Raw genomic sequence first — 126973 nt, forward strand, 5'->3', positions numbered from 1 at the left:
AGAGTATCCCTACCTTCCTGCCAGTAAGATAAGCAGGAGAGGCGGCCCGTGAGCGATAATCAATCGAAGGAGATTACTGCCACACGGGGGAAGAAGAGCACTTATGCCATGGCAAAGCGCTTTCCTGGGAAGAGCAAAAAGTTCACTTGAACATAGCCGAGAACCTGAATCGGAAAAAGCCGAGTAGGGCCAAGCCAAGCCGCACCGAACCTGAGCCGATTACGCAAAAGCGATCCAGCTGGTTGGTATGCGGTGGACTGGGAGGAAGGCGGGCCGCGGGGCGAGCCAAGCCAGCCTGGCAAGCTGAGTCGAGCCGAGCCAGTCTCGTAAGCGCGACCAGGGGCCGAGCCAAGCCAAGACGATCTCGCGAACACAATAGGAACTGGGCAGGCTGGAACTCGTCTGCCGTGAACAATTGCTAGTTTCCCAAACTCTAAACTCCTTCGAGGCTGAGGCCCCTTGAGAAGAAGGTTCAATGGGGGATTCTGTGTCTGCTATCTTGCATGCTCAAACCCTAAAGTTCAAGACACAAGAATGAAGCCCAGCCGAGCAACAGAAGCAGCTGGCGGGCAGTATGGAGACACCTGGCATCTCGGCACCCAGACACCCAGGCGTCTCGGCACCCAGACACCTGGGTGTCTCGGCCCCCAGACACCCGGGTGCCCCGGCAACCAGACACCTGGGTATCTCGGCACTTTCTCGTCCTGTGCCTCTTGTCAGGAGAGCGCTCGTGATTCATAGAATTCGAGCTACTCACGAGACTCCCAAAAATCTGGGCGCTGCTTTCAGTTTCCTAAGAGATCGAAAGAGCCAAGCACAGAACCAGTCTTAGACGCAGATTTCCAAGATTGGCAACGAGGGCGTGGCCTCCAGGGGCCGCACTTGCGGCCCCCGAAACGCAAGACCCCACAGGAGAATGTGAATTGGTTCCCGCCCCAGGGCGGGAAAAGCCAACGAGAGAAACTTGTCTCCCGGAAAAGAGGCAGTCCCTTAGAAGTCCCACAGGACTCCCAAAAGGAATCTCTTCCCTGCTTCTTCTGACGTTCAAACCGACAGGATCGAGACACCAGGCTGGGAACCCGACCGAGCACTGGCAAGCACTCGTGGAGCACTTGTGGTGCTGGCAGGAAGAGCCGGGACACCTGGGTGCCTCAACCCTTTCTCTCGCACTGCTCCCAAACTGGGCTGAGGAAAAGTCTCTCCAGACCAGATCAGGATACTCGATATTCCATAGAATCTGGAGCACTCGGAGCCGCCCCCAACTTAGAGGCGGAACCTCTAGGGCTGGGAACAGGATCGCAAACCGAGGTCTGCGCGCCCGTGGCTTCCGAAACACAAAACCCAGGGCTATGCGAATCGGTTTCCTAACCCAAAGGTCAGGAAGAGCCAACGAGAGACCCACTGCCTCCTCGAAAGGAGGCAGTCCCTAGACATCCAAGGGCATCAAGGGGAAGAAGCAGCCTTCCTCTCCTTAGGCCGACGGAGGTCTGCCGATTCTCGGGACCCCCTTGGACCTTGGGAGAGGAAGGGAAGACGCAGCAGAAGATGAAATCAAAGATAAGACGAAGAAGACGGCGGCTACTTCCACAGGGCGGCTTCCTTCACCTCCACTCCGACATCTACAGGGTGGTGGACATGAAACATCGTAACCTTCAGGGCAGTCAGGCAGGAACACAATGGACGGCCCAGGACACCACCACCAGAAGAAGCTGCAGGCATGATTAGGACAACTGATGCAGGAGCTATGGCAGTGGTTCGGAAGGCAGGAGCTACTGCAACGGCCAGGAATATCACTTCAACAGGGTGACTTCCTTCATCTTCACGCCGACATCTTCTACAGGATGGCAGACATCGTAACCTCTGGGGCAGCTGGCAAGAACATAACGGAAGCGGCCCCAGGCACGACCACCAGGAGAAGCGGCAGGCATGATCAGGACAACCGATGCAGGAGCTACGGCAGAGGTTCGGAGGGCAGGAGCTATTGCAATGGCCAGGAACGTCACTTCCACAAGGCGACTTCCTTCCCCTTCACGCCGACATCTTCTACAAGATGGCAGACATCGTAACCTCCAGGGCAGCTGGCAGGAACACAACGGAAGCGGCCACGGGCACAAACACTAGGAGAAGTAGTGGGCACGATCAGGACAGCCAATGCAGGAGCTATGGAAGCGGTTCGGAAGGCAGGAGCTACTGCAACGGACAGAAATGTCACATGAAAGTCACCAGCAGCGACAGGAACGATCAGGGAGGCTGCGGCACGAGACCAGGAAGAGCAGCCCAGAGACTCTCGTCGAGTTGACAAGAGCATAACACAGGAACAGCAGGAGCAGATGGACCACAATATGCCGGAGGTAGTGCAACAGCATACATGAAGATGAGCAATGATAGCGATCGATCCACATTGGTGGGAACAGAGTCAGAACGATCCTGACGTGGATATATGTCATCTAACCAGGTAATGTGGTTGATCCCGAAGCAACACTAAATGAACGTCAGGACTGCTTCATGCGAGATATCCTTTCATATATCCAGCCAACTACTGCTGTGTCTGTGATGCTCACTGTCAACCTGAAAGAAAAAGCAAAGCTGATTAGTAGAGGGAGACTCCTCTCACTACAAGGGGAACTGCCCTATGCAGCGGGAGGAGGAGGAGGTACTCTAGAAGAGGTTGCCCGATCGCTCCCCACCCCTGATCTTCGCCCAACGAGCGAGCGAAGAGGGCGAAGGAGAGAGATCTACTAAAGGGGAGAAGGAAGAACCTACGGGAAGAGAAAAAGGATGGAGGGGAGGCCACCAAGGGCGCCATGGAGGCGGAACTTACCGACAATGCCTGCAACCTCCCACCTGGCCCGTAGTTCTCCAAGTGCAGGCAGCGAGCAACACTCAGCATAAGTAGGAAGGAATTAGTGATGCCCCTTATACACGGAGGGCGGAAGCCCAAGAAGGGAACAAAATCTTACGTCCCAATCAATGTAAGGGAGCAACGATATTACGTCCCAAACTATATCTCCGAATGTACAGGGGCGCCTTCAGTATTTACATAAAGGGCTGCTGGAAGAGAAGCATTACCACTCGTTTACGCTTCTCCAATTACGCCCTTGGCCGTCAAACCCAAGACACTGCAGGGAACAACGGCTTATGCAAGGTTATCACAAATCGTGGGTTTGTATTAATAAATATCAAACACACGTACAGTATAAACAAAAATACAGAAAGATCCCACCGGGATAATAAGAGCTTAACAACAGTCAGGCAGAGAGAACAAAAAACACGTCAGCAACGCATGATGGCCGAATGCAAACTGGAGTGTTTACATCCGGGCAGGCGGGTATTCCCGCCTACCTGGCAGTAGTTAATGCCTAACCACCTTGCTCAAGAGTTTATCGGCCGTTTCCAGCCTACACCTGAAAGTAATTCCTGTTGTAAAGGACTGATGATTTGTACAGTAAACCCCCCGTATCTGCATTCTCATGGTTCGTGAACTCACGCATTCGCGGGTTTCTCTGTGGAACATATCTAGCCATTTTTTGCGGAAAATTCGCTCATTCGCAGTATTTTTCACTGAGAAATATTCACTAATTACTGTATTTTCATATAATTTTCATGAATAAATGCACTTTTTGTGATAAAACTATTAAAATACTCAGGTATACGCATTTTTACAGGATTTTTCTTGGTTTAAGCTATCAAAATGGGCAGTTCTAAGTGTTTTTAAAGGGGTTTTAAGTATTCGCAGATTTTAGCTATTCACGGGGGGGTGTGTGGTACGCATCCCCCACGAATACGGGGGTTCACTGTATATCGTGTCGGAACAAGTAGATATTTCCTCGAATCCGAATGAATAGGAATATGGAAATAAGCGCCCTGCATGTCCAGGGAAACCATCCAATCCCCCTCATGGAAGGCAGAATTGAGTGGATGGTTTCCATGTTGAATTTCGTTTTCTCTACGAAGACGTTCAAGGCACTTACATTGACCACCAATCTCCAATCTCCTGAAGCTTTGGGAACTACGAAAAGGCTATTGTACAATCCTTTCGTGTTAGCCTTTCTCACTATTTCTATAGCCTTTTTGTTCAGAAGAGAGGACACTTCCTTCGACAAGGCCGAACACTTCTCTGAGCCGATGGAGTAAGCTGTCAATACGACGGGAGTGTCGGTCAATGGCGGATTCTCCTTGAAGGGGATAGAGTCTCCCTCCTTTAAAACTTTTACTACCCACTGATCCGCTCCTCTTCTGCTCCATCTCTCCCAAAAGAGATGAAGCTTGGCCCCTACTGGGACATGAAGGACTATATCCTCACTTGCGAGAGCATGATCCTGCTGAAGATTTCTTGATCGCTCGGGGAGCAAATCTAACCGAACCTCAGGACCTGGGGCGTGCTCTCTGAATCCCTCCACGAAATGGCTTACGATGTTCGAGCAGAGATGATGGTTTAGCCGAGAATGCATGTCGATCCTTCTGGCACTTCGTCGACTGAGTCAACAACTCCTGCGTTGACTTCTGGTGCAGGCTCGCTGCAATCTCATTTATGGTGGACTGAGGAAACAAATGCTGTTTATCCAGAGGAGAAAACAGTAGAGCTGATTTCTGTGGGGCCGTCACACCCTTCAGTGTGAATGAGACCCAGAGTTCACGCTTCTTTAAGATGCCCATGGCATACAGTGCAGCTAATTCATGTGAGCCATCTCTAACGGCTTTATCTGCGCAAGACAGAAAATTATCCAGGTCTGCGAGTTTATTGCACAAAAGAGCTGGTTCTTGAAGTTTCTTGGCAAGCGCTCCTAAACACCAGTCGAGAAAACTCAAAATCTTCAAAGGCCTTAAAAATACTCTTCAAAAGATGATCCATCTCCTGTGCCGAGAAGAAGGTTTTTACCGACGCGAGAGCCGATCTCCATCCCGAGTCAACGAGCGCAGAGAAGTCCCTCTGGGAGGAGGCAGCCACTCCCAGGGAAGGAGCTTCTCCCATTGCTACGATAAATACCTCATACGTGAGAGGCGAGAAGGAGGAACAATAAAACAAGCTCTCCCTTGAATCCTCTTCTCGGAAAGCCAGTCCCCCACTAGTCGAAGAGCTTTCTTCGAAGATTTGGAGAGAGCCATCTTCGGTAGTCGAGACAAATCCAGACTGAGAGCTCATCAAATAAGACGAACCTGGAGAGGACGGAGAGCTCGGAGAGAAAAATTCCGGGAAATGCTGAAGGCGGCACTTGAGGAGAGACGCATACGGTATTGAAGATGTACCCTGCTCCTCTTCTTCATTCGCCAAAGCGATTGGAGAAGTCATCGCAACTAAATCAGGGGCAGCCTGAGCTGTAGGCTTCTGCAAAAGGTTAAGGATGTTATCTAACTTATGTTGCAATGGTTCAAGAGAGGGCTCCAACGCAGGAGAAGGCTGATCGGAAGCTGCAGGGCGCTTGGAGACTCGAAAGGTTTCGAGCGCTATGGGAAGATCGGCAGCTTCAGGGCACTCCGACGAAAGAGAACGTCCGACCACCTTAGGGCGTCTGAAAGTGTCAGGGCGCTTCACTGTATCACAGCGCTGAGCTGCATCGGGGCGCTTGGCCGCATCAGGGCGCCTGGCTGCAACAGGGCGCTTGTCTGCTTCCTGGCGCTCAACAGGACGTTCCGCTGATACTAAACGAGCCGAGGGAACAGGGTGCTTACTAGAAGACTGACGCTGCTTGCCCGAGAGGAGAATCGGGCTAGAACCTCGTTCCTGGCGCAGAGGAGAGGAGAAACATTCTAGAGTGTCCCACCTGCTGCATGACAGCTGAGGACTAAAGGAAGGCTCCCTCAATCTCTTGCAAGGGAGATGCGGGGACTGATCCTTACCCGAGAATAGTCTCTTCAGCGGGCAAGATTCGTCAGGAAAACTACGAAGCGGGCTCTTGCGAGGCGATGACTCCTCAGAACTAGAAGAAAGCCAATGAACTTCCAAGACGCCTTTCCAGCTGCTGTCTCTAGTCGCAACCTGGGATGCAACAGGTTGGACTGAGGGGACGACTGCCCGTGGGCAGACCCTACTGACCTCCCTTGGGCTACCAGTATGCCTCCTCCCAGGTAGTGAGTATGGCAGGGACCTGCGCCTAGGACAATCAGCAGGATGAACAGCCGTCTCCTCCACTGACACCTCACCTTTTGCACTATTTTCAAATTTGTCCAACAAGATATGCATTGATGTCCCTGACTGGGCCACCGTACTTACAACAAGATTTAAGCGTTGCTCAAATTTATTTTCAAGGCTGGCAAAGCGATCGGGTTCAGAAGTGATGGAACCAGGAGAAGGAGTAGGTGGTTTAGGATAATTAATTGATGCAGGTGGGGAAGGGTTTACAGTTGGAGAACTAAGATATATGTCAGCCTTATCTGATCTGGGAGTTAAAGCCTGACTAGCTACTTTTCCGCTAGGTTTAGCAGCTGCTTTCTTCTTACTATCTCTTTCTAGCTTCAGTAAATGAGAATTTCAGGTCTTCCATTTCTGTTCCCCCCAATCTCTGCATTCGTCAAAAGTCAAATCTATTGAACAAACCTGACCTCTGCAACCGGAACACAGGGTGTGAGAGTCGTAGGTCGCTTTTGTCATCCATGTATTGCAGCCCTTACCGCAATGCTGGAAACTAGAACTACTAGTGTCAGACATTTCCTAACTAGTCAAAAAAGTCAAATCCATGAAAAGTCAAGTGAAAAAATGCCAAAACAGCTACAAATACTTCACCAAAGAAGAAAATACAAAGCCAATATGAATTCCAAAACTCTGAAATGCTGTAAAAACACCAGGTGTTGACGCTACAAGCAGCAGAAACAAATTGTCGTGTTGGCAGTGTTGTTCCTCTTTCGCACCCCGAAAGTGGGCAGGGCATAGTCACCTATACAAACAAAAGAATCGCTACCACGAATTCTGAATTCTAACTGCCGTTCAAGTAGAAACTCTTAGCTAAGTAATTACTGGGTAAGTTACATATATAAAACTGGAATGTTTACATCCGGGCAGGCGGGTATTCCCGCTACCTGGCGGTAGTTACTGCCTAACCACCTTGCTCAAGAGTCTAACAGCCATTTCCAGCCTATGCTGAAAGTAACTCCTAATGTAAAGAACTGAGGGTTTGTACTGTATATCGTGTCAGAACAAAAATATTTTCAAGTGAATTATAATGAACACATAATACATTTACTCAATATATAACCATATTCTGGTTTTTAGCTGCCTAGTTATTTAAATGTTGCTGCCTAGTTATTTAAATGTTACCTAGTGCTCTGGCGTCCCAAAAATTCGCTAGAGTTCCCTGTCCACCCCTATAAATGCCAGTGTTTACCACTGATGTCAAGGAAACAGTGTCAGTGTCTATGGGTACAAATATTTTGCAGATTTAACACAGGGAATGGGCAGTTTGTTTACACAAGTGACTTGGCAAATATCGAGATGGCGTCACTCGTCCACTTTTAAAGTGGGTAATTCTAAGCCGTAGTTCTGCAGTGAGCTAGAATATGGTAACTGAAGATTTCCTGTTATTTTACTTGCTTTACAAGAAATTAAAGGAATATTTTGTCGGCTGGCTGTAACTAAACTGTAATTGACCTTTGAAGACTACACGACGACTACACTACCGACTGGGTAGATCTAAGCCGGCATTCCATGGCGAGCCCCCACCCCCTCCATAGCTACTATGACGAAATTGTAACCAGTAAACATCCCTAAAAATACCAACCTAACATATGCTAATGGTGTTTACTCGTTACAATTTTGCCGTATTACCTATGGAGGGGGTGGGGGGCTCGCCGCGGAATGCCGGCTTAGATCTACCCCGTCGTGTAGTCTTCAAAGCTCAATTACAGTTTAGTTATAGCCAGCCGACAAAATATTACTTTAAATTCTTGTAAAGCAAATAAAATAACATGGAAAACGTCAACTGCCATAGTCTAGCTCACTGCGGAACTAAGGCTTAGAATTACCCTAAAGTGTTTTAGATAAAAGTTTCGAAAGCGCACAGCTAAATCTTAACGAACCTCTGTTTAATCGGAAATATGCCATTATTTCATAAATTAGGAAAAAACTGTTACTTTGAACGGAATGTAGACGTCTCGGCGTGTTGTGTAGAGGGGGCACAAGTCTCACTGATGCTTATGGGGGTACGTTCTAATGCATTTTCTCACTGATGCTTATGGGGGTACGTTCTAATGCATTTTCTGGAAGTGTCCAAACAGCGGAGGAATGTCCCATACTCCGAGCGTTCACCCTATATCCGGGCAGGTGGGTATTCCCGCCTACCTGACATTGGTTACTGCCTAACCACCTCGTTCAAGAATTTAATGGTCGTGTCCAGCTTTGCCGTAACTAATTCCTTATGTAAAGGGCCGACAGTTTGTATATCGTGTCAGAACAAAGTCAATTTCCAAGGTAATACCCGACGCAAAGCTAATACTTAGTTCTACCAAGTTATGTAAAAATTGACCATTTCTTTGTGAGAAAGACCTGGAAGCCAGTCGAGTACGGGAGCCTCGCCTGACCCTCACCTGTGCAGAAGGTTGCCACGATTCTTTCCCTACATCTCGTCCCTAACACCTCCCTTAGTATCTTCTAGCCGTTGGAATATCCTGTAAGTTATTACGAGGAAGACTAAGCTTGACCCATTACAACCATGCCTTATGCCATTTGCCACATCTATGTGTAATTCCAAAGGGCAGGCGAGGCCTGTGGTACTGTACCCTGACTGACCTAGGATAGCCCACACCAAATTCTAAGATAAGTAGTCTAACGACTCTAGCTTATGTGTTCTTTAATTATAAAAACAGTAACAATTTTTCTTCATGACTATATCTGGGTTCATAAAATCTGAGCTCGTTACCTGATACGAGAATTTCATGTTGTTCCCTAGTCCCTGCAGGTTGAACACTTAAGAGACAGCAACACGTGTGGCGATTGAAGCAGCGGTTTGTTTACATCGAAGACGAGCGAGTCACGTGACTTGTGTCGGGACAGCGCGTTCGTTCAACAGATTTGTGTGAACTTGTACCGTTTTAGATGAGATTTACAAATTTTTTTCATTTACATGTTTTCTTATATATCATATCTCCCCTAATCGATAAAAATCAGATGTACATATAAAATGTTTGAAAAGAACTCCATCGACTACTTTTTATACACATTAGCATATTATGCATGAAGCGACCGAAATATTTTCTTAGCTGTCAGTAATATTTTTGTTGTTGTTGCTGAAAACAAAATGATAAGTAATATCAACTGTTTATCAACAAATATTAAGTTGGATCTAAAGCTGAAATTAATAGCCTCAGGACCTTTTCAATCATGTTTTTCTTTCTGTTACTCATTGTCTGTCTTCTACTTCCACTTCCTCATTATTCTCATAGTCTTCCAAGCCTAATAGTGCCCACAGGATCATAGTTGACATCACTTTCTTTGAGGCAGTGCGAAGTGTTGACGTAGTTGCATATCAGTGCTTGGAAGAAATAAAAGTAAAAAATGCGCTGAAGTTTCTTTGGCGCAATCGAGTTTTCTGTACAGCCGCTACAGTGCATATTTCGGTGGGCTCGGTATAATACTGTATAAGCCGCGACCCATGAAATTTTTTTACCTACGGACCGGTGGTGGCCTATCCTATATCGTTGCCTTAAATAAAGTAAAAATTACCAGGCTAGAAGGTTGCAGGGACGATCAACACAGTCTCAGTAGTTTTTAAAGATCTGAGGGCGGACAGAAAAAGTGCAGACAGAACAAAGCCGGCACAATAGTTTTCTTTTACAGAAACCAAAAATAGAGACAGGTAGCAGCTACCTTGAACTGCTACATATATTTCTACTTTTTTCCTTTACGCTTCCTTTACTTATTTAGTAGTAGTAGTAGTAGTAGTAGTAGTAGTAGTAGTAGTAGTAGCAGTAGTAGTAGTAGTAGTAGTAGTAGTAGTAGTCCCTTACCTATAAAACAGCACCAACCAGCCAGTAGGGTGCCGGGGGGACAAGTCAGTCCAACTTGCTGCCGATCTCAAACCCGGATAGATGGGGAGAGTTGCTGCCTGGTCTAGCCAACCGAGTATGAAAACAGTGGCAAAAACTAAATAATGAATCTCGAGTCAATAATGGAGCGCTGTAGTATCCTCTGACAGCAAAGGGTACTGGAGAAGTCACGACTGCGGCTAAAGAAGTTAGTGAGGAGAAAGGATTGGAAAAAGAAAGGAAAGATGCGAATTGGAAATTGAAATGTTGGCAGCCTCACAGGAAAGGGAAGAGAGTTGGTTGATGTCATGCAGAGAAGGAAAATTGTGATTCTATGTACGCAAGAGACAAGATGGAAGGGGAAAGTACAAGAAAGCTTGGAGAAGGATATAAAGTTTACTACACAGGGGAAGATACAAGGAGAAACAGGGTAGGAATTATTTTCCATCCAGATCTGCAGGAGACTGTCACAGAGGTCCAACGTATCCGTAAGAGGCTCATGGGCCTAAAATTTATAAAAGATAAGAGAGTATGGCATATCTCGTCATACCCACCTCAACAAGGGTGTAGTGAAGAGGAGAAGGAGAAATTCAGAGGGAAATTAGAAGAATATATAGAAAGAAGTGAACTATTAGTGTTATCTGGGGACATGGATGCTCATGTAGGTGAGAGTTCTGATGGCTTTGAAGGAATACATGAAGGAAGAGGTTTTGGAAGAAGAAACCAGGAAGGTAATAGATTGTTAGAATTAGCAGACGCTATGAATCTGGTAGTCTTGAATACACAATTTGAGAAAAGAGATCATCTGGTAACATACAAAAGTGGACAAAATGAGACACAAATTGATTATATTTTGGTCAGGAAGGATTGTAAGGTTATTCCAAATGAATCTGTTGTAGCTCAACATAAACTGGTAGTCGCAGATTCTAGGCTGAAAGCAATAAGGAAAAGAAAAACCCCAACCAGGAATATGAGGATCAAAACTTGGAAGCTGAAAGGGGAGAAGGCAAGAGAGTTCAGAAGTGGAAAGAGCCAGAGAAGAGAGAGATGTAAGTAGAATGTCAGAATCGCCTGAAGAGATATGGGATGATATAAAAGGGAGTGTGGGTCCAGTAGCAGCAGAGGTGTGTGAGAGGACAAGTGGTAAGCAGCAACAGGAAAGAGAAACATGGTGGTGGAATCAAGAGGTTCAAACAGCTGTGAAGGAAAAGAGTATAGCCAGAAGAGGGTGGGAAGAAGATCACAACTACCAAACAAGAGAGAAGTACAGACAGACAAAGAGGGAAACAAAAAGAAAGGTAGCAATTGCAAAGGGAGAAGCCATGAGAGAGTGGTATGAGAAGATGGAAACACCAGAGGGAGGAAAGATAATCTACAGAATTGCAGAAGCGAGAAGAAAAGACAGGCAGGATGTAGGAGAGGTAGGAATTATTAAAGATGAAAATGGAAATATCTTAATTGAGGAAGAAGAGGTCAAGAGAAGACGGAAAGAATATTTTTCACAATTATTAAACACTGAGAATGAGTGTGAAGAACTGGAAAATGTTCCTCCAGGAGAAGGACCAATAGCAAACATCAGAGAGAGTGAAGTCGAGAATGCCATACAGAAAGGTAAAGTAAAAAAAAAAAAAGCTGCAGGAAAGTCAGAGGTAACGATAGAAATGATTAAAGCATTGGGAAATCTAGGCAAAGAGTGGGAACTACAGAGGAATAAAGGATTTGGAGCATGTATTCAAGATACTAGAAAGAACAGCAGAAGGGAGGTTGAGAGAGTTGATAGATATACATGAGCAGCAGTTTGGGTTTATGAAAGGAAACGGCACAGCAGATGCTATTTTTATAGTAGGACAAGTCCAAGAGAAATATTTAGAAGGAAACAGGAAAGTTTGTAAGAGCCCGACGCTGCCTTTTCCAAACACGTGTGTGTTCGTGTGTTCGTCAATCGTCATCATCGGAGTGGACAGGACAAAACAGGAGCGTCTCGTTTTCTTTCTCTTAATGTATGTACAATCACCACTACTTGCATTGCCGTGCAAGCATTCTAATCATGTACTCATAATGTTCCAACGAATCTTCTGTATCAAACTGTATGTGTGTTTCTGTTTGTGAAGACACCTAATGTCTCTCCATTTCACGTATATTATGTTACTGCATTGTATCCATTAATCTGTCTCGAATCTCATGCAATTGACCATGTGTAGAATTTCCTGGCTTTTCCATTGATGTATATTTCATCACTGAATGTTAATTATGTCTCTTGATATCGCCATCTGTTTGTCTACCGACAAACACAGATGCCCGAGCCTGTACCTCTGTTTTTACCTGTCTGTGTGTAGACGCTACATTACCGCTCGCACGCGCCAATAACATCTTCGAAGATTCTGTACATTTATCTCAGTAAGAAACTACCAATAAACCAGTAAACACCCAGCCAGTATGTCACTCATACCCCAGTCCTTACAAGTTTACATGTATTTTGGGGATCTTGGAAAGGCATACGACAGGGTATCAAAAAGAGTAGTTATTACTGGTGTTTGAGAAAGAGAGGAATACCAGAGAAGTTGGTAAGGTTAGTGAAGATGATGTATGAGAGGGCAAGAACCAGTGTACAGACAAAATATGGGGAGACTGAGGCATTCCCTTGGATCAATAATAGCAGAGGAGGGAGGTACTGAGAAAGCAGTGAGACAGAGAGTGAAAGAAGCATGGCGAAAATGGGTGGAAGTAACTGGAGTTGTTTTAGACAAGAAAATGCCATTAAGGCTCAAATTGAAAATTTATAAGACAGTTTCAGGCCTATCAGGCCAGAAACTATTATAAGGGGGAGGGACTGTTGAAAGGCGAGATGAGGATTGTCAAAGAAAGAGGAGGGACTGTTGAAAGTCACCGAGATGAGGATGTATGGTCACTTCCCAGAACCGTCAGCGGAGTCGCCTAAGTGAACGATTTTGATCAGTTAAACTATATATGTATTTGATCACCTATTATCGATTGTGTATCTTGTTTTTCTTTATTCGCAGGCATCAAGATTATATCCATGTTGGAATTTTGTCTGTCTTTATATTGTAAACTGTACTTGTTCGCTGTATATTATTGTTAATTATTATTGACCTCAGGTCACACAATCTCATTGTCTTCCACGGCTCGACGCCAGTCTGCCGCTATATAAACTGCCTGGATCTGTAATAAAGTAGCAGTCACTTTTACCTGCTCGTTTCTTTTGCACCTCTTACAGTGGTGACCCCCCGGAGTAGTCCTGGAGCCATTAGCAGACCCAAACGGCGACTCAGTCTTGGCTCCAGGAACTTACTCACGCCCTTAGCGGACTAAAGACGGCGCTGTAATCAGCGTTTGGGCGTGCTGACTATCTTCGGCAAAATAACCAGCGTCATTAACGGACGCACACTGCGCACTTCCGAGTGCGTTTTGACGCGAGTACCCCACTCCAGTAAGAGGGCAAAGAGAGAGCATGGACGCAGACATCCCCTCCCTCGTTCAATTAACTGTGAACCTCGCGGACTCGGAGGCCTACCTTCCTCCCATCTCCCCTGCGCCAAAGCTCTCATGCACCTCCACACCCACGCCCGCACCCCGAACAATCCCTGGCCCGGCAACACAGTCATGGGCCGCCCTGTCCATAAAGTTGCCAGCCGTTCACCCAGGGGAACCCAACAACATGGCTGTACAGGGTCGAGAGCCACTTCAGAGTAGTGGACCTAACTGACGAAATACTGCAGGCCGACACAGTGCTTAACATCCTTGGCCAGAGTTATTCCTGGGACTTCGTCGTCACGGACGTAGGGACCCTGCTCCAGGGTGCTGACTTCCTCGCACACTTCGGGCTGGCAGTCGACGTCAGGCGTAAACGCCTCCTCGACACCGACTCCTGCCGGTCCCTCCCATTAGCAATGGGACCTAAGGCACCCACCATCTGCTCCGTCGCCCCCCACCAATATGCACAGCTGCTAACAGAGTTTCCCGAAGTGTTCAAGCCCGAGCTCCGCCAAGTCCCCGGGGCCCCAGCCAAACATGGCATCTACCATCACATAACGACTAAGGGCCCCCCTACACATGCAAAGTTCCGGAGGCTTCCCCCACGGCGCCTTCCAGGAGGTCAAAAACGCATTCGCAGAGATGGAGCGAATGGAAATCTGCAAAAAGGCCTCCAGCCCGTGGGCCTCCCCCCTTCACATGGTGCAGAAACCGGACGGCTCCTGGAGACCCTGCGGTGACTACAGGCGTCTCAACATCGCAACGGAGCCTGACCACTACCCCTAGCCGAACATGCAGGACCTCACGGCCTCCTTTCACGGAGCCAAAATATTCGCTAAATTAGACCTTCTAAAATCATATTTTCAGGTACCTGTCGCACCAGAGGATGTACCAAAGACCGCCATCATCACACCGTTCGTGTCCTACGTGTTCGCCTTCTCCACCTTCGGATTGAGGAACGCTAGGGCGACCTTCCAGCGGCTCATGGACAGCATCCTCGGGGACCTGAAGTTCTGCGTCTGCTACGTTGATGACATCCTCATATTTTCCAGGTCTCACAGTGAACATCAAAAACACATCCGGGCAGTCCTGCAGCGCCTCCAGGAGAATGGCCTCATCGTGTGTTTCGACAAATGCACCTTTGGTGTCCAGAAAGCTGACTTCCTGGGCCACGAGATATCCCCAGAAGGCATCCGCCCACTCACATCCAAGGTCGCAGCCATCACCAGGTTCCCCACCCCAACCTCTGTCAAGGCCGTCCAGGAGTTCCTCGGGATGGTGAACTTCTACAGGCGGTTCATCCCCAGGATCGCGCACATCACAGCCCCCTGACGGAAGTGCTCAAAGGCCAACCGAAGTCCCTGTCATGGGGACCCAGCCAGCAGCGGGCCTTCTCCCTGACGAAGGCCGCCCTTGCCGAGGCAACCGCCTTAGCACACCACGACCCCAGAGCCCCCCTCCAGCTGACAACGGACGCCAGCAACGTCGCCTGTGGTGCTGTCCTGGAGCAGGTCATCAACGGCGCCCCCCAGCCCATCGCCTTCTTCAGCAAGAAGTTCAACCCCACAGAGACCTGCTACAGCACCTTCGACAGGGAACTCTGCGCGATGTACCATGCAGTCCGGCACTTCAAGTTCCTTCTGGAGGGGATGCCCTTCACAATCTTCACGGACCACCAGCCACTGGTTCACGCCTTCACCAAGCGGGGGATGCATGGTCTTCCAGGCAGCAGCGGCACCTCTCAGCCATTGCTGAATTCACCTTCTTCGTCAGGTACCTCCCCGGCAAGAAAAATCCTGTAGCAGACGCCCCCTCGAGAATCGTGCTGAACGCAGTGCAGCTCGGGGTAAACTACGAGGACCTCGCCAGGGAACAGGTCGCAGATCCAGAAACCCCAGCCTCCTCTGCGACATCAGTACTGGTCAGCCCCGCCCCTTGGTCCCAGCCTCCCGCCGCCGCCAGGCGTTTGACATCATTCACGGCCTCTCACATCCCTCCGCCAGAACAACGGCTAAGCTGCTATCAAAGAAGTTCATCTGACACGGAGTGCAAAAATATGCCACGTCCTGGGCGAAACAGTGCCTGCAGTGCCAAACCAGCAAGGTGGGACGTTACACACAGTCCAGAGTAGGCGAGTTCCCACAGCCAGAGCGGCGTTTCGGCCACATACAGATCGACGTCGTCGGCCCCCTCCCCCCATCAGGCGGGTCCAGATATCTCCTGACGGTGGTAGATCGATCTACGAGGTGGCCTGAAGCCACGCCGATGCAAGAAGCTACCGCCAGCGCGTGTGCCGAGGCCCTGCTCTCCAGTTGGGTCAGCCGCTTCGGCGTCCCGGACCACATCACAACTGACAGAGGCCCCGCCTTCCTGTCCGAATTATGGTCCAACCTGGCTCAGCTGCTGGGGACCACGCATCACACCACCACAGCATACAACCCGGCAGCCAGTGGCCTGGTTGAGCGGTTCCACAGGTCCCTGAAGGCGTCCCTCATGGCCCGCTGCACCGCCGAAAATTGGAAATATCAGCTTCTGTGGGTCCTCCTCGGCTTAAGAACTGCCCCCAGAGCCGACGGCACCCCTTCCGCAGCTGAAAAGACCTACAGTGAGTCCCTCGTAGTCCCGGGCGAACTTGTGACGGAAGATCGCCACAATCCGTCACTGCAGAGGCTCGGTGATGTGGTCGGCAAGTTTGCCCCCTGCAAGCGCACGTACACCGACAGATCGACAACCTTCACACCACCAGGGCTACCATCCACCACCCACGTCTTCGTCAGGGATGACGCCGTCCACCCGCCACTGACCAGGCCCTACAGGGGCCCCTTCCGCGTGCTGGAGCGGAACAACAAGGCATTCCTGCTAGCACTTCCCGGGAGGAAAGACTGGGTTTCAATAGACCGGTTAAAGCCCGCCCTCCTGGAGGAGGACACAGACGTCACCGCAGCACACCCTCTGTCCAGCCGCCCTTCGCCACAGCCAGGCCCCCGCACACGGTGGCCGCGCAGCCGTCCCAGGAAAAGACTGCCCGCACCTGCAGCCACACAGCCGCATGCACAGGGCGTTCCCCCACTGTCCTCACGCAGCCGTGGCACCCTTCAACGCCCCAGCAGATATGCAGACTGATCAGACGTGTCCCACGTCTTTGGGGGGGGAGTATTTGTAACGTCACCCTCAGAACCGTCAGCGGAGTCTCCAGTGAACGTGTCATTCGCTAAGTCTCCGCTGAGCGAGTTTTCTATGGTGACTTCCCAGTTTCTTCGCCATACAATTTGTCACGCCTAATGTGCCAGGTCACGCGATTTTAATCAGTTAAAATATATATGTATTTGATCACCTATTATCGATTGTGTATCTTGTTTTTCTTTATTCGCAGGCATCAAGATTATATCCATGTTGGAATTTTGTCTGTCTTTATATTGTAAACTGTACTTGTTCGCTGTATATTATTGTTAATTATTATTGACCTCAGGTCACACAATCTCATTGTCTTTCGCGGCTCGACACCAGTCTGCCGCTAGATAAACTGCCTGGATCTGTAATAAAGTAGCAAGTCACTTTTACCTGCTCATTTCTTTTGCACCTCTTACAAGGATGGTGAGGTGGATTGCTGGAATATCACTACGGGAAAGGAGGGAGAGTCAAGATATAAGAAGAGTGTATGGTATATGTAATGTAAAGGAGAAGGCTAGGGAAGCTCGTCTGAGACACTATGGCCATGTAATAAGGAGAGAAGAGGTGGAACCAATCAAGAGAGTTAAGAACATGCCAGTGATGGGGAGGAGGAGTGTGGGGCGTCAGTGGGTCAGATGGATGGATGTGGTGAGGAGAGATATGGGTGAGGTGGGACTGAGGGAAGAAGATGCAAGGAATAGAAATAGATGGAGGGAGTTGACTTGAGTGGCCGACCCTGCTATACAGTTGGATTAATAAGGTCGAAAGAAGAAGACCTATAAAACAGCACCCTTACCCATTGTATTTTGCCTTTATGTGTGCTTTTTTAAGTACACTTTCTCTATGGTAACATTTCTTTTTGATAAATTCTTTCCCATTTTTAATATCCACTTTATACAAATCTGAAATCTGTGAATAATAAGATATTTACTATTAGTTCCTCGCTGCTGCATGAGAATCTGTTTCTAATATTGTTGTACGTTGAGCAATAAAGTAAGAAATATTCTAGATTTTAGTTTTCTGTAAAAGAAAACTATTGTGCCGGCTTTGTCTGTCCGCCCTCAGATCTTAAAAACTACTGAGGCTAGAGGGCTGCAAATTGGTATGTTGATAATCCACCCTCCACTCATCAAACATACCAAACTGCAGCCCTGTAACCTCAGTAGTTTTTATTTTATTTAAGATTAAATTTAGCCATAAACATGCATCTGATAACGATATAGGACAGGCCACCACCAGCTCGCGGTTAAAGTTTCATGGGCCGCGGATCGTACAGCATTATACCGAGACCACCGAAAGATAGAACTATTTTCGGTGGCCTTGATTATACGATGTGCAGAAAACTCGATTGCGCCGAAGAAACTTCCGAGCATTTTTTACTAGCATAGTTTTTTCGGTGTTATCAGATCAAGTTTCTTCTATTTTTCTTAAGCTGTCTGCAGATTTTCAATAAGGATTTTTTTTATATATTTCTTATTTCCATGATTTTCACCTCTTTTATTATTTCTTTTAATTGTTTTCTTTCCATCGATTCAGTTTTGCTTAAATTTAAGTTTAAATTCATATATTCTTCAATATGCAAAATCCTAGGTTCTTTCTTATTTTCTCAATGGTCTAGGCTTATCTCGTAGACGAGCCTATTCATATTACCCTTGAGGGTTTGCTTAAGATAGAATAGCTTTTGCTTCATATTCAATGACAGGTAGAAAGAAGCCTCTATTTCCGTTCGCAAATCACTAATTGCACCTTGGTGCATCAATATTACCCTATAAACTTTGTCTATTTTTCTCAGTTTAATTTCTTTCTTTTTAGCTGCGCTTTGTTACTTCCATGTCATACATGAATGTTGGCATTGCCAGTCCCCTCCAATAAAACTTTCCCATCACCAGCTTGCCACAGCTTTTACTTATGACTGATGTTTGTCATCTGTCTTGTTATGTTCTCTGAAACGATCTTTTGTGTTATTTTATCTGCTTCACCATTCTTATTCTTTCAATGCACTGAATATCTTCTACGTCGTCTGTACTGTACCAGACACTGAATATTAATACATTGCGTTTATCCGTGTTTATATTTAAGCCACACTCCATTTAATGGCTGTTCTTACAAGATTTTTTACGGTTTTTACTGTTACTTCCAAGAATTACCTAGGATCAAGTCATCATCTGCACAGAACGGTGCCAAGATTCTAAGAATTTCGTTTTAACTCCTGCCCTATCTTCTAGCTTTTCAATGCTCAGGGAAGTTACTAACAGGAAGAATGTGGTTGATCCATAGCACCCCTGCCTTTTGCCATTTGTTACAATCAATTCTCTTTGGTTCTTGTTCTGTATTATTGAAACAGTGTTGTTATGTCACTTGTATATATCTATGGAATTCCATTTATAACCTCTACATATTTTCTGTATCTCACCATGAACTCAGCGGGGTTTCTGTTATCGACGGAGTCAAGAGCTTTCTGGAAATCTGTTGTTGATACTAAGAGTAAGGGATCTTTTCAATGATGTCTTTTCATACGATATTCTATTATGTACAAAATCATGTCCAAGCATACATTTAACGTGAATTTCTATTATGTCTTCATAATCACTATTGTTAATGATATTGGTCTAAGATCTTTTACAACAGGATATGATTTCTTTGGTGTGACGGTTATTTTAAACTTGAACCAGCTGTCCTGTGCGTACTTACCTTTTAATATATTATCAAGACAATTTGCTAATTCCTTTTTAAGATTGGGGACTGCAAAAGCAGTGTATGTGTATTGGTTTTAGTTCTGCTAACTGAACGCTTTATTTTTTTATTCGAGTTGGTTTTTCACGTTTTCTGCACTCTAATTTCAAAAAGTCTGCTATAGATTAAATCAAATATTGTGCCCATGTGATATTACAGTTCACTGCAGAAGATCATATGACATTCGTTCTCTTTTAGGCTTATCGTGGGTCTTTTTATTATCTGTGTCATTTTAATATTTATCTGTTAAATACTCTCATTCCATATTTCTTTGAATTTATTTTCTGCATTCTGGTATATTGTCTTCCAGAATTTTACTAGATCTGATGTTAAATTTTCTTCCTCAATCTCTTGCTTCTTCTCATCATATAGGCTGATCCATTCTTTTTCTGGAGTAGTCTTCATTCTCAGTATATCTATGGTTTCCCAAAGGCAACGACCTTCATTAGCAGAATAGACTTGCTTTTGAAACGGTTCCTTCACTCTCTCTAGACGGTCGGGCAGGTGCGTGGCCCTGCACTGTTAAAATTCCTGAAAATGAAGGGACTTTTGTCGTTCATTGATAAATGCTGTACTTTTACAGAAAATGATAAACAAATATAGAAATCACATTATGTGTGCAATGGTCAAGTCCCGTCTTAATTCATTTATATTCTATCATTCTGTAAGGAAATGAAATTGATATGATAAAAACAAAGGTGCGTATCGATACCAGGTAATGTTTACAACAACCAAGTTTGATTTTATAATAAACTGCAGAAATCTAATAGAAGCTCAAGGCGATATTCTAAAAGAATGAGTGGGATTGACATGACATTTTAAAGAAGTTTGGGCGCATCTTTCGAGACAGAAATTTTGCAGACCAGCGTGTTTTTAAGAATCAAACCTTTCTCTCAGATCTTGTTTTAACTTTGATGCATTTCAGGGAAGATTCCGAGAGGATCTTCACTCTTAATTGCAAGTGCAAACACGCGTGAAGATGACGAGCCTCACTTATTAAATTCCTTGTAATTTACACAGTCTGGCATGAAATCATCATATGAACACACTTTCTTAATGTTACTAAGATGACAGATAAGAAGAACGCAGCACTTCGTGATTAACAAATGCGTGATGATAAAGATTTTAGTTTTATTCTAGTATCCTTTTGGCATATATTTTATTTATCACTAATTATCAACGTTAACATAATCTGAACACAAAAACTGTCCTGACTTCATTATCTAGATTAAGCAAGCCTCGGGCTGAAACGGGGTTTTGCTCTTCAGCGGTCCGTGAAAGATTTTGCTGAAGAAGCTGATGAAAGGCTTGTATATTTGCACTTTTTCCTGCACGGAGTTTACCAAGCTCATTTTCACTTCATCCCGACTTCATTAGAAAATATGTGCTTCTATAACTGATAATAAGAAAATACATTATGATTATTTACCGGTGAAAAATAAGTTGAGTTTACGCAGGAACAGGCCTATTATAGAGCCTTTGAAAGTAGGGACTTTTCTTCAAAATTTTTGTCGGGGGCAATCGAGCCTAAATTAGCATTACAGCTGATAACACTCGTTCTAGTTTGCCTTTTATTGAGCTTGTTTATATTCTGTGTGGTATCTATATGATTTCGATCTGTGAAAAGTAAAATATTATCTACTACTTCCTTTTATCTTAGTGATATGGTTGCTCCGTGGTAATAATTTTTTTTTTTAGTATTACTGTATGCTGGGAGATAAAATTAAAAATACTCCAGATTTTCATTTACCTGTGAACAGGGAAAAACCCTGGCTCGTTAACTCTCTGACCTTCTATGAATTAACACTGTCGCGTCTGGTTTGGCTTTTGCTAATCAGCAATGTATTTTTGGTGTTAAACCAAGTTTCTTCTTTTATGCTTTCCTTAAGTTTCCTGTAGATGTCCAGTATATAATTGTAATCAAGTTCTTGTTCCCATGCTCTTTGTCCTCATTTTTTCATTTATAATTTTTTTTTCTTTAGATCTGCCGATTTTTCCTTAAATTTACTTTCATTAGATCTGCCGAATTTTCCTTAAATTTATTTACATTAGATCTGCCGAATTTTCCTTAAATTTACTTTCATTAGAGCTGCCGAATTTTCCTCAAATTTACTTTCATTAGATCTCGATTTTTCCATAAATTTTTTCATTAGATCTGCCGAATTTTCCTCAAATTTACTTTCATTAGATCTGCCGAATTTTCCTCAAATTTACTTTCATTAGATCTGCCGAATTTTCCTCAAATTTACTTTCATTAGATCTGCCGAATTTACGTCAAATTTACTTTCATTAGATCTGTCGAAGTTTCCTTAAATTTACTTTCATTAGATCTGCGGAATTTTCCTTAAATTTACTTTCATTAGATCTGCGGAATTTTCCTTAAATTTACTTTCATTAGATCTCCCAAATTTTCCTGAAAGTGACTCAAGTTTGACTACCTCGCTACCGTAAGGTTCAGGCTTTGTCATTATCACCAAAACACACTCTCCATTTGGATAAGATTTTTCCAATCAGTAAATAAGTGAGAGCATTTGCGACTTCAGTTTCTGCCCGAATATTCCCAGCAAAAACTTTGCCTAGTCCCTATAATATGTCCCTGTGTTCAAAGACTCTAGGGCTCAATAACAATAAATTGCCTTTCCTTCTTCTGCATCTCTGTTCTCTTCTCCCTGCTGCCATATAAGGTGTCTTCAGAGAGATTTATATTGTACATTTTGTTTTAGTCTATGTGAGGGATGTTTATCAGTTAAATGAACGAATCGTGAAATTTAGGTCATAAAGCAGGCAATGGGGCATTTTGGCCATACAATGCCAAAGACCGTGAAAAGAGGTATGTTGTTGGAGTGGTTGAACTGCAAAATAAACATATCCAGAAATAATTGTCAAAGAGATCAGATAGCAAGATGGAGGAAAAGAAGCAGGAATAGAGGTAGCATGAGTAACTAAAGTTGAAGAAGCTACGGACTGGGAAATTCTACAAACATTCTTTAGTAATGCCTACAGTGCACAACATGAGTTACACTGATGGTACTACCCCATTAAGGGGGAGTGTTTATCAAACGACATTTAACTGCACACACTCATTAGTCATGAAAGGGTTTACAGATAACTCCAGACTCTACTGTACATGCAGAATGGAATGGGATATGAGATTTAGGCACAAAGCCAAGCACTGGGACCCATAGGGTCATTAAGCGATATGATGAGAATGAATGAAAGTGGAAACGATATAAATAATGAGTTTATAACAGACATTCTAAAGACCAGTGTTTAAAAAGTTAAAATCAAAGATATTTAATTGCTAATGGAATTAAAACTGCCAAAAATAAGATAAAAAAGACATACGCAATAAAAAATTATAAGATATTTTCATAAAAACCAAAAGCCCTCAAAAAATTCATAATAGGGCCAGCATCAATGTTGTCCCCTAAAATTTCAGTGATGGTTGTACCATCTAGATCAGTGGTTCCCAACCTTTTTTTCAGGTGACCCCAATTATGTTTTTCAAGATAGGACTGCGACCCCAATAATTTAGTTGCATATCTATGTGTTATTAAAACTATATATTACTAGTTGTCGGCTATAAAAGTAAGGAACGACAACTATTATGAGTATGTGTAAGAGAGATACTGTAAGGTTGTGAAAGACAAAAGTAACATAATTGAATTTTATTAGAACTACAGCATTGTGAATTTTAAAGCCTGATATTAATCAAAACAACCACTTCTAAAGTAATATTCTGTCACATTCCTCAAAAAATAAACTAAAAGGAGTACCTGTCTTCTGTGAAATGATAAATGAATTTCAATGGGAGCCTTGGGCCTGGATCATGTTGCTAAGTTTCTCTATTCGTGGTTCAGTCTTTGAAAGTGCTACCCTCAAAAGTCGATTTCTATATCTTGTTTTGATGGCAGTCAGAGCTGCAAATCCCTTCACACAAATAGGTTGTAGCGAAGGCAACAACATTTTCACAGCCTCGCATCCAAGGACTGGTTTCTCTTTCTTCACAGCAGTCCAGAACACACCTAGTGTTTGTCGTTCGAAATTAAAACGAAGCAAAAATTCGCAACTATCCCTCAACTAATATGTGATTGTATATCCTAGAATTAAAAATTGACTGTTTTAAGTTCGAGGACTTGGCGACCCCAGGAAAAACGCTTGGCGACCCCATTTGGGGTCGCGACCCCAGGGTTGGGAACCACTGATCTAGATGGTACGTCTGCTTTCATTAGCATACCTGGTGCAAAATGTGCTCAGCCGTCAAAGGACTGTCACGGTGAACGCACGCTGGAGCACTCCTACCATCAAGAACAAAACTATGTGCAGTCATTCGGCAGTGACCAATCCTCAGCCTTGTTAGAATAACTTTAGTCCTCCTGTCGCTTTGATAGGATGAGTGACAAAATCCTATTTAAGATCTAATAGTTTTTTACTTATTATTAGCAAGAAGGGGAGATGACCACTGCTCCTGCCACGTACTTAGTATATGGTTGTGAATAGAGATTTTCATATCTAAGAGGGGCACTCTACTTATATAAATTTCTCCTTGGGTACAGCTTCATTCCCTGGGATCCCAACATGACTGGGAATCTAACAAAAACATTCTGTTTTACGCATACACAAAATATGAAACACCCATGCCCGAGCTAAATGTACTAAAGGATGGGATGAATTATAATTGTTAAGGCTTTCCAGAGTACTTTTACAATCTGAATATGTGTCACAAGACTTCTTATTTTCATATGTGACAACAACTAGACCGACTCCCTCCTTGGCTTCGAGCAATCTGTATAAATTTTATAGTGGTTATTATGAGTCTCATCATGTTCTAAAAACAGCGACTTTATTACTTCATCTGGTCTTCTTTTTCACTATATTTTTCTTGCACAATTTAACTTTTCGCATGAGCCAAGGTGGAATTTTGGAAGGGGACAACTCATGAACGTTCCGAGTCTGTATAGAATGATCATTTACAGATGCATTTAGCCGGATTTGGAATGGAACAGACGATCTTGGCTTGAAATTGCTAGCATAAAGTTGACAAATAACCTTATTTGATAGATTGTCAGCATATTTTTAATCCTCATCAAGTATCAGAGGTCTCTCGTCGTAAATCAAGTAGAGTTGGTGCGTGCCAACATAAAGACTCTTGATAGATGTTGGAAAAGTCCCAGAGCAAATACGCAAACGCATCTTGTGGACTACATCAAGTTCCTGGCGTTCACTTTTGCATGCTGGTGAATAAATCTGACATCCATAATCCAGCTTTGGTCTATATAGTGCATCATATAGCTGTAGCAAAGATTCCTTATCTGCGTCCCCAGTTAAAGCCAGAGATCACTTTAAAAAAATTAAGAGGTGCCTTTACTTTGCACTTTAAATTTTCTATATGCTGAAACTAAGTGAGTTTGGAATAAAAAATCATTCCTAAAAACTTTAAGTCATCTGCATATGGTAGTACAGATCTATCAAGTTTCAAATTTGGTACAACTTCTTGACTTCTACACCTAGTAAAACAAACAGCAATAGTCTTACTTGTAGAAAACTCAAAACCATTTTGTTTTGTCCGTCCAGAGACAGAATTGAGGGATTTTTGTAAATATCTGCAGGCCAATTCAGCATCATATACAGTGTAATAAATACTGTAGCTAGATCATCAACAAAAAGTGAGGCCCACACAGGATTTGAAATTTCTTGGATGACACTATCAATGGCAACAGCAAAGCAAGTTATTCTTAGCACATTCCCCTGTGGAACACCTTCTTCTAGTTTGAATGGGGAAGACAAAGTGTTTCCTATTATTACTCTCATAGACCGGTCATTTAAAAAGGAGTTAATGAACCTAATCATATTTCCTTTTATGTGTAATTTATGTAGCTGCTTAACAATTCCATGACACCATGTTGTATCATATGCTTTTTCTAAATCAAGGAATATGCCAATTGTTTGGCACTGGCTTACAAAACCTTGTTGAATTTGATTAGAAAGTCTCAGCAGTGGGTCAAGGGTAGATCTATTTTTGTGAAAGCCAAACTGGAATGGAGAGAGTAATTTGTGTGTTTCTAAATGCCAGACTAAGCAATAGTTGATCATCATCTCCATCAGCTTGCATACACAGCTAGAAGGGCTATGGGGCTGTAACTAGTACAGTAAACCCCCCGTATTGGCGTTCTCATGATTCGTGGACTCACGCATTCGCAGGTTTCTCTGTGGAACATATCTAGCCATTATTCGCGGAAAATTCGCAGGATTTTTCACTGAGAAATATTCACTAATTACTGTATTTTCATATAATTTTCATGAATAAATGCAATTTTTGTGATAAAACTTTTAAAATACTCAGGTATATGCATTTTTACAGGGTTTTTCTGTGTTTAAACTATCAAAATGGGCAGTTCTAAAGGTTTTTAGAGGGGTTTTAAGTATTCATGGATTTTAGCTATTTGCGGGGGGGTGTGGGACGCATCACCCACGAATACGGGGGGTTCACTGCAGTTTGATAAGAGTCTTTATTCAGTTTCTGAAATGGAATTACCACAGTAATTTTCCATCCTCTTGTCAAGATTCCAGTATACCAAATTCTTTTAATAATTTCCAAGAGTTTTTGCCTCCTCAGGTAACTGTCGAAACATTACATACAGGATAGAATCCTCACTAGGAGGAGAAGTATTGTTCATTGAGAAGCATTGTTCATTGAAGAGAAGCATTATAAGCTTCAAGGCATCTTGTAGTTCCTGCTCATGAAGAGATTTGAATTTAGCATTATACATCTTTGGGACTAGTTATTAGTGAATCTCTTTAAAGATGGGGATTACTGCCCCACTTTCTTCCAAACCAGGTAATCTCAAAATAATCTAATTTTGCTTTTATGGTGGTAATTAAAAGATTCACAACTTGGTTTTCTAATTTTCTACGTTTCTTATGCCGTAGTTTTCCACTTATATAGCAGTGCATTTAAAACTGTTACCGTAAGCTTTTAGGTGGTAATTAAAAGATTCATAAGGTTTTTCTAATTTTCTACCTGCCTTATATGTATTTCACCCAGTTTGCTTCCATTACCTTCCATTTTGGTGGTCTTTCTGTAGGAACATTCCTGACAACCTTCAGATGGATAAGAAAGTGATCATTATCATACCGATATTCATCAACAAACCAGTTAAAATCTAAAGCTATGTCTGAAGAACATATATTCAAATCAGTAGCTGAATAGGAATTAAAATGTATGTTATGTTAAGTCATCATAAAATCATTAAGAAGCAAAATATTATTATTATTATTAATAACTTCCTCTGTCACTTTTCCCACCTTATCTATAGAATCACCTCCCCACAACAGAGTGTGTGCATTCAAATCTCCTAGAAGCATGAATGGTGATGGTAATTGACTTAATAATGACCGAATGTCAGCCACTGAAAAAGCAGATCTAGGAGGAAGGTAAATGGAACAGACAGTAATCTGCTTTCAAAAATTATCTTTAGTGCATGTGGATGTAAATTTGTAGTAAGGGGTATTTGAGAGTATTCAAAAGATTTACTCACAATAGCAGCTCCCCAATGAGCAAGGTCACCGGCAGGAGGAGCAAAGGAGAAAATCTCATAAGTAAGCCCATGATTAAAAATCTCAGGGCTTAATTTGGTTTCTTGCAGACATACTATACCAGGATTTCTCTCTCTCTCTACAGGACTTTCAGCTCTTCAAAAGATACCATTATGAAAAGACCTTTTTAGTTGGCTGACCAAATGAAGAATATGAGGCTCTTGAAAGAGAGGGCTTACCTGATGGAGACTTGGTCATACTGGTCTTTTGTGTTGGTCTATTCAACCTCTCAAAAGGGGAAGACTTTTTGATGGCATAATTTTATATGAAGATTCTTCTTTACATTTGCCTTGTCTCGTTGGGGCAGGTGACAGAGATGTGGAATAGGTATGTAATCTTTTATAACTTGCTATTTCATATTCCATATTTGACTTATGTACCTCTTCCACGAGATACAAAAGCCTGCAATCTCTCTTGTGGAAGATTTCTTAAACCTGGGAACTAGATTGCCTGGGATGTCTCTAAAGATGAAGCTTGGGAGGCTTCTAAAGAAGCCCGAAGTGGCCCTAAAGAGGGGGTTTGACAAGCTCCCACAAAGGAAGCTTTCGGAGCTTGAACAGTTTCAAGCTCTGAATCAGGAAGCTGATTCTTTTGAGGGATGGAGCTTCTTTGCCTATGCTGAAGAGCTAGATTACTTATAGAATGATGAGATTCCTTCTTTGGTAGTGGTTGCTTGCTGAGGGAACTGGAATTACTATACTTCTGTTTTACTGCATCACTATACAGTATTTAGTTGTCTTAGCCATGAGTTTCTTTGCATATCCTACACTCATGTGCCCTGCATGGGCTTTAAGCAAAGCTTTCTGTTCAACTTTGTAAGATTCATAATTCCTATCTCTAGGACTATGTTCCTTCTTACAGTTTATGCAGTTCAACAGTCTTGAACAATCACCATGCTCTGGGAGACAGCATGTACCACAGAGCTTAGATCATATACACACCAGGGATGGATGACCATAAACAAAACAGTTGAAACACTGAAGTGGCCGGGGCTTAAAAGGTTAAATTTTGATTATCTATTTTTCAATTTCAATGAAATTTGTTAAGTCCTCATCATAAACACATCAAGGATTTACTCCTCTGAAAATTCATATAAATCCTGGTGGAAGATGGCACCTTTGGCATAGATAAATTGTAGCGAGGCTTGGCTTCTTTGATCTTACCTCCTGGGATAATCCTCCAGTTTGATATCGTGGCTGCTTGTTCCAACAATTCGACATGGATCAAAAAGCTGTTTTGTCAAAACCATCTAGCTCTAGAATTATTGATGCCTCCTATCTGATGTTTCAAATACCTCCTGAATAGTATTGTGTTGCCACACTTCTCTTGAACTGTTACTACAAGCCATTTTGCTGGCTTAGGGATTCTTGCTACTGAGTTTTTACTTACGTACTTTGTTATCAGGGTTTTTGGGATAATCTACCTTCAGGTTAGGATATTCTCTCTAGATTTCTTACATTCAGAGAAGGCAACCAAAGCCTCTTTATAGTCTAAAAAGGTTATCCAAACTTGCCAGGACTGAGAAGTGACTGCCAATTTAATTCCAATTTTCTTAACTCCATATCTGTTAAATTCCTCATTTATTATTTCAAATCTCATATCTAATGGAAGAGACTCGACAAAAAGGTAGACTTATCTTCCTTAGGCTCAATACTTAGGCAAATAAATGGTTCTAGCATTGCCACCAGTTGATTTGCACTTTCAGCAGATTCCATAGTAGTATGTCTTGACGATGATCCTAGGTCATCAACATTTGGAGAATTTTCAGTCTCCAAGAAGGGTGCAGAGGTTGTCATCTGCACCGAAACAGCACCACAAAAAGGTCCAGTGGTACTCGATTCTTTATTACTACTCGAAGAACAAGTTAAGAGAAAAAACTAAGTAAACCTGAAAACCTTAAAAGATATCATCAGCCTTTCATGGAGTTTATTCTTCCACCAATGGTACCAGTAAAAGCAGACTCCCAAATGTCTCTACAGAGGATAGTACAACACAATTACGGTGGCCCAAGTGTAAGTCAAACCCGCTTGTTGTGACTGATAGTATTACAAGAATACAATCATCCCCACCTTAAACATATTGTGGGCAAACTGGACAGAATGTCGTTTGTCCTATCCCCAGAACCAGACCACCCCTGGAATCGATGGCCCAGCCCTGCAGAATACTTTCGCCCTTGAGCTGTCTATATGATATCTCTCAGGTCCAAAGTTATTGGGTAGTTGATGATCCTACCACAGCCCCCACTGTTAGCTTTGGATATAAACCCGTTAAAGCCATGATAACTTTTCCTATGTATCAGGTCATATAAATTTTACTAAAAGTGGAAAGTTCCACAGGACTTACCTAATCCAAATTTATATGTAGTAATATATAGGACCCTTGGGCTCAAACCTGGGAACAAATTCCAGAGATTCAAGAGCTCCCTCTCCACGTCGAGGTGGCCCCTTGTCGAGGGGGTATACTGTACAATAATTATTCAAGGTAAAGTGTCTGTGTTCAACAAAAAGATGGCTATATCTAATTTTTCTGTGGTTCATGCTGGTTTCAATAGGTACAGCAAAATTCCTTTCACTTATTCATTAAATAATTTAACCAGAGCACTGAAGTAGCTTATTTAGCTCTAATAGGGTTGGCCCAATGGGTTTGATCTCATTATTAACAATACAGTTTGGATTTTACATATCAAATTAGCACTTTTTAAAAACTATATAATTGGGTTATTTGATAATGATAGAGATTCTGACAAAATTTCAGTCATTAACTTGTTTCCAAAACTTTACATTCACTGCCGATTATATTTTTAACATTTACTCAAAAAATGTTAACTGTTAGTGTTACTCTGTAGTCTGTACATGTGGAATTGGGTCATGTGGGCTATTCATAATATATCTTTAGGTCAAATAAGACTGACCGATTCCAAGATTAGTCAGAATTACTTGTATGTATCCTTCCTCATGATACAATGAATTCCATGTTCCAACATTGGACTGTTTTAATTTGTTACCATCACGTTCATTATCTAAAATATAGGTATTCTGTCATTTATTGATTTTTCTAAGTTTTAGAGATTTTATGCAATCACCAACAGGTTATGCAGTATTGACGTGGAAAGGGGAGTAAGGGTATGAAGTTACCATTTTACATCTGTAGAGTGCCTTTTCATCATACCTGGAAATTTTCATTATCAGACAGGGCCTTAGATGTATACATTTGGATACAAGAGAGATTACTGACACCTTGATTTTAAGGTGGGGCTTCTATCAACTTGCATGGTACGTTGTTGAACTAATTTTGTTTGTTTCTCAATGTCAGTTGTTCCGTCTTTTTACTTTTGAATTCAGTATGACATATGGATTCATTTCATTACAGTCATTGGTATTTTTTATGATGTGTCCTGTCTTATTATCTTTAAGTTCCATAACATTAATTTGGTAGTATTCCTCTATGATGTGGTTAATTTCCTAGGCTCCCATTTATGACAGTATATTATCTTAGTCAGAATAGCAAAGTCTACTTGGGATCCATATCAATTTCTCCTGAATTATTTTCAGGGGATCTATCCAGATACCAAAGAACATTCTTTAGGTTGGGTGCGCAAAAACAGGGGATCTATCCAGATACCAAAGAACATTCTTTAGGTTGGGTGACTCAAGTTTTTGCGCAGTAAATACAACACTACAGGTAGGTAGTACTGCATGCATCAAGCTTTTCTCTTCCTTGCCCCAATTTTATTAGTGAAGAGGACAATATTCTATTGGTGAAGAGGACAATATTCTATTTCAAACTTCTTCACCTCCTAAACCAAAACTATATCATAACTAATGACATATTTTAATAAGGACATTTAGAAGTTTACAAAAAGAATTAATGATATGAACACAACAGTTGCAAAATCAATGATCAAAACAAACTACAGATATATATATCAATTTTTCTACTACAATATTAAGAGAGCAGGTTCTGAGTATTGTGGGCAGAATTCTTTTGGTTAAGGAATGGATCTCAGCAGAATCACTGTTGAAGCTTGTAATGACATGTTTAAGGATTTAGGGAATGAAATATGAACAAAAGCTTTTTTCATCTTTATTATACATACAGCCACACAATCACAGATAAAGGAAGTTTCATAAAAGAAATGATATGTTAAGCAAATAGAAAGCAGTTGTGGCCAATGTGCACAGTACAAAAATTAATAACCAAATTGCAGAGAATTGATAGGTACAATGTTTGGTAAATTTTAGTCTGATAATTTTTATAAAATGTTCCAAAACAAATACCCCAAGCTCAACTTTTGCTTACACATTTTGCCAAGTAATTCTTACATTTGATCAAACTCGTTTTCTTTCAAGCAGAATGCACTAACAAAATTTTCAATAATTTTTTTGAGAAGACAAATCAACATAACAAAAATAATTCATCTTCATTTCTCACTGGCAAGATGTTCTTATGTATATATTAAATCCTTCAAGTGCAGCAGCTATTTCACTTTGCATATTAATAATTTTTGGTCAATCTTGATATATTTCCCTTTGCAAATTTTCATAATATTCAGTAGACTTATTGAGAACTGAAATATGACAGAAACAATGTGAAACACTGAAAATTTGAATGAGTCTGAAAAAACTTCCAGTACCAAATATGCATATTTCAGCACGATGTACCACTTTGAACTATAAAACCAGCTCTCATTGAAGCAGTACATGAATCCTAAAATCCCTACTCCTCAGTACTATTCATAAGGATCCTGCTTCTACTGCAATTGGTTCCTGATCTAAATAAATCATGTTCATATTAAAAAATGAAAAACAAAATGGGGTATACGACAATACTATTTAAGTACGGAAAACTATATAAGGCAGGCCCCTGTTAATGGCGGGGGTTCCGTTCCCAGCCAAGTACTGATAACCGGAACACCACAATAATCATGGTACAGTAATATATGGTGTTTACAATGCTGTAAGCTCTGATAAACCGCTTAAACGCGGCTGTTAACTAATTATCGGCGCTAATAAACTGCTTACTGAAGCTAATAAACTGCTTAGCAGTGGCAAAATTCGCTTATCAGCGCCGAAAATCTGGTTAACGATGTCGTTAGCCAAGCGTCGTAAAACCGAAATGCCATTAACTGATGCCACCAGTAAACGGGGACCGCCTGCATCTTTCTACATGGCTGTAAAAATGATGGATAACTAAGTGCCTTTACCATGTCATGTGAGGGACAGTATGCATATGTCCAGCTTCCAAAGGAGCAGCAGATATATTTTCTAAATGAAAAAGATACAGAAAAAGTGGTGAACACAAGAGATTTCCAGTGCATAGGTGGCAAGGAGGACCTGTAGTAACCACAATGATAATTAGTACAAAAGCCTGCCTGTTTTAGAATAATTAACTAAGAGATATCCCCGGACTCGAACAGTTGCTGTGCTCTTGCTACAGAATAATGACAATTTCAGTGAAAAAAAAAAAAAAAAATCTAACAAAAGTGAAAATACAGCAAGATTCAGAAAGGTGCAGGAAAAAATCTAGATCCTACTGAAAGCTGCAACATCTTCGAGAAAAATGAATGTGGTAAGTACTGTGCTCTATGCGGTCAGTGATAAGAAACACGACACAAAAGGAACTCTTCCCTATGTTAAATGCTTGTACCAAATTGCGAGGCTTGTGCAATTCATCAGAACAAACAATTGGATTACTCAATGACCCTCCCCACTTCTGAAGTACTCGATATCATAAAAAAAATTTAGTTCTACTTGGCTCCTTGTGGCTTATAAACAGCTGAACCAGACCATCATATTTTTATAACTCCTGAAGCTGCATCCGTTGTTCAATTTGAAATTTAGCAAATGAAATACTGTATATTATCATAAAGCAGTTTTGCCTCATCACTGAATCAGCTTCAGAGAGTATAAGAATTAACCAGAGGCAAAATTACAGCAAGAGCAAATTGAAGTTGAATTGCAATGTGGGAAAGAGTAAAGAGGAAAGGGAACAGATGAAAAATAAAAACCAATGTATTGCGGCAGAAGGCTGGTATAACAAAATACAGCACTGTATAGTTGAGACTTAACAGAGTAGCCAAGTTCTTTATACTGTATTCATATTTCAAGATATGCACTGCAATTATAGTCATATATTTAATTCTAGTATATGTATTGCATTGTTTATTTACACAGGCTCAAACTATTACAGAGATTTTGAAAACTCTCATTTAAAATCTACGCAAAATATGGAAAAATAAATTACCCATGCCTTTAACCTAATAATCACTGTATTTGTTTTTAAAGATGCATTAAAAGTAAAGTAATCACAGGAAAGTGCAAAATGAAAATGACTCATTTCCTATTTCCATATTTTCAATGTTGATGAAAGTGCTTTGAAAACATACAGAAATTTCTTTAGACATATTAGGAACTTGAAAACAGATAGGGAGACAAAAAAGGACAAAATCACCTTCCTATCTCATTCACAGACAAAAAATAAAAACTAAAAACATTGAAGACAGGAAAACCACAGCAATGAAATGTACTTCTGGATACCAAAAATTGATATGATCAATGGTGCAGTAATTAATTATACCTTTATCAAGGAAATTACCTTGTTTCTTAAATAAATAAAAAAAAAAGATAATCCTAGCTAACAAAACCTAAGCTAGGGCCAGAATAATGTCCTAATACCTATTGTTCCCAGTGTACAAGTACCAAAGGAAGAAATAGTCTTGCCCAGAAAACCATTTAAAAATCCAAATCACACTAAACAACATTACCAAATACAGATCTCAAATAATAAACTAACCACACACTGAATGACAACAAAGCATATTTCACTTATTAAAATTTGAAACTGAGCAGGAACTAATCAAGCACTTCAAATTTTGCCAAAATCTCAGTCTGCACAATCTGTTAGTTTACAAAAAAAAAAAAGATGAAGTGTATGGGAGAGGTAATAAACTAATTTAGTGTCTATGACAGCAATGCAGATTGTTGATGAAACCTGCCTTTTGGTAAAAATATTCAGACCATACATATGGCATGACTTGCATTTAAAATATATAATTTTTTCATTAGACAGACATCACCCACTGTTTCTGAATACATATCTACTGTAAGTTCATAAAGTTCAAAAAGTGGGCTGAACTAAACTTAAAATGTTTTAATACCAGGTGCTAAGGTACATCAGCACAGATACAGCTACATTTCTCTTAATGCTTTCCTATATTATGAGGGCCCAAATTCAATAACATACTTTACAGCAATTTAAAATTTGTCCCCCTGAAACGAATAAACCTATGTTTGCCATTAAATGATAAGATCTCTTAAAAAGGAGTTTATGATCATTTTAAATGCAAATTTTAAGATTAGCTGCATCTCAATCTTATTAAAAAACAGGCATCCCCCTCCTACCAATGCACTATGGAAACAGTCCAGAGAAAATCACAAAAATTGGAAACTACCAAATTTGAAAATCTGATACTGACCCTTTGAACCAATGCTTTGTGGAAACAGTCCAGAGAGAGTCACAAGAATTGGATACTCCCAGATTTGAAAATCTGATTACAGATACATGCTGGTTTGTTAGGCATAACTGAAACCAACAGTAGCTACACAAAGCCTTCTGGAGAGTTCATACAAAGCGAGAGACTAGTTTACCCACATCATGAGTTTTCCTTTAGGTTTTCCTTTATATCTCTGAAACTTTAGCCAGAGTAGTTTGAATTAAAACTTGTTGGAAAACAAAATTCTTCCAGAAACTTAGGTAAAGTATAGTAGCTCTTCAAGATGATAAATAAAATGTACTTTATATACATATTAAAATTAAATTTCACCATCTAAACTTCCTTCTAATACAAAGAAAATTTTACTTCTCTATATTTGCTTCTATTTACAAAGAACAATATGTCACCTATCTAGAAGACCAGAGAACATACTGCACAAAAAACGATTAAAATACAGATAGTCCCCACAAACCATTCATCCAGAAACTGTAATTAACTAAACTAGAAGCTCATCAAACATAATCACTTCAGTATTTCCATAAAAAACCAAATGAAGCAGTTAATTCCATATTTCTAAATGACTTTCATGAACAATATAGCATATTAGATACTGTAAAATCTTTATTTGAAACTCCAGTCATTGCTACCATAGAAAGCAATAACAAATCAATAAATTCACCTTAAATTAATGTTTTTGATAAGTGTATGGCAGAACAATAATTCAACAACAGACAGCATTTGTGTACCCTAACAGCTTCTGGACATAATTCCCACAGTTTGCAGTGGCTACCTGTACATAAGGACATGAGGAACCTGAGATAGGGTAACAAATATCATTGGCAGTAAAAGCCTGAACAGTGTGGGCAATTCATTTTGCTACTGCCTAAAACCTTTCCAATATTCAAAGGATGTTTACTAAAAAGAAAGAAAGAAAAAGAAACTCACTGTTAAGAGTTCATTTTTTAGTTTCACTTGCTTTTGGGACAAAAATTTTATCAACTCAACTGGAAACTGACTACAAATCTGGAAATATGATTCACTTCACTAAGAATAATCACTGAACACTTGGCTGTCATGTCTGCATGTAAGGTTGATTGTTATCTTCTTCACTGCTGAAGTTTTACATAAATCATACGCCATCTAATGTGTACGTAACCAATACAAAATAAACCTTACAGGATGAAGCTCTTTATTTGCACATCATTGAAAGTATCCATGTTCTTATTATTTTCTCAGTTCAAGAATTTGGATGATCTACAGGATACTAAAGGTCTCAAGTCAGAGAAATTACTCAACAATTCTACTATACCATGCTTGAGGTCAGTTAAAGACTGATAAAGGAAACAAACAATGTTGGCTTGCATAATCTCACCTACTGCCTTGTAGTAGTGTTCACAATTCTGCTACAGAAATGTCAAACTAGTAAAGGAAAGGAAACAGTAATGAAATGTGTGTGTAGATTTTACAAAAGGGTAATGGTAACCACATTCTCAGATGTGGCGGCAAAATTAATAAATAAAAATCACATTAAAAAACTTACATTTTTGCAAGCAGATACCATTGTCCCGGTTTACCTTACAAATTTAATCTTCAGTAACATTGTGAAAGCTATTAATAGGTTTTCAATTCAATGCTGAAATCGAATGTTTATAGTTAAGTAAAACATTATCTGATATTAAATACTGCATCTTTTATGCCATTGTTAAACTGTACTATAGCAGGCAGCATCTATCTACAATACTGTACTACTTTTGCAAGGGAAAGTTACATAATGTGATGAATTTAATAAAGAAAAGGCAATGACATTCCTATCATCTTCCTCACCAACAAAAGCTATTTACTTTATTGTGTAAAATAGTATACAGTATTTTAATTCCATAACATGAAAAAGACAGAGCAAAACTGGAATAGAATTAATTAATTTCACAATTATGCAACAGCAAAACTACATTTGATTTTTTCACCTGTCACAGAGCAATTACAAATCACAGTGCGGGTAAAATGTAACATTTCCCATGATTACCCTTGGCTGCACCTGAAAATCTGAGATTTGTTCACTAGAATACAGTTTAGTGATTGTTTCTATTTAATGGAAGGGTTTGGAATTTTATTTCTGTTCTTTTTATTTCTGACTTACTACAATTTGTCTTTCAAGAGGTGGGCCTACATTATTACTTTGTGATTAAGGTCTGTCATTTTCCATGCTTCACTTTTTTTTCTTTTCTTCATGGCAGGATATTCCATTACCTGTCATAAAATAACTTCTAAATGTTTAATCATAGCTGAAAACTATCTTGTGTTGCACCAAAAGTTCAATGATTATTCTCTAGCAAGCTTTTCTAAGCTTAACTCAGTGAGGCATTTGACAGCAATCAAATGATCTCATTTATTTTCAATTGAAATTTTTCTCATTAAATGATCAGCCTTTACAAATCTGACACAAGATCAAAGCCCATCATGGAACTACGAAATGGCTGGGCTTCAATGACAATACTCCTACTTTATTCAAAGTACCCATCACTGAAACAGTAAAAAACAGTGTCCTTGACAGTACTTATATTTGATTTAAAGTCTCAACATTGAACTCATAAAAAACTCTGCTTCACTGAATGAATAACTAGGTTTCCTTGCTGCTGCTTGACATATTTCTCTCAAAGTCCCATCATTGAAATAATCAATAACTACATTTCCTTGACACTACTCCAGCTACATTTAAAGTCCCATCAATAAACTGATAAACAAGTAGTCTTCCTTGACAGCAATCCTAAATGATACAAAGTCCCATTACTAAAATGGTATACAGTACAAGAATTTCTGACAATATTCCTACACAATTCATTGCATGTGCAGTGTCAAGGATTTCCTGACATAGCGCACACTTGATTCTAGCCCCATCATTGAAATGACCAATAACTATGCTTCCTTGATGGTACTCCTACTTGATTCAGAGCCCCATCACTGAACTCATAAATAAATAGGCTTCCTTGACACTACTTCTTAGATTTGTACCAAGGGTTATCTTCACTACATATGCAATAACATACCTATATGATATACTGTATATGCAGAACAGAGGTACCTTATTCAGAGGGAAGGACTAATGTATGCATACATAAGAAGTCAAGTTGTCTAGGTAACGCTCACCTCTACTACAGCACTAATAGAAATAATTCAGAGAAAAAAAAACCAATAAAAAAACAGCAAGAATGAATAAAATATTTCTATCAAAACTACAACTACCGTAGATATTTAAGAATGATGTAATACAAGAGGTATTTGAGCTGTAGTTTCAACTTGAAGTGTACTGCTTCTCAATTATACAGAAGCATAAGGAAGAGACAAACAGCTTGTACATAGGAAAAGGTTCACTCATTCAATAGCTTGTGCACAAATATACAAACTCCAATGGATATATACATATACTGCATATATTTACCATACATTTTTGGTATTAATATCACTATACATAGACAAAAATAAATTATGGAAACTTTCACTTTTTGCAATATTTTTTAAATTATGATGAAGGTTTCACTGAAGTACAGTATAAATAATGTAAACACAAAAATTGCAAAATTTCCATTCTAACGTTTAGAAATACAAGAGTAATGTTTGATTCTCACAATATCAAAACCCCTGTAATAGCATCTGAGATAAACATCTGATGGATGAAGACAGTTACAATGTCTTTCATTCCTAAACTTAATGCAAAAAATGACTGGGGCATTACAATTTTGCACCAGAAATTAACAGAGAGAGAACCTCATTGAGATTTCATATAAAGATTCACTCTAAATTCTACCTGGGCTGCAAATCTGTCAACTACAAATGCTGTAGCCCCTTGTCATATTATTGTACACAGCTTATTTTAATGTGACAAAAAGATATACTATACTGTGTGTTTTAGGAACACCAACAGACATATCTTTCAAAAATATACAAAGTAAATACTGTACTGGGTTGGTCTCTAGAAATCACCAAAACCTTCATAAACAAAAAATGAAAAATATACACATCACCAGAAGTTATTTTTCTTTGTTTCTTTTCTATTATTATCATTCAGAAGAAAGATCATATAGATATATCAACAAAGATCACAGGGCAATAAGCATATAAAACCTTTATGCCTGTTAGAAAGAGCTCAATTGCAGATTACATAACTTTTAAAAATAATGCTACCATTTTATCTATCAGTTTTAAACAACACATAATCAACTACATTCAAGCTGAGTTAATTAATTTGACAATCAGGGTTTACATACAAGTCACAGTTGTCATTCTCTTCACAGGCATGAAGGCTATATGAAAGTGGCTAAAAATTAAGAGTTAATGACGTTAGAAACATAAGTTCATCCTCCACATTCATAGTTTAGATACAACACATGAAATGAAGTGAACTGAATTCCAGTATCTTTCTCTCCCAGACTCTTAATGATTACCATACCAGGTATCATTTACTGTAAGTTTAATACCCATCTTCAAAAGTTGCCCATCAAAAGACCTGGAAATTTTTGCATAAACAATTCTGTTAAGACAGGAAGCCCTGATATTCAAAGCTGTAATGAATATTTTGGGAAATACAAAATTATAGTGTTCTAAACTTCTACCTTACCTCAAGGAAGTTAAATTGTCCTCTCATAATTAACTCTTTAGAATGATCATTAAAGCTCAGCAACAAACAATCATAAAAAAATATACCTTCACTTATTGTTCAAATAAAGTCTTGTAGAACCAATTGAAATAGCGCAGACTAGAGAAAATTCCTTAAAAATTTGGAAATGGTAGCTGGAGATCAGTAGAGTTAAGACTTCAGTTTGAGTATAACTGGAACTGAAAGAGAAAAGTTAACCTTTGAAAACATGAAAAATTGAAAATTAAAAATTGTATAATAAAATTATTTGGATATTTACCCGTTCTTAAGTTAGCTTAAATCTTTGCACCATTAGGTGTGATTGGCATTAAAAACAAACATAATAATAACATGTGGCTGACCCAATTGGGCTGTCTATAATCACTGGAATAAACGTTTATGTTTGTCAGAATTCTTCCTGGCCACTCACTAAGATGTGGGGAGGCTGGGTAAGTAAGTAAGTATGTATTCAAACAGTTAATTTAATTATAAACTTTTCGTTATCTGGAATGAATATTACCTACTGTTAACCCCTTGCATCTGGTCATGATCATGTGAGGTATCATATCTTTTGGGGCTCTATACAGACTGGTTCAGGTGAGAATTTATGTTTTGCACCATGCAGTCTGAATTAATTTTGCAGGAAAACATTCCAATCACTTGAATGGGCCATAAATGACTTATGACAACACTTGCATTACAACTGGTGATACAAGGAAGAACAGCCTCCCATGAGATGTCAGGTGGAAAGGTACTACATCTCTCTGTCCCAGTACATTTTGAATATATTTGCCCATAAATATACTCAGGGAATGTTACTAGTTTTAGTTCTTATCTTTTATGATAGTATGTCACCTGTACAGTGCTCCCTCCACTTTTACAGGGGGATAGGTTCCAGAACCCACAGCAGAAATGCAAAAACATGGAAATGCAAAATCCCCTCTAAAATGCTTATAACTGACTTACAACTGCCAAATACCCTGTACCCCTTAAATTAAAATACTTATAACTGCCTATTTTAAGAGGTCATCACCCAACTTTACAGTTTAACAAAAATATATCTTAGACTATCACCCTAGAACAGCCCAATGTCACTCCAAAGTCATCTTACAACATTACATATCCACCTGTTACTCTGATGTATACCCTATAATTCAGACACACACATTTTCTTTTGCCTAACATAACTCTGCGCATCGTCTACTGTAGTGAGGAGCATAATGTACATACATTTTAATTATATTTTGCTGTGCGGTGAGATGATTTTGAAATATTTACTGTACAATATGTATTTTGGGATAGTACTACTATATAGAGCATATCTAAAATACGTAGGTAGTTTAAAACAGTGGGTCAAGTTCCTCCGAACGGAATGCTAGGTTTGTTATGCCATGTTACTATTTTTGTGATTACGTACAAATACATTTATGATAAAAAACATGATTTACTACAGTAAGTTCTTGGTTTAGGTCGTATTCAACCTAGTAATTTTGTGGTTAGTCCTCACCATCTCCCATAAATTTATTTAACAATCTTGTTCTGTCTCTATCTCTCTCTCTCAGTATATATATACTTTATTGAAAAACACACCAAAATAGCAATAAACCATTAGTTCACTTACAGAATCCATTTATACTATTATTATATTCATTAAATCACCTTAAAAATATTTAAGATCCAAATTTCATGAGCAGGCAACTCAAAACCACCAGTAGCAAGTTCTCCGACGACAGAATCTCTTTCTCTCTACCATATATCAGTACTATACTGTACATATCCTTTAAAGAAGTATCAATTACTGTACCATAAACAAAAAATTACGAAAATAAACAAACACAAGAAATTCACTATGAATGAGTACACACGTATGTATGCGTTGCCATATTTTTTGCCTTGTCTGATTTATTGTACCATATTTCATTACAAGTTTAGTTGACTATGATTATCACACATGTTATAACAGTGCACAAAAGAGTATTTTATCACTACTGATGTTTCACCTCTAATCACCATAAAAATATTTTAAAATCCGAATTTCGTCCGTAGGCAACACATTCTTACTCTCCTCCCCAGCTATAGTTTAATGGCGTTGGTAAAGCCTCATCCCCAGCTAGCTACTGTGCATAAGACTATGATGTAAACATATCAGCTCTCCCTCTCTCTCTCAGTATAATAAGTATCCTTTACTAAAAAAAAAATACAGTATGTAATTAGTGAATACAGTGTTGCCCTACAAAACAAAACAAAATAGTGATAATTTTAGAGATATGGTCCATGAAAAATTTACGAATTGGTGAAAGTTCCAGAAAAAATTGAAAGATATGTTCCACAAACATCCACAACAAAGTGAAGCGTGAAAAAGTGAAGCATGTAAAAGTGGGGGTCCACTGTAATTGTACTTTTGCAAAATAAAGTAAAAAAAACCTGTGTAACTCAATAAAAGGTACTACACCTTCCCATCCCAGTACAATACATCTCATAAATATTCGCCCATAAATACACTCAGGGATTGTTGCTGATTTTAGTTCTTATTTGTTACATAATGGGGTCTGTTACTGGAATTCTACAAAATAAAATTTAAAAAAAATTATTAGAAAGAACATATAACTCGCTGAAATTAGTGTATTTTAGCCCAGCCTGTAAGTTAGCTGACTACCACATTGAACAATGATAGTGGGTTATTGCAGCTAAAGAAACATCTGCTCAGCCAGGCAAACTAAAAGTTTTTTTTTTAAAAAACAGATAAAGCTTCTAAACAGTCTTACCTGCTTTGTGATCCTTCCTGGTAATTACTGCTGTAACAAGGTGAGCCCACAGCAGGGAGTAAGGCCCTTATACTGTAGTGAGACTTGTTGGAGGACCCTTACAGGGAAAAAACTAGAGTTAACTACCTTCAGATATGAAGGTATGTTCCTATACACCAATGTGTACTTTCATGCTCCCCAAACTTAATGCCAGGATTTCCTAACAACTAAATGATAGGAGATGAAAGAAGATTACTCTTATATTTGGTTCAGAAGAAAATTGTCCCTCCAGCAACAGTAAGACCAAGGGATTGAAATTCTCGTGTGAAATTTTGACACATTGCAAATAAACAGGATTTGATGTAGGAAAAACCTATTTTTGCTAGCCGCTGTGAGTCCTCATTGGAGTTACACTCACATGATGTCCCCCAGGGCTCCATAAGACAGACCAACCAATTTCAAATAATTCTATTAGAGCTGGTCTCGGCCAGAATAGCGCAGGTTGGTGCAGTGATAGAATATAAAGGACTTAGGACAGGAGGGCACTATTACCTGTCCACACATCAACTGCCTGTTTTTTCCCTTGTCTTACTTGCACAGATGTGACAACAGCGTGTATGTCAGCTATCCTCCTCATTACACACCAGGTCTGTGCAAGATAAATGTTCACTCCAGTCCCATGCCTTTTCATCTAGGGAAGTGTATGGGTTTGAGGACTCACAGCGGCTACCAAAAACAGGTTTTTCCTCTGTCAAAACCTGTTTTTTTTAATAGCATAGCCGCTGTTCATCCTCAAAGGAGCTTACAAAAGAAATTGACAGATGATGATATGGCTTAGCCCCTAGTAAATAAATCCCATCAATCCAGGTAAACTTTTGCTCCGAAGAATAGTTACTGGTTATCAACCATTTTCTTTATTCAAGATACCAATTAGGGTTTGGCAATAAAGAACCTGAAACAACTCAAGAACCTATACAGGTATTATTCTTTTGTGATTCTATGGTGACTTACCTACCTATGTTGGGTCTGGCTGCAGGATTAGTGTGCCTTCCCCAGCAATATCTCAGCATGGTCACTAATCTCATGGCAATAGTGTTTCAGGATTTTTTAGTCCATGGTAAAGTAAGAGTTTATCAACCATTTTCTTTATTCCCGACACCCATTAGGGTTTTGGCAATAAGGAACAGGAAACAAACAAACCTATATATGTATTTTCCCTTGTGGTTTTACAGTAACGTACCTAATTATGTTGGGTCTGACTGCAGGATTACTGTGCCTTCCCTGCTGCAGGGATACTGCCTCTAATAACAACACACTCGGCAACCTCTTCGAAAGAGACATTTCTGAAGCTAATGATAGACTACCTTTTGGATGTCATGCAACTTAGGAGAGGAGTGAAGGTCTGCCTTTTTAATGAGGGACACTAAAATAATTCCCTGCCCATGTAGAGAGAGTGGTTTGTTTGTGCTAGGGTGTGGACCATCTGGATATTTGCTGTGACATCTAGGTAAATCGTGAGTGCTTGAACCGGGCATAATGTTTTATCTGAAATACTGTGTTCCCCTATCAGGAAGGGGATTTTTTCATTATAAGGTCCTCATTCTTTGCCAAAAATGATAGGCCAGGAGACAACAGCAAATGACAACTCGGTGTATGAGTGATGAAACATTGTCCACATCTAAGAAAGCCCAGTATGCTAATCCAAACTCCTAACACCAAAGCGGTCAGGAACACTGCCTCTTGAAAAGTATGACTTGTAGTTGTATTGGGCCCATTGAATTGAAGGGATGACAGGAGTCTAAGAACCTTATTTAGGGACCAGGTGATGGGAAGCCTTGCAAGAGCTGGCCTTTGCAGCACAAAAGACTGGAGAAGGGAATTCACAATCTATATTATAATCAAATCCAAACCCATAAAACAAGGTTCTGGCAGTGCTGCCTTGTATGCCATAACTGTTGTAATAGCAGGACATTTGACCTCTAAAGATATAAAATAAAATGTTAAGCCATTTCAACAGATTTAACTGGACCACCAGTGTGGAGGTAATCAAACCACATTTTCCAAACGGATTGGTAAGTTGGATAAATGAAGTCCTTAGTTTTGCACTAGGTACTTAGCAATGTTACGTAAATAATCTCCACAGCACACTAAATTCCAATATCCACATGTGAAGGTCACGGTTCAAAAAGGAGGATGCATAGAGGACTTCCCCTCCTCCTGTCTAGGATAGAACAGCGGGCAGTAATTGGATCTATTTTCTTGCCTGTTGTTGAAGAAAAAAAGGAACCAATGACTGCTTGGCTAATTTGAGGCCACTAGGTATGAAGTTCTGTTGAAAGCTAGTCGATTGTTCAAAGCCTTCAAAATCTGGGACAATTAAGGAAAAAGATATATTATCCCCATTCGTTCTAGTCTTGTAGGAAAGCATCTCTTACTACTGCCTGAATGCCTAGGCTCAGATATTCACACACTGGAAGTTCATGGTTCGGGGGTTTCAATTTTTTTGGTGACTTCCCTGATTAGCCAGTCTAGGCAGGCCACCAGTTAAATTCCTTCTTCCTTGGGCTTCCATAAAATAAGTACAGTATATATAAAAATTTATGCAAACAATGCGAATTCAAATTTGACAGGTTGAGGATCACCCTTTGTTTGGAGGAATCCTTCTTGGGGACACTGAAGAGTGGTGGCAAATAAACACATCTTTCTCAATGGCCCCCTTTTAAGAGGGGTCTAGTTTTATAAAAATACCCCTTCAGAGGAGGGGGAGGGTGAGACCATCTCTACCCTAGCCAATTGAGAATCATACTGTGTCCCCAAGGGGAGGACTTCCACTGCATGTGATGCTGAAGACTACGACCCCCACTGAGCAGGTCCTACTGGGCTCCACCTCTTAACCTGCCTTTAGTACACAGTCCAGTTGATTTTCCTTTTCCCTAATAGAAGCATCTTTGTCTGCTGTGAAAGGGATGCTTCTGCTAAGGTTGTCCTTTTTTCTGTTGTTAGAGGGATCCTTTAGTAGTGACTGGGGGTTTGTATGGCTATAATTTGTAAAGAGTTTTCTTAAGCTTAGGAAAAGGAAACTCTTAAGAGTAGTAGCTCACCAATATAATGACTGCAGTATATTGTCCTTCTGGATCGAGCGCCGAACTGTATTGTTACCGTTTCTTTGTTAATTTACATTGCTTTCAACTCTAAACATTATGCTAGAGCTTTTACTGTCCTGCACTTTATATTAATAGTAAGGCCTTTATCTTACTTTATGAGTACTGTTTGTTTATGTAAATAAGACCCTTTACTGTATAGCAAAAATGAAAATGGAGTGACTTCAATACTGTACTGTGAGAGAAAAGACTGCTTATGTATACTGGGGTAACTTGATTAGTTGTCACACTTCTGTAAGACAGATTTATTTAATTTGTATTAACTGTATATAGATATTTTGCTGTGTTTACATTAATATTAATATTTTAAAATTAGTAAATCATTGTTATAAGCATTTTGTAGGTAACAGTTGCAGGAGGATAACGTAAGATGACTTTGGGTGTTTTGGGATGATGGTTTGGGGTGTATTTTTGTTTGAAATGACATTAATTGTTTTAGTATGATAATTTAAGGTATATTTTTGTTTGAACTATTAAATTAGGCAGTGCTCTATGAGTTCAGTAGGAGTACGGCAGGAGGAGATTACATCATTCCGGCAGTGGATGTTTCTGTCCTTCTCTGAGCAGAATCCAAGTTTGGGCCAATACTCCAATGGAGACTAAGTCTTTCCTAGGGAGAGAGGCCACTAATATCCAACATGAAATATATAAAGCCACTGAAATTTCCCTTGTGAATCCAGAAGAACTAGGGAAAAGTCTTCTGCTTTACATGAGACAGATACCTCAAATGAGACTCTTGCCTCTCCCAGGCAGCAATTAGATATTGAAGGGGACCCTGATAGGGTTCACTCAACCACATCTCAAGTGTCTGTACCTTCTCAGGGTAGTAAAGTAAGTAAAGCTTAGTTTTACCAGTGATTTATCTCGACGCGGGCTAAGAACCAATTGGTGTAGCTAATATATTGCTGTTATTGCAACGGGTACAGCAGTGGTGAATTTCTATCACCAGAAATAAACTAACCTTCATTGGCTTCGCCAACAAAGGGTTTCTCAGTTTATATTGCTGGGCAGTGGTGGCTTAATCAGTTTATGCAGGCTTCCCTGATAGGGAAATTCCATTTGCTGTAATTTCAAAATTCCAGTGGGAAATCATGAACAGTATCAAGGATGACCTTGTTAATGAGCATCAGCATATCAGAGATATTATCCAAGATTCCCATGTGATGTGTAAAAAATTTCTCATCCTTTAAACTAGAGGACAGAGAGGCTGCAGTCTGCCTGGGCAGAGATGGGTCCCCTTACAAAAAATCTTAGGTCATTGGAGCATGGTAATAAAACCTCAAGCTCAAAAAGTTGAATCAGTTGCCTAGATTCCCAATAAAATCAGAATAAGTAATAGGAGACAGCCTACTCACCCCAGACCTCAAACTGATAATAATATGACAATGTCAGACTAAAACACCTCAAATTGGAATATAGTACAGGCACCAATATCCACCCCAAGAGTGATACTGATAACCCTTGTTGAGAAGCCTCAATGTACATCCTTTCACTAGATGGAAAATACCTCATTAACAAATGGAAAACTATGATTTAGGTTGAGCATGTAGAATTTCTGGACAGAGCAGCCTTTCCCAACACTGAATGGCACTTTGTCCCTTTTTCAATAGGAATTCAGAAACCATCGAAGGAGATAGTTATCCTGCCTATTAACCCTTAAACGCTGAACCTCTATTTACAAAAATGTCTCCCGTATGCCGCGGTTCGGTGAGTTAAATACGAAGCGGAAAAAAGTTTTTTAAAAAATCACAGCACGCTTAGTTTTTAAGATTAAGAGTTCATTTTTGGCTCCTTTTTTTGTCATTGCCTTAAGTTTAGTATGCAACCATCAGAAATGAAAAAAATATCATTATCATATATAAATATTGGAATATATGACAGCTAAAAAAACTCTTATATAATTGTATACAAATTCGCTGCTGTAAGCACAACGGTTAAAGCTAATGAGTTAATTTTTTTTCAGTTGTATTGTACACTAAATTGCAATGATTTTGGTATATAACAAATTGTAAAACGATCAAAGCAACACAAAGAAAATATTATCACAAAATGATGCATGAATTCATAATATTGGACGTAAAAAAATGTTTTTTTAAAAAATTCACCATAAATCGAAATATTGTGCTAGAGACTTCCCGTTTGTTAAAAAATGAAGCTAGTTGATTGAATATTACTAGACTGTAAGTGTTTTAGCTTACAATTGCAGTTTTCGACCATTTCGGTCGAGTTAAAGTTGACAGAAAGTAGAATTTTTCTATTTATCGTGATTTATATGAAAATATTTCAAAACTGATAAAAGCTACAACCATGAGTTATTTTCTGTTGCATTGTACATGAAATTGCACATTTTCATATATAAAACTTCATATAACGACTAATATAAAACGGTGCAAATATTATGACAACGAGACGAAAAAGAATTTCTGAGATGTTCGGCCGAAGTTACAGCAAGAGACATAAGGAAAATGTTTTTTCAAAAATTCACCATAAATCAAAATATTGTGCTAGAGACTTCCAATTTATTGCAAAATGAAGGTAAACGATTGAATATTACTAGAATGTAAGAGTTTTAGCTTAAAACTGTGTTTTTTACCATTTCGGTCGAGTTAAAGTTGACGAAGGTTGAAATTTTGGCAGTTATCATGATTTATGTGAAAATATTTCAAAACTGATAAAAGCTACAACCATGAGCTATCTTCTGTTGTATTCTACATGAAATTGCGCACATTTTCATATATAAAAGTTTATGTAACGACTAATGTAAAACGATGCAAACATTACGACAACATGACGAAAAGAATTTCTGAGATGTTTGGCTGAGTTACAGCGAGCAGGCGTAAGGAAAAAGTTTTTTTCAGAAATTCACCATAAATCGAAATATTGTGCTAGAGACTTCCAGTTTGTTGCAAAATGAAGGTACATGATTGAATATTACTAGAATGTAAGAGTTTTAGCTTATAATTGCGTTTTTACCATTTCGGTCGAATTAAAGTTGACTGAAGCTTGAAATTTTGGCAGTTATCGTGATTTACATGAAAATATTTCAAAACTGATAAAAGCTACAACCATGAGTTATTTTCTGTTGTATTCTACATGAAATTGCACATTTCCATATATAAAACTTTATGTAACGACTAATATAAAACTGTGCAAACATTACGACAACGTGATTTAAAAAGAATTTCAACATTACGACAACGTGATTTAAAGAATTTCGCGGACATAAGGAAAAAGTTTTTTCAAAAATTCACCATAAATCGAAATATTGTGCTAGAGACTTCCAATTGGTTGCAAAATGAAGGTAAATGATTGAATATTACTAGAATGTAAGAGTTTTAGCTTACAATTGCGTTTTTTACCATTTGGTCGAGTCAAAGTTGACCAAAGGTTGAAATTTTGGCAGTTATCGTGATTTATATGAAAATATTTCAAAAATGATAAAAGCTACAACCATGAGTTATTTTCTGTTGTATTTAAATGAAATTGCGCACATTTTCATATATAAAACTTTTATGTAACGGCTAATATAGAACAGTGCAAAAATTACGACAAAATGACTAAAGAATTTATGAAATTTTCGGCCGAGTTACACGCGGGCGTAAGAAAAAGTTTTTTAAAAATTCACCATAAATCGAAATATTGTGCTAGAGACTTCCAATTTGTTGCAAAATGAAGGTACATGATTGAATATTACTAGAATGTAAGAGTTTTAGCTTACAATTGCGTTTTTCGACCATTTCGGTCGAGTCAAAGTTGACCGAAGGTTGAAATTTTTTGTAGTCGACGCACGGTACGTCCACTTGGCACCCAACAGACAATTTTAGTCGATGTATGATACGTCCAGTAGGCGTTTAAGGGTTAATATAACAATGAAAGCAACCACAGAAGGAACCTTCCTCCAGTTTAATGGAAAATATAGCACACAAACAATTTTAGACAACCACTACCCTCTCCAGGAGGAACTAGCCTACTGTTCCTTCACATTTAAAACAATCAGTCATGTGAAGAGACAATTTCAGGATTTTGTGGTGACAGACAAACAAGAATTAATGGCAGAAATATAGCCACTGTCTCTGCCATCCCAGTATCAGATAGTTCTACAAAGGAATGGGCAACACTTGTCCTTCCTTTTGAGAGGAAAGAGCTCCCATTGGGCATGACTTCCCAACAATTTGGGTCCCCTATGAGAAAAATCTCAAGACAACCATGGCTGAATTTTATGCTAGGCTCCGCTTCCTCAATTTTATAACTTATACTACTATGCTGGAAGTAGCTATTAAAGAGCTTCCAGAGTCTTCCAGAACAATGTTCGCTTCAGTAGCTAAAACATTTATGCAGACCCTATGGGGGAACACTACGAATTTGTGGAGTGTTGCATTAAGGCTTGAAAAGAAGCATTGGTGAGCTCCATTATTTTCCTCCCCAATGTAACCTCCCTATTACAGTACATTCTTCCCTCCTTTCTGTTGAGACCTGTTTGAAGAACCTGTTACTGCACGACTCACTGAACGAGCCTGACAACCATAGTTGCACCATATTTGCAGTCTTGAAAAAGGAGAATTTGGAAACTAGCAGCTCACCGATATAACGGTTTAAAGCAACCGAGCCTACACCATTATAAAAGAAACTCCAATACATCATTGTATACGCTCGTACAGTATATAACGTGAATGCATTTTTGCTTTATGTATATCTATACCCTGTACCCACCCCTTAAACTAATATGCTTATGATGAGCTCTTTCACCATTTAAGCTTGCTGACTGGAGCATGTTGCATATTTTACACATGTCTGGCAATCAACCAAAATCTCCTTTATTCCTACAGGGATTGGCTCATGGCAGGTAGTTATGAGCCATTTCCACAAGCAAAAAGCAGACTGAGCAATTTGCAGTGGTGCAGGTAATCTGAGGGTCCTGTGTAACAGCAGCCCAGTAGTGAAAAAAGGAACAAGGGTTTATTAAAAATTATCTAGTGTTAGCTACTTGTATCACTAAACAGGCAACAAACTGACATGGCCACAAGTATGTGTCAATAGTATGGTATTAAGTAAGATGATCAGTGGGTCATATCTATAAAATAGTAGTACAGTCCGACCTCTTAAAACTGGCACCCTCGGGATCAGGACACTGCCAGACCACAGAAAATCCCCGATTTTAGAAATCACTCCTGAAAACAACCCCTCTGCAAACAGTCTTGCTAACTCATTCCACATACTGTACAGTAGTATAGAGTGCTGTGTTATCAAAAGTAGAACAAAGCTTATGAATAATCAGTCATTCATTAGGTTAGGTTCCTTAGCAAAATTCTGGCCTACTCAATAAATACCTCTCTGAAAATGCTTACACCTTCATTACATTGGAACTTAAACCTCTTATAAGCGCACTCAAATTCTCATCTCCTCAAACTCTTCATTGTTTTCCGGCACTTCACACTTTATTGTGTTCGTTTCAGCAAAAACCTAAAAATCTGCTGCATTTGTTTCTTTAAACTTGCAGAGAGACTATTGGCCCGGTTAGGTTGTTACACTGACAGATATCCATTTGCAAAGGTCAAATAATCCAATTGTATTAAGAATAATAATGATAATTTTAGTATATTGCAGTACTGCTGTTTTATGTACTATATGCAATTATATTTCATGCATTATTGTCATATTATTATATTATAATTTATGAACACAGCAAACATGTGCCATTTGCATTCTGTTAATGTTTACATTCTTAAAATCATCAGCTGATTTCGTTTTACCGGTATCATCACAACCATTAGTTGCTAAATGAAATGCAATTCGGAGATTAGTTTCATTAGTAAATTGTCAAAGCATTTACTGGTGGCCAGTTTGGCCTAAGACTTCTTAAATGACTTTGCTGGAGCACAAAGGTTCGAGCGAGGTTTGGACTGGGTTCTGGATCTTACTCCACAAAAGGGCTGAGGCTGCAGAGGTGAAAAATTGCATTTTTTAAAAGTAAAATGCATTTTTCCTAATATACAAACCCGAGGTCCTTTACTTATATGGGGTTACTTTCGGCAAAAGCTGAACTGGCCGCTAAACTCTTAACAAGGCGGTGCGGTAGTATAACTACCGGCTGGGTAGTTGGGTGGTTGCAGTGGGGGACCCACGCTAGCCCCCGCCTGGCGTCATGCATTCACTTTGCTTTCTGGCCTAGGGCAGATTGTGGGGAGGCTGAGGTGGGTAACCTGAGTAAAGGACCTCGGGTTTGTATGTTAGGTCCTTTACTTATATGGGGACTCATGATTCGGTGGGAGGAATCTGAGTGTGGGTCTCTGAACGACTGGAAGTTCAACCACACCTTTTGTCCTCCTGGGGCAAGAGCCAGGAGGACATAGCCACCGGACCTAGACCACTGTTATGTGAACTGCAGTGTCACAAACCAGTCTACTAGACCGCCCCTGCTGTGACGAAGTTACAGTATGTAAGCAAACACACAGCAAGGTAAAAGAGAGAGAGAACCTTCCCCAGTCACAGAAGAGGTGATCTGAGGACGTCAGGGACTAAGGACCAAAATGAAGAATGGGTTTGGTAATTAGCCCGCAACCCCTTCCCCGCCTTGTAAGGGAAGGAGGGGATATTACATCTAATGTGTACCTGAAAGGCAACAAAGATTAGGATACTCAAGTCATGAAATTCACCTGTGTCTGACGTCTGGTTCAGCTTGTACGGACCAAACTCTCTGCCCAAAGGAAGAAGCCGGATGAAGGGGAGGAAGAGAGAGCCAGTCACTCACCTTTCATACCCAATCATGCACGTACAACAGACGAGGCACAGCACTGTCCTGTACAGGAGCTGGGTAAGTTACACAACTTGTTGGGCAGCCACCAATGGTCCCAAGGAGAAGGTATCCAAGGACCTATGGGTAATGTCCTATAGGTAAAAAGAGGTGAATGTGGTCTGGCATGACCACACCCCACCCTCAGTACCTGCTGAACTGACAGATTCTTCTTGAATGCCAAAGTAGGCACAATCCCTCTGATTTTGTGAGTGCGTGGACGCAGAACACTGGCGTCGTCCTCTCCAGCTGCTGCATACACCTTCTTGACAACATCACCAAGACAGGAGATTGTGTTCTTGGACACCTCCTTCTTGGGGATCCCGGTGCTAATGAAGAGTTGTCAACACTCAGGCCTGAGACGTCGAGTTCTCCTCAGATAGCGCCGTAGTGCCCGTACAGGACAGAGCAGCATCTCGTCAGGGTCATCATTAACGAAGTCACCCAGGGATGGGACCGTGAAAGACTCAAATCAAGCATCAGGAACTACTGGATTCTGAGTCTTCGCTATGAACTCCGGGACGAACTCGAGTGCCACCGATGCACATCCCCTTGAGTGTTTAACTGCAAAAGAAAGCCCCTGTAGTTCACTAATCCTCTTCGCTGATGCCAGGGCAAGCAAGAAGATGGTCTTAAGAGTAAGATCCCTGTCTGTGGCTTCTTGTAGTGGCTCGTATGGGGCACGAGTCAGGCTCCACAAAACGAGAGACACATCCCACTCAGGGGGCCTGAGTTCCCTGGGAGGGCAAGACCGTTCGAAGCTCCTCATCAGCAAAGATATCTCCAGGGAGGATGAGATATCGATGCCTTTCAACTTCAGGACCAGTGCTAAAGCAGCTCTGTATCCCTTTACCGCTGAAACTGATAGGAGCTTCTCTCGACGAAGATAGACGAGAAAGTCCGCTACCTGCTGAAGAGTGGCTCCAACCGGAGAGTAAACCCATCTACGACACCAACCACAAAAGACGGCCCACTTTCCCTGGTAAACCGCTGCAGAAGACTTCCTGAGGTATCCTGCCCACTCGTGCACCTGCACCGTCAATGTGTGGAGAGCTTGGGAGACAAGTCCCCCCTTGCTTGTTGACATATGCCACTACGGTCATGTTGTCGCTCATCAACACCACGGAGTGTCCCATCAAATGGTCCTGGAAATGCTGAAGGGCTAAGAAAGCTGCCTTCATCTCCAGGACGTTGATGTGAAGGTGCTTGTCGTGATGGTTCCACATGCCTGAAGTCAGCAACTCCTCCAGGCAAGCACCCCAGCCCTCCTTCGATGTGTCTGTGAAGAGCAGCATGTCCGGAGGCCAAGAGGACAGGCGCGTCCCTAAGTAGAGGTTCCTGTCGTCCAACCACCAGTCGAGATCGTCCCTCACCTCCTGAGAGATGGGTACGAGAACTGACTGGGGTTCCCGAGACTGATCCCAGAAGTCCCTCAGTCTCCACTGGAGAGACCAAAGGTGGAGCTGACCATGCGGTACAAGCTTCTCCAATGATGACAGGTGACCGATCACGACTTGCCACTGTTGAACTGGCTGTTCCTGCCTCGACAGGAACTGCCTTGCCACCTTCCTGAACGTGCTGATGTGAGCCTTTGAGGGACAGACTCTGCCTGCTGCCGTATCGATCAGCATGCCCAGATACTGAGTCCTCTGTTTGGGAATAAGATCCGACTTCCCAAAGTTGATGATGACACCCAGCTCGCGACACAACTCGAGGAGGCGAACTCTGTCCTGTAGCAACTGCAAGCGTGAGCTTGCCAGGCCTAACCAATCGTCGAGATACCTCAGAAGACGTATCCCGTGTGAATGGGTCCAAACTGACACTAGGGTGAACACTCACATGAACACCTGTGGAGCGGTCGACAGCCCAAAACATAGTACCCTGAATTGGTAGACCACTCCTCCGAAGACAAAGCGAAGGTACCAACGTGAGGATGGATGAACCGGTACCTGGAAGTACTCGTCCATCAAGTCCACCGTCAGCATGAAGTCGTCCTCCCTGAAGGCTGACAGTACCGTGCGCACCATCTCCATCTTGAAGCGAGTCTGGCGAACAAAACGGTTCGCGGGGGAGAGTTGATTCCTGGCCTCCACCTGCCAGAAGCTTTCTCCATGAGAAAGATCCTACAGTAGAAGTCCAGAGATCGATCCTCGATGACTTCGATGGCTCCCTTGCTCAACATAGTTTCGACCTCCCGAACTAGGGCCTCTCTCTTCTGGGGGTCTTGAAGGTAAGAGGGGGAACTGGACCAGTATGTCAGTGAGGGGAGGCTGCTACTCGAAGGGTAGAGAATATCCTTCCCGAAGGACATTCACTACCCGGGTCTCCGCTCCGTATCGCTGCCAAGGTGCCCAGTGGCATGATAGGCACCCCCCAACAGACGGCAGCATCTGAGGGGGCTCGCCATCCCTAGTGAGCTCCTCCCCTCTTCTTCTTTGCCTTACCTTTCCTCTTGGGGGGACAGGTTGGCGAAAGGGACCTGCGGTTCCTTCCATGGGGGAGAAGAGGTCTGGACTTTTCCTCAAGCGCCCGTCGAAGCACCAGACTTCTACGGGGCTGAGGTGCTAGCCTGGCTTACAGTATGGGCTGCAGGACGAGAAGGCTGCACAACACCTTTCGTTGCTGCCTAGTGGACAAGACAGTCGCGTTCGTTGGCCTTCCTCTTGTCCACCGCAGCATCCACTTCTCTTCTGGGGAAGAGGGAGGTGGTGTCCAGAATAGGTCCGTTGCACAGGGAGACTGCAGCTTCGGTGCCCACTGATCTGTATATTCGGGACAACACCGCATCCCATCTCTTCAGTACCAGGTTTGCCCACAGGTTTGCCATCTGGTGGGCTACAAAAGAGATGGTCTTTCCACCTGACTGGCAAAGACTCCTGAAGGTCGGGTCTTCGTTCTGAGAGCCAGACGAAGACACGATCCTCGACAACACGAAGGCCCAGTTGTTGGGCCAGGAGATCGCCTGGAGAGCAGACAGAGCTGTCCCCTCCAGGGCGTTCAGCTCAGCTTGCGTGAGGAGCGCAGGCTCCCCAGTTATGAGCTGAAGCCGTACCAGGAACTAGACGAGCTAGGCCCGGTTCCACTACCTAATGCTGCAGTGCTCCCTCCTAGGGCATGTAGTATTTCTTCTATCTTGGTAGAGGGGGAGGTAATAGCTTGGTGGAGTGAGTTGAGCGAAGCGAAGACGTTGGTCCGGAGACCAAGTTGTTTACCTGCTTGAGGACGCTGTCTGCCAAGGGTGACCATGGTAGTCCAAGGGAGGGTTTCGGCTCCTCCTGACAAGAGGCACAGGACGAGAGAAAGTGCCGAGACACCCAGATGTCTGGGTGCTGAGACGCCAGGAGTCTGGGTGCCGAGACACCAGGTGTCTCGATACTGCCCGCCAGCTGCTTCGGTTGCTCAGCCGGGTTTCATACTTGTCTTGAATCTTAGGGTTTGAGCATGCAGGATAGCAGACACAGAATTCCCCTTTGAACCTTCTTCTCGAGGGGCCTTGACCTCAAAGAAGTTTAGAGTTCGGGAAACTAGCAATAGTTCATGGCAGACGAGTTCCGCCCTGTCCAGATCCGATTGTGTTCGCGCGACCGGCTCGGCTCGGCTCGGCCCGGCCCCTGGTCGCGCTTACGAGACTGGCTCGGCTCCGCTCGCTCCCCCCTCCTAGCTCTTGGTTGTGTTAGCGAGACTGGCTTGGCTCAGCTTGGCTTGCCCCACCTGCCTTCCAGTCTGGGTCACATCTGTGTGATCAGCTCGGCTGGGTGCGGCTCGGCTGGGTGTGGCTCAGCTGGGCCCCACTCAGTTTTTTTTTCCGAATCGGGTTGTTGGCTATGTTTGAGTGAACTTTTCGTTCTTCCCAGGAAAGCGCTTTGCCACAGCACAAGAGCTCTTCTTCCCTCGTGTGGTGGTAATCTCCTTCGGTAGATTATCGCTCACGGTCCACCTTTCCTGCTGGTCTTACTGGCAGGACAGGTAGGGGTAATCTTTCTCCTTACCTGTTCTCTTTTCCTCTCGGTTGTTCCAAGAGGCACGAGACGGACAGAGAGAGCTCTTCAGAGCTCGGCTTCCTGGCGTGCTTTGGATGTCGGTCCCCTGACTGTCTCATAGTGCAACCAGGTAGCCGAGGAGGGTTTCATGGGATCTGTAAAGGCTCCCTCCAAGGGGAGAGGTACAGGAGTTTCACGCTTTGGAAGCAGCGAGGGTCTTCCTCTTCAAGTTGGGATTGCCCTTGTTTTTCAGAGAACTTCGTGCTGACGAATCAGCGCGAGGATCCCCAGGGCAGGACCGCGACTCTCCCAATCAATAATCTTCATCGCTTGCAACCCTTGCAGTTCCCGAGGGGCTGAGAGTGTTGGGGGCTGCCACGGTCCTTGCTTCCGAGAGCATTCTCGACCAGGTGAACTCTTTTCTTCCAAGGAGTTCATTCAGGTCAAGACACCAAGCTTCTCCCCTGCCTTGACAGAATACAAATTCTTCTTGCCTTAGAAGGTCTGGCCGACTGCAGTTCTGTGGGTAATTCTGGTGCTAAGAAGAAGGACTTTGTCCCAATTCGGATCTCCAGTTTCGTAAGTCCTGAGTTGGCTCGACCCTTAGGAACGAACCTTTCTCTTGCAGAGATTTGCCAGATACCTCGGTAATCAAGGTTCGTACCAGGGCACTGCCTTGTCCTTTGGACAATGGCCAAGACCTTGGGGTCTTAGTCATCTCGACTAGACCTCAAATTCAAGCCAGCGCCCCCCTCAACTCCTAAGAAGTCTCAGGCTTCGATAGAAGATTGCGGAACATATGCCCTCTCCTACCCTTCTAGGAAAGTGCACATAACTGTGTCTCTTTCCACCCTGTTTCCCATAAGGGAGGAGGGAAGAAGAGAAGAGAGAAAGAAGTATCGACCGGGAAGAAGTTCTCCTACTGCAGATTCCTGGATGAAATGATACTTATCAAGTCTCTGGAGCTGGCAGCGACATTGCCGAGACCTGGGAATGGATTCCTTCAGGAGAGGTATCTATTTCCCTTAGGTCTTGGCAATTCTTTTCATCCCGCTTCCTCTCCTGTGCTCCCGATTCAGGAAATGCCAGCCTGGCTAGAGCTAACTGTCTCCATATCCTGTCATCTTGCAGAAGCTTCCCCATGGTGGAGAATGGAAGTCTGCTTCCATTCCTCCATCCTTCTTTCCTCTTTGAAGTATGAGGAAGGAGTTAGGCTAATGCTTGATTGAAGAAACCTTCGAATATGCTTGCATATTCCCCTCACATCATGTGTTTACGGATTCACCTGAAATAGGCACACACCATTCTGTCAGGTGTGTGATTAGTACTTTCTCATCACCATCCTGGGCTCAAGGCAGCCTTCTGGCCTTCCGAGAATTTCACACTCACTGCTTCATTGAACAACAAACCACAATAGTGGCATTTGTCAACAAACAAGAGGGAATCGTTTTTTCCTCCTGTTTCATCTGTCGACATCTGCAGGTACTCGAGTGTTCTATAGCGCACTCGACATCTCAATTAGCCAGATGCATCCCCGGTGGGGATGTATTGGAAGGCGAGCTTGGCCTCGGGTTTGAGTGATCGGGACAGAACGTGCTGCTCACTCGAAGATTCACAAAGAGATTGCTCGACTGAGAAATCGAAATCCCTACCGTCTTTCTGTTGCCTCGCTGCACAAGTCGGTAGTTTTTTCTCGCTCCTTCATGCCAGACCCAGGGGCCACTACAGTGAGGCATGCTGTCTTTCTGGGAAACTTGATATCTACATTTTTCCCTCTGTATTTGTCTGTTTCGCTAGGGGTTCTCAAGCATTGCTCACCCTGAGTTACAGACAAATGCCGGAAGACTTCGCCTCTCGCCCCACCTGATAGCTGTGGCATGGAGCAGAGTTCTGCTTGACCCAACCTCCTGTAGCAGCTACACAAGAAGCGGTTCTTTGGGCAGTACATCCCTGTGTGTTCAGGACTGGGAGACCTTCCAGCTTCCTTTGCAAGCATAGGCTTTCTTGCCAAGCGGCAGCGGCTATAGCTGGATATCTCTTGAAGCCCTCTGCAACTCTCCCGGGACTGGAGCCGTCTTCGCTGGTGGGTGTTATTGCGGAACTCCTTCTCGGGTCAGAGTCGCTCTTTAAGTCTGGACTTCCTTGTCTTCTCTGCCGAGGGTTGCTTCTTTCCCTTTCATTTGTGAAGAATCCTCAGTCTTCTATCTGAAGTAGATTTAGCTACAGATGAGAAGCTTCTTCAGTCTTGCTGTCCCAGGGAACTGTTCCCTGGGTGGCATGTGACTCTTGTTTAGGGTTCCTGTCCCATGCTGCACACGCCCTTACGAGAGTCGTCAGATAGAGATGTGCCCTTTTAGGACATCTCTCATCTTGCTCTGGCCTTGGCATAGAAGATGGAAGAACATGTGAAGGGGATCAATACCTCGACTCCTTCTCGGATGTTGTAGGTGGACTCCAAATCCTTCGGCATCTTTTGTTGGGTTCGAGTCGTCCTTGTTCCCCTCCCCTTGGACATTGTATCGATGATCCAGATCATTCGTTACTTTGTCCCTTAGGGAGCTGTGGTACTTTCTGAAAAGGCTCGACACTCCTAACATGGATGTCATCGACATTTTCACTAGTACTCTCTCTCCAAAGGAAGAAGTGTCTAAGGACACATCTTCCTCCTGGCATCGTGAAGCGATCGAAGGAGGTACTCAACAGCTGACGACGATGATACCAGTACCTTCCACCCGAAAGCTCACAAAGCCGATGGCTTGGTCCATCCTCGCATTCCAGAAGTTTCTGTCGGTCTGGAAGCAAGACATGGTCTCATGGACCACACTTGTCTTCCCATGGTCTTGCCCACAGGCCCTTGGAACCTTTTTTCCTTGGCCCTGTGGTGGCTGCTCAACAAGTTGTGTTTTCTTACCTGGCTCCTTCAAGAGGACGAGTAGCATCTCGCCTAAGGTGTTGGTTCTGGAAGTGGAAATGATACCGAGAGTGGCTGGCCTCTCTTCCTCCTCCTTCCCCGTCCTTCTACTTCTCCTCCTTCGGGATGAGAATAGGACTCGAACCAACATGTGCTGGACCTGGCGCTGATGCGTAAGAGTACACATTGAGCAACCGTTCTATTTTTCTCCTAGAATCATAGAAGCAATTACACTCCTTCCTCTAGCAAGGGGAGGAAGGAGAGTCTGGCAATAAGGGAAACCCTATCTCAGCTTTTCCTTACTGCCTCTGACTCTAAGATTCTTCCAGTCTATTTCGTATGAGTTACGTTTCCTCACTTATGCGAAAAGGTCCAGTATCTGACATTTGATCTTGCAGTTCCTACACTCTGATCAATATGTCAGAGGCACAGTACTCCTCCTCACTCTTTTGACCAGGAGGAGTAGCCCAGGTGTGCAGAATGCCAGTCAGTTCAGGAGACTCACTCAGATTCCTCCCTCCAAGCAGTGAGTCTTCCTAATGTAATGGACTGAGGTTTGTATATCGTGTCAGAACAAAGCACAATTTTTGAAAGTAAATTGTATTTTTCCTAACTATACAAACCTGAGGTCCTTTACATTACATATTATGCCCACCTCATGCCACCCCTCACTCTGAACGTGGACCAAAAGGCAAACTGGAATGTTTACATCCGGACAGGCGGGTATTCCTGCCTACCTGGCAGTAGCTACTGCCTAACCACCTTGCTCAAGAGTTTAATGGCCGTTTCCAGCCTACTCTGAAAGTAATTCCTAATGTAAAGGACCTCAGGTTTGTATAGTTAGGAAAAATATAATTTACTTTCAAAAATTGTGATTCTGCATTTCCTTATAAGAATGCTGCACATGTAAGGAAATATTTTAAAAGAATGAATATCAACTTACCTAATATCAGTAGTATAATAATAATAGCAATAATAAAAATGAAGACCTTTGCACGGGTATTCTGCCACCACATGTTGCGTCTTAGACGGGTTGCTGATGTAAGAAACTGGTCTGAGGTTGTGGCTAAGTTTTCTGATCTATCTTGCAAGGTGTCAAGCTGATCCCCCCTCTCTAGCAACCTTCCAACATTGTCTCTCATCACATCAGTTACTTCAGCAATTTGCACACGCACACTGTGGAGAAAGAATCGTATTAGCTACATCTCTTCTCTTCACTCTGTTTTTGTCTTGGTATTCATATGTGGACATTCTACTTAGGGGAAGCTAAATTAGCAAATTAAAGGCTTTTCTGTTCTGTTGCATATGAATGAGTGCACATTTTGATAAGAATGATAGCACTAACACTAACACAGCAATACTGTTTTGATATATCTATCATTTACCAAAACTAAACCTATACCAATCACATTTACCTGAATAAAAAGGAATTTAACCAGGCCACTTAGTCAAAATACATAAGCAATACCACTAAGTAAAAAAAAACCCTTTAACGCCGAAGCCCTATTTACAAAAACGTCTCCCGTATGCGGCAGCGTTCAGTGAGTTAGCGCCCGAGCGGAAAAAGTTTTTAAAAAATCACTGCACGCTTACTTTCTAAGATTAAGAGTTCATTTTGGCTCATTTTTTGTCATTGCCTGAAGTTTAGTATGCAACCATCAGAAATGAAAAAAATATCATTATCTATATAAATATTGGAATATATGACAGCGAAAAAACCTAAGTATATAATTGTATACAAATCGCGCTGTAAGCAAAACAGTTAAGGTAATGAGTTAATTTTTTTAGTTGCATTGTACACTAAATTGCGATGATTTTGGTATATAACAAATTTTAAAACGATCAAAGCAACACAGAGAAAATATTATCACAAAATGATGCATGAATTAAATGTAGCGGACGTAAAAAAATGTTTTTTTCAAAAATTCACCATAAATCGAAATATTGTGCTAGAGACTTCCCGTTTGTTGAAAAATGAAACTAATTGATTGAATATTACTAGACTGTAAGTGTTTTAGCTTACAATTGCAGTTTTCGACCATTTCGGTCGAGTTAAAGTTGACCGAAAGTAGAATTTTTTCTATTTATCGTGATTTATATGGAAATATTTCAAAACTGATAAAAGCTACAACCATGAGTTATTTTTTTGTTGTATTGTACATGAAATTGCGCACATTTTCATATATAAAACTTTATGTAACGACTAATATAAAGCGGTGCAAATATTATGACAACGAGACGAAAGAATTTCTGAGATGTTTGGCCGAGTTACTGCATGAGACGTAAGGAAAATGTTTTTAAAAATTCACCATAAATCGAAATATTGTGCTAGAGACTTCCAATTTATTGCAAAATGAAGTTAAACGATTGAATATTACTAGAATGTAAGAGTTTTAGTTTACAATTGCGTTTTTGACCATTTCGGTCGAGTTAAAGTTGACGAAGCTTGAAATTTTGGCAGTTATCGTGATTTATGTGAAAATATTTCAAAACTGATAAAAGCTACAACCATGTGCTTTTTCTGTTGTATTCTACATGAAATTGCACACATTTTCATATATAAAAGTTTATGTAACGACTAATGTAAAACGATGCAAACATTACGACAACATGATGAAAGAATTTCCGAGATGTTGGCCGAGTTACATGGCAAGAGCGAAGGAAAAAATTTTCTTTTTCAGAAATTCACCATAAATCGAAATATTGTGCTAGAGACTTCCAGTTTGTTGCAAAATGAAGGTACATGATTGAATATTACTAGAATGTAAGAGTTTTAGCTTATAATTGCGTTTTTACCATTTACGATTGGAGTTAAAGTTGACCGAAGCTTGAAATTTTGGAGTTATCATGATTTATATGAAAATATTTCAAAACTGATAAAGCTACAACCATGAGTTATTTTCTGTTGTATTCTACATGGAATTGCGCACATTTCCATATACAAAACTTTATGTAACAACTAATATAAAACAGTGCAAACATTACGACAACGTGAAAGAATTTCTAGCGCGGACGTAAGGAAAAAGTTTTTTCAAAAATTCACCATAAATCGAAATACTGTGCTAGAGACTTCCAATTGGTTGCAAAATGAAGGTAAATGATTGAATATTACTAGATCGTAAGAGTTTTAGCTTAAAATTGCGTATTTTGACCATTTCGGTCAAGTCAAATTTGACCCAAGGTTGAAATTTTGGCAGTTATTGTGGTTTATATGAAAATATTTCCAAACTGATAAAAGCTACAACAATGGGTTGTATTTTGCTGTATTGTACATGAAATTGTGCACATTTTCATATATAAAACTTTATGTAACGGCTAATACAGAACAGTACAAAAATTACGACAAAATGACGAAAGAATTTATGAAATTTTAGGCAGAGTTACACCGCATCGTCGCGTAAGAAAATTTTTTTTCAAAAATTCACCATAAATCGAAATATTGTGCTAGAGACTTCCAATTTGTTGCAAAATGAAGGTACATGATTGAATATTACTAGAATGTAAGAGTTTTTAGCTTACAATTGCGTTTTCGACCATTTCGGTCAAGTCAAAGTTGACCGAAGGTTGAAATTTTTGTAGTCGACATCACAGTGCGTCCACTCGGCACCCAACAGACAATTTTAGTCGACGTATGATACGTCCAATAGGTGTTTAAGGGTTAAATAAAATAACACCACTTATCATGAACCTAATAAACTACCAATACAATGAACTTATTTACTATTTAAACAACTTGCAATTACAAAACCATTTTAATCATAAAAGTCTAGACCTGTGTGAAATGCACCCAGACACATCAATTTGAAAGATGGAAAGATCCCAATGTATGTGGATTTTCCTGATTTTGTGCTGTGCCATTCATGGGTCACCAATTAACATTGTTCACTTATTTTTGTCATCCTATTCCAATTAGCAAAATGCCCATACTTAGAGAGTTATTAACTTCTTTTTACCTTTCAGCCAACAATCAACATGCTGCCTGTGTGTTACTTTCGGTAGCCTACTTCTGTTTTCAGTGCCTTTGCAGTATTGTTTGGATTCCAGTTATTCCCTGTTTTTCAGTAAACTTCAGTGTTTCATTAAATTTCAATACATTTAAATAGTTTCAACATTTTAGTAATTTTCAGTCCATGTAATTCTAGCCCAGGTATTTTCTCTTTGCTGAGTGCTACAGGCTACTGAGAGTAACTTTAAACTTCACCTTACCCTTATTTGAATTTTGTTTGCTTAGTGATGTTTGCATAATTTTTCTACTTGCCATAGTTAGAACTGTCTTTTTTCTCTGTTCTATCTCAGGCCATTATGCAATTCTTTTGTAATGACCTCTTAAGTGTTGAGCAAATTCATTCTTGCATTACTGTACTGTGTTCCTTAATATATATATATATATATATATATATATATATATATATATATATATATATATATATATATATATATATATATATATATATATATATATATATATATATATATATATATATATATATATATATATATATATATATATATATATATATATATATATATATATTATATATATATATATATATATATATATATATATATATATATATATATATATATATATATATATATATATATATATATATATACAGAGCAGTCCCGGTTCTGACGGTTCCGACTTACGGCGTTCGAGGAGTTCGGCTTTTCAAATATATTCATCAGAAATTATTTCCTGGCAACCGGCGCATGTTCGAGGATTCTGACGCGTCCGCGATCGATCGACGGAAGAAATATGGCCCCAAAATGGCAGAATAATCATAATTTGAAAGTTTTTGATGTAAAACTCAATAATAATGCAGTTTACATCGTTTTCAATGCACCCAGAGCATTAAAAGTAAGGTTTTCTTATGATTTTTGGCGATTTTCGGCGATGTTCCGGCTTCACAGCGATTTCCGAGATTCTGACCTTTTTGGCGCAAGCGGAACCCGTCGTAAACCCGGGGACCGCCTGTATATATATATATATTACTAAAGGACCTCATTCAAACTGGATGGTATCTAATGGAGTTTTTATTCAAAAGTTACAAGCTTTCTTGGACAAACAGTCCACATTATCAAGTATCCGTACAATGAGCAGGCGTAGTCGGCTGTATTTATATCTGTGTGCTGGGTACTTTTATTAATCCTATAATCGCCTAAGCTCTTCCTGTGTGACCTCCACCCCTCTTGACCTTGGTCTTTCTCTGATCCTTCCTCCTAGGTGACCGTTTTCCGTGCTTTCTCTTACGTTTTTTCTTCGTTTCCTTGCTACTGTGGAGTATACGATTTTTCTAGATATGCTGTCTTCAAAGCCGTTTCGGTGTTCCCTGCCATCGTGTTGTTGGCGCAAGTTATGAAGGCGTTCTCTACAACCAGTCTAGATGTTTTGTTGGTGTTCCTGTACAGAAAACTCATGTTTTCCCAGTCTATTCTGTGATCATTTTCCCAACAGTGTTTGGCAACTGCCGACGTCTGATTATAATGCCTTATGTTCTGCAGATGTTGTTTGCTTCGCTCTTTACATGATTTGCCAGTTTCGCCATAGTACCCATCTTCACAGTCTAGACACGCTGCCATATAAGCCCCCCTCTAATCTCTTCCCCCTCTACCGACTTTTGTTTCTAACTATTTATTCCTAATGGTGTTTTTGTAGCTGCCTATCAATTTGAAATTATTTAGCTTCCTGTTGATGGGTGCAATAGAGTTGGTGTCCGGGACTGTAATTATTTTCTTTCCTACCAAATGTTCCTTTTCTATCCTTTCCTTCTCCCCAAAATAGTTTTCCTTGCTTTGATATGTGCCCACTCCCACCAATACTTAGGGTAGCCTAATCTCCTAAAACTCTCCCTCAGGTAATCCAACTCTTCGTCTAAAAATTGGGACTGCAAATCCTATAAGCCCTGATGGCCAACCCTGTCATTAATCCTATTTTTATTTCTTTCCTATGACTGGAGAACCTATGTATGTATGAATTGGTGTGTGTCTTCTTCCTATATACCTTGAATTTTAAATTCTCCCTACCCTCTTGACCAGGACATCCAAGAAAGGAATTTCTCCCTCCTCTTCTTCTAATGTAAACTTGATGTGTTCATTTAGTTTATTTATGTTTTCTAAAAACTTATGTAGATCTTCCCTTTCTCCTTGTAAATGATCAAGATGTCATCCACGTATCTTACCCATTTTACGATATTTAAGTTCCCTTTATTTACTTTGCCCACCTCTTCCTTTTCAAACCATTCCATAAAGATATTAGCTAGAATTGGTGAAAAGACTTGAACCCATGACACGCCATTTTTTTGTATATAATGGTTTCACCCACTTGAAAACAAGAAAAACTGAGGCCGCTGTTAGCATTTTTATTAAAACGTCAATGTTTTCAGGGATGGGGTGAAAACCATTATATACAAAAAAATGGCGTGGCCATGGGTTCAAGTCTTTCACCAATTCTAAACTGACTCTGGAAATGTACCAAAAAGAAGAGATAAATAAAGGGAACTTAAAGCCGGTAAAATGGGTAAGATCATTGTATGACATCTTGATATTTGGACTGTTTGAAAGAAAGGGAAGATCTACTGTTTGCTTTAAAAACATAAATAAACTAAATGAACACATCAAGTTTGAAGAAGAGAAGGAGGGAGAAATTCCTTTCTTAATGTCCTGGTCAATTGTGTATGTGATAAAGAAATTTAAATTCAGGTATATAGGAAGAAGACACACATATTCATACATACATAGGTTCTCCAGTCATAGGAAAAGAAATAAAAATAGGATTATATATCATAGGTTAATATCAGGGCTATATATATATATATATATATATATATTTTAGACAAAGAGTTGATATATATAGAGGAGAGTTTATATATATATAGCTATATATAAATATATTTGAGATATATATATATAAAGGGAAAATATTTTATATAGGGATATATAGAAAATAACATTTGCCTTTAGAAAGCAGTAAATAATTCCATGATTTTTATATATATTAATTTGGTTCATCAACAGGTTCTGTGTACTTCTAAATAATTGGCACATACAAAACACACATTACAATAAAACAGTTAGAAACAAAAAATCTAGAGGGGGAACACAGTTACTGATTTTAAACCAGATTAATTACAAAATTTTAAACAGTTTTTTGGGTAAATTTGGCAATTTAATAAACTAAATGCATCTGCAGAAAATATGGTATAATTTAATGCCCTGCTGCTGTTTAATCCACTTGGAATTGTTGATACAGAATCGGTTGGAAAATATTGTTAATCTGTAGGCAATAACAACAAAACATCTAGACTTCACCATTTTCAGAGTCTCAAGCTCCTTTCCTTTTACCAACACGTCATGGCAGGAACATATAACCTACCACAAACCCCTTTGTTGCCCTCGAAACTGGCCCTGGTGGAAGGAAACGCTCACATATATGAAAAATATAAGAGCAAACAGCAGAAAACCGGTGTACCAGTTGGCCGTCCAATCAGAGAAAGACCAAGGTCAAGGTAGATGTGATGGTCACACAGGAAGAGCTAAAATAGGTGATTATAGGATTAATAAAAGTACCCAGCACACTTATAAATACAGCCGATTTATCTTATCTGCTCATTATTTCTTGGATATTGATAATGTTATTTGTTTATCAAGAAAGCTTGTAACTTTTGAATAAAAAACTCCATTAGATACCATCCAGTTTGAATGAGGTCCTTTTAGTAATTCTACTAATTCAGAACAATTGTGTATGTGATAAAGTTAATAATAATATATATATATATATATATATATATATATATATATATATATATATATATATATATATATATATATATATATATATATATATATATATATATATATATATATATATATATATATATATAGTTAGAAACAAAAAGTCGGTAAGAGGGGAAGAGATTATTGGGGGTTTTATGGCAGCGTGTCTAGACTGTGAAGAAGGGTACTATGGTGAAACTGGCAAATCATGTAAAGAGCGAAGCAAACAACATCTGCAGAACATAAGGCATTATAATCAGACGTCGGCAGTTGCCAAACACTGTTGGGAAAATGATCACAGAATAGACTGGGAAAATATGAGTTTCCTGTACAGAACACCAACAAAACATCTAGACTGGCTGTAGAGAATGCCTTCATATCTGCGCCGACAACACGATGGCAGGGAACACGGAAAGCGGCTTTGAAGACAGCATATCTAGAAAAATCGTGTCATACTCCACCGTAGCAAACAAGCGAAAAAAACGTAAAGAGAATTGCACGGAAAACGGTCATCTGTGAGGAGGATCAGAGAAAGACCAAGGTCAAGAGGGGGTGGAGGTCACACAGGAAGAGCCAGGCGATTATAGGATTAAAAGTACCCAGCACAGATATAAATACAGCCGGACTAGAAGGCGTCTGCTCATTGTATACGGATACTTGATAATGTGGACTGTTTGTCAAGAAAGCTTGTAACTTTTGAATAAAAACTCCATTAGATACCATCCAGTTTGAATGAGTGTCGTTTTATAATATATATATATATATATATATATATATATATATATATATATATATATATATATATATATATATATATATATATATATATACAATATATATACAGTATATATATATATATATATATATATATATATATATATATATATATATATATATATATATATATATATATTTCAATTTGAAAAGGGACAAAGGGAAAGAGGAAAAGTAACCCTGAGATCAAATGGTGGGAGCTAGAGAAGGCAGAAAATGTGGAGTTGAGATCTAGGTTTAAGGCATAATCTGAGAGAAATAAAGTTGGAAGATGATGTAAATGATTGGTGGGAGTTTAACAGCAATATGATCCTAAGGCATGGGGAGGAAATTTTAGGCAAAACATCAGGCAAAGGTCCCCAAAAGATAAAGAAAGTTGGTGGTGGAATAAAGACACACAAGGCAAGATCAAAAGAAAAGAAAGAATCCCAAAGAGCTATGATAAACACAAAACAGAAGAAAACGAGCAAATATCAAAAGAAGCAAAGAAAGTTGCAAAACAACAAGTTGCCAGAGCCAAGGCTGCTGCTTTCAGTGATTTGTGTGAGAATGTTGACACACCGGAGGGCCAAAGAAACATCCACAGGATAGCCAAAGCTAGAGACAAAGCAACAAAAGACCTCACACACATTAAGCAAATTAAAGATGGAAATGGTAAGGTTCTAACAAAAGAGGAGGAAATTAAAATTAGATGGAGAGAGTATTTTGAAAATCTTCTAAATGAAGAAAACCCCAGGAATATTATTGAGGATGGAGTAGTAAATGAAAAGAAGTTCCTAAGATTAGTCGGAGAGAAGTGAGGCGGGCACTAAGTAAAATGAAGAAAGGTAAAGCAGTGGGACCAGATGGAATACCAGTCGAGGTGTGGAGGTGCTTAGGAGAGGAGGGAATTGACATCTTGTGGGACTTGTTCAATAAGATCTACCAGCAGGAGAAGATACCTGACACCTGGAGAAACAGTCTGCTAGTCCCCATTTACAAAGAAAAAGGGGACATCCAAGACTGTGCCAACTATCGGGGCATAAAGCTGATGGCACATACCATGGAAATCTTTGAAAGAATAATAGAGGCAAGGATAAGGGATGAAACATCTATAAGTGACAAACAGTTTGGGTTCATGCCAGGAAAAGGGACAACAGATGCCATCTTTGTGTTGCGACAAGTCATGGAAAAATATAGAGAAATAAAAAGGAACTACATCTTGTATTTATAGATCTTGAGAAAGCATATGATCGAGTGCCTAGGCAAGAAATGTGGAGGTGCATGAGGGAAAAAGGCGTCTCAGAAAAATATGTGAGGATTGTAAATGATATGTATAGAGAAGCAACAACACAGGTAAGAAGCTCAGTGGGAACAACAGACAAGTTTGAGGTGAAAGTTGGACTCCACCAAGGTTCTGCCATGACTCCCTATATTTTTGATATGGTAATGGATGTGATAGTGTCTGGAGTGAAAGATCAGGTGCCTTGGAGTGTATTCTTTGCAGATGACATAGTGCTAGTGACCACCAGTAAGGAAGAAGCAGACAGGAAATTGGAGTTGTGGAGAAGTGCATTGGAGGACAGAGGCCTAAAGATAAGCAGAGCAAAAACTGAATATATGTGGATGAATGGAGGAGACCAAGAGGGAAGCATCAACTTAGAGCAGGCAGAAGTAAAAAGAGCTACATCCTTTAAGTACCTTGGGTCGTGTGTCACTGATTGTGGAGGGATGGAGGAGGAAGTGAACCACAGAATACAATCAGCTTGGTGCAATTGGAGGAAAACATCAGGTGTGTTATGTGACAAAAGATTTAATGTAAAGATGAAGGGAAAAATGTACAAGAGCATTGTCAGACCTGCGTTGATGTATAGTTGTGAAACATGGCCCATGAAGAAAGCACAAGAGAGAAAGATGGAAGTGGCAGAAATGAGAATTTTTTTTAGCGCTGGATGTGCGGAGTGACAAGAAGAGACAGGATAAGGAATGACTTCATAAGAGGGACGGTGAAAGTTACATATATATAAAAAAGCTGCAACAGAGACAATTACAATAGTTTGGACATGTTATGAGAAAAAGTTAAGTATATCAGTTTTACCAGACCACAGCTGATTTATGCTGGCCCAAAGGGAGAGGAGGATTGGCTAAGAACCAATTGGTTAAAAGAACGGGATGAATATGGAAGTGCCTGGAACAAGGAGGAGAGGTAGACCAAGAACGAGATGAGAGGCACAGTTAGCAGGGACATGCAGGAGAAGAACGTGAGTGAGGTAATGGTGCATGATGCAGAAGGTGGAGAAGACTAATAACAAACAGCAGTGCCCCATATAAAGATGAGAAAAGCTGAAGATGAAGAAGATATATATATATATATATATATATATATATATATATATATATATATATATATATATATATATATATATATATATATATATATATATATATATTAGTGACCATCACTAATCCGGCATCATTGGGACCTGGAGGGTGCGGATTAGCCATTTATTAGACAAGAATACACAAAACCCAGTAGCTAACATCATCTTAGAATTAAAATATCCCATAAATCAGTACAAGTTGGATAATAAAGAAAAGACAATTATCAAATACAGGTAGTGCTCGAGTTACGATAATTTGACTTACGATATTTGAGTTTACGATACGATGGGGTTAACAATTAATCGATGTACGAAAATATTTGGGAAATATTTTTAGAATTCGTGCAGGCGCAGGCAGCAGCTACAATCAGGCGGCGAGAGACCAACTTACAATAGAAAAACTTCTTTTCCTCCATCTCTTTATTCCATCTGCTAGTTAAAAAGTAAAAGAGAATGATAAAAGTATTGTTAGTAACGTTATACTCTTGCGTAAATCCGTGCAAGCCATAAACAACTGAGCAGAAACTTGTTTTGCTAATAATCGTATCGGATAACAACCGTTTTGCTTGTATTTCAACCATCGATGCGGTAATACACAATTACCGTAGTTATGTTACAATTGACGTTAAGTACTGTACAATAGGACTAATATATTTTTTACACTATACCCCTATTTGCTTTGGAGAAAAGATCGGCAGGGAAATATACTGTTACAGTAACTTAAAGCTGTAAGTTGTAGCTGAAGCTGAAAACAATGTTCAAGCTGCTAATGGCCATAAATTATTGTGCATCGGCAACATGGATGAAACTTGACCATAAATAACACTCGAGAGAATGTATTTTAATCAAAACTACTGGGCATGAAAGAATAAATTACTACTGTTTTCACGCCGATAAAAGATAAATACGTAAAGCTCGTATTATGATGAAATCAAGAGAAAATAGCGAACGGAATCTTGATTTTTTTTACACAAAACATACATGCCCCCAAAACGGCCAGCCGCGATTCCTGCGAACGTCATATATTAACGAAAAAATAGCTAAATTAATTTCACAACGAAACGTATTTAAGTTATATTTCGACTTAAAAACACTTCGTATAACGAAAAATATCCGTGTCCCAAATAAATAAAGTATCCATGTTCATTTACGCTAACTAGAAGCAAGAAAAGCGCTTTGAACTTAGTTAAATGTGGCGAAATAAACACCGGGATATCGATTCCCAAAACAAAACATTGATCGCAATTTATAATACAAAAGCAATATGAGAATATAAGCTACGCAATTGGAAACAATGTAGTAAAGCATAACTTTTTAAAAGATCCACGAAAAAGATGCACATTCGTTATGTTGATTTTTGTATAATACTGTTAATATTTGAATAGAGTTCAGTATAATGTAGGCTAGGCTACCAGTTTGTTGATGCAGCACACTGCGCCACCAAATAGAAGCGCCTTGGCGAGTTAAGCGTAGCGACCGAAATTTGAAAATTAGTGCAGAAACATTGGAAATTACTCTAGCCGAAATTTTGTGCGGATTACTGATTGTTCTGGACTACTGATTGCCGGATTAGTGATGGTCAACCTGTATATGTTTACACATATATATATATACATATATACAGTAGAACCCTGGTCCTCGACTGTACTAGAACGCGACATAATCGGATTTCAACACGAAATGTTGAGTAAATTTTGCGTCGGAGCTCAAACAACAAACCGGAATCCGACCCGATGAATCATATGTTGTTTGTATACAAAAAGAGTTTCAGGCGGCTGCCGCTAGTTGGCGTTGTTGGTGGTGTTCTTCCCATGCTTATTTAAAAGCATTTAAAGCCCACACATGCTGCTGCTGCTGCTGCTGTTGAAAAACAAGCCAGATTATCACAAATTAATAATACAGTATTTATAAGCCAAATTACTTTATGTCTGTTATCATAAAATTAATAAAAATTTCCTAATTTACGTCGGAACTTGGCAGCTTGTGGGAGTGTTTATGTAATTAGTACCGCGATACACCACCAGGGTGGCGCTGTGGTTTGTTTACATCTGTCACAAGCTGCCGAGTTCCGACGTAATTTAGGAAATTTTTCTTAATTTTATGATAACAGATATACAGTAATTTGGCTTATAAATACTGTATTATTAATTTAATGTGATAATCTGGCTTTTTTCAATGTTATCATTATTAACAACAGTTTTCATGTGTACCTGTTGCAGTACATTCTGGTAGTGCCTATAGGCTACCTAGCCTAGCCTATGGCGGTTCGGCCTATCATTGGTAATACAGCCGCATTGGTCATAGGCCAATTTTTTTGATACAGTATGCATTTAAAAATATAAAAAGTACTTCTGATACAGTAAGTTATTCAACTCTGAACTTATTTAATTGTAATTTGTGTAAAGTTTTGTATAAAAAGGCAAGGTTGGGGTAATGACTGGTGGTCAGGAATGAATTAATCCATTTTCAGTTATTTCTTATGGGAGAAATTAACTCAGGAATTTGACAAAATCGAATCTCGACACTTCTTCTGGAGCAATTAGCGTGAGGACCGAGGTTCTACTGTATAGGTTCTACTGTATATATATATATATATATATATATATATATATATATATATATATATATATATATATATATATATATATATATATATATACAGGTATGTGTATTCGCGGGGATCGTCCCACACCCCCAGCGAATGGGAATGCTTAAAACCCCTCTAAAAACACTTAGAACTGCCCATTTTGATAGCTTAAACACAGAAAAACCCTGTAAAAATGCTTATACCTGAATATTTTAATAGTTTTATCACAAAAGTGCATTTATTCATGAAAATTAAATGAAAATACAGTATTTAGTGAATATTTCTCAATGAAAAATACAGCTAATCGCGAATTTTCTGCGAATGATGGCTAGATATGTTCCAGAGAAAAATATATATATGAGTCCTAACGTTGACAACGTGAGTCCACAATATACGTTGATATATATATATATATATATATATATATATATATATATATATATATATATATATATACTGTCAAGAATAAACATCCCCCTCCTGTATATTTGTTCTGTCATTTACTTTTGAATTAATCTGTTATTCCTCTGCCTCTCGAGTCGGGTGTCGCAAAAAACCGCGCTTACTTGAACCAGTCAACAGTCGTTAGCTAGGCCTCCATACCCCCTCCCCCCCTAACATCACGCGATCCAGCAAACAATACAAACCCCCTTTCACCCCCATCACGTGATGGGGAGACATGTAGGGATAGGGGGGCCAAAAGGGCCCTTTAGCACTAGGGAACAGGTAGCATTCTGATCTGTAGGCATATCAAGATAAGTGTGTTTTTCCTGTGCCCTCTTTGCTGGTCCTTTTGACATGCTTGCAGGTACCGTTGGCCCCGCCAGACACTCGGAGAAGCCCTGCTTTTGAAAAGCAGAAGAGACTGCTCCGACCTTCATCTGTAGCAGACATGCTGCATTTTTCTCCAGCTCCGCTGGTTGGACTGACTTCAAAGGACACCTGGAATGGTTGTAGGCGCCAACAACAGTCATAAAAGGTTCGTACATTTGCAAGTGGTCAAGACCAGCACTTTCCCCTTTTACTTTAACTCCTTAAAATTACATTTCTTTGAACTTTAACCTCTTCCTCCACAAAGCAATCCTCCCTTTGTTAGAATCCTGCCTTGTATCCCATGCCTTGCCATTTAACGTACCCTGAATTCAAGTAAAGATCCCGTGATAACCATCAATTATCCCTCCACCAGTGCAATTTAAGGGCTATTTCAGTTAAGCTATATCAGTGTTAATTTTATCTTTGTGTGACTGCAATCACGTGTTCATTGTTAAAGCCGACGCTGCTCCGATTCTCAGATTGTATCTACGTGATTTCATTATAAACACCTTCTAGGCCATGTTATGTTTTGTATTTAAGAACGTATATTGGGTGATATTTCATAGGGGAATTCCATCTCCTTCAGTGTACACCGTCATTCCTAACTGAGAACGTCTCTTTCAGGGATGCACACGTGGAACGATCGCTATCCATGCTTCAGTATCTTGTCTGCCACCAAAATCCTGATAATTCTGGTCGCAGTCAGTAACGAATTCCGTTGTGGCCCAAATGTTCATATGAATTATTCTCCCATCCTGGAGTTCCATCATTTGCATTACCTGAGACTATTTCATGTAATCAGGGCAAGACTGAATGTTATTATTATCACTGAACTGATTGAATTGCAGATTGGCCCCATTTTAATCCACTTGCTTGTTGCCAAATCATTGCATTATTGTTCCCTGTGTCCTATTCTGGATCTGCCCCATAGTGATTATGTTGTGTCGTGTCTCATTGCTGATTTGCTAAGTTTCTGTAAATAAATCCCTGGAGGAGTCAAGCGTGCAGCTGGCTGGCAAGAACTTGTGCTGTCCTCTGGACGCGCCCCAGTCTTCTTTGAGTCTGAAACCTTTCAGGAAGACTGAGCAAGGGACCTCTTCTCTACCTCACCAGGTGTCTGGACACGAGGGACTGGTGCACCTTCCTGGGAACCCGGCTTGACACTCAAACAAGTACAGTACCAGCAGGAAGAGTCGGAGTACCTGCATGCCTGGACTCTTTCTCCCATCCCATGCCCAAGTCTGTATGGAGGGAGGTTTCTCCAGTACCAGACTGGGGTACTTGGGTCTCCTTAGAGACCCGCGTACTCGGAGTGGCTCGCGAACGAGTGTCCAACACGGTCCTGCTGGCCTTAGAAGCAAGCTTCTTTGGCGCAGCGGGGGGGGGGGGTGCAAACCACTGTCTGCATGCCCTCGGCTCCCGATACGACTGACCTGGGGGTCAATGCATCAGTTCCCTGGTCTGTGGACCAGGAAGAGCCAACGAGAGATCCCACTGCCTTCCCTGTGGAAGGAGGTAGTCCCTTAGAAGTCTTGGTGTGAGACTTCTTGAGGGGGGGGGCTTCTTCTTCTTCGGCTGGTGAGCCTCGGAAGAAGATGAGGAAGAAGAGGTAGCAGACGACAACGAAGACGAAGGCGACGACAACACCTTCCTAGGTCTCTTCTTTGACTTCTTCGTTATCTTCCTCAGGATGGCAGTCAGGTCCCTCATCCATGAAGGAGCAGCAAAGGAACAGGCACAGCCAGGAGGGCCAGGGAAGCGGGCGCAACCCGGGTAGCGGAGACGGTGCTCAGGCCAGCAGCTACCGGGGCAGATACAGCAGTGCGGGAGCCAGGAAAGCCAGTAGATGAAGCATGGGTTGAAGGCACGGGTGACGCATGGGAAGCCAGGCCGGGACGAGAGTCAGGGTAGCCAGGAGCTGGAACCGTGGTCAGGAATGAGTGTGGGTGGGCAACAGGAGCAGGCATGGAAATATATGGTACCGAAGAGGTCACCATCCTTCAGGGGCCAGGAAACCAGGAGGTAGTGGCACGGAATGGAGCATGGCAGGAGCGGCTGACACCTGGGTGTCCAGGTGCGAGGCCACCATCACATGCAGCTTACCAAATGATGACATGGTGATGGTCGTGTTGGTGGATGCGGTGGCTGCGTGGGTTGTCACTGGAATGCCGGACAGATGGGACACCAGACCCTCCAGTGACGGAACGCCAGGCAGACCCAGGTGCAGCCAGGCAGAGGCGAGATCAAGTACCTGGCTACCAAGAGATGCTTCCACACCAAGCCCAAGGAAAGAGTCGGGTCAAACAGGGAAGCCTCCGCTCGCTCCGGGGGAAAAGTTTCACCCCCGGAGTGAGGAGAGGCCCCAGAGAGGATGTTCTGAACGTCCGCTCCCTCGCGGCCTTCCACACCCAACGAAACGAATGAGGAAGGGGAAGGGGAAGCTTGCTGTGAGGGAGAAACGATCCCGACGGATCAGCCACCATGGGAGTCGTCAGGGGTGTGTTACCCTCGGACGACGCCTTGGCAGGGCTCCTGCGGTATTGTCTCCTCCCCTCAAACTTCGCCCACTGCTCGGCCGACCAGGAACAACACTCAGTACAAGGCAAAGCGCGTGAACACACACGTCCTCTGCAGGTGGGGCAGAGGGTGTGTGTGTGTCCATATCAATGCTAGAGAGAAAGGTGTTACATTTCTTGCCTCCCACCCCAGGACACACATGCCTGGGGGAAGGACTTACAGGATTTATCCACATTCAAAATGCTAATAAAAACAAAAGATCCCACCGGGAAAAAAGCTCAAAGACAGTCAGGGCAAACAGCGAGAAACACACATCTGCAGCGCACGACAGCTGAAAGCAAATTGGAATCTTTACATCCAGGCAGAAGGTACTCCGCCTTCTGGACAGTAGTTAACTGCCTAACCACCTTGTTTGAAAGTTCAACGGCTGTTTCCAGCCTACGCTGTAAGTAATTCCTAATGTAAAGGACTGACAGTTGTATATCGTGTCAGAACAAACAGTAATTTTAGTGAATATTGCTCTATGAAAAAATTCACGAATTGGTGAGCATAAAATTCAAAGATACATTCCACAAAAATCTGCAACAAAGTGAAGCATGAAAAAGTGAGGCGTGTAAAAGCGGAGGTCCACTATATATATCAAGAAATCATAACATAAACAAACAAATCAGTCGAATGGCAGGAACAGAGTGAAGAGCGATATGTCTCCCTCACTCTGGAGCGATATGTCTCCCTCACTCTGAGGCCAAATGCAAAGCGGATGCATACCAACTGGGTGGGTGGGACTCCCACCCATAGTTGGTAGTCAATTACATACTTAACTACCTTGTTTAAGGTTAAAAAGCCAGTCTCCAGCTGCAGTGAAGCACATTCCTGTGTAAAGACCGATGGTTTGTATATTGTGTAGGAACAATGAATTTTTAATCAATAAACCTAAGGGGTCTGTGCTGATTGCTATAGCAACTTTGGTAATGTCACTTCAAGTGTTTCTCAAGGTAGTATTCTTGGACCTGTATTATTAGTCATCTAGATTAGTGACATGTGGCAAGGTCTGGAGAATAAACTGATTGCACACACTGATTATGCTACTCTTCTAGCTATTGTTCCTTCTTCATGCCTTAAGTTTATGATTGTAGAATCCTTGAACAGATATCTGGCATGTATTTAAGAGTTGAGTAAGCTTTGGGTAAGAAGCTTAACTCTTTTAAAACCCAAAGTAAGTGAACCCAAAGCACTCATACTTTCACATCCATGAGAATTTTAAATGGTATGGTTTTAAATTTAAATGTCAGTACTCCCTTAAGATTTTAGGTACTGTATAACTTTTTAAAAGAAGTTAACTTCTGAGCAGCATATACTTAATACTGCTTCCTCAGTTTCTCAAAAAGTTGGTATCTCGTGAAAATGTTTTAGAATGTTTCATGATGATGCTATCATATCTAAGTGTTTTAACTCTTTTCTTCTTGTCTGGAGTAGTTTCTCTAGTATGAACTTCAGGTGCTGACGTCCCTAACTCTTGGATAGAGTTATGTCACCAGTCAAGTTTATTTTATTAACTCTTAATGTTGACTCATGGAAAGGATGTAAAATGAGTTCATTACGTTTGTCGAATAAAATTTACCACAACGACAAACATCCTCAGCATTCTTCTTTACCTGATTTACCTGCTTTTGCATGCAACAATAGGCATGCTGCTGCTGCTGCTGCAAACAGAGTGTCATTTTCAGGTATCAAGTTAAATACTACTCAGTTTGCTAAGTTTTATTTTGGGTAAAACTACAATGAGGAACAGTTCACCTGGTGCAGTTGTGGGTCTTATGATCTCTGAATGTTTAAGTTAGAAGTAAGTTCAATTCTGCTTGAAGGTGTATCAGTTTTATTTTCTATTCCCTCATAAATTATTATAATTAATCATCTTTTTCTTTAACCTTTCTCCATTTGCAGGCTTTCATTTACCCTGTCTCTCTTTGCAGGGTGATTTCTTTTTGGAGCCCTCTGAGGTTTATAGTCTCTTGACTCCCATATGGGTTTGCAGCTGAAGACTTTGAAAACTTGGAGAAAGAAAGAACGAAAGAAAGAACAAAAGAAAGAAAGGAAGGAAGGAAGGAAGGAAGGAAGGAAGAAGTAAGGTGTCCATAATGACAACCTGATTTGTAAATTAATAAGCCAAAATGCATCTCAGAGAATACTCAGGTAATTACAAATTTCTCATGAAAGAAGAAGAACAAACATTGCCACTAGTTAATTAACAACAATGATGAAATGCCAGTTATGTGTCATGGAAAATTAAGAAAAATTAAACAACCTATACCTTATCCTACAGAACGATTTAAAGTAAGGAAATTTGTCTTGCAAAAATTTTCTTTAATTTCCACAAAACAAAAATCAGATTAACGCTGATACTCACTCTTTCATCTTATCTGTTGCAAATCGCACTGTTTTCTTTGAGGATGGTCCTCTGCAACAAGAGGAAATAACAAATTAGCATTTCAAGTGATACAAACATATCTAATAAACAGGGGTTATACCTGAGTAGAGTAATATCAATGGTGGAAATAACTATAACATATCCCAAGAACAATAAAAATAGTTAAGATAAAGCTTGAAAATAGTGGGCTAAATACTTTAATTCAATTACGAGTAATTCAGCAATTCTTAAACAACACTCAAAATCCTTGGATAATTAGGCAATGAGGGCTCAGTGTTCCATAATACAGTATTTTATTCCTTAAGCAAAATAATGTGGTGGCCATCAGCCATCTCAGTTTGCAACTCCTCTAAAACAGAACAAGAGTGCCTCCATAAGCACAATGATCACACAATATACTTTACAATCTTCCCTCACATATAAAAAATACTCATCAAAAGGAAAAAGGCTAGAAACAATATACAGGCAGTCCCCGGTTTACGACGGATCCGGCTTACGACGTTCCGACGTTTTCAAATATATTCATCAGAAATTATTTCCCAGTTTACGACACGTTCTGGGGTTACAACGCGTCGTATGCCGATCTGATGGAAGAAATATGGCTCCACAACGGCAGAATAATAAAAATTTAGAGGATTTTTTTATGAAAACCTCAATAAAAATGCAGTTTACATTGTTTTCAATACCCCCAAAGAATTAAAAGTAAGGTTTTCTTAGGATTTTTGACAATTTTTCGGTTTACGATGATTTTCGGTTTACGACACGGTGTAAAAATGGAACACCCGTCGGAAACCGGGAACTGCCTGTAGTAATTATCCCAGCCATAAGATCAAAAAATACCCTGATCAATCAAAAAAATTATTACAACTTTATTCAATCTGGGAGTTTAATAATTCTACTTGGTTTCCTCAAGACAGGGGTATGTGACATACTAGGAATATCATGACCAGCAATCTGATCACCACACGACGTAACTTTTTCATAGGATACTGTGCAACTATCTTCTCGAGTCACAGGGTCACTACATTCTGGTTGGGGTACTACCTCTAAATGGGTTGAACAATCAACAGGTCTAAGGGAATACTGAGGTGGATTATAAAAATTACCAGTAAACTGTAGCATTAGCTGATAATGGTGTCTTTTCCATAATATGTTACCAAAATGGACTAGATCATTTCTCACTCCCAGATCTTTTGAAATTTTACTTTCTTGGATAAAGATTCGCATTCTTTTTCAATTTTCAGATGCCTTTTAATTAACTCAAGGGTTGTCTTAAAACAACAGCCAAACACTGCAGGAGACTTCCTTGTATTACTAGGCACACTTTTTCTGTGATTACAAAAATCAATAAACTCTAGTATTTAAAGAACTACATCTGAACTTCTTCAGATATTTCTTAAAAGTTCTAAATGCTTTCTCAACTAAACCAGATGAAGGGTCATACAGAGCTAGCATTATGTGATTTATGCCATTTTTCTTATGAAAGGCCCTACTCTCTTCTGAAAAAAAAATATGGTGCACTACCAGAGACATCATCTGGAATGGCAAAATTAGAAAATGTTTTCCTAAGTTCAGTTGTAACATCTGACTTCATTAAGGAAATAATGCAAACATCCAAAACTTATAATAAGCACCCACAATCATATGAAAATATTTATCATCTATGGTCAAGCATTGTTAGGTGGGTCCAATTCTTTTCATGACCATAAAAGAACTGGAGGTGGTTTGGCTGAAAATTAACCAAACAAATTCTTTGTAGCTTCCTTCCTTCACCCTTCATTGTATTTATTCCAATGTGATCACTGTGAAAATGATCCAACTCCTTACATCTTAAATCAGCAGGTATGACAATTCTGTTTCTATAAATCAATAAATTATTATTAAAACTCAAGTCAGGCTTGACATCACTGTATTCAGATAACCTTGCATCACTCTTATGCCAACCAAATGCAATGTTATGAATTCATGAGTAGGTTCAGAAGTTCATCCTTCATAGTGTACTTCTTAACTCTTTAGGGATACTGGCCTCGTCAGGTTTGGTCTATGGCAGAATCACTGGCCCCATGGGACATAAGAATTTGCATAGAGTAGTATTGTTTTTATCACCCTGAATAACATTATATTTCAAGTATAAAGTGAATGAGTTGTAATTTATCATAATATATTAAAAAATTCTTACAATTAAAATAAAGCATCCATATCACAAGTTGAAATTAGCCATAAGTGGGTCCCCAGTAATCATGGGAATAGGGACCACAACCACCTGCATTAAGCAAATATCCGAGTTGAGTTGGCCTGCCCCTCAAAAAGTGCGTGTAACTGCCTATTGTGATACTTAAAACACCAAATATATCTTAAAATATCATCTAAAACTAAATTTAACATAATTTCAATGTCATTTTACAACATTAGCCTTAAAAATACATACACATTTAGTCATGAAAATATGAAAATACAATAATTAGTGAATATTTCTCAGTGAAAAATACCATGAATGGGCAAATTTTCCTCAAATAATGGGTAGATATGTTCCACAGAGAAACCTGCGAATATGTGAGTCCACGAACAGTGAGACTGCGAATACGGGGGGTTTATTGTACTACGTACATACTATGGCTTATTGCTACGTACTATTATTTATGAGGTCCCGTTTTCTTTTACAAGGGAAACATTGGTAATTCATGAGAGAGAGAGAGAGAGAGAGAGAGAGAGAGAGAGTGAGATGAATGAACAATGTACAGCAAAACAGTGGAGTTACATACTTACTACAACTCCTCTGGGGGTGCCTCTTTCGCTTCTTCACACGTTACTGTATTAATAACCTTCCTCTGATGTTTAGGTTCTTTTGCACAAGCCATAGAGGAAGCAGGACGTTTAGGGGGCTTTTACAGTGGTACAATCCATGAAGAGTACTTACACATGTACATATGCACAATTTAAAACTGGCCACAAACTCTACACTTTAAATCTTAGCTGAGAATTTTGTCAGGTTAGGTCAACTATGCACTGTGTACTGCACAGCTGTGCATTTTATTGAATTTTAAGTTTTGTAAGATGATTCTGAAATGATATTACAGCACAGTAAAGTGTTTAAGGATAAGTTTGGAGCAGATCTAAAACATGTTAATAGTTGTAGAATGATGTGAAACTATTGTTATACTGTATACTGTACTTAACATATTTACGCACAAATGAAAAAGTAGGTTTGCTTACATCATGGTGATCTTCGTACGTAATTTTGGTGTTAGTATTTTCATGAATTAACACATTTATGATGAAAAAACTATTTACTGTACTGATTACAGCACCATACTGTAATATTAATGTAAACACAGCAAAATACAGCAATCAATACATACTGTACAGTGTATTTTTTTCTTTTGAAAAATGTTCATCTCAAGGCCAACAAATGCAGAGCAGAGCCTGCGCGTGCGCAGAGTTCACGGAATAGAGCATCTTCGTTTCACTGTATAATGTATAGTATTGTAGTAGTACAGTACTTTTATCTTAATCTTAGACTTTGAAATACTGTCTTACTGTTGCAGTGTTTCAATGATCTGTATTCAAGTGTTTGAAATGACATTACTAGTGTTTCAATGAGACTAGTGTTTCAATATCCACGAAGTAGTAAATTTCCTGCTATATACATTTGGATATGCGTAACACAGCCAAGTCCGCAATGTTGTGAAATATCCGCAATATAGTCTGAGAAGCGGTCCACAGAAAAACCCGCGACTGTCTGATCCCGTGCTTGCTGATCCACGACTAAGTGGGGACCCACTGTATCGGAAAAATTTTTGCCATTTTTTTTTGCAATTAAAAAAAATTTTTCATACAGCATATGAAAGTAAAATAAATTGCTCTTCTTTTAATATATAATTCAGTACTATTCTGTTAAGTACGATACAAAAAAGGGCAATAAAACAAATGTAAAATATACATATACGAGTTGTAAGTTATCTGTAAGCAACACCTGTTTGTTACTACAGTATTTTTGATAATGTAGTCACTTGTTTCGTCCTCAGCTACCTTCGATACTGTGAAGAACCACAGATCGAGCAGGAGACTGCCTGGAAGGCCGCCATGGCGGTGGTTTCCAGGGTTGCGGCTTCTTGCTGAGAGAGGGAGATGCTCTCTGCAGTAAGCTGCTGCATGTAAGACCCAGATCCAGACGTGCCAGGTCCGGGTCAACCTGTTTAGCCAGCAAAGCCCTCCCCAATGGAGTGTAGAAGCGATTCTGACGAGGCGTGTGGGGGGGCTTATCCAGTGGCTCGATCTAAGCGAACTGTCTTGCCCAGACACAAGACTATTCACCTGGTCGAAGACCCCTTTGGCAAGCGTGGACCACGGCAGCCCCACCGAAGCCTTGGTTTCCTTCTTGGGTCCCCAAAAGGATTCGAGGCACGACGGACGATCCACAGTTGAGGCCGTGGTCCCTTCCCCGAGGTCATTGTAATGACGAATCAGCGCAGTAACTTTTGCAAACGTCCTCTGTATCTCGGGGGTGTTCGCATCCTGGGGAAGGGAACCCTCAAGTCCTTCCAGAGTGCGGTCCTCCCGATCTACTCTCCCTGCAGGAGGGAGAACCTCGGCAGACCCCCGTGATCCTTCTTGCACCACGCGGGCGTAAGACCTGGTCGAGCCGAGGACCAAGCCAGGTTCATACACCCACGAGGTAGAACTCTGGGGAGAAAACTCGCCAGAATTCTTCCTGTCTGACTCGCGCCCCTTGGAAGGAGCCCAAGAGGTAGAGGGGACAGGCAAGGAGGCTCGGGTGCTTCCACTGGCCTTGCTGGCAGAACCAAAGGGGGCAGCGGGCCAGGAGCAGTCACCAACCTGCGGTGGTGACGGCAGCCTGGGTCGAGGAGAGTGCTTTCGCCTAGGCGAAGCAGTTTGCGCGAGCCGAGTGCCTGCCTCCCCCGAGCCAGGCTGGCTGCGCAGACGTGGCTGGGGACTGGGAGGAGTCGAGCGCGGCTGGCTGGCGCAAGCCCACATTGTCCTCTAGATGCGCCCCAGTCTTCTTCGAGGCCGTAGCCTCTCGGGAAGACTGAGCAGGGGACCTCTTCTCTGCTTCTCCTGGCGTTCGGACCCGAGGGACCGAAGCACTTTCCTAGGAACCTGGCTTAGCACTCGCAGAAGTACCAGCAGGAAGAGTCGGGGCACCTGCATGCCCGGACTCTTTCTCTCGCCCCACGCCCAGGTCTGTAAGGCGGGAAGTTTCTCCCGCATCAGCCTCGGGTACCCGGGTCTCCTTGGAAACCCGGGTACTCGGAGCAACTCGTGCATGAGTGTCCGACGTGGACCCGCTGGCCTTAGATGCAGGTTTCTTAGGCACAGCGGAGAGGGGTGCGAACCGTGGTCTGCACGCCCTTGGCTCCCAATGCGACTGACCAGGGGTGCCAGAGCAGCGGTTCCCTGATCCATGGATCGGGAAGAGCCAGCGAGAGATCCCACTGCCTTCCCTGTGGAAGGAGGCAGTCCGTTAGAAGTCTCAGACTTAGGGGGAGAGGCAGATTTCTTCTTCTTTGGCCGCGAAGCCTCGGAAGAAGAAGAAGAGGCAGCAGACAAAGACGATGATGGTGATGAAGAAGAAAACGAAGACGACGACACCTTTCTAGATCTCTTCTTAGACTTCTTCTTCGCCATCTTCCTCAGGATCGCGGTTAAGTCCCCAAACCATGCAGGCGCAGCCGATGAAGCAGGAGCAACCGGGGGGCCACAGCAGTAGGCGCAACCTGGGCAGCGTATGCAGTGCTCAGGCCAGCAGTTACCGGGATGGGAGCATCCGCACAGCAGCCAGGAACATATGGAGGCGGGGCCGGGAAGGCAGGCATGGGTGGTGCGCGAGCAGCCAGGCCGGGCCGAGCCAGGGTTGAAGGTATGGGGAGAGAGTCATACGATGTGCCGGGCTGGGAGACAGGGAAGCGAGGAGCTGGAATCATTGTCATCATCGAGCCAGGGTCAGCAACAGGGGCAGGAACAGTTACATATGGCATTGTACACGTCACCATGTAGGAAGGTCCCGGTTGTGAGAGTGGGGCCAGGAACCCAGGAGGCGGCGGTACTGAATGGTGTATGGCAGGGGCAGCTGAAACCTGGGTATCCAGATGAGAATCCACTGACACGGGTAGCTTAGCAAATCCTGACAAGGTAACTGAGGTGGTGGTGATTGTGGTTGCCGCGTGTGTTGTCACTGGAATGCCAGACAGATGCGATACCAGACCCTCCAGTGACGGAACGCCAGGTAGACCCAGGTGTAGCCAGGCCGAGGATAGGTCTGACGCCTGGCTATCCAACCCAAAACCTGAGGGAAAAGTCGGGTTATGCTGGCAAGTCTCTGCTCGTTCCGGAGGAAAAACTCCCCCCCAGAACAAGAAGAGACCCCTGAGAGGATGTCCCAGTCAACCGCGCCCCCATGCCTGATGAAATGAATGAGGAAGGGGAGGGGGAGTCCTCACCCGAGGGAGAGGGAGCAAGCAGGGAAGTTCGCAGGAGGGAGAAAGCAGACCCAACACATTAGCCACCACAGGAGTCATCGGGGCCGTGTTGCCCTCAGGCGATTCCTTGGCTAGCTTACAACGGTAGCGTCTCCTCCCCTCCCAACCTCTTCCATTGCCGGGAGACCAAGAACAACACTCACTACAAAGGGCGTGCGTGCAATGAACACACGCCCCTGCAAGGTGGGCAGAGAGCATGTGGGTCTGTGTTGACGCTGGATCTAAAGGTGTTACATTTCTTGCCTCCTACCCCAGGACACACATGCTGGGGATAGGAGGGCTTAGAAGGTTTATCCACATTCATGGTAGAAAAACAAGGAAATTTCCCACCAAAAAGGAGAAAAAAGGCAGTCAGGCAGAGAGCGAAGAAACAACGTCCGCATTCCAAGACGGCTGAAAGCAAATTGGAATGTTTACATCTGGACAGGCAGTACTCCTGCCTCCTGGACAGTAGTTAACTGCCTAACCACCTTGTTTGAAGTTCAACGGCCATTTCCAGCCTACGCCTGAAACTAATCCCTAATGTAAAGGACCAAGGGTTTGTATATTGTGTCGGAACAAAAATAAAATAAAATGGTCAGTATATTCTATGGCAACACAAGTACTTACTTAAGGAAGAAGTCCTCTTCATCCTCCCCTTCATCATTGTTTATGAGTCTTTCCTGTAAAAGATGAAATGAAATGTTAAAGATGAAATGAAATACAGTTATCCTATCATACATACCACTTGGGGAAACCCTCCCCAACAAATACTGTAGTGGCCATCAACCATCTTTAGGCATCACCTTTACACTGTTCATTTAAATTTTTATAATTATACTCCACACAAGTTCTACCTCTTTTGGCACAGTATTTTCACTGACATTTATCTAATGCAGTAACTGTAATTCAGTGCTTTAAATATCACTCAAAAAAGTCTTTTTGGACAGTTTTATAATTTCACATCTGGCGTTATCTGCCACTCAGTTGTAATATTGAGTGGGTCTTACCTGCAGTTTCAACCTGATACTGCTTACTGTTGTCATAATAATACTTGTAGAGGTCATCGCTGTTCTTGTTTTTAATTTCTCCAACTGCCATCACTATAGTTTTTTATCTCCTTCACTGTTACAAGTTGAAGTTAGTCTTATTAACATCAATAAATACGACTTTTGTAAATATTTTGCTTTGTATTAATTAAATTTTTGAATGACTAAATGAACTAGTTCTTAATATAAAATATACTGAACTACAGATTTCACATTTCTCATTTCTTTCATTGCTACTTAGGCCTATCATTTTTGAAGTTAACTGAATATATAACGCCTATTTTTGTATTTCTTATTATCTAAGTTTCTAAAGAATTAAAATTAGCTAGAAGATTAACATTAATTTAGTTAATGCTAAATGCCAGCTAAGACTACCATGCTTCAGTGGAGAATGTCTCCTCCTTTCATAAAGATGACTGTATAGAAATCATCAGCCACTGGATTATATTATAACGCAAACCCTAGCCTCTAGCTAATATGAACTGTTTCTTGGCAGGAGTTTTCTTGGTCTAATTACGGATGGTTTGAGCAGCAATGAAGGGAGAGTGTATCTAATCGGTAGTCAGGAGAGTTAGGTTCAGTGATCATGATTCAGTAGTGCAACAATAGTTTGTCCTCCAGTTTTTACAATAATCATGTTTCCTCGTTCTCTCTGTTCATTTTGATAGTATTGTTTTATTTTACGCTAAGCTGCAGCAATATCTACGATAGAAACATTAGTCTTATGCATGCTAATGATTGTGACAAGACAGTTTAAACTTTTCCTGCCCGAATTGGAGTCATATGATAACAGACGTTATGAGATTTTTGTTTTTGTTTTTCGATAATGGTTGAATTCTTTCTTTATATATATATATGGCTGTGCATGTGTTATTCAATATTATTTTATTATCAATGCTTTCATCTGATTCTAAAACATAGTTTCTTCTTTGATCTTTTGCCCAATCATCTGAAGTAAAATTTTTCAAAAATGTTTCGTCATTTTTCGTAAACTATTTTCACTCACCATTCTGTTTATATTTTAATCGTATGACTCTAACTCAAAATCGAATAAGAAAAAATGTAAATATCAAAGAAAAAATTACTGTTAGGTGAACGAAAACTTCTGGAACACGTTGCAAAACATGACTGTGCGTATATTTTTCAGTCTGTGTATGCGTGCATGTGTATATGTAGACATCTGCATCATGTTAAGGAAACTATTCCTTTCTCTGTTTCTCACTCTCTAATGTCAAATTCTTTATGATAAAATTCTTCATTAAGAAAAGTTTTAGAGAGAGAGAGAGAGAGAGAGAGAGAGAGAGAGAGAGAGAGAGAGAGAGAGAGAGAGAGAGAGAGAGAGAGAGAGAGAGAGAGAGACCTATATTAAGTGCATAGTTCTCTTAATTTAACTGGAAAGGAGACATGCACACACTCATTGAAAAAAATATATGCATGAAACACAACATATTGTTTCAAGTATAATTTCTACTGCATTAAATAGCTGTAAGCAAAAAACACTTACCAGAGAGAGAGAGAGAGAGAGAGAGAGAGAGAGAGAGAGAGAGAGAGAGATGGGGGGCAAAGTAAGAGCGTAGCTTACCTTATCATGGTGCACATATACACTTACATACACAAGGTAAAGGGTCAGATTACACACTGACTTTGCAAAACAAAAACACGTCATGAGTGTCGGGACTTATGCCTGATAAGAATCTGAAACATTTTTAGATGTAACAACCAAATAAATTTGAAGAATTGGATGTAGTTTTGAGGGCTGTGAGTCTGAAGCCCAACATCTCCCCTTTGTAATATCCCCCAGAGAAAACACCTGAGTGATTAACTGAGCTGCACCCCTTTGACACTCCTGTTTCTGTTCTCTCTCTGCTGGCAGATTTCTTTTGTGTTCCAGAATCGCACAATGAGGGAGATTGCAGAAGGGCAAACCATTTGGAGAAGATTTTACAACCTAGGAGAGGTCAGTCAGTAGCAGGAGAATCACACTCTAGGCAAGGCCTACCTTCCCAAGAAATCCTTCCAAGGGCTTGGGTGGGGCAGATGCCCTCTCACCTGTGATGGTTCACCAAGCACCCACTGATTTAGCCTGCCCAACTCCACTAAAGGAAGGAAGAGCCCCACTCATGCTTTTACTAGAACATACACAAACTACATCAGGTAAGTCTGGAAATTGAGGTGAATCCGCCCTTTGTCTTTATCTTTTCTCTCAACATGTTTTTCACCTTTCATTATTCCTTCCTTTGCTAAACTACCTGCGCAGTGTAAAATCTTTGTCAAGTGTTTTCTTGAACTCAGTTCATTAGAGAAGTAATTATTCCCCTTGGCAGTAATAGAAGTAAATTAAGTACCTCCTTGAATCTTACTCTTTATCTATGTCCATACGATTGGCATACCGGGGTAAATTTATACTCGTCAGGCATCTCTGCCTTTCACGAGTTGATGTCCAGTGCTATTTGGTTAGGCTAATGCGACTTCGTCCTGACCCAAGTATGCATGATGTCAACACCCACAACCCAAAAACCTGTTTCCCACTGTGGTCCCCCATAATTGTAATAGATTTTAGGAGAGGTTATAGTACTTAGAGGAAGTCGCATAACAACAAGTAACCACAGCTCAAATTCTGTGGGTTTCTTCATATTTTTATGCATGATACTGCAGAGTTCTGTTGGTCTTTTGCCGTTTTTCGCTGTTAATCATTAAAAGACTCGTGCGGTCTTCTTTACATTTACCTGGACTACCATTCAAAAGATTGAAGTTTTAGCTAATTGAAAAAATGAGCTGTATGGTACTGCCTATAGAACTAAGACTACCGTGTGAAGTCTCAGTAAAAATAGTGCCAAAGGCAATTTTGAATCAAATGGGTTAGCCTATTAGCCTAGGCTACAAAGCAACCTGGGAGGAGGAGGATGATGGAGGCCAACATTACAAAAGCTTTTCCAGACCTGTAGCTTAAAGCTATGACACCAATGGTGTGTCAAGTCAATTATAAGGTAAGGTTATCCCAGTGTCATTCGATATCAAAATATGTTACCTATATACAAACCTGCACAGATTACGAAACCTACGCCTATTTTACTCAAACTCCACCGTCCAACAGTTCACATTAGCCTAGGCCTAAGCAAGGGAATGAGTTTTGATTTTGCTAGGCTACCATGACATGAAACTAAAACACACCGTTCTGACCAAAATTTATCTAAATTAGTGGTTTTCCAATATTAGCTACCAAATAGGCAGTCAAACAACCACTGGTCAAAATACAAAACATGAGTTTGCTCCTTTTCGGCCCTGCCATATGTTACTTACAACTTCGTCTTTATCTGCACTGTCGACGTCTTCCGCCGTCAAATTCCTTTTCGGTGGCATTTTGATTCTATGATGCTTTATGGACGTCTTAGTAAAGCTGGAGAGGAAGTTAGCAACTTATAAACACTGTAAGCATCAGCACTAAAATTTTCGGGACCACATCTGTCACGCACTGCCAGCCATCTTTGTTTACATCGGTGAATGTGTAAAATGTAAATAAAAGCAAAAGACTCTCGTACACTAGTAGAGGATCTTTTTACTTTAAAGGTTTCGAAAAGCTTGTAAAAGTATTACCGTTAAATTATAAAATTTTGTCATAATACAGGCAAATATATGAAGCAAAATTTTATTTATTGGAAAATCTGTAAATAAGCTTTAAGATGTCATTTTTAATTATATGTTTTTAGAAGTTATCGTACTAACTGAAATGCTTTCTTTAAAATCGTTCCACTTCTAACAGAGCCCTAATACTCATCGAAATCTATTTGCTCATTACAAGTTGTAAAATACATAAAAATAGATAGAAGCAACGGCATTGAGCTGTTGACGTTATAAAATGAAAACGTTATTGAATACACTGCGGCTTTCTAATGGGTGACTTGCGGTTATCGAAGGATGATTATTTTTAGATTATGATGACTAAAGCAGTTGGTGGCCTTTAACCAACTCCTTAGAAGTCTAAATCAAGAATGCATCGTTTGTTATTATCATACAGTAATATTTACGATTATGGAAGTTTATAGTGAGCATTATTTTAAGAACAAATTGTGGTTCTGAAAAAGTAACGTAGTTATATATACATGTCACCCAGGTTTGCGTAATCTATTATTGTAAAATGCGTGCAGGCTCTGTATACTGTATTACGTATAGCACAATGTTACCATTCATGAATGCAGCAATGCTTCTGTATAATTACGTGTAATGTTTTACAAATTAGAAAAAAGAGCCTTCACGATTCCATATTTGTCGTTCTTGAGGTTTCTTTGCAAGGTAAAAGAAATGTATTTACCGGAATTAAAACTGCTTCCTTTTTTCACACTGATGCCATCAAGCTATTTTCATAATTTACATCTACATTATTTGTTATGTATGGGAGCCACGTAAAAAGCGTGATCACCTTTCAGTGACTAAAGTAAATTGCACCTGTTCATCCGTTATTACCAAACACGTTCATAGTTGCTTTCATTTATGATGTAAATCACTTTATGATATGAATTAGATTTTTTTTTATCCAATACACTCATAAAAACAAGGTTTTCTCTCGCCTCGACTAAGGTCCAAGGATGAAAAGTTTGAGAGAGAGAGAGAGAGAGAGAGAGAGAGAGAGAGAGAGAGAGAGAGAGAGAGAGAGCAGCATCAGCAGGAAAAGTTTAGTAATCAGTAATACGCTAAATCCACAGCCACTTAGTATAGACTTACGTATGTTGGGAAAAATATCTTTAACTGATGTAAGTTACCAAATCTCAGTATTGCATAGTGAGGCGGGCGCAGATACCCTAAATGAAAAATCATATCATTTATGTCATCGCACTCAGCCACAAAACAGCACGTCAGCATTAATTCCTTGCAACGGCAAATTCGTAAGAAAATAGCCTTGTGATTTGCCTCTTCCTCTCCTTATGGACATCATATTGTAATTATTTCTTGTCACACAATATGCGAATGAAGTTTTCGTTGAGGGTACTGGCAACTGGCTCTAAACCTGGCGAGATTAAATATATGTATAAAGTATTTACACCTCAGCTGATGTTCCCCGTAAGATAACAACTTCTGGCTGATCGTATTCATAGAAGCAGTTGTCAAGGATTGTAATGACGCCGCTCTAAGCAAAACAAAGATGTTTCTGTTGAATGTCAGAACTGTATTCTCCATTTTATCTGCGTGAGATTGTAAAGTCCCCTCTCAACGCGTTCTCTGTAATGAACATCCCGTTTTCTGCGGTGCCTCCACATTCGACCTGGGGTCGACCGAACACATATAAATTACCATTATTGTGAATTGTATATTTTATTGTCTGTTCAAGTGACCATGCATTATGTAGCCCACATGTAACGGAGTATTTTTGTAACACATGTTTTCTGTGTGTACCTGTCCTGTTTTTTGTAGAGAAATAGTTTGACCTCAGGTCACCTGTAAATCTTTGTACCCGCGGTCTCTGCAAAGTACGCAGACGTCTGCACGCTGCTTTATGGGCGGATCGCTTCATCAATAAACTAGCAGTACTTGTCTTCCTGCTCATTATTTCGCACTTCTCTCACAGTGGTGACCTGTGGAGTGGTTCCTGGAAGCCATTAACGAACCCAAACGGCGACTAAGTCTTGGCCCGACGAACCAGCCCACGCCCCTAATGGACTAACTAGGGCACTCTAACAAAGAGTGCGGGCGTTACCAACCCTCGTTGACAGGTCACCGGCGTCATTAGCGAACCCACACGGCACACTCCCAAGCATGTATTGATGCGAGTGTTCACTAACACTCCAAGTGAGAGCGCGGAATGAGCATGGACGCAGACATTCCCAAGCACATACAAATTACCACAAACTTCTTGGAGGCAGATGCCTTCCTCACACAATCCCCTCCTGCGCACTCCTCCACGCCGGTACCTGCACCCCGCGCGACGGCCCCCCTGACGAACCAACCAAAGGCGGCCCTCAGCATAAGGCGGCCACCATTCACCAATTAAAATGCAGCATCCTGGTTCTACAGGGTCGAGGGGCAAATCAGGGTAGCAGGCCCAACTGATGAGGTGTTGAACGTGGACATTGCCATTAATGCTCTCCCAGAGGAGATATACAAGAAGATCGCCCCATGGTTAATGACGACGTCGAGCCCCGCCACCTTCCAGGAGTTAAAAGCCACTCTCATCGAGACCTGCTCCCTGCCGGTCTCCAAGAGAGCTGCCCGCGCCCTCGACCTCGCCCTCAACCCCCGGCAGGACGGAAACCTCTTGGAAACATGGCATGCCCTCCTCCCCGAGACTGACAGCAGTGGCAGGCACAAAGAAATCAGCATGTTGAGGGAGATCTTCCTGCAGCAGCTACTGCTGGAGGTCCGCAGCAGATCACAGAGGCATACACCCTGCCAGTCAAGGACCTGATCAGGGTGGCACAGCAGCTGACGGACTCCACGAAGGCGGCAAAGCAGGTGTCCATGCCTGCACACCCCATCAACTGCCTCCAGCCGGAGGACCCCACCACAGAGGCCATCAACGTCATTGACCAGAAAAGGCCATCCCACCAGCAGAAGAAGGAGGGGCCAGGGCTTTGCTATTACCACCAGAGGTTCGGGAGAGCTGCCCGGAGATGCGAAGCCCCCTGCCTTTTCTTCCCTTCAAAAAAAGGGGGAGGCAACAGCCACCCACACAGGCCGCCATGGCAGCAGCAACTGAAACACCCAGGGGCCCTGCACCAGTAGGTTTTTACATCCGCGACACTGTCTCTGGCAGGATGATGCTGATTGACACTGGAGCCATGCAGTCAGTGTTCTGGCCTTCTAGAGAGGACCGCAGACGTCTGCCGGACCAGACTGCCTCCCTGATGGCCGCCAACGGGTCCCCCATCCTCTCCTAGGGCACCAAGCTCCTGTCGATCTCCATCCTTGGCCGGAGGTACAAGTGGAAATTCAACATCGCAGACGTTAGGACCCCGCTCCCGGGGGTGGACTTCCTCACCACTTCGGACTGGTAGTCGACGTCGGCCGCAAACGCCTGCTGGACACCGAGTCCTGCCAGTCCCTGCCCTTGTCGCCAGGCCCCAAGGAGCCCGCCATCTGTTCCATCACGCCCCACCAGTATGGTTCCCTTCTGAAGGAATTCCCGGAAGTCTTCAAACCCGAGCTTCGCCAGGTGCCCAGGGCCCCTGCCAAACACGGGATAAACCATCACATCAAAATAAAGGGGCCCCCGATGCATGTGACGTTCCAACGGCTTCCCCCACAGCTCCTTCAGGAGGCCAAGAAGGCCTTCGCTGAGATGGAAAGGATGGGCATATGCAGAATGGCTCCCAGCCCATGGGCCTCCCCACTTCACATGGTGCAGAAAGCGGACGGTACCTGGAGGCCCTGTGGCGACTACAGGCGGCTCAACCTTGCTACAGAACCCGACCACTACCCCCTGCCAAACATGCAGGACCTAATGGTCTCCTTCCACTGGACCAAAATATTCTCAAAGTTAGATCTTTTAAAATCATATTTTCAGGTACCAGTAGCACCAGAAGACATCCCCAAAACTGCCATCGTCACGTCTCTCGGGTCCTACATCTCCGACTTCTCCACCTTCGGCCTGAGGAACGCAGGCACGACCTTCCAAAGGTTGATGGACAGCATCCTGGGGGACCAGGACTTCTGTGTCTGCTACGTTGATGATATCCTAATTTTTAAAGAAGGAACACCTGCAGCATATCCGGAAGGTCCTGCAGCGCCTGCAGGAGATTGGCCTCGTCATCAGTTCGATAAGTGCACCTTCAGCGTCGAGAAGGTGGAATTCCTGGGCCATGAGATATCCCCTGGGGGCATCCGCCCAATGTCATCGAAGGTCGAGAAGTTCCCCGCCAATACCTCCATCAGGGCTGTACAAGAATTCCTCAGAATGGTCAACTACTACAGGAGATTCATCTTGGGGATCACACACACCATGGCTCCCCTGACAGAGGTCCTCAAGGGTCGTCCAAAGACCTTGGTGTGGGGCCCTGACCAGCAGAAGGCCTTCCTCCTGATGAAGGCCGCTCTTGCCAAGGCAACATCTTTGGCCCACCAGGACCCCAACGCTCCCCTCCAGCTGACAACGGACACCAGCAATGTCGCCTGAGGAGCTATCCTGGAACAAGTCATCAGCGGGACCCCTCAGCCCATCACCTTCTTCAGCAGGAGGCTCAGCCCCACCGAGTCCTGCTACAGCACCTTCGACCTAGAACTCTTCGCAGTATACCAGGTGGTACTTCACTTCAAGTTCCTCCTGGAGGGGACACCCTTCACAATTTGGACTGACCACCAGTTGCTGATCCATGCCTTCATGAAGCTGGGGGATGCATGGTCCTCTAGGCAGCAACAGCACCTCACGGCTGTCGCGGAGTTCACCTGCACCATCAAATACCTCCCCGGCAGGAAGAACCCAGTAGCTGACGCCCTCTCGAGGATCGAGATCGACGCAGTGTAGCTCGGGATCGACTATGAAGACCTCGCCTGCGAACAGGCCGCTGACTCAGAGACCCCAGCCCACCACACAGCCGTCACGTTGCTGAAGTGGGAGGATGTGCCCCTTGGCTCAGGAGGGTCAACACTGCTCACCTCCAGATGTTGGCTGATCTTCGATGTCATCCACGGCCTATCCCACCCCTCCGGAAAGACGACGGCCAAGCTACTGACGGATAAGTTTATCTGGCACGGCATATGGAAGGACGCGACAGCCTGGGCAAGGCAATGTATGCAGTGTCAGGCCAGCAAAGTAGGGCGGCACACCGAATCTGAGGTGGGTGAGTTTCCCAAGCCAAAGAGACACTTCGGACACATCCACGTCAACGTGGTGGGTCCTCTTCCCCCATCAGGAGGAGCAAGATACCTTCTAACAGTCGTCGACCGCTCCACCAGGTGGCTCGAAGCTACGCTCAAGGAGGAAGCCACCTCCAGTGCGTGCACAGAAGCCCTCCTCTCCAGCTGGATCAGCCAGTTCAGTGTCCTGGACCACATAACGACAGACAGAGGTCCCGCTTTCCTGTCCGAGAGGTGGACTGCCCTGGCACGCTTAATGGGGACCACTCATCACAGCATCACAGCCTACAACTCCGCAGTCAATGGAATGGTGGAAAGGTTCCACAGGTCCCTGAGGACGTCCCTCATGGCTCGTTGCTCTTCCGAGAATTGGAAGTACCAGCTGCCTCGGGGTCCTCCTCGGATTGAGAACTGCCCCCAGAGCCAACGGAGACCCCTCCTCAGCAGAAAGTCTACGGGGAGACCCTGGTAGTCCTGAGGGAACTCGTTGCAGAAGACAGGGACGACATAGCGATGCAGAGGCTCCATGACAGGGTTGGAAATTTCACCCCCTGCCAGAGGACATGCACTGACAGGATGTCCCCCTTCATGCCTCCCGGTCTGTCCTCTGCCACCCATGTCTTCGTCAGGGGCGATGCTATGTGGCCACCCTTAACCAGGCCCTACAGAGGACCTTTTCTCCTACTCGAAAGGAACAAAATGGCATTCCGGGTAACTGTCCACGGGAGGGAAAACTGGATATCTGTAGACAGCCTCAAGCCTGCATTCCTGGAGGAGGACGTCGGAGGTGGTTCCCAAAGCTTCCCGCAGGGTGTAGCAACCCCCCGGCCAGCCCCATGCACAAGAAAACGTTGTGGGCATCCCCAGAAAACCCAGAAAACAGGCAGGGAGACACCCCAACACACCACTCCAGAGGGCGCTGGGGAAGGTGACCACGCTCTCCAGTTGACATCGAGAAAGCGGGGCCCCCTCTGTCACCCCAGCAGATACCTGCTTTGACCAGACGTTACCTACGTGGTGGGGGGGGGGAATATTGTAATGTCCCCGCTCAACGTGTTCTCTGTAATGAACATCCCACTTTCTGCGGTGCCTTCACATTCGACCTGGGGTCGACCGAACACATATTATTACCATTATTGTGAATTGTATATTTTATTGTCAGTTCAAGTGACCATGCATTATGTAGCCCACATGTAACAGAGTATTTTTGTAACACATCAGACCTTATTAATCATTATGTTTTCTATATGTACCTGTCCTGTTTTTTTGTAGAGAAATAGTTTGACCTCAGGTCACCTGCAAATCTTTGTACGCGCGGTCTCTGCAAAGTACGCAGACGTCTGCACGCAGCTTTATAAGCGGATCGCTTCATCAATAATCTAGCAGTATTTGTCTTCCTGCTCATTATTTCGTACCTCTCTCACAAGATGATTGGAGACCTGACTTGCTTTGCCTTGTCTTGCTTTATTTCCGTCTTCTTCATCAACCACCGGCAACTACTTAAACGATCGTCACCAGCTCTTGAAAGTTCTGGCTTTCATTTGTAAAGTCACCACATCGGCGCCAGCGTAGTGTTTCGGCGGCGCCATTAATTAAGTCTCCGCTGAGCATGTTTTCTTTGGTGACTTCCCATTTTCTTCAAACTCAATTAGTCACGCCTAAAACGTGCCAGGTCACGCATTTTTAACCATTTTTTCTTTATGCGTATTTATACAAATGTCACACATTGTATATCACATGTTTCTTCATTCACAGGCATCAAGACTGTATCCATATTGTAGTTCTGTATGTTTTGTATTGTAATTTGTACTCGTTCACTGCATATTATTGTTTATTGTTTCGACCTCAGGTCACAGTCAATTCCATTGTCTCTCGCGGGCCGGCGTCAGTCGGCCGCTATATAAACTGCCTGGATCTGTAATAAACGAGCGGTAACTTCACTGTAAGGTGTCAAAGAAACGAGCGGGTAAAAGTTACTGCTACTTTATTACAGATCCAGGCAGTTTATATAGCTGCCGACTGACGCCGCCCGCGAGAGACAATGGAATTGACTGTGACCTGAGGTCGAAACAATAAACAATAATGTGCAGTGAACAAGTACAAATTACAATACAAAACATACAGAACTTCAATATGGATACAGTCTTGATGCCTGTGAATGAAGAAACATGTGATACACAATGTGTGACATTTGTATAAATACGTATAAAGTAAAAAATGGTTAAAATGCGTGACCTGGCACGTTTTAGGCGTGACTAATTGAGTTTGAAGAAAATGGGAAGTCACCAAAGAAAACATGCTCAGCGGAGACTTAATTAATGGCGCCGCCGAAACACTACGCTGGCGCCGATGTGGTGACTTTACAAATACCCCCAAGACGAGGGACGATCTGACTAATCCCTGTATCTGCTGGGACGCTGAAGGGTGCGCGGCTCCTTGAAGATAACGGAGGGTCTCCCGCCTGTGAGGCTGCTGGTTGGGCGGTCCCTTCCTGGGGAGGCCACGCCTGCGGGGTGAGGGCGTGCTGGAGTGCGGTTGGGCGGAAGGGTGCTGCGTCGTTGTCGGGACTCTCCGACAGAAAGGCAGGCTTTAAGCGGTCTATTGAAACCCAGTCGTCCTTCCCGGGAGTGCCAGCGGGAACGCTTGCTGTTTCGTTCCAGCATGCGGAAGGGTCCCCTGTAGGGCTTGGTTAGTGGTGGACGGACGGCGTCGACTCTGACGAAGACGTGGGTGGCGGGTGACAGCTGTGGCGGCATGAAGGTGGTTGACTTGTCGATGTATGAGCGCCTGCAAGGAGCAAACTTGCCGGCCACGTCGCGGAGCCTCTGCAGTGATGGGGAGTGGCGTTCATCCGTCACGAGCTCTCCTGGCACCACGAGGGGTTCCCAATAGGTTTGTTCGGCTGCAGACGGGGTGCCGTCGGCTCTGGGGGCGGTTCTCAACCCGAGGAGGACCCACGGCAGCTGATGTTTCCAGTCCTCGGCGGTGCAGCGGGCCATGAGGGATGACTTTAGGGACCTGTGGAACCGTTTGACCAGGCCGTTGGCGCTGGGTTGTACGCTGTGGTGGTGTGGTGCGTGGTTCCCAGCAGTTGAGCCAGGGCGGACCACAACTCGGAGAGGAAGGCGGGGCCCTGTCGGTTGTGATGTGGTCGGGGCGCCAAACGGCTAACCCAACTGGAGAGCAGGGCCTCGGCGCGCGCGCTGGCGGTGGCTTCTTGCATGGGTGTGGCCGGGCCACCTCGTCGAACGGTCTACCACCGTCAGGAGGTATCTGGATCCTCCTGATGGGGAAGGGGCCCGACGACGTCGATGTGGATGTGGCGGCGGCGCCTGGCTGTGGGAACTCGCCTACCCCGACTGCGTGTGACGACCCACCTTACTGGTCTGGCACTGCAGGCACTATTTTGCCCAGGATGTGGCGTCCTTTTGCACCCCGTGCCAGACGAACTTTTTTGAAAGCAGTTTGGCCGTGGTCCTGCCGGAGGGGTGTGAGAGGCCGTGAATTATGTCGAATACCTGGCAGCGGCGTGAGGCTGGAACCAAAGGGCGGGGCTGACCTGTGCTGATGTCGCAGAGCAGGCTGGGGCCTTCAGGGGCAAGGGTCACGTCCCGCCACTTGAGGGACGTGATGGCGGTGCGGTATGCTGGGGTTTCTGGGTCAGCGGCCTGTTCTCTGGCGAGGTTCTGGTAATCTACACCAAGCTGCACTGCGTTCAACTCGACTCTGGAGAGGGCGTCTGCTATGGGATTTTTCTTGCCGGGGAGGTACCTGACGGAACAGGTAAATTTCGGCTATGGCTGAGAGGTGGCGCTGCTGTCTGGAAGACCATGCGTCCCCCTGCTTTGTGAAGGCGTGAACTAGTGGCTGATGGTCTGTGAAGATTGTGAAGGGTGTCCCCTCCAGGAGGAACTTGAAGTGCCGCACTGCAAGATACATCGCGCAGAGTTCCCTGTCGAAGGTGCTGTAGCGGGTCTCTGCGGGATTGAACTTCTTGCTGAAGAAGGCGATGGGCTGGGGGGCGCCGTTGATGATTTGCTCCAGAACAGCACCGCAGGCAACGTTACTGTCGTCTGTCGTCAGCTGGAGGGGGGCCTTGGGATCCTGGTGTGCCAAGGCGGTTGCCTCGGCGAGGGCGGCCTTCATCAGGGAAAAGGCCTGCTGCTGGCTGGGTCCCCAAGACAGGGACTTCGGTTGGCCTTTTAGGACTTCCGTCAGGGGGCCGTGGTGTGCGCGATCCCGGGGATGAACCGCCTGTAGAAGTTTACCATCCCAAGGAACTCCTGGACGGCCTTGATGGAGGTGGGGGTCGGGAACCTGGCTACGGCTGCTACTTTCGATGTAAGAGGGCGGACGCCTGTCGGAGACACCTCGTGACCCAGGAATTCTGCTTTCTGGACGCCGAAGGTACACTTGTCAAAGTGGACGACGAGGCCGTTCTCTTGGAGGTGCTGGAGGACTGCCCTGATGTGTCTCTGGTGTTCGCTGTGAGACCTGGAAAATATGAGAATGTCGTCGACGTAGCAGACGCAGAACTTTAGGTCCCCCAGGATGCTGTCCATGAGCCGCTGGAAGGTGGCCCCGGTGTTCCACAGCCCGAAAGTGGAGAAGGCGAACACATAGGACCCGAAGGGCGTGATGATGGCTGTCTTTGGTATGTCCTCTGGTGCAACAGGTACCTGGAAATAAGATTTAAGAAGGTCCAATTTAGTGAATATTTTGGCCCCGTGAAAGGAGGCCGTGAGGTCCTGCATGTTGGGTAGAGGGTAGTGGTCGGGCTCTGTTGCAATGTTGAGCCGCCTGTAGTCACCGCAGGGTCTCCAGGAGCCGTCCGGTTTCTGCACCATGTGGAGGGGGGAGGCCCATGGACTGGAGGCTTTCCTGCAGATTCCCATCCACTCCATCTCTGCGAATGCTTTTTTCGCCTCCTGAAGGCGCTGAGGGGGAAGCCTGCGGAACTTCGCATGTGTCGGGGGCCCTTTAGTCGTTATATGGTGGTATATGCCGTGCTTGGCTGGGGCCCCGGGGACTTGGCGAAGCTCGGGCTTGAATACCTCAGGGAACTCCGACAGTAGGTGTGCATACTGGTGGGGGCGGCGGCGCTGATGGTGGGTCTGGGTCCCGCTGTTAACGGGAGACCGGCAGGAGTCGGTATCGAGGAGGCGCTTGCGCCTCACGTCGACTAGCAGGCCGAAGTGCGCCAGAAAATCGGCCCCCAGAAGTGGGGTTACTACGTCCGCGACGATGAAGTCCCAGGAGTAACTCTGGCCAAGGATGGAGATCGACAGGGGCCTGGTGCCGTAGGAGAGGATGGGGGTTCCGTTGGCGGCCGTCAGGAAAGCGGCCGGGTCTGGTGTCTGGTTGCGGTCCTCTCTGGATGCTGGGAAGACCGATTTAAAGGCCCCTGTGTCGACCAGCATCATCCTGCCGGAGACGGTGTCGCGGACGTAAAAACCTACTGTTTTTGAGGCCCTGGGTTCTTCGGCTGCCATGGCGGCCTGTCCTGCTGGCGCGCCACCACCGTTTTTGAGCGGGCGAACGAGCAGGGCAGCAGGCAGTTTCGGGCATCCTTTCCGAACCACTTGTGGTAGCGACAGAAGCCCGGGACCTCCGTCTGCTGTGGTTCAGTGGGCGTCTGTTGGCGATGGCGTTGACGGGCTGCTGCTACGTCCTCTTCAGGCTGGACGGAGCTGACCGGCTGTGTGGCCGGTTTTAGCCGCTGTGAAGCCTTGACGGAGTCTGTGAGATGTTGCGCCGTCTCTATGAGGTCCTCGATAGTCATGGTGTAGGGGTGAGCGATCTGGTTGCGTACCTCCGGGAGGAGTTGGCGAAGGTAGATTTCCCGTGCGAAGCTTATCTCCTGCCGCTTCTTTGTGCCATCCAAGTCTGGTAGTGACAGGAGATCCATGACCATGCTCCAAGCATCTCTTGAATTGAGGTCGTGGCGTGGGTTTATGGCAAGGTCGATAGCACGGGCGGCCCGCTCGGCGATGGGCAGGGAGCAAGCCTCGAGGAGGAACTTTTTTGTGGTGCTGTATGTGAGGGTGTGTGTTTCGGGTACTCACGAGATGAGTTTTCTGTACACGTCCTCCGGAAGGGCGTTGAGCACTGTGTCGGCCTGTAGGATTTCGTCCGTCAGGTCCGCGATTCTGAAGTGGCTCTCCACCCTGTGCAGCCACATCGATGGGTTTCCCCTGCATAAACGGCGGCAGTTTTATGGTGAGGGCGGCCCGCGATTGTGTTGCCCGGCCGTCGTGTGTTCGGGCGCTGGTGTGGAGTTGCGGGAGGGCCTCGATGCAGGGGCGGCGCGGGTGTGATGGGAGGTAGGTAAACCTCCGAGTCCGCGGGTCCGCGTTTAACTGCATGAAGGAGGGATATCGCGTCCATGCTTGCTCCTTTGACCCCTTACTGGAGTGGGGTACTCGCGTCAGTACGCACTTTCGTGCGCCGTGTGGTTCCGCTAGTGACGCTGGTGGGGTATGCCGACGCGAGTCAGCACGCTCAAACGCTGGTTACAGCGCCGTGTTTAGGCCGCTAAGGCGTTTTGGAGAAATCCTGGAGCCAAGACTAAGTCGCGTGTCGGTCCGTTAATGGCTCCGGGATACTCGGGGTCACCACTGTAAGGTGTCAAAGAAACGAGCAGGTAAAAGTTACTGCTACTTTATTACAGATCCAGGCAGTTTATATAGCGGCCGACTGACGCCGCCCGAGAGAGACAATGGAATTGACTGTGACCTGAGGTCGAAACATTAAACAATAATATGCAGTGAACAGTACAAATTACAATACAAAACATACAGAACTTCAATATGGATACTGTCTTGATGCCTGTGAATGAAGAAACATGTGATACACAATGTGTGACATTTGTATAAATACATATGAAGTAAAAAATGGTTAAAATACGTGACCTGGCACGTTTTAGGCGTGACTAATTGAGTTTGAAGAAAATGGGAAGTCACCAAAGAAAACATGCTCAGCGGAGACTTAATTAATGGCGCCGCCGAAACACTACGCTGGCGCCGATGTGGTGACTTTACAGTACAAAGATTTACAGGTGACCTGAGGTCAAACTATTTCTCTACAAAAAACAGGACAGGTTCGTACAGGAAACATATAGTGATTAATAATGTCTGATGTGTTACAAAAATAACTCCGTTACATGTACAGTCACTCAAAAATTTTTTGCAACATGTTCCAGAAGTTTTCGTTTACCTAACAGTAATTTGTTCTTTTGATATTTAGAAGGAAATGTAATTTTCTTATTCGACTTCGGTTATTAATCATATGGTTAACAATATAAAAAAGAAAATGGTGAGTGAAAAATTCATATTACGAAAAATGACGAAACATTTTTGAAAAATTTCACTTCAGATGATTGGGCAAAAGAGTCAAAGAAGAAACTATATTTCGAAGTCCAGATAAAAGCTCATTGGTAGGATCAGTGGAATTTATTCAACGTCTTCAAAGTGATTGCATCATTTGTTACAAGATGTCTGGGATTCCGTCGTTTCCTTCATTCGACGTACATTGGAAAACTAGAGAGTCTGTTTGTAGCCTGCACCATTGACTCAAGAAAAAGGAAAAAAGCCCTATCGTTGCATTATGCAGGTGATGAAGTTTTTGAAATCTACGAAACATTAGACCTTAGTGCTGATGACGCTAATTATGATGAAGTGAAACAAGGTCTAACAAATTATTTTCAGCCAAAGAAAAACAGAGAATTCGAACGTTATGAGTTTCGAAATATGAGGCAGAATCGTGGTGAAACGATTGATCAATCTGCAACACGGCTACGGCAAAAGGCTGAAAATTGTGAATTTGCTGATAAGGACGAGGAAATAAAAAACCTAGTAATTCAAGGTTGTTTGTCAAGCAAACTGACAGTAAAGTGTTTAGGAGAAGGGAATGCTCTCAACGATATGTTAACCATGGCCAGAACTATGGAAATTGCAGAGAAACAGTCAAGAATTATGGATAAGAATACAGACGCAAGTTCAAATGTGTTAGTGAATAAGATGACGCATAAGTATAAACCGTCACAGCAACACTGGAATCTAGGCCCACACAGATCATTCCGACCAGCTCCGCCCAAGAAACAAGCAACGTCGTCATCATTGTCAGCTGCAGCGTCGTCATCGTCATCCAGATGATGGAACTGTGGTGGGAATTATCCACATAAGAAATGTCCTGCCCTTGGAGTTGAATGCAATTACTGTCACAAGAAGAATCATTTTAAATCTGTGCGCCGAAAACGTTTCAAGAACGACACTCATCACCTGAACGAAATAGTAGATGAAGTCAACAAAGAAGTAGACGAAAGTTTTGAAGCTGATGTTACCTATGGAGTAAAGTCACAAGTGAAAGCAATTTTTAATAGAAAATTGCCAAAAGTGTATGCTAAAAATCCATGATGTACAGGCAAGAGTACTTGTAGACACCGGTTCGACTATCAATACAATTCATCAGTCAGTCATTAGTCAAATGAATCCTAAGCCGCAAATGATAAAATTGAAATTGAAGCATATGCGTTTGTCCAGACGAAACCTCTAAATGTGAATTTGGAAAAAATAAAGTCAAGTTTTATGGATACATTTTTTTCAGAACTCGGTATTTCTCTAGATCCAGAAAAAGTCCAAGCTATCAAAAATGTTATAAGGCCAGTTAATCAAGGTGAAGTTAGAAGTTTTTTGAGTATGACAGATTATGTCTCGCTTCATTAAGAATTATTCAACTATTTCTGAACCTTTGAGAAGACTTACGCAACAGGATTTTTCATTCAAGTGGACGTCGGAACAAGAAGCATCATTTAACAAGTTAAAGGAAGCATTAGTTAGTGATAGGCTACTGTCATGGCGTATTTTGATCTCAGAAAAATACTGAATTATGGGTCGATGCAAGTCTCGTGGGAGTTTCAGGAATTTTGGTTCAAGATGACAAAATCATAGCATACGGAAGCAGGTCTCTCAGCCCAGTTGAGCAACGTTATAGCCAGACAGAAGGTGAAGCATTGCAATGCATGTGTGTTTGGATGCCAGCATTTTCATCGGTATCTTTTTGGGAAACCATTCACTCTGATTACCGACCATCGTCCCCTTGAATCAATTTTCAACAACACAAAGCAAATTCAACCAGCAAGGCTTGAAAGGTGGAGATTGAATTTGACAACGTATAATTTTACAGTTAAATATCGTGTCGGGAATTTAATGATATCAGATTATTGCTCAAGAAATCCGTTCTGTGAAAGATCAAGTAAAAGCATGCTGAAAATTTTGTGAAATTCATTGCATACTCATCAGTACCTGGTTCATTAACTCTTGCAGGTGTTGCAAAGGCAACGCTGGAGGATTGTGTTCTTAAATGTGTTACCAATGCCTTTCAAAGAAATGCATGGTCAAAACAAAAATGTAAAATGGATGAGGTTTACCGACGATACCAACGAGTGTGTGACGAATTATCAGTTATATCTATGGACAGTGGGAATATTCTGTTACGTGGTAGGCTACTGTACACGACTTTGGATTCCAGAATCATTAAAACGTTATGTTATTGACTTAGCTCAGAAGGACACCAGGGTCAAGTAAAATGGAAGTCATTGTTAAGAGAAACTCTTTGGTTTCCATATATGGACAAATTTGTTACAGAAAAATGCAAATCATGCATTGCATGCATGTCAGTGTCTCCTCAGTCGGTTCCCGGTCCAATTAAACCGAGCCCTTTACCTAAGAAACCGTGGGATGAAGTCTCAATGGATTTTTGTGGCCCCTTCCCTACTGGAGAATACTTCATGGTTGTCATAGATGACTATAGTCGTTGTCCTGTCGTCGAGAATAGAACATTAAGGCAGATACGGTGACTGTCAGGCTTGAAAATATTTTTGGCTTATTTGGAATACCCAGTGTTATTAAAATGGCGCTCCACTTAATAGTCATGTTTTCTCAGTTTGCACATAACTATGGAGTTAGGCATCGAAAAAGTACGCCACTTCACCCAACGTCAAATGCTACTGCTGAAGCTCTTATGAAGCCTCGTGTGAAGGCGATTAAAACCTTGAATGTTCAAGGTCAAAAGTGGAAGTCGGATATTAGCAAATTTCTTTTGAATTATCGTAACACGCCGCACCCCTGCACAGGTGTCTCCCCTAGGAGAACTCATGTTCAACAGAAAAAACGAAAACAAAATTGCCCCAGATTATAATAAAGTCAAGGGATACAAGCATCAGGAAGAGAAATACCAAGGCAAAGGCTAAGAAGAATAAGCGGTATGCAGACCGTCGCAGAAGAGCTAAACAATGTAGGCTTAAACCAGGTGACAAAGTACTAATAAAACAGAGTCCACAACAATTTGGATACGCCTTTTTGTCCTATTCCGGGAACAGTATTATCAAAAAAGGGTTCAATGATTACTGCACAGCACCAGGATAGAACACTCGCCAGGGATGCATCTCATTTTAAATATGATGATAAACAAGTTACAACGCAACTAGTTCATCGTCATCCACATCGTCAATTGAAGAACTCGCCAATATTATATTACGCCGCAGTGAGCGGGAGCGCTTTGGTTTCCAAGACTGAGCTATATATGTTCTATCTGGAGATTGATTGAGTTTCATGTGTTATTTTTACTAGTCGAATCAAGTTTTTTTAAAATATTGGATTGAATCTTGAGTTTATTTGTTTCGTGGAGGAAAGTATATGTTTTCACTCACCGTGGTTATGAGTATCATATTACTGTAATTCAATTTGGAATTGTTAATATTTTTTGCATTTTCTACTAAATTTTGAATTTTATACGCTAATGTGAAATTCAATAATGAATTTATTGATTTTATGTTTCATCAACTTTTTATTATAATTATCATTTCTGAGCTGTTGTATCTATGTTTAATAAAGAAAAAAAAATCTATCTAAAGGTGGCCATACACGTTCAAAATAAGCGTCAAAATTTTGCATAAAAATTTTGACGTGTAACTTTGATACAAAATTTTGATGCATAATTGCCCACACACGTTTAGGCGTTTTTCCCATCAAAATTCAGTATCGTCAAAATCTTCGACATGGATGCATCAGTGGCCATAGCGCTAGTGTTGGCATTGTGAGCATCATGAACAGAGGAAAAGATGAAGTGGAAATATTCCTTGTTTCATTGAAACGATAGCTATTAGTTGAAGAGGCCATTTTGTAGAAATTCAGCTCACCTTTTGCAAAGAAGTTTTTCACATTCCACGCTCTGACGCAGAGGAAAATGTCGGAAACGTAAAGGTTATAACGAATAATATGGAAGGTTATAACGAATAATAATTATGGTTGATAATAAGTGCTTGGGTAAGGGAAGGTTCATGATTCCAGTTATATCTGGTTGTTGGATATTTCTTATATAGTTTAATTTTTTGTGTAAAACAGGAGACAGAGTAAAAAAAAAAAATAATAAAAAAGAAACGCAGGTTTAGCTGTAATGTAAGCCCATCCCGCGTGGATTTTGTCGTGGTTGAAATGGATCCTTGTAAGATTTTCCACGTGTCTGTTCCTTTTTTTTTTTTTGGAAGAGAGAGGGAGAGAGAGAGAGAGAGAGAGAGAGAGAGAGAATCCTTGGATAATTATCCTTAGCAAGTAAATTCGATTATGATAATGTCAGCGTTTTTAAAATACTGCTGACAGAATTCTCCTAAAACTTCAATCAAAAATTTCTTTTCGGCCTCCTTCTTCACAGACATGGCGGTCCTATCTCCTCGTCAGTCACCTGCGAACTAAAAAGTTTGATCAAAATTTTGACAGGAGCCCACACACGCATCAAAAATTTGACGACTCGTCAAAAAATATCAAACGGATTTGATCAATCAAAATTTTGCTTCAAATCTTTTTTTGACATCAAAACGTCCTACACACACTCAAATTTTGCATCAAAATTTTGATATCAAAATTTTGATGCAAAATTTTGACGCTTTTTTTGAACGTGTATGGGCCCCTTAAAAAACGGTCAGTGAATTTTGTATGAACATGTCATAAGCACCGCCTTCACGCATATGCCTCAGCCAATCACGGGGAAGCCCGGGAGTCTGCTAGTATTTTTGAACTGATCATGCACCCACCGGCAGCACTGTTGAAAGCCAGTAGTTGTAGTCTGTATCCCAAGTGGAATGAACGCTCCTTAACCATCCCATATGGGTCGGTTATTTATCATATCCTACCCCTCCTTATGTGTATAAGCTGTTACAGTATGCTCTCGAGAAAGACGCATATTGTTCCTCTGTATGTCCCGTCGTCACCTCGGTTCCCTTTCAAAATTTCTACATAGGTTATTTTACTAAAGAATGTGCTTGAATTACTTAAAAAAGAGCCTCTCCGATACTCCTGATACAGACAACATAGGCAACTCGTCGAACACAAATAATAATCAAACATATTCACAGAAGAACTCAGCCGCCTGCTTACCAAACCCCCTCGCTTATCCTGAATGTTGTGAAGGATTGTCGAGAAAAAATGGATCCAATTTTTTCACGACAAACATTGCAGTATTTTTACCTCCACTGCTGTGAACTACTAATTAACAGTAGTAACCCTATACTACCCCATGTATTTATATTAGACATTTTTTGGTCTATCACAGTCATCCTATTCGACTGGGTGGTTTTTATAGCGTGGGGTTCCGGGTTGCATCCTGCCTCCTTAGGAGTCCATCACTTTTCTCACTATGTGCGCTGTTTCTAGTAGCACACTTTTCTGCATGAGTCCTGGAGCTACTTCGGCATCTAGTTTTTCTAGATTCCTTTTCAGGGATCTTGGAATCGTGCCTAGTGTTTGCATTGTAAGGACTGGGGATTGAGCGACATACTGGCTGTGTTAACTGGTTTATTGGTGGTTCCTTACTGCGATAAATGTACAGAATCTTCGAAGATGTTATTGATGCGCGCGAGCAGTAAAGTAGCGTCTACACACAGACAGGTAAAAACAGAGGTACAGACTCAGGCATCTGTGTTTGTCGGCAGACAAACAGATGGCGATATTGAGAGACACGATTAACATACAGTGATGAAACATATATCAATGGAAAGGCCAGGAAATTCTACATATGGCCAATTGCATGAGATTCGAGACAGATTAATGAATACAATGCAGTAGCATAATATATGTGAAATGGCGAGACGTTTGTCGTCTTCACAAACAGAAACATACATACAGTTTGATACAGAAGATTCGGTGGAACATTATGAGTACATGATTAGAATGCTTGCATGGCAATGCAAGTAGTAGTGATTGTACATACATCAAGACAACAATGGTTAGGGAGAAACAGACGGAAATATTGTATGGTTGAAATCTCGTTCCTTTAGAGAAAGAAAACGAGATGCTCTTGTTGTCTTGTCCACTCCGATGGACGACGAACACAGGCACACACACGTGTTTGGAAGAGACAGCGTCAGGCTCTTACAATATCACCTCTCCATTCTTGTATTTCGCTCTTCACATGTACATTAATCATGTCATATATGTTACTTGTTGTTATTTCAGATTCTTTATGTATCTCATTGTATGCGTCATTGTATGGGCCTGTCCACCGACATATATATCTGCCTTTTACATGTTCTGTAACACATTATATATGTCTTTTTATGCCTGTTAGCAAACAGAACCTCTGTATGGATGCAGCGGAGGGGGGTGGTGTCTCAGGTCGCCCGCTTCCTTTCCGTCCGCTTTCTGCATTATAAACAACTGTCGAGAATAATAAATGATTAATCTTTCACTTCTGACATTTCTTGAACCTCACAATCGAAATAAGGACATGGAATATGCCAGTGTAAATTGCATCCATGATCATGTGGAAAGAGCCTGACGCCGTCTCTTCCAAACGTGTGTGTGCCTGTGTTCGTCGTCCATCGGAGTGGACAAGACAACAAGAGCATCTCGTTTTCTTTCTCTAAAGAAACGCGATTTCAACCATACAATATTTCCGTCTGTTTCTCCCTAACCATTGTTGTCTTGATGTATGTACAATCACTACTACTTGCATTGCCATGCAAGCATTCTAATCATGTACTCATAATGTTCCACCGAATCTTCTGTATCAAAGTGTATGTATGTTTCTGTTTGTGAAGACGACAAACTTCTCGCCATTTCACATATGCTACTGCATTGTATTCATTAATCTGTCTCGAATCTCATGCAATTGGCCATATGTAGAATTTCCTGGCCTTTCCATTGATATATGTTTCATCACTGTATGTTAATCGTGTCTCTCAATATCGCCATCTGTTTGTCTGCCGACAGACACAGATGCCCAAGTCTGTACCTCTGTTTTTACCTGTCTGTGTGTAGACGCTACTTTACCGCTCGCACGCATCAATAACATCTTCGAAGATTCTGTACGTTTATTGCAGTAAGGAACCACCAATAAACCAATTAACACACAGCCAGTATGTCGCTCAATCCCCAGTCCTTACAATATGACGCCCTTACAAATACTCCCCCACCCCCAAGACGATAATTAGAGGAGCAATTATTGGATGAAACAACATTAATCATGCAAGCGCTGAGGCAGTTGGAGTGGGCCCCTACTCCTGGAGAACTGTGGGCGTGGGGTGGAACCGACATCTGGGGTTGGCTCGATGTGTTCCCTGGGCCGTCCCGGACCCTGCTTTGGTTGGGGATCAGATGTGTCTGTGGGGAGGTACTGAGGGGAAACTCTGGGGCACCTGCCTGCTTCCTTGTGTACTTTGCTGTCCAACAGGAATGCTGGCTTCAATCTGTCGATGATGACCCAGTCTTCCCACCTGTGGATGTCAAGGAGGTATGACTTGGCGGCCTGCCTGATGACTTGGTGTGCCCCACCTGTAGGGCCTGGTTAAGGGCGGCAGACAGGCGTCTACCCTGACAAAGACATAGGCGCAGGGGTCTAAGGCGGGTGGGCTGTAGGTGGTGGTTCTGTCGGTGAAGGTCTTATGGCAGGGCGTGAACTTCTGTGCGAGTTCCCTCAACGTCGGGAGAGAAGTATCAGCGCCATCAGCCGACGACGGGAAGAATTCTACAGGAATGGCCAGTGTCTCCCTGTAGACTTTCACAGCAGGGGAGGCATTGCCACTTGCCTTCGGTGCGGTGCGGAGACCCAGCAGGACCCAGGGTAGTTGTTCCTTCCACCTCTCGTCGGTGCAACGTGCCATGAGAGCTGCCTTAAGAGAGCGGTGCGCCCTCTCGACCATGCTGTTCGCTGCTGGGTTGTAGGCTGTTGTGCTGTGTAGAGTTGTACCCATCAGGCGTGCCAAGGAGACCCAGAGCTCTGACAGGAGGGCTGGACCCCTGTCTGTGGTGATGCTGTCTGGCACTCCGAAACGGCTGATCCAACTGGAGAGGAGGGCCTCTGCGCATGATGCTGTTGATGCCTCCTCCATGGGGGTTGCCTCAGGCCAGTAGGTGGAGTGGTCATGACCAACACAAAAGGCGCTATCCCGACCAGATATATTATTATCATACAACACTGTAAAACGTTTCGAGTGTTATAAGTCGAGGTCAAAATAACCACCATCCTTTACTGTATCTTGTAAGTAACGCCAAGCAGTTTGCCACTGGTGGTGTGCGAGATCGATCCTGTTGTTGTTTAGAACGGTGATGTTCGGTAGAAGTGACTGTAAACATAAGCTGCTTAGGTAGGCCATGCTGGCTGCTTATCGTTTTCACGTGGATTTTTGCTTCTTTTATTAACTTCCGTATCCAGGACTCTGGCTCCTCCTGACTGTAGAAGAGGCCCGACGACGTCGATGTGTATGTGGCCGAAACGCCGACGAGGCTGGGGGAAGTCGCTGAACCCGGATTCTGTGTGCTGGGATGTTTTGCTTGCCTGGCATAGGATGCAGCTCCTTGCCCACTGTCGGACGTCCTTGTTGATGCCATGCCAGACGAACTTGTCAGTCATGAGGTGCGCCGTTGTGCTCCCTGATGGATGGGAGAGACTGTGGACTATGTCGAACACCTGCTTCCTCCTTGAAGCGGGCACTAGGGGGTGGCCTGTGCTGGTGTTGCAGAGGAGAGCTGTGTTTGAGTTTGCTAAGGGCACATCTTCCCACTTAAGAGCCATCACTGCTGTCCTGTAGTCTGCCGTCTCTGGGTCTGCTGCTTGTTCTCTTGCCAAGTCTTCATAGTCGATGCCGAGGTGAAGGGAATTGATTTCTACCCTTGACAGGGCGTCGGCTACTGGGTTCTTCCTGCCAGGGACTTGGTTGATGGTGCATCCAAATTTGGAGATGGCGGTCAGGTGTCACTGTTGCCTTGTAGACCATGCATCTCCCGGCCTTGCAAATGCGTGCACCAAGGGTTTGTGATCTGTTAGGATTGTGAATTCGGTCCCCTCCAGCAGGTATTTGAAGTGTCTCACAGCCTGATAGATAGCCAGCAGCTCTCTGTCGAAGGTGCTGTAGTGGGCTTCTGCTGGCGAAAACTTGTGGCTGAAGAAGGCCAAGGGTTTTGGGGGGTGCTGTTCACTAGCTGCTCGAGTACTGCGCGAGGCGATGTTGTTGGCGTCTGTCGTCAGTCTGAGGGTAGCTGCGGGGTTGTGTTGAGTCAAGGTAGTGGGGACTGGAGAGGGCTCTCTTTGTTTCAATGAATGCCTGCTGCTGCGGAGCCTCTCAGGTTAGTGTTTTTGGCTTGCCCTTCAGGATTGATGTCAAGGTGTACATAATGTGGGTGATGTCTGGGATGAAACGTTGATAGTAGATCATCCAGAGAAACTCCTGGAGGGCCTTGATGGTTTGTGGTTTCGGTAAATTCTCTACAGCTTTTACTTTAGAGGCCATGGGGCATACTCCTGCTGGGGAAATCTTGTGGCTGAGGAAGTCTACTTTTTCTTTCCCGAAAATGCACTTGTCGAACCTGATGACTAGTCTGCTGTCCTGCAGACATTTCGGATGATGCGGACGTAGCGAAGGTGTTCCTCTGGGGATCTGGAGAAGATGAGAATGTCGTTGACGTAGCAGATGCAGAAAGGCAGATCCCCCAAGATAGTGTCCATCAGGCGCTGGAATGTGGCACCTGTGTTCCTGAGACTGGAGGTGGAATAGAAAAATGTGTAACTTCCGAAGGGCGTGATGATGGCAGTCTTTGGGATGTCGTCGGGATGCACAGGGACTTGGAAGTATGACTTCAGCAGGTCTATCTTGGAGAAAATCTTTGCTCCATGGAGGGTGCCCATCAGGTCTTGCATGTTAGGGAGAGGGTAGTGGTCTGGTGTCGTCAGTAAATTCAAAAGCTGATATTCCCCGCAGGGCCCCCACAAACCATCGGATTTCTTTACCATGTGGAGGGGAGAAGCCCACGGGCTTGATGCTTTTTTACAGACGCCCATATGTTCCATCTCTTACAAGGCCCATTTGGTGTCTTGTAACTTTTGGGGGGACAGTCATCGGAACTTGGCACGCATCAGTGGGCCCGCTGTGGTGATATGATGCAAGATGCCATGCTTTGCTGAAGCCCCAGGTGACTGGCGTAACTCTGGTTTGAATACGTCCGGGAACTCCTGTAGGAGGGATGTGTAGCTGTTGGGGGCTGTGGAGCATATGGCAGGCATTCCAGGTCCTTGCAACGTCGACCAGAAGTCCGTGGTGCCCTAGGAAATCTGCGCCCAGCAGGGGGAACTTTACCTCTGCGATGATGAAGGGTCACTTGTACCTGCGTCCCAGAACTGAGATAGCCTGGGTCGTCATGCCATACGTGAGGATGGGAGTTCTGTTTGCTGCTATAAGGGCAGGTGTTGAGTCAGGTATCTTTTTTAAATCTTCCTTGGATTGTGGGAGGACTGATTGCATTGCCCCTGTGTCTACCAGCAGGCGCTGTTCTGAAATTTTGTCTCGGATGAAGAAACCTGCTGGTTGGGGGAGCTGGATTTTGCGGCCACAGCTGTTACTTGTGGCCGCTTTTGTTGTTTTTGGTAAAGGAACAGGGAGGCCTGCAGTTTCTGACGCTGGTTCTGAATTTTCTGTGGAAGAAGCACCACGCCGGGTTTGACCATGTCCTGTGTTCCCTGAATGGGGGTTTCTTCCTGTAAACGGCGTTAATGTCTCTGTTGTTGTCGTTGTTCTCCTCCGTCAGGCTGCAGGCTCCCAGGGTGGTGGCTGCAAGGGCGGTGGTGTGTTTCGAGGCCTTGGTGGCCTCATGTAGTTTCTGGGCAACGTCGACTAAGGCATCCATGTCAAGGGTGTCTACATCCTTTATCTGGCGCCTGACTTCCTACGAGAGGTGCCGAAGGAAGATTCCTCTTGTTAAATCTACCTTCCTTCTCCTTCCGTTCTCGTCGCGGCCTGGCAGTGTTACCAACCCCTGTAGTTTGTCCCAGGCTTCCCTGGGTGATGCTTCTCTGAGGGGCTGGGATAACAGGTCAAGTGCGCACTGTGCTCTCTCGGTCACGGGCATGGAGTAAGTTTGCATCAGTTTATCCTTTAAGGCCACATATGTGACCTTGTCTGGTTGCGCGTTAAGCCAGGGGGAGATTCTGTTGAACACCTCTTCTGGGAGCACCGTAATGGTGATGTCTGATTTGATAGCATCGTCTGAGATGCGCGCCAGTAAAAGTGCGCAGATGCACACAGGAACCATGATGCCGTGTTCTGCCGCCAGATCGGGTGAAGTTTGACCGCGTCTGGCTTTGTTGGCGAGAGAGACGTACAGACAATGATTGTGGGTTCACATTGAGGTTCAGCTTCCGACATCTTTACTACTCATGCACCAAAACGCGGGAAAATGTGCCGTATGTATTGAGTCTGTTAACAGTGCTGATTTTTTGAATGGTTGAATGAAGTGCCAAAACGTGCCCTTTTTGGGTGCGCTATATTTAGTCTGTTAATGGCACGGTTTCCACCAGGGAGGGAGCTATCAGAGGCCTAAACTTTAACGCCGTAGTTAGTCCGCTAAAGGCTCTCCGATGGTAGGCTGCGGCCATATTTAGTCCGTTAATGGCTGGGCCAAAACCGCGCTACCTGTCCCTCTCCGGGGTCACCAGTGTGAGGTTCAAGAAATATTAGAAGTGAAAGACTGATCCTTTATTATTCTTGACAGGTGTTTAAAATGCGGAAAGCCGACGGAAAGGTAGCGGGTGACCTGAGGGCCCCCGCTGCATCCATACAGAGGTTGTGTTTGTTAACAGGCATAAAAAGATATATAATGCATTACAGAACAATGATGCATGCAATGAGATAAATAAAGAATCTGAAATAATAACAGGTAACATATATGACATGGTTAATGTAGGTATGAAGAGTGAAACACAAGAATGGAGAGGCGGTTTGATGCCCTTACACAATTTTCAGGTCTTGATACTCATCAATTTTTTCTCTTTCTTTCTCATCTACTCTGGTGTCCCATGGTATTGCGACATCAATGAGTGATACTTTCTTCTTGAATTTGTCAGTCAACATCACGTCTGGTCTATTGGGACGTATCACCCTATCTGTTCTGATACCATAGTCCCACACGATCTTTGCCTGATCGTTTTCTATCACTCCCTCAGGTTGATGTTCTTACCACTTATTACTGCAAGCTAGCTGGTGTTTCTTGCACAGGTTCCAGTGGAGGGCTTTTGCTACTGAGTCATGCCTCTTTTTGTACTGGCTGTGTGCAAGTGCTGGACATTTGCTTGCTATGTGGTTAATGGTCTCGTCTTTCATATTGCACTTCCTGCATATGGGTGAGATATTATTTTCATCTATTGTTCTTTGGACATATCTGGTTCTAAGGGCCTGATCTTGTGCCGCTGTTAGCATTCCTTCTGTTTTCTCCTTGAGTTCTCCCCTCTGTGGCCATTGCCATGTTTCATCGCTCATGTACTGTCTGTGCATTGGTTTTATAGATATTACAGACATTATTATTATTATTATTATTATTATTATTATTATTATTATTATTGAAATTTGCTGTTTATTCTTCCGTTTTAGTCAGCTGTACCAGAATTCTGTATCTGTATATGGTCACTAGCTGAAAAATGATTGTGTTATTATTGTCAGCATTGTTTGGGTATAACTGTTCATTATTATTATGTCTTTGTCTCCTGCATCTAAATAATTTTGTGTACTGTGCCTACCTTTTTATTATGTCTGGGTATGTCCCTGAGCTGAAATACAGGATGTTATTATGATTTTCAAAAGAGCCACTCGTGCGAGAGGAAGACCCTAAGGGACAGTGGCACGTTTGAATGTGGAGTTTATTTCCAGTAGACTATTGTTCTTTCACGAACTACAATCTTGTGTCAACTTGGTAACAGGTGTGTTCAAACTGGTTTCATCTGGCAGAAATTTGCTTTACATGCTAAAGATCTCTCTCTCTCATTTTTTCTTTGTTTCTATGTAAAAGCTGCCATTTCTTTCTCCCATGTCCTCTATTCCTATGTAGGAAACGCTCTCTCTCTCTCTCTCTCTCTATGAGTCTGTTTCCCAAAGCTAATTTCTACTCAGTGGTTAGCTGCTCGGTACCGAGGGACGTTTTGCTTTATACAGTCCTGCTGGCTTGTAACCTTCCTTGTCAAACGGGTGCGGGTGGGTGCTGCATCCTCATTTGGAGCTACAGTTGTTTGGCATCGAGTCTCATTTACTAGTTGGATCACTGTGGGTCTGCCCTTCTCCTTCCACTTTCTTCTGCTGTTCACTTCATCTCTTTTCCCATCTGCATACGACAGCGGGAGACTTAAGAACTGCAGGACGCGTTTTCCTTCACATTTTATTCTTTGACATTCGTTGAGGATGAATTCATTCATTTATTTCTTCCCTTATTTACTAATTTATTTATTCATTATTATTCTATTTATTTATAGTATAAGCTCAGTTATTCATTTGTGTTTTTATTTCTTTGTATACAAATTTCCAACTCATTCTACGGAATCTAGCCAGACAAACTCTTGGCCTCTTGTTTTTTTATGAAGATTGTATGAATTATAATAATGGTTATAACAACATTAGTGACGGCAAACAAAGCCAGTGCACTCAAGCGTTGTTTCTGCTGCTAAGTGCAACTCGGCCACAACCCAGATATCGTGGGAACAGCTGACCGCCAGAGTTTTGTTTTCATTCTCTTCATGTTTGGGCTGAGTGACTGATAAGGACACGAAGAAAATATTGATGTCACTTACCTCCATTTTGCTCTCTTCCACCTGTGCCGTCCTTCTTCTTCTTCTTCTTTCCTAGTGATGGCTCTATCGAAGGTCACCCACAGAACTTCCTGTACAAAAGCCTAGTTCAGACTTCGGAGAAATGATGTAGAGGTGACCATGATACTTGTGACGTCAGTTTTTAGTACAGAATCTATCAGTGAAAAACTTGCCCTAATCTTCTTATATACTGTGGCTGGAATGATTATTCTTTCATCAAATCAATCAGTGAAAACACCGATACCGATCTCGTTCTACACTTGCAGTTTTTATTTATTTTTTTTTATATAAATTCAACTTCGATTTCCGCTCTTGTTCTTCAAGATTTCAAGGAGCTAATTTTCTGAAAACTTATTAAAAACATACAAACAATATACAGCACAGCACAGATATTTCTAGACCCCTGAAGCAATTTGTAAGCGCCGTCCTCAGAGTTTCCCATCTCAGTAACAATATAAAATGATTGTCTGTGATCACGAAATAAAAAACAGTGTGCAGTCGGTGTATATTTTTCAGCACTCAGAAACAACAGGCGATCGTTGTATATTTTTTCTCACTCAAAGAGAAAACTATCTTTGTATATTTTTCCAAACGCAGCCAGTCAGGAAACGTCGTCTATTTTCCCACACAGCAAAGAGACGTGAAGTCTTTCCCTGAGCGAAACAAACTGTTGTCGTCGTACCCGACCGTGCCAATGCCCCTCTGCTGTGGGCTCTCGTTGGCGTCTCTCCAGATACGTTATCTGAACAGTGCCAAACGCCGTCACAACTGCACACTAAGTGCCTGTCCGTAGTTGCTGCGTCAAAGAGAGAGAGAGAGAGAGGAGAGAGGGCCGAGTCTTTTCTAATAGACATCTGCTTAGCTCGATGGTGAACAGACCCGTCTATCAGGCACTAGCGGATCCAGAAAAATTTCATGGAGGGGGCGGGGTGGCCACTAATTTTCATATTATTCGTACGCATTGAGATGTTGCCATATTCCTTCTTGTTAGTTAGTTGTATATTGCTGATATAATATTTTCAAACATATGTTTTTATACATAGAATTTTTGAGGCCCCTGTTTGTTAGAGTATTTCTGTGTCATCAAAGATTTCAGAAGAATGGAATAATTTGAAAATAGGCGAAGTTATGAAATCTATAAAATTTTGGAACGTCTTTGATTGCATGTTAGATGGACATAAAGGGCATAAAATAATGATTAGAATTTTCCTTGTAATCATCTTCCTAACATCAGATAATATCTCACAAAATAAAATCTATTTTACGTGAGGCCTCTTCGAAAATAAATCAGTGACACTTCATGACGGGTTCTGTGTCATCCGTCATTTCACTATGAATGCTCAGTTTAGCGAGACGTTAGCCTCTCTGATCCCACTGTACACCCAAAGGCTCAAAGTGAAACTGAAGATGTTATGTACTGCATAATATTAATACGCATCTTGCTGCAACAACAGCAAACAAAAATCTTAAACTGTCACGTATTTTATTTGCAAGGAGCAAAGTATCCTATGGATTGGCAATAAAAGAGAGAGACGATAGATAGGTGACTTCTGTAAGAGCTACTGGAAAATGCTCGCTTTCCTGGAAGCATTTCGTCGAAACATAGCATAATATATTTTTTTCAGCATATCGTTCAGTATTTAAGTAGGAATTATGAAATGGGCAACAATTGCCTGTTTTATCAGGAAATACCGAATCCATTATCATCATTGAGATTATTGTTACTATTATTATTGTAATTACTAATTTTACCAAAATTTTATCATTATTTCTTCAATAGATTTTTTATTTGTTCCCATTTTTATATTTTTCACTTATGTTATTATTATCTAAATCTTCAATATGATTATTTTGTCATTATTTTTCATGGGCGGCACCGGGGCATGTGGCCGCCCCCCCAACCCCCTGGATCCGCTAGTGCTATCAGATTGTGGTTGGTTTAAGCTGTGTGAGGGTGTAGCCTACAGTAGGGCTCCAGCCTTGAGGTGAAGGGGATGAAGTCGTGAACGGAAGAATTGTCTCCTGGGTTTCTCATGACCACAGGAGAACAACTATGGTTACTGTTGTTGTTAATATCATTATTATGAATATTATTCTTATGTTTTACGGGCTGCTGAAGAGCAAGAGCCCGTGCCAGTACAAGGCTGGCTGAGTCTATCTCCCTACCTACCTGTTATTATTACATGCTTTTATTTAACTTGACTTCTGTGTCGGTCTGTCTGTTTGGGTCAAAACTTGCAACCGATTTTTTACCAACTTTTACCAAACCTGTTTCACCCAGATTTGGTGTACATGTTCAAAGTCGGCTACAATGCAATATTATAAGGAAAAAATTAAATACTATTGCAATTTTATCGTGTAGTATGCAGAAACACTTAGCCAAGGTGTGAAACATGCAGTGTCGGGACTGTAGATTCGTACACTTTCGTAACGACCGAGGATGGGACTCTGCAATCGGTTCAGTCATTCGGTGAAGCAAGCAGTGTTTATTCAACTGTCAAACACTAAAAACAATCACAAATAATATTAGCTAAAAAAATTAAAACCACGCTTTTATTTCAAAATGCACCAACAAGTATGAAATAACACTTTCTGTGATCAACAATATTAATGGTTACTTACCCTAAACTGAAAAGCGTGGGGCGCCTATTTGCCTAATCTTGCATTCTTTTCCTCGCTTTCCTCAAAAAACTCTCTGGTATGCACGACGTTTGTGCTTACTTATGCCTAAACGTAAAATCGCGGGCCGTTTACCTTCATATGCATACAATGCTATACAGCCATGTATTGTACCGTATTGTATTGAAAACGTACTTTATTGATGCAATGTGTATATACAGACCATAGGTAAAAAAAGAGCTTTATGCATGAAAAATTTCACGTCAGTAATGCGAATTGTCAACAATTTTTAACAATGACATATAGCCTACTCTTAGTGGTTCTTGAGGAAGCTTACCAGGTATGGAACCAAATTACACGCAAGTCTTTGATAACAATCACTTTACCATCTTCATTATTTTCACAGACCTCTTCAGGTCTTAACCAACTTACATCATCACTATGTACAGTCACTCAAAAATGTTTTGCAACATGTTCCAGAAGTTTTCGTTCACCTAACTGTAATTTGTTCTTTTGATATTTACAAGGAAATGTAATTTTCCTATTCGACTTTGGTTATTAATCATACGGTTAACAATATCAAAAAGAATGGTGAGCGAAAAATTCATATTACGAAAAATGACGAAACATTTTGAAAAATTTCACTTCAGATGATTGGGCAAAAGAGTCAGAGAAGAAACTATATTTCGAATCCAGATAAAAGCTTATTGACTAATAAAATAATATTGAATAATCATCAATGAAATTATATATAAATAAAGAAAGAAAGAATTCAACCATTATTGTTGTCAAAAACAAAAACAAAAAAATCTCGTAACGTCGTATGTTATCGTGTGACTCCACATTCGGGCAGGAAAATTAAACTAAAATGTCTCGTCACTTGCACCGATAAGATGGGCAACGGACTCAGCCGAACCATAATCATTAGCTTGCATAAAACTAATGTCTCTATTGTAGATAATGCTCAGCAGCTTAGCGTAAATAAAACAACCATGTATAGAGGAATAAAACAACAGAGAGAACGAGGAAATATGATAAATTCATTGTAAAAAGTGGAGGACGACCTCATTGTTGCATTACTGGTAATGATCATCATCGGATGATCACTGAAGGAGCTCCGCCTAACTCCCCTGACAAGCCGGTGTTGCCATAAAGAGAGAACATTACGCTTTCCCTTCAAGTTGCTGCTCAAACCTTCCGTAACAGGCTACATGAGACCAAGATATTATTTCATCATACTCCTGCCAAGAAACACTTCATATCAGCGAAACACAAAGAATAGAGGCTAGGGTTTGCGTTATAATATAATCTAGTGGCCGATGATTTCTGTAAGAATCATCTTTTGCGATGAGGAGGAGACATTCTCCACTGATGAGCACGGTAGTCTTCTCCACTGCTGGCGTTTAGCATTAACTAAATTAATGTTGAACTTCTTGCTAATTTTAATTCTTTAGAAACTTAGATAATACGAAATACAAAAATAGGCGTTATATATTCGTTTAACTTCATAAGAGGCATCAAAATGATAGGCCTAAGTAGCAAAGAAAGAAATGAGAAATTACACATGATAACGGCATTATATATATATATATATATATATATATATATATATATATATATATATATATATATATAATATGTGTGTGTGTGTGTGTGTGTGTGTGTGTGTGTGTATGTGTAATGCGCCCGTGCGATTATATTCTATGTATTACAAAAACAGACGTGAAATCTGTTAGTCTAGTTCAGTATATTTTATATTAAGTTTAAGTTTCACTAGTTCACAATATACATAGGATAGTCATTCAAAAATTTGATTTTAATAATAATGTGCAAGCAAATGTTTACAAAAGTCGTATTTTTTTTTATGTTAATAAGACCAATAGTTCAACTTATAACAGTCGTAGGCCTATGTCTACAAAGTTCACACATATGAAGGAGATAAAACAACGATAGTGATGGCAGTTGAAGATGAACATATTAAAACATAAGAACAGCGATGACCTCTGAAGTATTATAGTAACATCCTTTTATTAAGTAAAGTATGACAACCGTAAGCAGTATCAGAAAAAGCCCTGTTTAAGGGAAACTGCAGGTAATTTCTCGGGCCCACCACTATTGTTCAGTTGTTTCACGCGCTTACAACTGAGTTGCCAAATAGCGCCAGATGTCGCTATTATAAGCTGGTGTCCGAAAAATTTTGAAGTATGTTGCAAAACTTTTTTGAGTGATTGAACATAGCGAGATTTAATCCCACATATCCGTCTGTGAAATCTTGCTTTCGGAAACTTCTCAATTTAAGTATGTCTGTATAGAACTGAATTGAAGTTAGGAAAGTATGCGCCCCACGCTTTTATGTTTAGGCGTAAGCAACCATTAATATTGTAATATTGCGGATCACAGGAAGTTTTATTTTATACTTTTTTGTTGCATTTTGAAATAAAAACGTGGTTTAAAAAAATTTTTCTAATTAGTTTTATGCAAATCTTGCTCTGCGGCATTGCGTCACCGGTTACTTTTGATGGGTGGCAGCGTTTACCGTCCATTTCTTCATTTTGCCTCCTCGTCCTTGTGATCTCTCGCATTCGCTCGCACGTAGTCTGTACCCAAGGTGGAAGAAGAACAGGTGGAATCACGCGCAGCCCGAGACGAGTCAGTGACGTCAAACGGAACCCAGAACTACTCACGGTCAAATATTACTGCAATGCATTTCTAGCCATAGGGCACTATTACATTGTTTTATAGTTCAATTAATTCATTACTAAGTAGTAATAATATGATAAAATGATATTTCCCTTTAGAGAAGAAAATATATTGTCATAAATGAAATACGACCAGGATAAAATAATATATTTCTTGAGTAAGAATAAGAAGAGGAAGAGAGAGAGAGAGAGAGAGAGAGAGAGAGAGAGAGAGAGAGAGAGAGAGAGAGAGAGAGAGAGAGAGAGAATTCTGTCGTGAGTTTTACTTAACCTAATAAAGACCTAGGCCTATATTGATATATAATTTTATATATGCCTACTGAAAATCATGAAGGGTTTTGGCCATAATATTAGGCCTACTTACTATAGTTAATTCACTTTAGCTAGATATATCTGCCTGAAGGGCTCCCCTAAAATGACTCTATAATAGTCTACTAAAAAAAAAAAAAAATTCCATTTCAGCAGCCAAGTTCAGGTGGGCCTTTTTAAGCAAGCTCTTTAGGAGGAATCTAGCTTAAGTAATGTACTATTAAAAATTGACAAAATAGAGAGAGAGAGAGAGAGAGAGAGAGAGAGAGAGAGAGAGAGAGAGAGAGAGAGAGAGAGAATCTTGTCATAAATTTTCCTTGTCCCATAAAAAATCTAGGCTAGACCTATGCGCTTATATGCTGTAAGCCTAGGTATTTTAGTTTATAGCAATGGGCCTAATAGCAACAAAGAGTTAACAAACAATATGAGAGAGTTGATAATAGGCTTAAGCAAAATCACTTTCATGAAAATTATATCAATCATCAAGCAAATTAATTATTTTATAAAATAAAATAATTATACAAAAAGAAGGCATACAAAGATCTGAATTGCAAGCTTTATACGGTAAACATGCCTTATAAATAGATTAATCAAAATTTTTGTATTCAAAGTCAGCTGATAATAAACCAAACCATTTTCACTGCGCGGGAAAATGCAAAACTCGTTCTCTCACGAACTCACCTTACTCTTCTTCCACCTTGGTCCGTCACTTGGAACCCAGCTGAGTAAGTGGCAAGAGGTTCATTGACTCACACTGTTTTGGAGGGAATTCGCCGATCTTTTAACATTTCAATCAGCTGACAAGAGACAACGAAGATGGTGGTATGTGCTGTTTGGTTGCGATAATCATGATCGCCATTGCCAAGAAAAAGGCATTTCATTTTGCAAAACTTAAGTTAATCTCTGCAAAAGGAAAGCTGATTTCAACGTGAAGAATGCAAGAATATGCTCCCTTCATTTTGTCCCTGGTGATATTGGAGAAAGCCATAGACATATACTTTTAGATTATCATCCTAAAAATGCACACAAATTGAAAGATAGTGCTGTGCCTACTCAACAAAGGATATAACTCCAGGTAAATATTGTTTATTTGCTATATCAATAGAAGAGTATTTTAGTTGGCTTAGCCTATTTTGGAATTGAAATTTGTAAGAGAGAGAGAGAGAGAGAGAGAGAGAGAGAGAGAGAGAGAGAGAGAGAGAGAGAGAGAGAGAGAGAGAGCCAATTCAATATTTCTCAAATGAAAATGGTTTGGTTTATTATCAACTGACTTTGAATACAAAAATTTTGATTAATCTATTTATAAGGCATGTTTACTGTATAAAGCTTGCAATTCAGATCTTTGTATGCCTTCTTTTTGTATAATTATTTTATTTTATAAGCCTATATCTATGCAACACTTTTGCTTGATGATTGATATAATTTTCATGAAAGTGATTTTGCTTAAGCCTATTATCAACTCTCTCATATTATTTGTTAACTCTTTGTTGCTATTAGGCCCATTGCTATAAACTAAAATACCTAGGCTTACAGCATATAAGCGCATAGGTCTAGCCTAGATTTTTTTTATGGAACAAGGAAAATTTATGACAAGATTCTCTCTCTCTCTCTCTCTCTCTCTCTCTCTCTCTCTCTCTCTCTCTCTCTCTCTCTCTCTCTCTCTCTCTGTATTTTTGTCAATTCGTGGGTTAATAGTACATTACTTAAGCTAGATTCCTCCTCCTGAAGAGCTTGCTTAAAAGGCCCCCCTGAACTTGGCTGCTAAAGAATGCTTTTTTTTTTTGTAGACAATTATTGGAGTCATTTTAGGGGAGCCCCTCAGGCAGATATATCTAGCTAAAGTGAATTAACTATCGTAAGTAGGCCTAATATTATGGCCAAAACCCTTCATGATTTTCAGTAGGCATATATAAAATTATATATCAATATAGGCCTAGGTCTTTATTAGGTTAAGTAAAACTCACGACAGAATCTCTCTCTCTCTCTCTCTCTCTCTCTCTCTCTCTCTCTCTCTCTCTCTCTCTCTCTTCCTCTTCTTATTCTTACTCAAGAAATATATTATTTTATCCTGGTCGTATTTCATTTATGACAATATATTTTCTTCTCTAAAGGGAAATATCATTTTATCATATTATTACTACTTAGTAATGAATTAATTGAACTATAAAACAATGCAATAGTGCCCTATGGCTAGAAATGCATTGCAGTAATATTTGACCGTGAGTAGTTCTGGGTTCCGTTTGACGTCACTGACTCGTCTCGAGCTGGGCGTGATTCCACCTGTTCTTCTTCCACCTTGGTCTGTACCTATGAATATTTCTCGAGTCCAAATCGGCACTGGCTCTCTTTCTTCTTGCCCTAACTTCTCTACTATCTGAGACTTTCCATATTTGTGAATGATTTGTTTGTTACTTTAAAGTTTGTTTTCTCTCTGTCTAATTAGAGAGTTGAAATACGGAGCAGTGTTGCCAAAGCGCGGACAAATGAGGATTTTGACGCGGACGAGGAGACGATTGCAGAGCCGACACCCGCAGTCCGTAAACATGCGGACCTTGGTCCGCAGATTTTTTCTTCAAGTTTTAAATGGTATTTTTCAAAATCTAGTTTTTCCAACTTTTTTTTTTTAACAGAATAAAATTCTAGCAAAAGAACATGTGTTTTTCTTAACACACCCTAAATATTTTCAGTGTTTTGAAAAAGAACCACTCGAACAGTCTTGTCTTTTGGCGCCTAAATCACTTGCAAGAAGGTCGTAACATCTACAGTAATTCCTATCAGGAGATTATCCCTAGAGGAACCCTGAGGACGAGGAGGCACTTGCATGACATTTGGCTTATCATTGCTTGCATATCGGTAAGAAAACGTTAGTAAATCTGAAAATATATATAAGGTTATTGATTGCGCCTGTGTTTGACATTCAGATTTTCTTTTCAGTGAACAAGGCCTAATAGTATGCGGCCTAATCTACATATATGAAGAATTCCAAGTTTTGAAATAAAGACATGATGAATACCATGACTGAAAATAGTCATATGTTATAAAGCGTTATATAATTTACAAAATGAGATGAGCTTGCTTTGAAGGAAATATGTCAAAATAACAGGATCATGAAAGGAAGGTGATGGAGACTTTGTGCTGTTTTCTCGGTGGTTTACAGTGCCCCCCAAAATTCACTAATGTAAGTGTAGGCGTATGTCAGAAATCTGCCTGTGTTTCATTATCATTAATAAAGTCAACAGTTTCATTAACATAACTGTTTTCTTTAAGTGAGTGTTGTGGTTTAAAGCCCCTAAAACATCTTTCCATAAATGTTCAAGGTATATGTTGGTTTACCTAGTACAGAATGTACTGTACGGCAGAAAACCAAACGAAATACGAATAGCTTGCAGCAGCGCTTTAGAACATTTTAGCTTTACAATGTAATTAAAACATTTAAATCTGTCTAGCTATCCTGAAGCCATAGCATCATAAATAATATTCATAACTGTAAAACGATGATCATTAAATATATAGGTAAGCATACATACCTAATACACATTTGTATATATATATATATATATATATATATATATATATATATATATATATATATATATACATACATAAATACATATATGTGTATGTGTGTGTGTATGTATCTATATATAAAACTACTGTATGAGTGTGTAAATTACGCCTTGGTGTTTTCTGTATTTCTTCAGGGTTTTCAATGACAACCAAACGGAAATTTCGTGATGCTTGGCTGCATGAGTCTATGTTTGAGGAGTGGCTGAGTAACTGTAGAGACGATCCATACAAAGCAAGATGCCTCGTATGTGACCTCTCCTTCTCTGCTGAAATCTCTTCCCTGGAAAGGCACAGGGATAGCCAGAAGCACACCAGAAATATGTTACTTCAAGAGCGTGGACCAGATAATGAGCAGGAGAACTTTAACATAAGTGTCAAGAAAGCTGAAGTCAAAATAGGTCTATTTTGTACTGCCTAGCATACCATTTCTGACTGTTGATTATTTAGTGGACCTCTTAAAAGATATAGCTCCAGATTCAAAAATAATTCAATCACTACGATTAAAAGAACAGAAGCTACTAGAATAGTGAACGATGTCGGGAATTTCTCACATTCAGAGCTTGTTGAGTTATCAAAGGTAACCAAATTTTCACTAATAGTCGATGAAACCACCGACATCACAAACTAAGTGCAACGCTATACAAGCTAGATTTTTCAACAAAACGAGTTTTACAATGGAAAGTAGACTTTTAGACCTAGTCAGGGTAAATGATGGGAGTAGTAATGGAAGGGGCAGCACTGGAGAAAATCTATTTCATGTTGTTGAGAAGTAATTACTACTATTATCGCTATGATTATTCCGTTGCTTACTGTGAAGAAACTGATATGGGGCTAGCAACCTCATCCCAAAAATCCATGTGCCAAAATCTTCGTCAGATCTTAGGATTTACTGCGAGCTACATTGGGTCAAAAAAGAGACCTGAAAAGGAAGTCAGTATAGGACGAGGTTGATCACAAAACAGAGGTGGATCTACTGTGCTTCTCAACTGAGTACAGTAGCCTTAACTGCAACGATTATCTTGTCTGCCACCTAATGGAAAAGATTAAGCGGCCGCTAATCTGAAGGCGCTGTCACAGGCGTCCCTGTGTGGAGGGTTTTGGCATCTCAGACAGAGAAGTTGCCAAGCAGCTGACACTACTGTCAAAACTAAATGCTTCTGCGTCCGTGGAAACGAGCGCGACTGTGATCTATGTCAGTACAGGATAAATCAATAGGATATTAATGACCTCATATTTTGTGATTCCAGGTGGACAGAATAAAAGAAAGGTAACTTTACCGAACATGTCTCAAAAGAGGAAGCAGAAGGGACCAGTAGGAGAGGCGTATTAGACGAAGTGACTTGTGTGCATACCATGAGCAGTAAAGTTCGATAACGCTATTCATTCATTCGTTTGATAGGACAAAAACTTGAAACTTAGCCTGTTCATGAAGGGCAGATCGCTGACGACTTCTATTTTGACAAAATATTGGCCATTTGGTGCGTTTTTTCATTCGCACCTAAAATATCGTCTTCCTTGGAGAAATCTGAATACTCGTCCCTGGCCGGGGTCGCTCCGTAAAAGCTCGCCGGAAAGGCAGAGAAGGCTTCAGAGGGGATTAAACAGTCATTTCTCCTCCTGCACGACACCGCGTCGTCCAGTTGCAGGATTAACTTCGCTCAAATTCCAGATTGACTCTGTGTGAGGCTTTTAGGCTTCGGAGTAACGACCTGCCTTCTGTTCCTCTAATGTATCTGCTGATTTGCTTGACTATCCGTCCTAATTTGGCTGCTGCGTCTCTCTCTCTCTCTCTCTCTCTGCGGAAGTTTGCTTCGAGAGTAGCTGCACTTTAGGCTGGCTCCTTGTTAATGTTCGCTTGGTTTGAATCGTAATAGTAATATCTTTCCTTTAATTTCTTTTTCATCTGATGATCCCCTTCCGAATGTATGGACTGGAGAAACACTAAATATAACTTAATGTTTAAATAATTAAATCTTTATTCAGTTTATGAAGCAGAATTCTCTTCTCACTTATCATGTCAACAGGGCATGAGCTACTTCGGGGTACTGGGTTGCCCACCCCTAGACCTTCGCATTTTCAAACGACCAACCATTTTTTTTCTGTTACAACCTCTGGCAAGCTGGTGGACTGTGATAGGCCTGCCATTACAGGAAGGCCTCATTTCATATGATGGACATCAAATTCTACTTCATGGAAGGCAAATGAATAGCACCACACAAAGAATATCAAAAGAGGGATGATGACAGGGTTGATTATTAGGGCCTAGAGCAGTGATTCTCAAACTGGGTGCCGTGGCACCATGGGGTGCCACAGACAGTGCCTATGGGTGCCGCAAGATTGTCATGAATTTTGTTTGGCTAGAACATCTCAATGAACATTTGTAAAAAAAATAAAAGTTTGCAGAAGTCTTCATGTAATTATTACCAGCGTGTTTACTCCAATTATGT

At 41.9% G+C, this 126973-nt stretch overlaps 3 protein-coding genes across 4 annotated transcripts in view; 1 reads left to right on the forward strand and 2 right to left on the reverse strand.

Annotated features, from left to right (window-relative positions):
- The window catches only part of LOC136831338 (periodic tryptophan protein 2 homolog), a 283085-nt gene extending 274088 nt beyond the window's left edge, over positions 1-8997 (reverse strand). The window contains exon 1 of the mRNA XM_067091632.1: positions 8850-8997. Within this exon, the coding sequence (XP_066947733.1) occupies positions 8850-8867 (18 nt within the window). The 5' untranslated portion in view covers positions 8868-8997. The remainder of the gene's footprint in view (positions 1-8849) is intronic.
- Positions 8998-10306: 1309 nt separating this feature from the next.
- On the forward strand, positions 10307-11011 carry LOC136831028 (uncharacterized). The gene has a single exon (XM_067090973.1). The coding sequence runs from the start codon at positions 10307-10309 to the stop codon at positions 11009-11011; it is 705 nt and encodes a 234-aa protein (XP_066947074.1).
- Positions 11012-35388: 24377 nt separating this feature from the next.
- Positions 35389-116108, reverse strand: LOC136831339 (vesicle-associated membrane protein 4-like). Of its 2 annotated transcripts, none has more exons than XM_067091634.1 (5): positions 115315-116108; positions 85016-85068; positions 77889-77939; positions 59598-59830; positions 35389-39268 (listed from the first exon to the last, which is right to left on the reverse strand). In XM_067091634.1, exons 1-5 carry the CDS (start codon positions 115318-115320, stop codon positions 39240-39242), a joined length of 372 nt encoding a protein of 123 aa, XP_066947735.1. In that variant the 5' UTR covers positions 115321-116108; the 3' UTR covers positions 35389-39239. The 2 variants fall into 2 exon arrangements, with proteins under 2 accessions (XP_066947735.1, XP_066947734.1); XM_067091633.1 differs by lacking the exon at positions 115315-116108 and adding an exon at positions 88735-88952.
- Positions 116109-126973: the final 10865 nt, after the last annotated feature.

Source organism: Macrobrachium rosenbergii, chromosome 48 (assembly GCF_040412425.1).
Source record: "Macrobrachium rosenbergii isolate ZJJX-2024 chromosome 48, ASM4041242v1, whole genome shotgun sequence".
In the NCBI taxonomy this organism is placed as follows: Eukaryota; Metazoa; Arthropoda; class Malacostraca; order Decapoda; family Palaemonidae; genus Macrobrachium; species Macrobrachium rosenbergii.

Coding starts and splice junctions, on each gene's coding strand:
- LOC136831339 (XM_067091633.1), bottom strand. CDS start 88,794: ATGCCACCGAAAAGGAATTTGACGGCGGAAGACGTCGACAGTGCAGAT. Junction 85,069..88,734: donor GTGCAGATAAAGACGAAGTT/GTAAGTAACATA, acceptor CATCTTTTACAG/GAAAGACTCATAAACAATGA. Junction 59,831..77,888: donor GCAACAGATAAGATGAAAGA/GTGAGTATCAGC, acceptor CTTTCTCCACAG/TGTGCGTGTGCAAATTGCTG.
- LOC136831028 (XM_067090973.1), top strand. CDS start 10,307: ATGGAAGGGGAAAGTACAAGAAAGCTTGGAGAAGGATATAAAGTTTAC.